At 36.1% G+C, this 144,179-nt stretch overlaps 5 protein-coding genes and 1 long non-coding RNA gene across 13 annotated transcripts; 3 read left to right on the top strand and 3 right to left on the bottom strand.

Moving 5' to 3' along the window:
- The first annotated feature begins 8,790 nt into the window (after window positions 1-8,790).
- LOC148277103 (trypsin-1-like) lies at window positions 8,791-47,097 on the top strand. Of its 2 annotated transcripts, XR_015823590.1 has the most exons (11): window positions 8,791-8,845; window positions 32,100-32,183; window positions 34,565-34,687; window positions 35,838-35,999; window positions 37,237-37,397; window positions 38,111-38,223; window positions 39,882-40,043; window positions 41,537-41,631; window positions 43,143-43,303; window positions 45,966-46,273; window positions 46,407-47,097. XR_015823590.1 is itself a non-coding variant. In XM_088233328.1 (10 exons), the coding sequence occupies exons 2-10, from the start codon at window positions 32,114-32,116 to the stop codon at window positions 46,134-46,136; spliced, it is 1,218 nt and encodes a 405-aa protein (XP_088089454.1). In that variant the 5' UTR covers window positions 8,791-8,845; window positions 32,100-32,113; the 3' UTR covers window positions 46,137-47,097. The 2 variants fall into 2 exon arrangements, 1 of the variants encoding a protein (XP_088089454.1); XM_088233328.1 differs by having other exon boundaries at window positions 45,966-47,097.
- Window positions 12,210-18,341, bottom strand: LOC148277104 (uncharacterized). The gene is made up of 2 exons (XM_088233332.1): window positions 17,873-18,341; window positions 12,210-17,272 (listed from the first exon to the last, which is right to left on the bottom strand). Exons 1-2 carry the CDS (start codon window positions 18,339-18,341, stop codon window positions 12,210-12,212), a joined length of 5,532 nt encoding a protein of 1,843 aa, XP_088089458.1.
- Window positions 47,098-49,076: 1,979 nt separating the features above from the next.
- On the bottom strand, window positions 49,077-54,081 carry LOC148277105 (ejaculatory bulb-specific protein 3-like). Its single transcript, XM_088233329.1, has 3 exons — window positions 53,927-54,081; window positions 51,527-51,723; window positions 49,077-50,402 (listed from the first exon to the last, which is right to left on the bottom strand). Coding segments are annotated over exons 1-3 (348 nt in total). The 5' UTR covers window positions 53,929-54,081; the 3' UTR covers window positions 49,077-50,253.
- A 6,559-nt stretch (window positions 54,082-60,640) lies between these two features.
- Window positions 60,641-105,554, bottom strand: LOC148277106 (uncharacterized). Of its 5 annotated transcripts, XM_088233319.1 has the most exons (21): window positions 105,059-105,554; window positions 99,931-100,062; window positions 98,418-98,515; window positions 97,405-97,517; window positions 80,550-80,663; window positions 78,759-78,903; window positions 77,331-77,431; window positions 76,194-76,315; window positions 75,118-75,242; window positions 73,250-73,296; window positions 71,350-71,424; window positions 70,221-70,381; window positions 69,144-69,273; window positions 67,452-67,594; window positions 66,467-66,594; window positions 65,719-65,837; window positions 65,257-65,334; window positions 64,756-64,872; window positions 63,754-63,827; window positions 62,987-63,090; window positions 60,641-62,487 (listed from the first exon to the last, which is right to left on the bottom strand). In XM_088233319.1, the coding sequence occupies exons 1-20, from the start codon at window positions 105,175-105,177 to the stop codon at window positions 62,988-62,990; spliced, it is 2,244 nt and encodes a 747-aa protein (XP_088089445.1). In that variant the 5' UTR covers window positions 105,178-105,554; the 3' UTR covers window positions 60,641-62,487; window position 62,987. The 5 variants fall into 5 exon arrangements, with proteins under 5 accessions (XP_088089445.1, XP_088089447.1, XP_088089446.1 ...); XM_088233321.1 differs by lacking the exons at window positions 97,405-97,517; window positions 98,418-98,515; window positions 99,931-100,062; window positions 105,059-105,554 and adding exons at window positions 84,262-85,157; window positions 91,139-91,541 and having other exon boundaries at window positions 62,015-62,487; XM_088233320.1 differs by lacking the exons at window positions 97,405-97,517; window positions 98,418-98,515; window positions 99,931-100,062; window positions 105,059-105,554 and adding exons at window positions 84,262-85,157; window positions 91,143-91,538 and having other exon boundaries at window positions 62,015-62,487.
- A 10,444-nt stretch (window positions 105,555-115,998) lies between these two features.
- Window positions 115,999-121,459, top strand: LOC148277107 (uncharacterized). 2 transcript variants are annotated; one of them, XR_015823592.1, is made up of 3 exons: window positions 115,999-116,087; window positions 117,119-117,907; window positions 119,780-121,459. It is a non-coding gene; the product is annotated as an uncharacterized LOC148277107 (long non-coding RNA). The 2 variants fall into 2 exon arrangements; XR_015823593.1 differs by having other exon boundaries at window positions 116,007-116,087; window positions 117,134-117,907.
- A 3,970-nt stretch (window positions 121,460-125,429) lies between these two features.
- LOC148277108 (uncharacterized) lies at window positions 125,430-132,753 on the top strand. 2 transcript variants are annotated; one of them, XM_088233330.1, is made up of 3 exons: window positions 125,430-125,595; window positions 129,824-130,174; window positions 130,679-132,753. In XM_088233330.1, the coding sequence occupies exons 1-3, from the start codon at window positions 125,541-125,543 to the stop codon at window positions 132,238-132,240; spliced, it is 1,968 nt and encodes a 655-aa protein (XP_088089456.1). In that variant the 5' UTR covers window positions 125,430-125,540; the 3' UTR covers window positions 132,241-132,753. The 2 variants fall into 2 exon arrangements, with proteins under 2 accessions (XP_088089456.1, XP_088089457.1); XM_088233331.1 differs by having other exon boundaries at window positions 125,430-125,591.
- Window positions 132,754-144,179: the final 11,426 nt, after the last annotated feature.

A 144,179-nucleotide genomic window follows, 5' to 3' on the forward strand; every position in this document is an offset into this window, starting at 1 on the left:
CCATGCGCTCTGTAGCTGCAAGACGTACTGGGATATTTATTAATTGTACAGCGCCCTTGAGGTGATTCTCACAAAAATGGCGCTACATAAATTATCTACTTATATATAATATATTAATTGAAGGTAAGTTTACAGTCCATGATAACTCCGAGGTCCTCAATAGACTTGACTTCATCTAAATTAATATTTTCTATTTTGTAATCAAGGGAGATAGATTTTTTCACTCTATTAAAGACATTATTTTATATTATTATTAAAGAAAAATGAAGCGAAAGCTGTCCCCTTAACTGTAATAGTTTTACATCACGTTTTTCGTATTTAATGTTAACAATTATTGACTCAAATCATGAGACGTAAAAATTTTAATGTTATGGAAAAATCACGACTCATTAATTGCAATATTTTGAGCATGTCCAAATGTTTGTAGATCGATACTGGAATTGTAACCCTCTCATGGGCTGATCGGGTGTCTGACGAAAGGGTGCAGTGGCCTAAGGTGGTATTAAATTATCTTTCAAATCTTACAACAACAACAGCAAACCATCACGCCGCTTCTCCGTAAAGATAGGCAGAGAAGATAGAACGCCACATCGCTCTATCTTTGCACACGCACCTCGGTTCCTCTGTATTAATACATCTTCTCATGCACGCGCACCGATTATTCCTACTTTTGTCATGTCCATCTTCGAGTATTTGATGGATTCGGTCATGCCATGTCTTTCTCGGTCTTCCTCGATTTCTGCATCCATTGTAAATGTTTTTAGCCGTTCTTTCGCTGTCCAAACCAGCGCAGAGCTCGTTTCTTGATTTTGTCGATAATGCTTATCTCAGCCTTACATAATGTACGGATCTCGACATTTGTGCAACTATCGTGCATAGTTTTACCACACATTCGCCGGACAGATCGTATTTTGTCAGCGTTCATCCTACTTTTATCCCTGTTTTTCCAAGTCCATTCTTCGCTCCCACACATCAGAGTCGGGACCGGGACTCCATTGCGAACTGCTAATTTTGCCTCTTGCGACAAGCATTTATTTGCCAAGGTTGATTTAAGTGCACCGTTCACTCTGTTCCCGGCACTCACCGTCCGTTCAATATCTATCTCGGTCATTCCATCCCTAGTAATCATACTTCCCAGGTACACAAATTTCTCTACCAGTTTTAGTATAACCCCACTATTACACATTCACAGGGATGTGTAATGTCACCATGGTTGTTCAACATATACATCGATAACTGTATGAAAGAACTGAAAGATTTAAGAATGGGAGCAAAAATGAGTGGTATAACTGTTAACTGTCTTCTGTATGCGGATGATGCCGCGCTTCTTGCTAGCAGCAAAGAAGACCTTCAATTCTTGGTAACAAAAGTCTACGAGGTATGCAAGAAAAGCGATTTGCTTATGAATGTTGATAAATCGAAAGTGATGGTTTTTGAAAGGGATGAAAATATAACTAAATGTGAGATCAGCGTGAACGGAGATATTCTGAATCAGGTAGAAGAATTTGTGTATCTGGGAAGAATGTTTACTAGGGACGGAAAGGCCGAGAAAGATATTGAAAGGAGGGTGAGTGCCGGGAACAGGGTGAACGGTGCACTAAAATCTACTTTGGAAAACAAATGTTTATCGCAGGAGGCTAAACTAGCAGTTCACAACGGAGTTCTAGTTCCAACTCTAATGTATGGGAGCGAAGTATGGAATTGGAAAAATAATGATGAAAGTAGGTTGAATGCTGTCGAAATGCGATCCCTCAGGCGAATGTGTGGTAAAACGATGTATGATAGGTGCACAAATGTCGAGATCCGTGAAGTGTGTAAGGCTGAGACATGCATTATTGACAGAATTAAGAAAGGGGTGCTGCGTTGGTTTGGACATGTAGAGCGAATGGACAGCGAAAGAACGGCTAAAAGGATCTACGATGCAAATGTTGATGGATGCAGAAAACGAGGAAGACCGAGAAAGCAATGGCACGATCAAGTCCATCAAATACTTGAAGATGGACGTGTCAAAAGTAGGAATAATCGGCGTGCGTGCATAAGAAGATGTATGAATGTAGAGGAAGCGAGGTCTGTATGCCAAGATAGAGTGTTATGGCGTTCTATCCTCTCTGCCTACCCCTGCGGGGAAACGGCGTGATGGTTTGTTGTTGTTGTCCATTCACAGTGATTTCACATTTAGTTTTCATTTCTTTCGAAAACCATCACATTGGATTTATCGACATTCATCAGCAAATGGCTTCCCTCGCACACATCGTTGACCTTTGTTACCAAGAATTGCAGTTCCTCTTTGTTGTTAGCAAGAAGCGCGGCATCGTCAGCATACAAGAGACAATTGCCAGTTAAATCACCCATTTTTGCTCCTATTCTTAAGCCTTTCAGTTCTTTCATGCAGTCGATACAAACGTTGATTATCCATGGTGACATCACACATCCCCGTTGGACTCTTAAATCCTGTAGCTCCATCACAAATAACTATCGACGTGCTAATAAGCGACGTGATAACAATTTCTCACCAAGGTTGTTTATCGCATTCGCGATCGCAATGCAACATCCGTGAACACCTAATTCAGCTTGGGGAGGTTGCTCTCGTTCAATCCTTGAACCAGTAAGAATAGCACAAAAATGGATCATGAAGATCATTCTCAAAAAACCCTCGAGGTATTCAACGGAAGATCTATTCGCTGAGTCAAAGATATTGGATGTTAGACAATTGTTTGTGAGGTGCCTACTACTTAAATTTTATGATAAATTAAGTGAGGTCAAAAGAACCCAACAAAATATAAACACTCGTTCAGCAACACAAATTAACTGTATTGTCACATTTGTATCAACCGCCTTTGGTAAAAAGCAATACAATGTAATTGCTCCAAAAATATTGAGTGATTTATTGCCAAATAAAAGACTCAAAATGTAAAACAAATTTTAAAATAAAAATAACTGCACATATAAATAGTGTAGCGAGAGATTTTTTGAAAAATATATGTAAATCAAAAAACGTAGTACTTTATATAATTGGTACACATTATTTATATTTTTATGTATTGCATTGCTTCATATTTATTTTATTATATATTATACCATATTATTTGTGTTTAAGTAACATGTATTCCTGGCACATATATATACTTTATATTTGTTTAATAATGATTTTTAATTTCTTACATTTGATTAGCTAGGCATTTATAATTAAGTAGTTTTAGTTTTTCTTTTTTATGTTATTGTTTTATTAGTATAGGACTACTTACGCTCTAAAGATAGAAAATCTCCATCTTAGAACAGGCTGTGCCATGTTAGATGGAGACTATCATAAACAGAGAACACTCCGTTTTCATTTTACATTAATTGGTTTTATATAGATTCCCTGTTATTAAGTATGTATAATATTTTTTTGCAATAAATTTATAAATAAAAATAATAAATAAATGTCTAAATATTTACGTTTCATGACGTATAATCCTGCTGCGCAATCACATATTTGAATTTCACCGGTGTAAATTATTCCAAAACTGCTGTTTTGATTTATTTATTTATTATTTATTACGCTATTTATTGCATTTAGCCGGCGGTTGGCGAGCCAAATGTCAAGAAAAGCAGTCGCCATAGTAATCGTAATTTAATTTTCACTTTTTTGCATTAGATACTCCTTACTATTTTGCGAATGAAATATATTGTATTATTTTTTATAGTAAACGCCGATTTTTCGCCAGTGAACTGTATTTATTTACGAGGAAAATAAAAAACAAACCGACACGAGCGTTGACTTAGAGATTACACACGCGTTGACTTATGACCGCGATAACTTAAGCACGTTCATTTTTGTTCGTTGTGATCGCATGCATTTCGTTCGTTGTGATCCTTTAAGGGAGGAGTTTCTAACTTAAATCCCTCCCTCGAAGGAAAATTCAGTTCACAACTTCATTCTTGAAAATAATTTTTGTCCTTGAGAGCTTAATACGCTCTTCCAAAATATTGAACACTCGGTGCGATAAAGGAGAGACGTCTCTGAGCAAAAATCTCGTACTTTTCTTCTGTATGTCTATATTTAAAAAAAATATATCAATTTATTGCATAAAATATAAAATAATATAAAATAAAAAAATCTATATAAAACCAGTGAATAAAAAATGAAAACGGAGTGTTCTCTGTTTATGATAGTCTCCATCTAACATGGCTCAGTCTGTTCTAAGACGGAGATTTTTTATCTTTTAAAGCATAAGTAATATTACAGAAACAAAAAAAACTAAAACCACTGAATTATAAGTGCCTAGCTAATTAAATGTAAAAAATTAAAAATCCTTATTCTAAAAATAAAATTTAATTATTTTTGTTTTTTTACAATCAACATAAGTGATAAAACAAAGAATTTTATTTTATTTTATTTATTTTATTTTCTTTTATTCAGTAAACATACAGTACAGTTACAAAGTTTAATATTTTACGCAGTTAGTCTTAACTATAATGGACCAGTGAAGTTTCCATATTATAAAGCAATTATATGTTAGGTTAATTATGAAAGTATAAAAAAGAGAAGGAAAAAGAAAACATAAATGAAAGTTGTTTAAAAATTTAAATTAAAGTGAAAAAAAGATATTTTAAAGTTTGTAGTGAGTATTTACAAATGAAAATAATATTAAAAATGAAGAGAATTTGTAAGAGTAATTAAAAATTAAGAATTGAAATAAAGAATGAAAAACATGCTCAGATGTAAAAATAAAATAAAATAGTAATAACATTTTTTTTCAAAAAGGAAAAACATAAATATAAACATATTTATTTTAAGGGATTAAAAAAAACGATGAGAAGAATCTTTAAGTGAAATATAAGACCATAAATTTAGGTCAATTTAAAAAACATCTTCAAAATTAATGACACATTATAGTAAGAGCAGCAATATATTGATTTTATTAACATATGTAATATAAGTAATTAAAAGTATTTAAATTTATTTCAACAGAGAGGGAAAAAAAATTGTGAAGGGAATATGAAAGTCTAGGCATTTACAGGGCTGATGACCTGTCATTGGCTGGTTTAAGTGGCCACTTTACACACTGTGTAACATTCACCATTCTGCCCATGTTTGAACATCCACATTTCCTCAACTCATCTGTTGACTTTTGTGAAGTAAAAGAGCTGAAACCTTTATCACGTGGGTGAGATTCATCCGGCTGAACCAAATCACCTACTAGGCAACGCCTGAAAACAATTTTCCAATATTTTACTTCTCCTTTTACCAGGTAGTGATTCAACAATGTTTGATTATGTCCAAATGCTTGCAGACTGGCTGGATTTCCTCCCTAGGGAGTTGTTCATTTTTAAATTTATTTCAACAGAGAGGGAAATTTTTTTATGAAGGGAATATGGAAGTCTAGGCATTTACAGGGCTTATGACCTGTCATTAGCCGGTTTAAGTGGCCACTTTACACACTTTACTTCACAAAAGTCAACAGATGGAAGAGTTGAGGAAATGTGGATGTTCAAACGTGGGCAGAATGGTGAATGTTACACAGTGTGTAAAGTGGCCACTTAAACCAGCCAATGACAGGTCATCAGCCCTGTAAATGCCTAGACTTTCATATTCCCTTCACAAAATGTTTTTCCCTATCTGTTGAAATAAATTTAAATATGAACAACTCCCTAGGGAGGAAATCCAGCCAGTCTGCAAGCATTTGGACATAATCAAACATTGTTGAATTAAAAGTAGTTTAAAAGTATAAAAACATGCCAATGCAGCAGAGAAAAAAGAAAAAATAAAAAAGGAATAACAAGAAAAATTATGATGTACGAAGCCTATGTCAAAAGTAAATTGAGTTACATGATCGCCTTCTGGGGAACTGGTAACAAGACAGACATAAAGAGAATACAAAGACAACAAAATAAAATTCTTAAACTAACAAACAACCTACCCTACCTGACCTCTACGACTGAACTGTACAAAAAACACACCAGTTTGACATAAACTACTTGACTAAAATTGAGACCTTAAAAATTGTGCACAAAATAACACTGGGAAACATACAAGACGACGACATAATATTAGTCAAAAATTCAAAATTTTTCATCTTAAATATAATTTTTATCATACTAATATTTATATTCATAATCCACTGGTTTTGTACCTCTGATGTTGTTTCTGAGAATCGGAAGATTCACAATATCTTGTTTGACCCTTTTCAACCTGAGTCGTTTTATAACGTCACGAACTAAAACTCTGAAAAGACTGTGGTAAATAATGCTGTACTTTAAAGCTGAAATGCCGGATATTACATCTGGTAAATTGTTTAGGAGAGCGGTTTGAAGTTGTAAAACTGTTTTAAATGTATCTCTCGAAGTAAAAACACAATTTATTTCTGTAAGACATATCAAGTCTTGTATCCTACACAGACTTTAGTCCTTAAAATATAGCTTGATTAGAATGACATTTGTCAGAAAAAGTGAGGACATTAATTAATTTATTATGGATAACTTATATAGCGCCATTTTCGTAATAAAATACCTCAAGGGCGCTTTACATGGTGATTCTATAGTTAAGTTAATTTAATTGAAGCTTTTAAATTTGTAATTTAATTAAAATAATTTATTTTGTTGTCACGTGCTACGGATTTATTCAAATGATTTAGAGAACAAGTGGGTTTTAAGTTTTTTCCGAAACATCACTTCACTTTCACAGCCTCGCACCTCTGCTGGGAGAGCATTCCATGCCATAGGGCCTGCGACCGCAAATGCGCGTTCACCAAATTTAGTGCGCTGTTTGCGTAGAGGTATAATAACTTTTCCTCTCGCCGTAGACGTAGCTGATCTAAGCGTGAGACGCCTGTCAGCTAGTTCATCTGGAATGCATAGTTCCCTTAGATATTCCGGAGCCGAGTTGTGCAGTGACTTATACATAAGCCAACAGAGTTTGTATTCGACCCTCTGTGGAAAACGTAGCCAGTGTAGTTCCCGACATAACTTTGTAGTAACGTCTGAGGAGTTATTTATATTGACACACGAAAAATCATTCGTATCTGGCGTTGTAATTTATTTTTTTAGTACAATGCTTGACACATAAATCAACATAAATATATAAAATCAGTTTTAAGGCAAGAAATTCTGTAATCTTTTAAGTGAGTGCAAACTGCTGTAAAGTTTACGACTAACTTCGTTAACCTGATCGTGCCACCCTAAATGCTTATGAATGATAATACCTAAGTTTTTGACTGAAGTCGTGAATGGAATTTCTGTACCATCTATTTTGAAAAGAGGAAGTGTGGACAGTGTACATTTGTTTACTACCAACAAGTAGATTGGGGTTTTTGTTGGATTATAAATACATGGACATATTGAATCTTACAACTTTATACAAAAATTAAAAGCAAAGATGAACAAAAAAAAATATATATGAAAAAAATTAACACTCCTATGAAGAGAGGAGAGTGGATAGGAAGGAAAGAAGAAGGATAAAGGAACAATTCAAATATTTAGATAGTGACATTTCAATCTTGACCTCAATGTAAATAAAGAAGGAGCATCTCTTACATAAGTGGGTATATTATTATTCTTTTTTTATTTTTTTATTCACTTATTTTATTTAGTTCTATGATTAACATAGTCTAATATATATTTACATCTTTACTTATTCTAACATTATTTATCACTATTATTATACACTTAATATCCTAATTTATAATATTCACTGTTTCATATGCACATTTTCACTAATTATATTCACTATTTACACTATATATTACCTAATATTTTTCACATATATACTTTTTACATTTAATTTTAAATATATGTATTTACATTTATTTCATTTTTTATGCTTTCTGGCATTTCCTCAAATAATTGTATTCCCTTGTACATAAGGCAGCTCTGGGACATTGCTTTTGATTTCTTTTCCAGGCTTATATTTTTAGATCCTCTTGTTGCATAGTTTCTATGAAAGAACCGATTATTTTTTTAGTTTATTTTGAGAATATCTCGGAACTATTCCTTTAATAATTTTGTTTATTTCATTAGCAACATTGAATGTGATTCTTTGATCAATTGTCATGATATCTAGAAGTTGAATCGTTTTCTTAACTTTTGTTCGTCTTCCACATCTTAATATTATCCTCGTCGCTTTGTTTTGTATTATTTGGAGTCTCTGTAGATCTCCTTCATTACTTAAATATAAAATACTGGAGCAATAATCAATGTGGGGAACGATAATACTTTTATATATCAGCAGAGAGGTTTTAATGTATAATTTATTCCTTATCCTTCGTAACAGGGATACCTTCTTTGCGATATATTCCACAATCGAGCGGCTATTACTGTGAAAGAGGAAACATCACACGTACATATTTTTTATTTTATTTATTTCGAATGCAAACAGATGTTAAGGTTAAATGAATATTTAAAAAAAATATATCATATAAAATGTATACATAGTAGGGCCTGCCATCCAATTATATGTATTCGCTAAATAATACTGTAATAAAGCGACGACGGCTTGAAGTTATATAAACTATATAAATAATAAATATACTACATATTTAAATAAGATAAATATGGACAAAACAAAGAGATAGTGGAAAGGAAAAGAAGGAAATTGATAAGGAGTGGTAAAGGATGATTGAAGGAAAGTGAGAGTGGAAAATTGCATTTGATTTAATGATTAAACGACAACATATGAATTATATCTATAAAAATTCACAAATATATATTTTTATTTTTTAAATTACTGACTTCCTCATTCAGATGAGAGAGGGTTAATATGTTTGTATAGACAACTACACAAATGATTTCGTAATAAATTTAATTTCAATCAGTACAAAATAGTGATTGTGCGGGGAAGGTCGTCTTGTGGAATACGCCGTTCCAGGTATTCAATATTTACATATTTCTTCGTATAATAGTCGGCCGCTCTTGGCGGAGCAGTTGCGGTCACGTCAAAGGCGGAGAAGCATGTGGCCAGGAGCCAGGATCCGCCTCCAGCCGATCTGTCGAAGAGACGCCAGTCATTTCGTCGCCGAGTCAGTCCATCTTGCAGGAGTTCTGCTAGAAAAAGGTCCCTCTACCCCGCCTTGTACCGCCAATGTTTGCCATGTTGAAAAAACGCGGATTTGCACGCTGGCATATTAAATGCCGCAGCCAGACTATAGTCCTTAAAACAATGCGTGATTAGAATGACAGCTGTAGAGTACCTATTAGAAAACTCCAAAATTGATGTAGTTAAGTCCATCAGATTGAGGAGTTGTTTTGGACTATAAACTGACATACAACGAGCATATAGATAATACAGTCAATAAATCACTGAAATTACTCGGCTTCATTAACGGAATATCCTCTGATTTTACTAATGTCCGTACAATCAAAACTCTTTATTGCTCGACTGTTCGCCCTCTTCTAGAATATGCCTCCTAGAATAGTGGTCTGGTCTCCATTCTAAGTCAATCGCATAAATCACATTGAATCAGTCCAACATCGCTCGCTTCGAAAATAGCGTGGATGCTCGGACTAGAGAGAGGTAATTATTCTTGTGCTGATATAGAGTCAATGTTCAATATTTCTAGTCTACAAAAACGTAGAACTAATATTGACTCCATATATATGTTCGGCATACTAAATGGTATAATCGATGTTCCATCATTACTGGGACAAGTCAAATTCAATATTCCGACTCGTAGATTGCGAAACAATGAAGTACTGTTCATCGATCAGCTAGAACAAACTATGGCCTTAATTCTCCAATGACTCGTCTTTGTCGTATTGTTAACTCGAGACAAGATCTGGACTTTTTTGGTTTTAGTTTACAACGATTTAAGCGAGCACTAAATAAATAGTCCAGATCTTGTCTCGATGTCCCTTATTTTTGTCAATGCTTCTTTTCTTTTTTTTTATTGTAATATTTAAACCTTATAAATTGTATACATGGACAGTGTCCGTTAATAAATAAATAAGTTGTCAGAAAAACTGACGACATAACTTTGTAGTAACGTCTAATCAGTGATTAATATTGACACACGAAAAATCATTCGTATTTGGCATGTTAATTAATTTTTTTACTACAATGCTTGACATATAAATCAACATAAATATATAAAATCAGTTTCAACAGAGAGGAAAAACATTTTTGAGAGGGAAATATGGAAGTCTAGGCATTTACAGGGCTAATGACCTGTCATTGGCTGGTTTAAGTGGCCACTTTACGCACCGCGTAACATTCACCATTCTGCCCATGTTTGAACATCCACATTTCCTCAACTCTTCCATCTGTTGACGTTTGTGACGTAAAAGAGCTGAAACCTTTATCACGTGGGTGAGACTCATCCGGCTGAACCTAATCACCGACTAGGCAACGCCTACAAACATTTTCCAATTTTTATACTTCTTCTTTTACCAGGTACTAATTCAAGATTACGTCCAAATGCTTGCAGACTGGCTGGATTTCCTCCCTAGGGAGTTGTTCATATTTAAATTTATTTCAACAGAGAGGGAAAACATTTTTGAGAAGGGAATATGGAAGTCTAGGCATTTACAGGGCTAATGACCTGTAATTGGCTGGTTTATGTGGCCCCTTAAATTCAATATTTGAATATCTATTATTTTTAGATTTGGAATTCAATCATAAGCAAGTACCTAGGTACCTACTTACCAATGAAAAGTTACACCTATTTTTCGTTTATCCGAACGGTTTTTACTCAAGATTTTTTAGTTAAGTTTTTTAAGTATGCTTAATTATGTTTAACCTTAAGAGGAAACGCGGTGCGACTTTTTTCGTACAAACGGATTCACGTATTTGCTCTCTGAATTATGGCACAAGATAAATGTTTTTTTTACAATTACAACAACAAACTGTCACGCCGTTTTCCCGTAAGGGTAGGCAGAGAGGATAGAACGCCGCATTACTCTATTTTTGCATTCAGATCTCGCTTCCTCTACATTCATTGGTCATGCCATGTCATGCCATGATTTGGTCATGCCATGTCTGTCTTTTTTTTTTTTTTTCTTTTTTTTTATTTATTGGGGATATCAACAGTAATACATGTAACAAAAATACAACAAATAAAATATACAGAGAATAAAACCAATGACAGATATCCACAGAAATACATTAAATACACGTACAATACATATATATATAGTTGGATAATTTATATAGCGCCATTTTTGTGAAAATCACCTCAAGGGCGCTGCACAATTAATAAATATCCCAGTACATCTTGCAGCTACAGAGCGCATGGACGGTTGGGATTCTAGTTCCTCGTTTTCAATTAAGATCAATAAAAAATTATAACAGATAGGAGCTAGATTACAGGACGTCTTGCAGCTACCGAGCGCATAGACAGTTAGAAATTTAGCCCCCATTTACACATTTTAAAAATTGACAAATAAATTTAGTGTATCAATGATACTAAAAAAAAAAAAAAATAATATGAATAATAAAAAGGAGTAAGATTACAACACGTCTTGCAGCTACTAAGCGCATAGACGATTGGAATTCTAGACTCCATTTGTAACGTACGCGTTACCACGATGAAAGTTTCGCCGGTTCGTCACCCGCGTCTGCCGCAGTCAAGCTTCCCGGCGTAAGTGGGAAGCCGCCCTCCCAGACAGAGCCAAAGACAAAGTCGGAAGGTAGGAGCACAGCTGCGCCGACCGCAAGTCAACCTCAATAGCCCTGAAAAGGACTTTCCACCCGGTCCAAGTGGTGCAGAGAGGCGAAGGCAGTCAGCAGGCAGAGCGGAGCGAAGAGCGAAGTGCAGGAAGGCGAACAGGACGGAGAACGGAATAAAACACGTGTGAACTGTTCAGAGTTAGGAACTCAACTGATTTAATATCTCCAATTGACCGCCTTATAAAGCGGTGCGCGTCGGGCTCCGTGAGTCGGCCATCCCACCCGCGCCGGCTGCCTCGGAGTGGTGGGGGTAATCTTTCCCCGCCACTCGCTACATGCCGCCGGCCGCAGGTGGCGTAAATACGGGCGCTCAATGCCCGTACGGGCCATTTCGTCGGCAGCCGCGACGCGCGCAACATGACATTTACATAATATATTTTTGTACATTTTATTCATTTTAACCTAGCTATTTTTCCCCGGTAATACTGAGGCCAGGCTCGAAAGTGACCATTTTATCTTTATTGAGAGCCCAGCCATCAGTTCTATACATTTACCGGGGATCCTTTCTAATTAATGTATTATTTTAATTTATTCGATTTTACGCGTCCGGAACACTCCCCCCGTGCAGCTAGTCTGTACTATTTTCCTGCTGGGCGCGTTGTTCCTCTTCCTTCATTAGTACGGCGATCTTCACCGCTGGTCTGGTGTAGGTGCCGTTGGTGGTCCGCACCTCGACGACTCGTACTTGTCCGTCAGCTGCTGGTTCTGCACGGGTGACTCTGCCGCGAGGCCAAGAATTCCGCGGCAGATTTGGGTCCATGATGAGCGCGAGGTCCCCGACCTGTATTGGAGGCGCGGGCTCGCGCCATTTCTTCCTGTGCGCCAAGGTGGGAAGATACTCCCTCAGCCATCGGCGCCAAAACATGTCGGCCATTTTCTGGGCGATCCTCCATTGCTTATGAAGGCAGGCCCCTTCTTCCCTTTTGTTATAATATGCCAGAGTTGGCTGTGTGTTGGCTGACCCGAGCAAGAAGTGGTTCGGGGTCAGCGGTGCTTCGTCGTTGGGCTTGGTTGACACATGCGTGAGCGGGTGATTGTTCACGGTGTACTCTGCTTCAGCCAATATGGTTTTGAGGGTCTCCTCTCTTGGAGCCTGCTCGTTGAGGGTTGCGTGGAGGGCTCGTTTTACAGATCTCACGAGTCTTTCCCACGCTCCCCCCATATGAGGTGATGAGGGCGGAATGAATTTCCACTCAATTTTGCGAACTGTAAGTTCGGCGAGCATTCTGGGGTCCGCCAGGAGCTCGTCTACGGCCTGTTTCAGCTCTTTGTCCGCTCCCCTGAAGTTGGTAGCGTTGTCCGAGTATAACGCGTGTGGGCAGCCTCTGCGGGCGGCCATCCTTCTTATGGCCATTATGGCGGAGTCGCTTTCGAGGGACGACGCTAGCTCCAGGTGGATCGCGCGTGTGGTGAGGCAGGTGAACAGTGCCCCATAGCGCTTTTCTTTTCTTCGGCCGTTGGTGATCATCATCGGCCCGAAGAAGTCAAGCCCGCAGTGCGTGAACGGCGGCGTCCTGAAGGCCAGTCGGGCCTCAGGCAGTTGCCCCATCAGCGGGGGTTGGGGCCGGCTGCGCAGCATTTTACACAGCGGGCACCATCGTGTTATCTTCCTCACAGCCCCGCGGAGTCGCAGGATGAGGTAGCTGGCTCTCAGGTCGGCGATCGTCCTCTCGACTCCCGGGTGGCCACCCTTCCGGTGGCTGTGCGTGATCAGCAGCCGGGTGTATGGGCAGGTCCCGTCCATGATAGGCGGCGCGCTGCAGTCCTCTGCGAAGCTGTGTGCCGCTTGGATGCGCGTTCCCATCCGGATGACTCCCTCTTCGTCTAAGAAGGGTGCCGCTGCATGGAGGCGGCTGTGCGGCGGGATAGGCGCCTTTCGTCTCAGGAGCTCCAGCTCTTCTCCGAAAGCCGTCTCCTGGGACCGCTTCAGCAGCATGATTTCTGCGGCCCGTGTTTCTGAGGCGTGAAGTTCAAAGGTCCCCCCTGGGGACGGCAGGGACTCGTGGCGGCGGCATCGTGCGATGAATCGCAGCACCCATGCCGTCGCCCTGACGAGTCGGGTCCACGACGAGAAGCGCTGCACCTGGGGTAGGGCCTCCGTCCGTCTGATGTGGCCCACGAAGTGGCGGGGTTGTTTCCGCTCCAGCGTCTTCTCGTCCGGTTGTTGTAGTAACTTCTTCTCTTTCGGCCAGTCGGCTTCCCCTTTTCTCAGGAAGCCGGGGCCTCCGAACCATAGTCCCGACCTCGCAAGGTCGGGTGGGCCCTTGTCGCGGGTCCCTATGTCGGCTGGGTTGTCCTTGGTGGGGACCCATTTCCAGTCCCGTACGTCTGTGAGCTCGTCAATCTCGCCCAGCCTGTTTGCGACGAACGTGCTGTACCGCAGTGGGTCGGTTCGCAGCCAACACAGGACCGTGCTCGAGTCCGTCCAGAACACGGTTTGGGTGATGAGAGCTCGACTCTCTTTTTTTATGGTGGCGGCCATCCTTGCCGCTAGTAGCGCTGCCTGGAGTTCTAGTCTAGGCACTGACAGAGGCTTTAGGGGGGCCACCTTGCACTTCGCCATTGCGAAACTTGTGGTATCGGCCCCCACAAAGTATGCCACTGTGCAGCATGCCTGCTCTGACGCGTCGCAGAACACGTGCAGTGTCACGGGTTCTTTCTGCCCTTGCAGCGAGCATCTCGGTATTGTACAGCCGTTCGCTGCCAGCAGGTCGCGCCATTCCAACCACTTTTCGGCGTGGTCCGGTTGCAGCGGTTGGTCCCAACCTGTGTTTGTCCTCCAGATGGCTTGCAGCAATATCTTCGCCCGTATCGTGAGGCACGCAATGAAGCCTACTGGGTCGAAGATACTCATGGCGGCGCTCAACATGCCGCGCTTGGTGGGTCGCTCCGGGATGGCTGCACTTTCGGCTCCGTGCCGAAATATAAATAGGTCGCTCTTGGGATCCCATACGATCCCGAGGACCCGCTCCGTCATTACTTCTTCCCCTATGGTGACTGCTGTATTGGCCCGGTCGTCGGCCTTTACTTCTTCCAGGACATCTGGTTTGTTTGAAGCCCACCCGGTGAGCCGGAACCCGCCATTGCCGAGTACGAGGGTAACATCTCGTACCAGGCTTGCAGCTGTTTCTTCGCTGTCTGTGGCGTCTAGGTAGTCATCCATGTACATATTGTGCTCGATCGCCTCTGCTGCGGCGGGAAATTCTTTCGCGTGTGCTCGTGCGACTGTGTTTCGCACGAATTGCGCGCTGCTGGGTGAGCACTTCGCTCCAAACATCATGGACGCGAAGACAAACGTGTCGGGCTCCTGCCCGTCCTGCGTCCGCCATAGGAACCGCTGCGATTGCTGGTCGGCTTCCCGGATTCTTATCCGCAGGAACATCTCCCGTATGTCGGCCGCGATGGCTACTCGTCCCTCTCTGAAGCGGATCACGTTTCCGAGGAGGGATGAAAGCAGGTCAGGTCCCGTCAGTAGATGGTCGTTCAACGCCGTCCTCTGGAACTGGGCGGCGGCGTCGAACACGACCCTTATCTTGCCAGGCTTGTTGGGGTTTGTCACCGCGAAGTGGGGCAGGTACCATTTGCGCGAATGGTGGGCGTCTACCTCCTCGCGGCTTAGTTTGACGGCGTATCCCTTTTCAATGTAGTCCGCCATCTTGGCGCGATATGCGATCGCCAGTATCGGATCCTTCCGTAGTTTATTTTCCAGGGAGTGCAGCCGCTTCATGGCTGCTTGCCGGTTGCAGGGCAAAGAATCTCCGTCTTTCGCCCACAGTAAACCGGTCTCCCATCGTCCGGATGGTAGTTGTGTGGTTGAGCTGCTCATGAGCTCCGCCGCTCGCACATCTGCGGCGCGGCAACGTTCCAGGGTGGTTACACCTAGCGAGTCAACGGCGAAGCTCTTCTTTACCAGTTCCGCTAAGTCCCTTTCACCCTGGCCGTCTGGGGGTAATTCAAAGGCGGGGTGTACAGCCCCGCCGTAGGTGACGGCTCCTAGGGCCGTCTCGATGGTTAGCCGCCCGTCCTCTTGTAGGACTGGCGGGCCTGTAGATACCATTAGGGTGGCGTAATCAAGACCGATTAACATCTTCGGCTTGATGCCTGGCCCGTGTGTCTTGGTGCTCTTTCGGTTGCGGTGCGGCAGATCCATGACCCGCACCGTCTGTGCCTGGACACCAAATTCTTTGTTTCCTTTAACGAGGATTACGGATACACGCTGTGATTGTAGCGTGTCCGTGTTCCCACTGGCACCGATGAGTCTCAACTCCTCGCAGGCCCCGGTGGCGCCCACTGCACGGGCGACATCCTCCTCGAGGAGAGTTACCGATGAACCCTCGTCTAGTAGTGCGTGGATCTCCATTGACCCACGCGGGCCCTTCAAGGTTACTGGCACTACCTTGAAGGTCACTGGGACTTCCGTTCGCCTTGTCAATAAGACTTGCTCGTTCGGCGTACTGTCCACTCTCTCGCGGTGTAGCGACCGATGATGCCGCCCGTGGCACTCGTCGCACTTCGCCGCTTCACAGGTGGTCGTTTTGTGTCCCGGTTCCAGGCATCCGTAGCACACGAACTTGGCACGCACAATTGTCCACCTCTCCTCTACCGTTTTCCGGAGAAACTTCCGGCATTGTCCGAATGCGTGTCCACTCATGTCGCAGAACAGGCATTTTTTGTCCTGAGTGAGAAACACGTGCCTTTCTTGGGTACGCCTTTTCTCCACTCGGGCGGGTTCTGTGCTGATCCCGATGCAACCCGCATTCGGTATTGCACCGGTCAGTCTCGCTAGCCACAGTGCCAGATCCCTGGGGGTAGCTTTTCTCACGGTATCCGCTCGTGACATAATCCACATCATCCTCTCGACTCGTGGCAGCTTCTGAGTCATCTCGGACAGAAGCTTCGGGGAGGAGAGGTGGCTTCCATCGAGGCCCTCTACGGTCGATACGACGTTTCTTATCGCGACCGCGTAGTCCGTCAGGGCCTCCAGGGATGCGTTGTCGGCCAGTTTAGGGAGTTTTCTTATCCGCTCCAGTACTCTGTCCACGACGATCTCCGGGTGTCCAAAGGCGGCCTCTAACATCTTCACAATGTCCGGCACATTTCGGGGATCTACCAGCAAAGACGACACTGTGGCCTTGGCCCGTCCTGTGAGGGCTCGTTGCAGACGGAGAATGTTCTCCGCGTTTGTAAGGGAGCACATCTGTGTCGATTGATCAAATTGCGCCTTAAATATTCGCCATTCTAGCGGGTCGCCGGAGAATTGCGGTAGATCCCTAGCGCCGGTTTGCCTCGCCATGAACGTGTGCCACTCCGGCGGCTGTCTGTATTTCGTCACAGGCTCGCCGGTGGCACCCGGCGGCATGTATTCCGTGGGTAGCCCCTCTTGTACCCACGCGCTCACCGGGTCACGAAACTCGTAGCCCCCCAGTGGTATAGTACGTGCCGCTACGGGCTCGCCTGGCCCGGCGGCGTAGCGTACGTCGGCGTCCTCCCTTCGGCTGTGTGCAGGTGGCGCCTCATTGTCCCGATGCCGCTCATTGTAGCGGCCTTGTAAATGTGCGTTTGTCGCTCCGGCGTAGGCCGGCTCAGCGGCGTAGCGTGTGTTGGCGGGCTCCTTCATCCTGGAGTCCGTCTCTGCGACCGGGTGCCTCCGTGGCACCCCGTCTCTCACCCGGCCGCTGTCGTAGTGGCTCGGCGGAAATGTGTACGCCGCTCCGGTGTCCTCCGGATCAGCGGCGTAGCGTGTGTTGGCGGCCTCCTTCGTCCTGGAGTCCGCCTCTGCGACCGGGTGCCTCCGTGGCACCCCGTCTCTCACCCGGCCGCTGTCGTAGTGGCTCGGCGGAAGTGTGTACGCCGCTCCGGTGTCCTCCGGATCAGCGGCGTAGCGTGCGGTGGCGGCCTCCCTTGCTCTGAAGGCTGCTTCCGTGTCGGCGACAGGGCGCTTCCATGCGGCCCCGTCTCTCACCCGGCCGCTGTCGTAGTGGCTCGGTGGATGGATGTACGCCGCTCCGGTGTCCTCCGGATCAGCGGCGTAGCGTGTGGTGTGGCGTGCGGCGGCGGCCTCCCTTGTGCTGAAGGCTGCTTCCGCGTCGGTGACAGGGCGCTTCCGAGCGGCCCCGTCTCTCGCCCGGCTGCTGTCGTAGTGGCTCGGCTGCTGGATGTACGCCGCTCCGGTATCCTCCGGATCAGCGGCGTAGCGTGCGGCGTGGCGTGCGGCGGCAGCCTCCCTCGTACTGAGGGCTGCGTCGGTCCTAGACGCGTCTGACGTCAGCGGCAGCGGCTTGTGAGCCGGTTCCGACGTCCCGTGCGATGTGAGGTCCCTCTCGATGGTGGGCGTGAGGGGGGTTGCCATGTCTCGTCTGGCGTCCTCTCTCGCGTTGGCGGCCTTCAGCGCGGCGATGATCTCGTTGAGGCTGCTCACCTGCCTCTCGTGATGCGCCTCGCGTTCCTCCATCTGTCGGCGAAATGTCGCCGATGAGATGGACCGCTCCGAGGGTGCGGATCCCTCGTCCGAGTCCTTTTGTTCCTCCAGAAGTCCTTGATGAGGCTCCTCCTGGCAGTCGTGTGAAGGCCCTGGCTGGGGCTCCTCCTGATGTGCTCGTACAGACCCCGGTTGGGGCTCCTGTAGCTCCTCTTCGTGCTCCGTGCCGGCGTCTCGACGCGTTCCCGAACGCGTCGACACAGGCGATCTGTTGACCGGCATGCTGTAGGTGTGTTGTAGACTGGAGACCACTGGCGACGATCCTTAGCTCCGAAGGACCAAATGTAACGTACGCGTTACCACGATGAAAGTTTCGCCGGTTCGTCACCCGCGTCTGCCGCAGTCAAGCTTCCCGGCGTAAGTGGGAAGCCGCCCTCCCAGACAGAGCCAAAGACAAAGTCGGAAGGTAGGAGCACAGCTGCGCCGACCGCAAGTCAACCTCAATAGCCCTGAAAAGGACTTTCCACCCGGTCCAAGTGGTGCAGAGAGGCGAAGGCAGTCAGCAGGCAGAGCGGAGCGAAGATCGAAGTGCAGGAAGGCGAACAGGACGGAGAACGGAATAAAACACGTGTGAACTGTTCAGAGTTAGGAACTCAACTGATTTAATATCTCCAATTGACCGCCTTATAAAGCGGTGCGCGTCGGGCTCCGTGAGTCGGCCATCCCACCCGCGCCGGCTGCCTCGGAGTGGTGGGGGTAATCTTTCCCCGCCACTCGCTACATGCCGCCGGCCGCAGGTGGCGTAAATACGGGCGCTCAATGCCCGTACGGGCCATTTCGTCGGCAGCCGCGACGCGCGCAACATGACATTTACATAATATATTTTTGTACATTTTATTCATTTTAACCTAGCTATTTTTCCCCGGTAATACTGAGGCCAGGCTCGAAAGTGACCATTTTATCTTTATTGAGAGCCCAGCCATCAGTTCTATACATTTACCGGGGATCCTTTCTAATTAATGTATTATTTTAATTTATTCGATTTTACGCGTCCGGAACACCATTTATAAAATTAAGGTATTTTTAAGTTGGTATATGAAAGCTAGATAACCAATCATCGTGCAGCTACAAAGCGCATGGACGAGTGGAATTCTAGCAAAGTTAGAATGATATCAATAAATTTATAAAAAATAGAGCATAGTAGTAAGTTTGTCAAGTGTTCATGCCAAGAACTAAGCAATAAAAAACTAAATAAATAAAGCACTGTATCAACTCCATGGTTAACAAAGGGAGATAGATGTCCGAAGAGAACCTTTTGTAGACAGTAGGTAGATATCGTCACCATGTGGTCCACTAGGCTGCTGGAGAATTTCTGGAAACGCACGTGTGTAGACTGGGGGATTATGCCTATTGTTCCAACGACTCGGTGTCCATTTTGGTCCGTATTATTTCATTTTATGAGACGCAACATTCCTGTTCAATTCACATTTTTAAATGAAAACATACTAGTGTGTTTGTGTGAGTGTAAGTGAGTGAGAGGGTGGGTGTTATATTGGAATGAGGGTGGACATGTGTGTAAATATTGCACAAGTGTCAAGTGTCGAAAATACAAATATATTTAAAATATTAAGAATTAGAGATAAAATATAATAAAATAAGACTTTATTATTGAAACTAAGTATAAGACAGACAAGTATGTTTTAAGACGCGCATTTTAAATGTTATTTTTTTACAATCAAATGGATCAATAAGGGGAAAGTTCAAATTATATTCACTAACAAAACGTACAAGTGGAGAGTTCTGGGCATAGTGCGTACGAACTGCTGGCAGATGAAATAGAGAGCTCGACGTGTGACGGGTGCGGTAGCCGGGGACATTTAATGATAACTCCGACAAAAGAGCCGGACTATCAAGGCGTCCACTGAGTATGTCACGAAGCACCCCCATGTCCAACAGTAGACGGCGATCTTCTAAAGTGAGCAAGTGGTTTTTTTGCGGGAAGACATATAATTGAGATCGGTATACCTGCATCTCCAGTTAAGATGTATTAGAAATGTCTTCCTCAATTTCTGCATCCATGAGCATTCGCATTGTAAATATTTTTAGCCGTTTTTTCGTCGTCCATTCGCTCTACATGTCCGAACCGGCGCGGAGGTTTTTTTAACACGTTACACATATTTGCAATTGGCGTGTCCCTGCATTGTTTCGTTTTCAAAAAATGGTTTATTATGGGAACTAGAACCACTCGAACCCGTAAAAAAGCACAGCTATCTGCTGTCTTCGGGCGCACGATATACAAATATAACTATTATTGAAAAACGTAAAACATACAGTGTTTGAGATGGAATGAACAAATTGAAACTACAACTGCAAAAATTAAGCGCTTAATACATTTTTTCATCCCACTTAGAAATATACTTAAAGTCCCGGACTTGAAACACCTATACCATGCACTGGCAAATTCTGTGTTGACTTACGCTCTAATTGGTTGGGGAGCTTGCGCAAAAACCGCCATTGAACCTGTAACAATTGCACACAAATCTTTAATCCGAGTCATTTAAAAAAAAACATTTCGTTATTTGGATGACTTGCTCTTCAAAGAATTCAGAGTACTGAATATTATTCAACAGTATATACTGAGAACGGTGGTGGTTACACACATCAATACAGACATTTACCCGAGCGTCAATCACAACCGTAATACAAGATACTCTAATAGGGATCTGATACTAAGTGAAGGGGTCAACACTGTTCTGGCATCGAGACAACACTATAACGTAGGCAAAAAGGTCCATAACCGTTTGCCAGAATCGTGGAAAGACGGGAGTGTTGTCAAGTTACGGAAGGTGTTGACCTCGCTCTTTCATGACATTGGTCGTAGGGAGTCAGAAAAGTTGATGCATGCCACGGATTGGAGAACCTTACTGGATGTCAAAAATAAAATGTAAAAAATAAGGAATAATTTAAAAAAATATATATTTACAGATGACAACCATGAAGTTTCGCATAAATAAATTGTCTATGTTTTTATGAATGTATGTATGTGTATGCGCATGGGTGTATGTACGTGTGTGTATGTACATGTGTATATATGTGTATATTTATATATATGTGTGTATATATGTGTATGTCTGTATGTATATGAATCAAAATGTGTATCCGAATAAGTTTATATTTTGTTTGTCTGTGCTCTATATTAATTTGTTAACTATTATAATATATTAAAATGTAATTGCCTAGCTTGGAACGGGGTATGTACCCTTGTTAGCTGGGCAAAGTGAGCATGGAATTGTATTTTGATAAATATATATGCGTGTATATGGAAGTCGTGGCAGGATCAGATAAACTAAAATCTTAAGTCTGGTCATGTCAAAAGCAGACAGAACCGAAGAGATGGAAGGAAGGAAGATGTATGACAAGATGTATGAATGTGTCAGAAGCTAGGATTGTATGCCAGGATAGACGTGTGTGGCGGTCCATTCTCTCTGCCTACCCCTACGGGAAATGGCGTGATGGTAGTAGTAGTAACAATCAGATTATTTCATTAAATTCCTTATAATTTATATGCATTTATTTATTTTTACTGGATATTTGGTAATACTAAAAAAATATCAATCGAGTTATCCACAATAATAATACCCATATGTATGTACACGCAGGTACATTTTTTTTAAAATGTGGCTTACCTATAAAAAATGTTACCGTTCGCCACTGCTGTGGGCTCCACGCGAAATTGCATCTGGCTCGTGCACAGAGATAATTTCACAGAGAAAAGTTACATTTGTTGTGTCTGTTGTAATATTAAAACAGGTTACAGCTAACTGCGTAAAACGTGTTTATTATTTTTAACCCTTAATTACTATGTATAAGCCAAAATGGATCATACACAGCTCATTTTTACAGTCCACGCCGTCAAACTATGGGTATTTTTTACGGCATTAATCTACTAATTTAAAAAAATATATTATTGAAATTGAAAACATAAACGTAATATTTTTATATATAATTCTTCTGTACGTGTGATGTCACTGAACTCCTCCTAAACGGCTTAACTGATTTTTAATTTTTAGAAAAATTTCAATCGAATGTGTATAAAAAAATTTAGAAGCATTAATCTATTTTGCATCTACCTACCAGGCCTGCATTCGACGAGAATGCACATATTGTAATGGTAAATCCATCTGAGATTGGTTTCGATTTGATGTTTTTAAGAATTACTTTTAGGCCATTCTCAGTCAATTCTCCATTGTTGTCTCTTTTGCTTGTGGTGACGCGATGTTACACCACCGCGCGCAAAGGAATTATTTACCACAGTCTTTTAAGAGTTGAAGAATCACCGGAATAAAAAGAACAGCACTCCTTACCAAAATTATATGTGTTTGACAAACGATTAGTATTAATTCATGTTGTGATTTTAAATAATTAGGACTCTTGTCATATCTTGTAAACTGGTTTGTGAGTACCTCAGTGGTCACGTATTGACCATCAATAATCATGATCAATTTAGATATTATACAGATGACCCTCCAATAGATATTTGTATATATTTTATTTATTTTAGTTATTTTTATTATTTTATTCATTTTATTAATTTTATTTTATTTATGTGATTTATTTAATTTATTTTGTTTTATTTTCTTTATTCACATTATGCACTTTATTCATTTTGTTTTTTCTTTATTTAGTTAATTTTGTGTATTTTATTCATTTTATTGATTTTATTTATTTTATTTTATTTATTTGATTTATTTAATTTAATTTATTTTATTTATTTTAATTTCTTTATTCAGATTATTCACTTTATTCATTTTGTTAATTTTGTGTATTTTATTTATTTCATTAATTTTATTAATTTTATTCATTTTATTTATTTGATTTATATGATTTATTTTATTTTATTTTATTTTCTTTATTCACATTATTCACTTTATTCAGTTTGTTTTTTCTTTATTTAGTTAATTTTGTGTATTTTATTGATTTTATTTATTTTATTTTATTTATTTGATTTATTTAATTTAATTTATTTTATTTATTTCAATTTCTTTATTCACATTTTTCACTTTATTCATTTTGTTTTTTGTTTATTTGGCTAATTTTGTGTATTTTATTAATTTTATTCATTTTATTTATTTTATTTTCTTTATTCACATTATTCACTTTATTCATTTTGTTTTTTGTTTATTTGGCTAATTTTGTGTATTTTATTAATTTTATTCATTTTATTTATTTTATTTTCTTTATTCACATTATTCACTTTATTCAGTTTGTTTTTTCTTTATTTAGTTAATTTTGTGTATTTTATTGATTTTATTTATTTTATTTTATTTATTTGATTTATTTAATTTAATTTATTTTATTTATTTCAATTTCTTTATTCACATTTTTCACTTTATTCATTTTGTTTTTTGTTTATTTGGCTAATTTTGTGTATTTTATTAATTTTATTCATTTTATTTATTTTATTTTCTTTATTCACATTATTCACTTTATTCATTTTGTTTTTTGTTTATTTGGCTAATTTTGTGTATTTTATTAATTTTATTCATTTTATTTATTTTATTTTCTTTATTCACATTATTCACTTTATTCATTTTGTTTTTTGTTTATTTGGCTAATTTTGTGTATTTTATTAATTTTATTCATTTTATTTATTTTATTTTCTTTATTCACATTATTCACTTTATTCATTTTGTTTTTTGTTTATTTGGCTAATTTTGTGTATTTTATTTATTTTATTCATTTTATTTATTTTATTTTCTTTATTCACATTATTCACTTTATTCATTTTGTTTTTTGTTTATTTGGTTAATTTTGTGTATTTTATTTATTTTATTAATTTTATCCATTTTATTCATTTTTTCAATTTTATTCATTTTATTCATTTAATTTGTTTTATTTTATTTATTCGATTTATTTCATTTTATTTTATTTTCTTTATTCATTTTGTTTTTTTTTATTTGGTTAATTTTGTGTATTTTATTTATTATATTCATTTTATTCATTTCATTCATTTTATTTATTTAATTTTATTTCTTTGATTTATTCACAGTCCGATGTATTCAAATATGATTCTACGCTTCTCCTGTACATTTATAAATTATATGGTTAGAGACATGAGTGCCAACATAACGCCACAAATAAAATAATAAAAATACATAAATAATAATAAATAAAATAAATATAAAAATATAAAATAAAATATCTAATAAAAATATAAAATATAAATAATATAAAAGTAATATAGATGAAAACAAATAGATCGCGTAATCTCATTTTTTCGCATGCAAAACACATTTTAATATCCAATTACTTGCAGTACTGGACTTTCTTATTGGCTGATAAACACAAACGTACACAGTCATTATCTTTAGTTGATAACGCAGGTCAATATGCCACAAAACATAAATATAGTAAGGAATAATCTCGCCGTGGTCCCGAGCCGCGAGACTGTACAGTGACCTATGCACCGCTCGGTGCGGACAGAGAGACGGCGATGAAAAAAAATTCCAATAAAAATCGACAGTATTTTGATTACGTTCAAATGTTTGTAGACAGGGCGAATTTCACTTCTCGTTTCCGAAACTGGCAGTCATGTCAGAATTTAATTCGGCTTCAAAATTAACTCTCATATTTTTAAAAGGCTTTTAAGAAAAAAAGTGCCAACTTCAGGGCGGTTAAAATTTAAGTAAATCACGATTAAAGGAAAAATTGCTCGGTGGAACAAAATTTTAGTCACTTATAAAGCGTAGATAAACGTATCGAGGGGTTCTAGACCCGTCGATTCAAACCGATGTACTTACATCGAAACTTGATGGTGGGGGGATCGGTAGCGTATCTTAGAAATCGGTCCGGAGAATTTTACCTTTAGCTATGACGTCATACTGAAGCTTTGTCATCAAAGCTTGAAGTTTTCGAAAAAGTATTTTTTTTTGGATTTAAGTAAGAAAATCAGTCCAATGAAATTTTATAATGTGCATTAAACCTTATTAAATAAGCATGAGTTTCAAAATTATTAACAACAACAACAAACCATCACGCCGTTGCCCCGTAAGGGTAGGCAGAGAGGATAGAACGCCACATCACTCTATCTTTGCATACAGATCTCGCTTCTTCTACATTGATACATCTTCTCATGCACACGCGCCGATTATTATTCCGACTTTTGACATGTCCATCTTTAAGTATTTGTTGGGTTTGGTCGTGCCATGTCTTTCTCGGTCTACCTCTATTTCTGCATCCATCAACATTCGCATTGTAAATATTCTTAGCCGTTCTTTCGCCGTCCATTCGCTCTACATGTCCAAACCAGCGCAGAGCTCCTTTCTTGATTTTATTTATTTATTTATATATATACATTTATTTATTTATATATTTATTTATATATTTATTTATTTATTTATTTATTTATTTATTTATTTATTTATTTATTTATTTATTTATTTATTTATTTATTTATTTATTTATTTATTTATTTATTTATTTATTTATTTATTTATTTATTTATTTATTTATTTATTTATTTATTTATTTATATCTTTAATTATTTATTTATTTATTTATTTATTTATTTATTTATTTATTTATTTATCATATATACGGCCTAAGCCAATTACAACAGTTATATGAAGAAACATAAATGCAAGAAACTGAACAAAAAGAACATAAAACTATTTAGCAAAGACAAACAAGGGCAAAACAATAATTGTATACAATGTATTCATAAAAACGAAAGACCTAAGACTTCGAGCCAAACCATGCCAATCCAACTTCATCCCACACTGTTTAGTCGCGAAGAGATCTACGAAAAGCCGGAAGATCTATCCCAAAAAATTCCAAGTCGTGTGATGAATTGACTAATCTACACATTCTGGACATTGGGGCATAAAAACCAAAGTTGCTCTTGGAAGATTTTATAAATAGCAGATTTAGACTTCTGGTGACACGGTTGGGAACATGAAAATAAATTGATCGCAACAGAGATGGGACATCACTTAAAGCATTAAGTATTTTAAAAATGCATATAAGGTCCGTCTCAGTTCTACGTCTCTCCAATGAAGACAGATTAAGAGATTGCTCTATTTCAAAATAGGAATAATTACCCCTTTGTAATCCGAGCAACCATGCCACTTTTCTTAGAAAACGGTGTTGGACAGACTCAATATGGTCAATATGAGTCCCGTAGAATGGAGACCAAATAGGAGAAGCGTATTTTGTCGATAACGCTCGTCTCAGCCTTACATAAGGTACGGATCTCAACATTTGCGCATCTATCGTACATAGTTTCACCACACATTCGCCTGAGAGATCGCATTTCGACAGCATTCAGCCTACTTTCATCCCTGTTTTTCCAAGTCCATACTTCGCTCGCATACATCAGGGTCGGGACCGGGACTCCGTTGTGAAAAAAATATTAAGTAAACATTTATTTCAATAAACGTCGGGACAACACGTTTAATAGTATTTAAATCTATGCGATATCTCGCGGCAGTCTTCTGCAATGATCTCTTTCCTTAGACAAGTTAACAACTCCAAACTTTTTTAAATTTTAATTTTAATTTTTTTATTTAAATTTCTTTGTTTTCTTACAATAAACATAATAATAAAACAGAGTATTAAACAAATAAAGCATAATTACATATCAACGAAATACATATTAATAGAAAAATAGTAAACAAAAAATCCCACAAAGGCATGCCCTGTTCGTGGGTATACAAGAAAAAGTTAATGAATTTTTTCTCTTATAATAAATAATGGACAGTTATAATATTTTTGTAAAACATAAGAAATAAAAAATAAAATATTCCGTAAAAGATAATATGGTATTTTTTTTATAGTAATTAAAAAAGGAAATAAAAAATATTTTTAAAAAAAACACAAAAATATTTCTTATTCAACAATGTTTAATTATGTCCAAATGCTTGCAGACTGGCTGGATTTCCTCCCTAGGGAGTTGTTCGTATTTAAATTTATTTCAACAAAGAGGGAAAAAGTTTTCGAGAAGGGAATATGGAAGTCTAGGCATTTACAGGGCTTATGACCTGTCATTGGCTGGTTTAAGTGGCCACTTTACACACTGTTGAAATAAATTTAAATACGAACAACTCCCTAGGGAGGAAATCCAGCCAGTCTGCAAGCATTTGGACATAATCAAACATTGTTGAATTACTACCTGGTAAAAGAAGAAGTATAAAAATTGGAAAACTGTTTCCAGGCGTTGCCTAGTAGGTGATTTGGTTCAGCCGGATGAATCTCACCCACGTGATAAAGGTTTCAGCTCTTTTACTTCACAAAAGTCAACAGATGGAAGAGTTGAGGAAATGTGGATGTTCAAACATGGGCAAAATGGTGAATGTTACACAGTGTGTAAAGTGGCCACTTAAACCAGCCAATGACAGGTCATAAGCCCTGTAAATGCCTAGACTTCCATAGTCCCTTCTCGAAAACTTTTTCCCTCTTTGTTGAAATAAATTTAAATATTCCTTATTATTAAAGGGCATCAAAATAAATCATAGAAAAAAAGAGTTCATATCTTTAGTTTGAATCCAGGATAGTGCATTTTTTTTAAAAGAAGGAAAATTTTGAAAGTTTGGAATCAATGAAATATTATCAGTAAAAAAAGAATTAAACATTTTCGGGCCTATAAAATATGCATGTCTCTGTGCGAGCCTCGTTTTGCAATGTGGTATTTCTAGCACACGATTCCTTCTTTGACTTGATCTATTTGAATTACTTGTAAATAAATTTTGGTTCTTAAATATATATTTTTTACATTGAAAACAATATATTTGTCTTAGATCTAAAAGTACTTGTACACTATTTTTTAAAATGGCTTTCGTTTTGGAGAACTCAATACGTTCATCCAGCACATTTGAACACTCTTGGGGCCTCAAAAGAGAAGTTCCTCTGAACAAAAGTCGTACGTGTATCAAATAATTAAAATTACAGGAAAACCTCGTACGAGCATTTTGCTGGGATCTCCCCTTGTACCCAGAAATGGGTCAAAGACTTTTTTTTAATTGTCTAACGTGGACGTTGCTGGAGCACCTTCTTAAGAAGTTATTATTATCTAAACTTTGAAGGGAATAATTCATTAAGCTGCTTATTGTATGCTGGTGATGTAGTTCTGTTAGCAAGCAGCAACGATGATCTACAGCAAATAGTCTCTAGAATGTATGATGTATGCCTGGAGAGCGAACTGGCAATGAACGAAAGTAAGTCAAAAGTGATAGTATTTGAAAGGGGAAGTGATTTTACTGACTGCATAATAAATTTAAACAACGAATGTCTCGAGCAAGTAGAGGAGTTTGTGTATCTGGGAAGCATGTTTTCAAGAGATGGAAGAGTATAAAAATATGTTGAAAGAAGAGTGAATGCGGGCAGCAAAATGAACGGAGCACTAAGCACAGTAATTTCTAATAAAAATATGTCAATTGAAGCAAAACTGGCAGTGCACAACGGAGTTTTAGTCCCGACACCTATGTATGGAAGTGACACATGGAACTGGCAGAGGAAAGATGAAAGCCCACTGAACGCGGTTAAAATGCAATGGTTGAAATCACTTAGAAGAATGTGTGGGAAATCAATGTATGACAGGGTTACGAATGATGAAATCAGGCGAGAGTGTAAATCTGAGTCGAGTATAATTGATAAGATCAAGAAAGGGTCTCTGAGATAGTTGGGTCACGTAGAACGAATGGATGACGAAAGAATGTATGTATGTAAATAAAACAAGTATATATGGCGAAAGTGAACGGCAACGTGAGACGAGGACGACCGAGGAAGACGTGGCATGATCAGATAAACCAAAATCTTAAGTCTGGTCATGTCAAAAGCAGACAGAACCGAAGGGCATGTATGACAAGATGTATGAATGTGGAAGAGGCTAGGAATGTATGCCAGGATAGCAGGGGCGAACCGTGTATAGAAGCGATTATGCACAGCTTACCATTATATTTGACCAACCATAATAATGTTTTATTGTAACTTTATTTACAAAAAACAAATAAATAATTACCATTTATTTTAAATCATTTCCATCGTTTGTATTTTTATCCTTATATAAATATAAATATTAATAAAGCGCGCCCAGCGCCTGCGGTGAGCCAAGAAACTAGCCGATTATTCCAGCTTATTTTTTCATACAAATAAGTATACTATATTTTGAATGTACTAACCCCAGTGCGGGTTTTTTCTCCTTGATCAATCTTGCAGATTACACAAATTATTTGAAGATTCTTGATTTGGAAAACAGTATTTCAAACATTGTTTCTTAAGGACTATTTTTCTTTGAGATGGTACTTTTGACATAAGACCATAATAACTTTCATGCGTCACAGTGTCGGACATATAGCACTCCACGCTGCCGTTTTCAGCACTAGTAATTACTAGAACAATGCGGCCAGTTGACATTTCAATGGAATCCCTAATATCGACTGAATTCATAGTGGTATTTTTTATTTATTTTTTAATGAATTATATATTAAAGTGATGGATAATATATGGATATAATATAATATATCACGAAGTTACATCGTTTGAGTTGATTTCATGGATGAGAGTTGTCGTATCACTCAGAACCACAGAAAAATATCAATTTATAGTATATATTACTTATATTATATTATGTACCTCCTATGTAGGTACAAATATATTTTATTTTTTTGTAGCTTACCTGTAAATAAAATCACCATTCGCCACTGCAGGATAGACGTGTGTGGTGGTCCATTCTCTCTGCCTACCCCTACGGGGAAATTGCATGATGGTAGTAGGAGTAGAACAATTAAAGTCCAGGCATTTACACGGCTTATGGCCTGTCGTCGGCTGGGTCCCTCTCTGCTGCAGTAAATTTAGATCCTAAAAGGAAGCGCGGTCTGTTTTTTTTTAAATTTTTTTTTTTTTAAATAAACGTATTCTCGTATTTTCTCAGTGGATTATGGCACCAGAACAGTGGGAGGCACGTAGGAGGTGTCGGTATATTGCTTATAAAAACAGCGCTATTTCTTTCGCAACCTCTGAAGGTTATTCGAGCCAGTCAATACGAACAATTCTTTACCAAAACAAAGGTTTTCTTAGAAAAACTAACAAAGCATTTTGTATCTGCTAAAAATAATTTGTATGAAAACTAATAAAAAATTCATTTGTTCGTTTATTTGTTTATATATTGTTTATTTCACCTTTATTAGTTTTTATAAATAATATACTTACCGACACCTCTTACGTTTATACATTTTAGAGAAACTCAGAGTGTTCTAATTTTCACCGCGTGTAAGAAAGCATTTTTATATCCAATTTCTCTAGGCACTGAACTTCCTCATTGTATTGACATTGTTATAATATATTTATTAATTTTACCACACATTCGCCTGAGAGATCGCATTTCGACAGCATTCAGCCTACTTTCATCCCTGTTTTTCCAAGTCCATACTTCGCTCCTATACATCAGGGTCGGGACCGGGACAAACATTTATTTGCCAAGGTTGATTAAAGTGCACCGTTCACTCTGTTCCCGGCACTCACCCTCCTTTCATTATCTTTCTCAGTCATTTCATCCCTAGTAAACATACTTCCCAGATACACAAATTCCTCTACTTGTTTTAATATAACTCCATCCACAGTGATTTCACATTTAGTCATACTTTAATTTCTTCCAAAAACCATCACATTCGATTTATCGACATTCATCAGCAAATCGCTTCCATCGTAGACTTTTGTTACCAAGAATTGCAGTTCCTCTTTAGTGTTAGCAAGAAGCACGGCATCGTCAGCATACAAAAGACAGTTGACATTTAAATCACCCATTTTTGCTCCCATTCTTAAGCCTTTCAGTTCTTTCATGCAGTTATCGATATACACGTTGAACAGCCATGGTGACATCACACATCCCTGTTTGACTCTTTTATGAATGTCAAACCACGATGCGTATGAACCGTTTACCCTAACACATGCTGTGCTGTCCCTATGCAGAGAAGCAATAGCTTGTGTCAGATTTCCGCTCACTCCGTACTCCGATAACACCTTCCATAATGTTTCTCTCTCAACTCTCTCAACTCTCTCAACTCTATCGAACGCTTCTTGCAGATCGACAAATGCACAGAAAAGCTTTTTGTTTTTAGCAAGAAATTTCTCTGTCATGTTTCGCAAAGCAAATATTTGATCCATACATCCTCTTCCATTCATAAAAGCGCCCTGGATATCCCACACTCTATCCTTTGTAACTTTTCTTACTCTCTCAATCAGTATTCTTCCATACATTTTGCCAACAGCGCTCAGAAGGCTGATTGCTCTATAATTCCTGCATTCCACCCTTGAACCTTTTTCCTTGTATAGAAGCAATTGTAATGTGGATTCCAATGAGGAATTCCAGCCCAACCCGGAATTAAATTTTTAAAATGTTGTGAATATGAACAAATTTTGGAGTAGGATGAAATATCTCAAAAATGCACGCAATAATAAATAAAAAATGTTAAAAATAGTATTCATTTTAAAATCGTAATAAATGACGTCACTCCTTATATCTACTTGTAGTATTTCCGGTTTCCGCTTTAAAGCCCCCGCACCTTGTAAGGAACGTTTTGACCATAGAAAAAAGAGTATAATTTGTATAATTTGACATTTCAACCAGAGATTATGTCAACTTTCTAGGTTTTTCTAAATCGAAACGTTCGTAAAAACAACCATTACATAGAAATGAGCAAATTACGATCAACTAAATGAAGTAATCAAAGCAATATTCCATAGATTCTTGTCAGGTCAGTGAAAGTAAGAACGCCAACCGTTTCATGACGTCACTACTGAAAAGTGACACACTGATAACAGTCATTTGGCGCGGTATTTGATAAATGTAACTTTCAAAAATCATATCTTTGTAAATAACGCACAAAAAAAAATATATAGTTTTGCTTAGTTAAATAGTACGCCAATAGAAAAAAATAAATTAGAAAACAGTGGAATTCCTCATTATATATTATATCAAATTTCTTGTTGCATGGAACTTCTTCATTAATCGAACTGTCATAACATTTCGTTTTTCGTTCTTTACAGATTTTGCAATAAATATGAGCCGAATCGCTTCGATAACAGTCTCAGCTTTATCTATGGTATGTTTGGTCACTGCTCAACTCTCAGGTATGTCCCTTAATCTTTTCTCTTTATTATTCTTTTTTCCTCGTCCGCTCCTGAGTGGAGCGTGTGGACATCACCAGACGCCTCCGGGAGACTGTTGCCAACCGGCACCCTCGCCTCATCCACGTCCCTTAGTTCCACCGAGAGAAGCTTCCTGAGGTGAGGACTGATTGGAATTTGAAACAGATTTTCCAAGAATTTTCAGGGAGGCTGGAAGCGTTTTTTACTTTCCGATCGACGTTCTTTGTGTACATTAGAGATAAATTATATATCGCTGTTATTCAGACAGAAGTCACAATTCAAAAAAAAATATCATTTAGAGAAATCCTAATTTGAAAGCAAAGAATTAAGAATAGTCCAGAAGGAGCGTAGAATCATATTCGAATACATCGAACTGTGTCCAAAAATCCCCCCACTTTGCCCCACTTTTGCTGTGCGCATGCGTGAAATCGGCGCATAATGTTGCCAGACCGCGAAAAATATAATCATAATACAAATGTAAGGTTAAAAAAAAGCAATCCGTTAATTTCTCTAAAATTTTATTGTGCACGTGGACACATTGATTGACACAACAGATGAGATAAGTAAAGGGTCATTTAATAAGAGTAATTGAATTAATGAACTTTGAACTTAAAATATAAAACAAATTTTAATTCACATAAAACGGATATTTTTATATTATGTTAAATAATTTTTTATGTTTTAAAAATAATGTCGGTCAAATGTGTACCACGGCGTTGTTTAATCCGAGATCCAATTTTCATTAGATGAGCAAAGTAGGGTAAAACAAATTACCTCCTTGGCAACACTAACGAAAACTCCATTATGTTTTCTTTGACAATCTGACAGATGGACAAATAATTCAATTTTTAGGTAATGCATTTGCTATGTGCACATGCATTTGCTAATTACACATGTAGTGTGATCTCATTCTGTTTCTTAAAGATCCCAGTAGTATATAAACACTTTAAAACGACACAACACGGCACAGTTGAATTTAAACCGGGAGTTGCGTACTGAGCGACGTCTACAAAGAAACTAATGGGTCAAAACGTAAAACTACTCGTTTAAGAGTAGTTTAGTTGCCTTCTGTTTGATGCGGTTTCTGAGCTGTTCTTAATTCTATGTTTGAAAGTTTGGAGACCAAGTTTCCTTACTTAATAAATAAGATTTTCGTGTTTTGGGTGTTTTATGTACACAACATAATTCATTTATGTCTTTTTAAACAATTCCATTGGTAGATTTTTCCTTTTGATACATTAAAAAACAGCTGGAAGGTTTTTAATGAGGCAAGTGGCTAAAATTTTGTCAAGTACGCCTTTGCCTGTTTATAATTTGAACAATGCAAGCTATAGGAGTCAGTGATGGGAAGAAAATAATAGAAATAATTATTTACAACGTTGTGGTTCGTCATCATCAGCCGTCTCTTGTCCAATGTTGAACATAGGCCTCCCCCTTTAGTCTCCATATTTCCCTATCCTGAGCCAACCGCATCCAACCACTTCCTGCAACTCGTCTTATGTCACCAGACCACCTTGTCTGAGGCCTGCCGACACTTCTTTTACCCGTTCTGGGTCGCCACTCCAGGGCTTTTTTGGTCCATCTAGGGTCTGTGATTCTGGCTATATGACCAGCCCAGCTCCATTTCTGGTTGGCAGCCCTATGGACCACATCGGTGATCTTTGTTCTCGCTCTGATCCATGTATTGGTTTTTCTGTCTCTCAGCGAAATACCCAGCATTCTCCTTTCCATGGCTCTCTGTGTCACTGATAATTTGTGTAATTTTTTTCTCGTGAACACAAAAGTTTCACAGCCATATGTCAGTACAGGGAGAACACAAGCATTAAAAAGTTTCTTCTTTAAATAAATTAAATACTTCGGAGATTTTAGGATATATGAGAGCTTACCAAAGGCGGCCCATGCTAAACCTCGCCTTCTTTCTGTTTCTACCTCTTGATTATCTTTGCCGAGCTTTATTTCATATCCTAAGTATATATAACTATCAATCTTTTCAATTATTTCTCCATTTACTAAGATGTTACATGATTGGTTTGCATCACTCATTACTTTAGTTTTTGAAGCATTCATTTTCAAGCCTATTTTCAGGGATGCTGTATTAACTTCGTTTATCATGTTTTTGAGTTCTTTCTCATCTTTAGCAAATAGGACTATATCATCTGCGAATCTGAGATTGCTAATAAGTTCGCCGTTGATGTTAATACCCTTGTCGTTCCAGTCAAGAGTTTTGACAAAACGTTGTGGTTAGTAAAATAAAATTATTCATATATAACTGGGAAGTAAATAAGAGGAGCCCTAAATTTGATCCCTGTGGTACACCCTCACTTGTCCTTTATAAAATGTTTGAATTGATTGTTTTTTTCCAGTGAATGATTACTGCACGGTTCGCCAAGATGGCTCACAAGGTATATGCAAAGTTCCTGCAGACTGTCCATCAGTTGTCGCGCAAATACAAAGACACGAGAAGCCCACAATCTGCTCATATATGGGTAAGATTATCATGTAATCACTGACAGTAGCCAGCAGTTAGTAAAATACATCGGCTAACATGGGTTGCATTTATTGCATTGTATTTATTATTAATTTGCTTTATATGTATTATGTTTGCTTCCAACCAACTTCCAGAAAAACTGGAAGTTGGTTGGAAGCTCCCCAGAGAGTTGAATCCAGTCCTTGTCTACAAAAATTTAGACAAACTCAAAATATTGTAGATAAATTACCTGGTCCATGAAGAAGTATAGAATTTGAAAAAATAATATTTTCAGGCGTTGCCTAGTATGTAGGTGAAATAATTCAATTAGATGAATCTAACCTGCATAAATAAAGGTTTCAGCTCTTTAACTTCACAAACATCAACAGATGAAAGAATTGAAGGAATAAAGATGTTCAAATATAGGCAGAATGGCGAATGTTACACAGTGTGTAAAGTGCCACTTAAACCAGCCATTGACAGGTCATAAGCCCTGTAGATACCTGGACTTCTATATTACCTTCTCTTAAATGTTCTTCATCTCTGTTGTAATATGTTAATATAAACAGCTCCCCAGGGAGTTGAATCCAGTCCTTGTCTACAAAAATTTGGACAAATTCAAAATATTGTTGATTTTACTTTTCATTTATTTTGGTTTCGCATTAAATGTGAAGCTCACATCAAAACACGGCTGGCGATTAAATAACAACTAAATTCGCGTCGGGCATGGGTTGAGTGTCATAATTTTAGAAGGCTCAGGGTAAATCGCGCTCTAAATTTTCTTCACTAACACGTATTCCCGTATTTTTTCCATGGATTATAACACTAGAGCAGTGATTTTTGCATAAATTTGATTTGATTACGACGAGGACTCTTAGCCAATCGCACGAGGAGATAAAACGTAAAACTAACTTTTATTACGAATATATAAATAGCTCAAGAAAGTCCAAAATAAATAACGTGTGTTTTTTCATGTGTATGAGGATAACAACACTTTTCTTACTTTTCTTCTTTTTTATTATTATTTTTATTTTCTTGCGTTACTTGTCTTCGATAAAAAAAGATCGACGCAAAATATTAGTTCAGTTCATCATCAGCCACACTTTGTGTGCTTTGCCAGGCCTGTTGTGGTGTAAAGAAATTCATAAGTAAATATGTGTATTTTTCAGGAAGATTGTCCGTAGTGTGCTGTCCACTCCGCGACAGCAGCCAGAGCAGTGCAAATGGAAACGGCAACATCAGACCCGGCAGCAACAACGCCAGACCTTCAACGAGACCTCAGGACAATGCCGTTATTCGACGGAACCAGGGGGCCGGAATAAGCGTACAAAGTAATTACAGTTGAACTCTGATTCTCCGAATCAATTGGGACCAGACCCCATTCGGATAATCGAAAACCAGGATAGTTGGATTTTTCCAAAAAAAGGGTATAATTTAATTAATCAGGATGTATTTATTTAACTTTTTGTACATAATGTTATTGGTACATTGGCGGGTTTATTGCCAAATGGCAATTTCTTCCAACCAACCAATAAAACAATAGTTTTATTTTAATAATTCAAGTTACAGAACATATTCAATAGAAAATAAAGATTACAAAGCTTTATATATAAAAATAGAAATAAACGTATTTGTTTATAAATAAGTTACTATTACTCAATGGGAAAAAAAGAAAAAAGAAAGCAGGAGAGATTAAGGAAGAGAAAGCAGATGTTTCTTAAGACGTGATTTAAACAGGGATAATGTAGTAACATCTCTGGTGGTGGATGGGAGATGATTCCACAGTCGAGCCGCATGGACACCAGGGGCGAACCGTGTATAGAAGCGATTATGCGCAGCTCACCATTATATTTGGCTAACCATAATAATGTTTTACTGTAATTTTATTTACAGAAAAACAAATAAATAATTACTATTTATTTTAAATCATTTCCACCGTTTGTATCTTTATCCTAATATAAATATTAATATTGATAAAGCGATTATTCCAGATTATTTTTCATACAAATAAGCATACTATATTTTGAATGTCTTAACCCCAGTGCGGGTTTTCTCTCCTAGATTAAACTTGCAGATTACACAAATTTTTTGAGGATTCTTGATTTGGAAAACAGTATTTCAAACATTATTTCTTAAGGGCTATTTTTCTTTGAGATGGTAGTTTTGACATAAGACCATTGACTTTCATGCGTAATATTGCAGGACATATGGCGCTCGACGCGGCCGTTTTTAGCACTATTAATTTCTAGAACAACAATTTTCCAGCCAGATACAGAGCAATAAGTCGAGTAAAAATTCCATTTTGATAACTTTTTTAACTGTGACGTAAAACGATATGCTTCGGTAGAATTATTAACAATATAACAGACTGACTCGTGTCAAAACATGAGCGCACTGTCATTAGCCGTTTGGTTGCTACAGCAGCGTGAAGTTGGTGACGCTTCGAGCGCCAACCCCTGTATAATGGTTCGCTGCACATAATCGCTTATATGAAGGATTCGCCCTTGCTAAATATGAACCCCTGGGTGAACCGCGAACCTTTACTCATGTATCTTTGTTTCTCCTCAGAATGCACGGAGTACTCGCGGATTGTGACGGAAGAACTGCACGCTCTTCCGCTGCTGCCCGTGGCCGAGCCCATCTCCTTCAACGTCCCCAACTGCACCCTGTACAAGACTCCGCTCATTGTGGGAGGAGAGGAATCCAGGCAAGGAGAGTTCCCTCACATGGTGAATACTCAGAGTAATAACGCTTGTAAAGGCTGTCTTCACCGGTACATACCATCCAGAATTTGTCTCCATTCGTCCCTGCACCCCGCGGCTCTTCTCCAGTTCGTCGGGCCAATCGCTCTAATGTCACTTTCCACATTATCCAGCCATCTTAATTTTGGTCTGCCTCTGCTTCGTCCGCCTTCCGGAGTGGTATAGAGAATCTTTTTTGGGGTACGGTTATCATTCATTCTGTGCACATGGCCCAACCATTGTAATCTTCTTATGTTGGTGAATTGTGCAGTGTTGGATTCGCCATACAGTGCCTCTAATTCGTGATTAAAGCGTCTCCTTCGCACTCCGTTTTGGTTGACAGCACCAAATATTTTCCTTAATATTTTTCTTTCGAATACTGATACCATGTTTTCATCTCTTGGTCATAGCCCAGCGTTCGGCACCATATGCAATGACCGGTCTGAGGAGAGTTTTGTAAATAATGGTCTTAGTTTTTCTAGTGAGCAATTGGGATCCCAGATGTTTAAACAAGCCATAATAACATCTGTTTGCTGCCTATAGCCGTGCTGTAATCTCGATACTATAATTGTTATCATTAGTCATTTCAGTGCCTGAATATTTAAAGGAGTTGACATTGTCTATGTGGTGTGACTCAATGTCAATTGCCTGCTGTACATAGTTTATTTTGTACTTATGTAGTCGTATTTATTTGATTTTAGGTAGCAATCGGATTTCCTTTAAACAATAATTACATCTTTGCTTGTGGGGGGTCCCTCATCAGCGAGAGCTATGTCATTACAGCCGCACACTGTACCTATTCACAATATGCTAAGTAAGTTTCTCAAAACACCTATAATCATATCTTAGTATATCTATAATCGTTATTTAAGAATATGTATAATTGTCAACAATATTTTGAGTCTGCCAGAATCCCCGTAGACAAGAACTGGATTCAACTCCCTAGGGAGCTGCCTAATTAAAATTGTGACTGACTAATGACTTCCTAGGGGGTAAAATCCGGTCTTTTGTCTACAAACATTTGGACAAACTCAAAATATCATAAACAAATAAATATACAAAGCACCGTTTCAACATTATGGTAAACGAAATAAAGAAAGATATCCAAATTGAAGCTTTTGTAGATTGTAGGTAGTTACTGCCGGACATGTGGCTACCAAGCTGCTCGCTGATTCCTGGAACATCTTCCATCGTCTACCAGTTGATTAACTCTAGTGTGGCTGTGATGTCACACTATTTGACATAGGATACCAGACTTAATATATCTCTCTATGGACATTTTCACACCGGATTCGGAAAGTAAAATTTGTATAACTATGCTGGATGTTAATACAAAAAATGTTTATCCTTGCTACGCGAAGAATGAATGTCCGCTAATTCAGCAACACATCTGTAAAATATGTTATTTTTATATTATTTTTCTTATTTTTCTCCTTATGTTATTTTTCAGCTAGACTTTTGGAAGTGTTTATGATTTGCGTATCCAACGAAATGGGAAATAAAAAATACTACGACGTAAGACTGTTGTTGAATAATTTTACATATTCAATCTTGATAAATATAATGAAATTTAATAATTGGAAAAAAAAAATAATAAAAAATAAAGAGCACGAAGATAGAACTCATAATAAGAAAGACAGAGACGCTGTTCTGTGGCGGATGTTGTGTAAAACAGATTCAGTCGGTTGATGACAGTGATGGGGGACGCACGCGCGTAATATTAGCGTCGTATTTATTTATTTATAACAGGGCTAAATTATATGTTTATTTGCATAAGTTATGAAAAAGAAATTACTAAATAAAGGTCTGAACTTTAGAATAATCTGTCTTTTACTAGCGGTAACACGATGTTACATCACCGCGCGCTTAAGTATTATTTACCACAGTCTTTTAAGAGTTAAAAAGAAGAAATTATAAACAATGATTAGTAATAAAAATAATGTGACCTCACGGGGGTTACCCGTGCCTAGGACACTTAACAATATACTTTTAAAAATATGTTTATATTTGAGAATATACAAAGAAGACTCAATGTACAGAGATAATTAATAAAATGTTCAGACAGTTTTAAACACTACGTATTTATGTTTATATTACCTGTATTATTTATATTACAAAACGCACAATAAAAGAACAAAACATAACATAAAGTATACATTTGTTACGCAGATGATTCAAAATTGGTTTGAGCGAATGAGGTAATCCATTTTACTTCTACCTAGCTCCGCTCCACTATTCATTTTTTATAGCCTTTTTGAACATTTTCTCGTTACTAATTGTTTGAATGGACAGTGGAAGTAGGTTATAGATTTTAAATGCATAATACTCAAAATACCTGTGTCCAAAAGTCACAAATCTACATGCTCAAACTTGAGCAGAATGTTGAATGTTTTACAGTGTTTACACATTTCCCTTTTCTTCATATCCATCAATGTGTATATTATTTTTTATTAATTTATTCGCTGTTTATAGTTCGCCGCCGACTGTGGCTCGGCTAGGAGCTCACAATTTGGTAAACCGTGACGAGGGTTTCTGGCAAGACGTGGCCATATCCTCTGTCCACATGCATCCCAACTACGCGGCCGGCAGTCGGTACAACGACATTGCCCTCTTGCAGCTCCAAAGCCCAGTGACGTAAGTATTTACTTTAGGCAAATTGCAACCTGAATTTACTGCAACAGAGGGGAAAACGTTTTCGAAAAGGGAATATGAAAGTCTAGACATTTACAGGCTTCTAATTTATACGGCATGTAATAAGCCTTCGAAGACCTAATCCTAAATGTACAAAACTTTCCAAAATAACTCTGTTTATGAGTCTATACAATCATTTCTTCCAAATATTTCTAAAAGAAATCATAGGTACCTCAAATTTAGTGTTAAAAATACGGTGTAACAGCAAATGTCCACATCAATTTGTTTGAAAACAGCAAATGTCCACATCAATTTGTTTGAAAACAGCAAATGTCCACACCAATTTGTTTGAAAACAGCAAATGTCCACATCAATATGTTTGAAAATAGCAAATGTCCACATCAATTTGTTTGAAAACAGTAAATGTACACATCGATTTGTTTGAAAACAGTAAATGTACACATCGATTTGTTTGAAAACAGCAAATGTCCACATCAATTTATTTGAAAACATCAAATGTCCACATCAATTTGTTTGAAAACAGCAAATGTCCACATCAATTTGTTTGAAAACAGCAAATGTCCACATCAATTTATTTGAAAACAGCAAATGTCCACATCAACTTGTTTGAAAACAGCAAATGTCCACATCAATTTGTTTGAAAACAGCAAATGACCACATCCGTTTGTTTGAAAACAGCAAATGTCCACACCAATTTGTTTGAAAACAGCAAATGTCCACATCAATATGTTTGAAAATAGCAAATGTCCATATTAATTTGTTTGAAAACAGTAAATGTACACATCAATTTGTTTGAAAACAGTAAATGTACACATCAATTTGTTTGAAAACAGTAAATGTACTCATCGATTTGTTTGAAAACAGCAAATGTCCACATCAATTTGTTTGAAAACAGCAAATGTCCACTTCTATCTGTTTGAAAACAGCAAATGTCCACATCAATATGTTTGAAAACAGTAAATGTACACATCGATTTGTTTGAAAACAGTAAATGTACACATCTAATTGTTTGAAAACAGCAAATGTCCACATCAATTTGTTTGAAAACAGTAAATGTACACATCAATTTGTTTGAAAACAGTAAATGTAGACATCGATTTGTTTGAAAACAGCAAATGTCCACATCAATATGTTTGAAAGTAGCAAATGTCCACATCAATTTGTTTGAAAACAGCAAACGTCCACAACGGGTTGATTGGAGCTCCTACCCGAGTTCGACCCTCTGTGGAAAACGTAGGCAGTGTAATTCCCGAAGTAGTGGAGTGATATGACTGAACTTAAAGATTCCAAAAACAAGTCTCGCTGCAGCATTCAATACAGACCGCAGGCTGTAGTAATCGCACTATTTCAGGCGAAATGATTTAGAACGTGTGTGTCATCGATTATGGACTATGAACTCTACATGTTTAAATTGAACTAGTTTTAGGCATGTTTGTTTATTTCTTGACTGACAATCTCTTCACCGTGTGTTCCAGATTCACCAGCACAATCAGACCCGCTTGCTTGTGGCAAACGGAAAATATACAAAAGGAAAAGGCCATAGCTACTGGGTGGGGGAAACTGGGGTCCAGTGAGTGAACTGTTACATTGTATTATTTATGTTTAAAACATTAACTTTTTGGGCGAACATTTTAACTAATCTTAATAAAAATTAGTGTGTATATAACCACATACCGACTTTTTAAGTCTACCGGTTTCGAGACGTACCCGCCTCTTCGTCAGGACACGCCCTACACCGACATGCGAATACTAAAATACATCTCCACCTCCATTCGTGCCCACCGAGATACATTGAAAGAACTTGATGAATTAAGAATAGCATTTTTTATATCATTTATGAACAGATTGAATAGCGAGGGAGCAAGGTGAGCACCCTGTGGTACATATTTTTTATTAATATCCCTACAGAGATGAGGTAGAATTTTTTTTTTCAAATTCAGGATTATGGATATTCGAGCGTTTACAGGGCTTATGACCTGTCATTGGCTGGGTTAAGTGGCCACTTTACGTACTACAACATTCCCCATTCCGCTTATTAGCTAATATCGACACAGGTAACATTTTTGATTTTTGTATATATGTTATTAAATGAGAAACCATTCACAAGCGTGTTGGAGCGCCATCTATGTATTGATATTGAAGTTAAGTATTTTAAATTAGCATATTACTTTATTTTATGTATTTAAGACTCTTCCGAGTTAAATTAAGTAATAGTAATCGCCTGCAGATGACTCTGTGGTACACCCGAAGATACATTAATGCTGTTTGAGATGATTTTATTTTATTTTTAATTTAAATCTTAAAGTAGGGCACACATATCATACATATTGTTATGTGTGTTCTAATAATAACATTGCAAATATATTTAATTTATAAATTGTTTATCACATATGTCTTGACCATTATTTTAAATTTTGATATGTTTTTTTCTTCATAAATATTTTTTTCATTTCGTAATACTTTTTAATTGCTTTAAATAAAATTGAATTTTGTGACTTTGCCTTTTTCCCAAATGGAAGTCTAATTTTGTTCTTTTCTCTAGTATTGTGATCGTGTTCACGCTGGTTCCGATCAATTTTTTTCCAAAATTCTGTTTTTTTATTAGAGTTTATAATTTTATGAACAAATATCATTGTATTGTAAAATATTCTTTGTTTATATGTTAATAATTTCATTTCATTTACCATCGACTTTACCCTCGTATATCTGTTTTTTTTCAAAATGATTCTAAAGGCTTTATTTTGTAATACAGTTAGTTTATCTATGTTTTCTTTGTTTGATAAAAATAAAATGCTACTACAGTAGTTAACGTGTGGTTCAATAATTGCTTTGTAAATAGTTTTGCAGGAGTCCTTATCAATAAATCTTCTGATCCTTCCCAAAATTGATATTTTTTTTGCAATCTTATTTATTACCATCTTAGCGTTTTGGTGAAATGTAAGTTTTGAATCCAACATTACACCTAAATATTTAATTTCAGTGACTTCATTAAATTATTTACCTTTACAAACTGTTTCCTTTCACTAAGATGTGACTTAAAGTAGACTATAGTAAATATAAATTTGTATGTTTTCCTTCTAGCGGAAGAGCAGTCCGACGTCCTGATGAAGGTCCAGCTGGATCTGATTATCCCGAGCATGTGCAAGGAGAAGATACACGCCGGAAAGAAGCTCCGGGACGGCATACTGCCGACCCAGCTGTGCGCCGGGGACCTGACTGGAGGAAAAAATGACACGTGTCAGGTGAATACAACCCCCATTTCATTTACGGAGGTCTGAGGTTTGAAATTCGCCGGTCGATGCCGCCCGTCAATCAATAAATGCGTTTGTAGTATCTAGAGTCGATTATTGTAGTAGTATCTACGCAGGTCTACCAATGAACAAATTGACTCGCCTACAATCTGTATTGAATGCCGCAGCAAGACTTATTTTCGGAATCTCTAAGTTCAGTCATATCACTCCACTACGGGAACCACACTGGCTACGTTTTCCACAGAGGGTCGAATACAAACTCTGTTGGCTTATGTGTAAGTCACTGCACAACTCTGCTCCGGAATATCTAAGGGAACTCTGCATTCCAGATGAACTAGCTGACAGGCGTTTCACGCTTAGATCAGCTACGTCTACGGCGAGAGGAAGAGTTATTGTATCTCTACGCAAACAGCGCACTAAATTTAGTGAACGCGCATTTGCGGTCGCAGGCCCCACGGCATGGAATGCTCTCCCAGCAGATGTGCGAGGCTGTGAGAGCGAAGTGATGTTTCGGAAAAAACTTAAAACCCACTTGTTCTCTAAATCATTTGAATGAATCCGTAGCATGTGACAACAAAATAAATTGTTTTAATTAAATTACAAATTTAAAAGCTTCAATAAAAAAACTAATTAACTATAGAATCACTATGTAAAGCGCCCTTGAGATATTATATTATGAAAATGGCGCTATTTAAGTTATCCATAATAATAAACCTGCTATTTTACAAATTGTTTCCTATTTAAGTTGTGTGGAGTCCACAATACATAACAAACATAGAAAGATATTACAACAGAGATGAAGAACATTTAAGAGAAGGTAATATAGCTGTCTAGGCGTCTACAGGGCTTATGACCTGTCAATGGCTGGTTTAAGTGGCCACTTTACACACTGTGTAACATTCACCATTCTGCCTATATTTGAACATATATATTCCTTCAATTCTTTCATCCGTTGATGTTTGTGAAGTTAAAGAGCTGAAATCTTTATTTATGCGGGTGAGATTCATCTAATTGAATTATTTCACCTACATACTAGACTAGGCAACGCCCGAAAATGTTATTTTTTAATTTCTATACTTCTTCATGGACCAGGTGGATTTATCAACAATATTTTGAGTTTGTCCAAACATCAACAGATGAAAGAATTGAAGGAATATATATGTTAAAATATAGGCAGAATGGTGAATGTTACACAGTGTGTAAAGTGGCCACTTAAACCAGCCATTGACAGGTCATAAGCCCTGTAGATGCCTAGACTTCTACATTACCTTATCTTAAATGTTCTTCATCTCTGTTGTAATATGTTAATCCATGCTATATTACATGCCCCTTAATTTATTTAAAAATAAATTAAGACTGATTCTTTCTGGATGCGATACGATCCCACTTGCTATTTAATGATGCTCACACTTACACACACCTGAACACTTACTCCCACATACACACAAACACACAATTTAATATGTATGATTTTTATTTAGAAAGTTTGCTGGTATGTCTTTAAACCGTATCTTTTTTTTGTTATTATATCATTGTTAATTGTTTGTTCTGTAAAATAAATAAATAATAAATTAACAAATTACAACAGGGATGGAGAATACCTTAAATAAGGGAATGTGGAAGTCAAGGCATTTACAGGATTTATGACCTGTCATTGGCTGGTTTAAGTGGCCACTTTACACACTGTGTAACATTCACCATTTTGCCTATGTTTGAACATCCATATTTCTTCAATTCTTCCATCTGTTAATTTTAGTGAAGTCAAAGAGCTGAAAACTTTATTGTTGTGAAGAGATTCATCTGACTGAATTATTTCCCATACTAGGCAACACCTGAAAATAATTTTTCAATTTTTAAACTTCTTCTTGGACCAGTTGGTTTCATTACAATATTTGAGTTTGTTTGTTTGAAACCAGCCAATGACAGGTCAGAAGCCCCGTAAATGCCTTGACTTCCATATTCCCTTATTTAAGGTATTCTCCATCCCTGTTGTAATTTGTTAATCTTAATGACCCCCGAGGGGGTGAAATCCAGTCTTTTGTCTACGAACATTTGGACAAACTCAAATATTGTATATAATTAATTGTTTGGATGGGTGAATTAATTTGAAGTTAAATGAGAAAGATGGATCACATTTGAAGTTATTTATTGAGTAGATACACACGAGTTATATCCTTATACTTTTGTACAGAAGGAATTTATTATTACGAACACTGGCGAGGAGCCGATGGACGGGCGACACGAAATGCCAAGATGAAATGTGCATATTATTTCGCTGCACGGCGTTTGATTACTTGTCCGAGCTGACGTTGCATCGGGTTATGCGTTGCGGGCCAAAGCGGTGTTCGGCCCTGACAACCGTACGGCTTGATGGTGATGTTCTCAACAAAATATTCGGATGAATCATAAGTGAACTATATTTCTATTAAGTTGTATTAAGACTATTAAGTATCTTAAATTTAAAAAAAAACAAAAAAACTACCGAACTCATGTGTTGTTTGTGTAAAGTCTTCAAAACACAAATCAGATTTTTCCACGGTTTCCAAGCTCTCAAAGTGCGACTTCTCGAAATGGTGTTTCTGGGTTGGCGGCCTGCCCGAACGGCGACGGTTATAATCTATCTCTGTTCTATATCCATCTGCGTCTGTTTCAGGGCGACAGCGGCGGTCCTCTCGTGATCACGTCCGCCGGCAACCAGTGCGTGTTCTACGTCCTGGGCATCACGAGCTTCGGCTACGGATGCGGCTCCGGCCTGCCGGCGGTCTACACGCGCGTCTCCAGCTACGTGCCGTGGATCGAGGACATCGTGTGGCCGGGGAACTGACGGCACACGGCACGGAGAGAATCTCACTGCGCAGCTTGAATATTTTATATCCCGCGCATACAAACGGCCGAGCCATGTCACTCCGCCTTTTCATACAGACGTCCCCGGACTTTTTTGTCTTACAATATTTAGAGTTTGTAGACACAAGCCTGGATTTCACCCAGCGATAGAGATGATTTAAATGAAAGTATGACTAAATGTGAAATTACTGTGAATGGGATTTTTATTTATTTTTTATTTTTTATATGGGAATTGCTTTAAAGATACAAGCTTATAATATACAAGGTATATATTTCAAAAGCGGATTTTTCTGCAATAAAAATTCTTTAAATTTATCTAAACTGTTGGGATCAGGAGGGATTACAAATGTGGGCCAATCAGGAACTTCTCAGCATTTGCTCACATGGAGAGGAAACCTCTTCAGGAGAAGCCGGCCTGTTGGCAGCAGTCAGCAGTCAACAGGCCTGCCGTTCCACTAGAGGAGTGTTGGGCATTTTGTTCCCTACTTTGGTTTATTTGACCAATTACCTGCACTATATTGACCATGTATGATACTACCTCTCGTGTGAGTTTTTTTGTGAATGGGATTTGTGTATCTGGGAAGTATGTTTACTAGGGATGATATTCAAAGGACGGCGAGTGCCGGGAACAGAGTGAACGGTGCACTTAAATCAACCTTGGCAAATAAATGTTTGTCGCAAGAGGTGAAATTAGCAGTTCACAATGGAGTCATGCTCCCGACCCTGATGTATGGGAGGGGATGAAAGTAGGCTGAATGCTGTCAAAATGCAATCTCTCGGGCGAAGCCATAAGCCTTGTAAATGCCTAGAATTCCCTTATATAAAATGTTATCCTTCCCTTAATGAGAATGCCTAGGGGGTGAAATCCAGTCTTTTGTTTACAAACATTTGAACAATTTCAAAATATTGTTATTTAAATAAAACTATCAATATACTGACAATGTTGGCGATTTTAATACTCGAATCTATCCCTAAATAATGAACAAATATTTACATTATTTATCTTTCCGAAAAAACACTTAAACACACAGTAAACAATAGTGATGTTTTAAGATAGGCAGAATGGTGAATTAAAAAGTGTGTAAAGTTGCCAGTTAAACCAGCCAATGACAGGTCATAAGTCTTGTAAATGCCTAGACTTCCAATTCACTTCTCAAAAATGTTTTCCCTCTCTGATGGAATAAATTTAAAACTGATTTTATATATTTCATCATCATCGTTCCCTTTCCGCACCTAATGGTGCATAGGGCACTGCATTGGTACACCAATCGCAGCCTTTCTTGATCATTTTTGTTACTCGAAGGTAAGATGATCAGGTTTACGCTTCAGGTACCAGGCCAGGGACTATGGAATATTCTAGTGTGAAAACACCCATTCAAATAAATATTTCACATCAACCCCTGTCGGGAATCGAACCCGAGACCTCTTGCATGGCAGGCTAACGCGCTGACCATTACACCACGAGGCCGACAATTTTATATATTCATGTTGATTTATGTGTCAAGCATTGTATTAAGAAAATTAATTAATATGAATGATTTTTCGTGTGTCAATATAAATAACTCCTTAGATGTTACTACAAAGTTATGTTGTCACTTTTTCAGACAATTTTCACTCTAATCATGTTACATTTTAAGCTGATTTTATATCAACAATGTTTGAGTATGTCCAAATGCTTGCAGACTGGTTGGGTTTCCTCCGTAGGGAGTTATTCATACTTAAATTTATTTCAAAAGAGAGGGAAAACATTTTCGAGAAGGGAATATGGAAGTCTAGGCATTTACGGGGCTTACGACTATGTCATACAGTGTGTAAAGTGGCCACTTATCATTATTATGTTTTAACATAGGCAGAATGGTGAATTAAAAAGTGTGTAAAGTAGCCATTTAAACCAGCCAATGGCAGGTCATAAGTCCTGTAAATACCTAGACTTGCATATTCCCTTCTCAAAAACGTTTTCCCTCTCTGTTGAAATAAATTCAAATATGAATAACTCCCTACGGAGGAAATCCAGCCAGTCTGCAAGCATTTGGACATACTCAAACATTGTTACAAAACTTTTTTTTTATTGGTTGGTTGGAAGAAATTGCCAAATGGCAATAAGCCCACCAACGTACAATTGATATCATGCACAAAAAGTTAAATAAACATATTTTCTTTGACATGTATTTTCCGTAACACAAATTCCCGATCAGTATCTTTCACACTGTATAACATGGTCATAAGCCCAATGACAGGTCATAAGCCCTGTAAATGCCTAGACTTCCACGTTCCCTTCTCAAAAACGTTTTCCCTCTCTGTGGAAATAAATTTAAACGCTGATATTTATTCGTGATTGAGCAACAGGTGAACTAATTAAACACGTGTGTGTTATTGCCATACTTACTAGTTCTTTGCTCAATGTATTATTATTGTGTTTTTTAAATTATTTTTTATTGTTAACTTTTTAAAATCATTCTTATATTTTTTTGTAGCTGCAAGACTTTTTGTGATGTTAGCTATCATATTATGTAAATGTTATCAACTATCAAATATCTAAATTTAGTAGAGGGGGTCTAAAATTTCAACCGTCCATGCGCTCAGTAGCTGCAAGACTTGTTGTAATCCAACTTCTATTTTTATAAATTGCTTTTTATTTCGTTTTTTAAAATATCACTTAAACTCTAAACTTCACTGTCAAATAAAAATGTAAATAGGGGCTAGATTTCTTACTGTCCATGCGCTCTGTAGCCGCAAGACGTGCTGTTATCTAGCTCCTATATATCATAATTGTAATGTATCATAATTGGAGACGAGGAACTAGAATCCCAACCGTCCATGCGCTCTGTAGCTGCAAGACGTGCTGGGATATTTATTTACTGTACAGCGCCCTTGAGGTGATTTTCACAAAAATTGCCCTACATAAATTATCCAGACATTATTATCGATTATGGACCGTGGACCCCACATTTGTATTTATTTATTTATTTGTTAACGGACATTGTTCATGTACACAATTTATAAGGTTTAAATATTACAATAAAAGAATAGTTTAAAAGATATAAAAAAAAGAAAAGAAGCTTTGACAAACATAAGGGACATCGAGACAAGATCTTGACTATTTATTTAGTGCTCGTTTAAATCGCTGTAAACTTAAACCAAAAAACTCCTGATGATCTTGTCTCGAGTCAACAATACGACAAAGACGGGTCATTGGAGAATTAAGGCCATCGTTCTATGCTGATCGATGAACAGTACTTCATTGTTTCTCAATCTACGAGTCGGAATATTGAATTTTACTTGTCCCAGTAATGATGGAACATTGATTATACCATTTAGTATGCCGAACATATATATGGAGTCAATATTAGTTCTACGTTTTTGTAGACTAGAAATATTTAACATTGACTCTATTTCAGCATAAGAATAATTATCTCTCTCTAGTCCGAGCATCCGCGCTATTTTTCGGAGCAAGCGATGTTGGACTGATTCAATGTGATTTATGCGATTGACATAGAATGGAGACCAGACCACGGAGGCATATTCTAGAAGAGGGCGAACAGTCGAGCAATAAAGAGTTTTGATTGTACGGACATTAGTAAAATCAGAGGATATTCTGTTAATGAAGCCAAGTAATTTCAGTGATTTATTGACTGTTTTATCTATATGCTCGTTGTATGTCAGTTTATAGTCCAAAACAACTCCTACTAAATCTCTGCTGGACTTAACTACATCAATTCCGGAGTTTTCTAATAGGTACTCGAAGGAAATCGGTTGTTTTGTCCTATGAAATGACATTATTTTGCATTTTTTAATATTTAGTTCTAATTTATTGACTTTACACCATCGGTTAAAAGAGTTAATGTCTGATTGAAGAAGAAAGCAGTCTTGTAAAGTTTGAATTATTTTGAGAATTTTGTTGTCGTCCGCGAAGAGCCAAAAACGAGAGTGAGAGAATGATTTAGCAACATCATTAATAAACAAATGGTAAAGCAGTATAAAAAAATATGTCTCAAAACCAGCCAAAGTCAGCGAAAGTATTTGCTTCGACGAAGAAATTTATTGCAACAGCTTTATTTTTTACTGGGATTCGGATACATGGAGTTCCACTGGATATTTTAGAATCGAGGGATGGAGTATTTGACTTTCAACGCCTCCCAAACTTCGGGGAGATGTTCAGAGAAGTACTTCTTTATCCGGTTGGCGTTCCTCCGCTGCTTGACGGTGCAGCTATCACATTTTGAGCCAACTGCATCAGGCAAATTTTCTGTAATTAAAAATTATATTTACTTATTTATAATCGCCCAGAGGGTAATTACAATATTTCGGTAAAAGTTACTCAGTTACTACTAGTTAAATATTATTACTCCAAGACTATACAGAATGACATTTTTTAGAAAAAGTGACAACATAACTTTGTAGTAACATTTAAGGAGTGATTTATATTGACACACGAAAAATCATTTGTATCTAGCGTATTAATTGATTTTTTTCAAATCTACATGAATATATAAAATCAGTTTTTAATTTATTTCAACAGAGAGGGAAAACATTTTTGAGAAGGGGAACATGGAAGTCTAGGCATTTACAGGGCTTATGGCTTGTCATTGGCTGGTTTAAGTGGCAGTTTACACACTGTAACATTCACCATTCTGCCCAGGTTTCCTATGCACCATTAGGTGCGGAACGGGAACGATAATGATGATGATGAAATATATAAAATCAGTTTTAAATTTATTTCAACAGAGAGGAAAAACATTTTCGAGAAGGGAATATGGAAGTCTAGGCATTTACAGGGCTTATGGCCTGTCATTGGCCGGTTTAAGTGGCCACTTTACATACTGTATAACATGGTCATAAGCCCCGTAAATGCCTAGACTTCCATATTCCCTTCTCAAAAATGTTTTCCTTCTCTGTTGAAATAAATTTAAATATGAATAACTCCCTAGGGAGGAAACTCAGCCAGTCTGCAAGCATTTGGACATACTCAAACATTGTTGATATAAAATCAGCTTTAAATGTAAGTTAATGTAGGCTAAGTGTAAATAATTAATGTAATTTATAAGAACCTGCTGACGAGTTGTATGTATGCAACTCAGCAGGACTTTAATTTAAGAATTTTTTGTAAATATTTTTGAAAAATAAATAAAAAAAAAAAAATGCCATGAAAAAAAAAAAAAAAAAAAAAAAAAAAAAAAACATGATTAGAATGACAGTTGTCAGAAAAGGTGACGACATAACTTTGTAGTAACGTCAAAGGAGTTAGTTATATTGGCGATGGGGTCTCCTGGAGGCAACTGGCGATGTCCGCATGCTCCACTTAGGGGCGGATGAGGGAAAAATGAAGAAGAAAAGTGTTAAATAAATGAATAAAAATGAATGTAATTATACCTTTAAGGGTAAGTTGAGCTTTGCTCGTACATTCCTTGTCGTACAGCACACAGTCGAGGTACGATTGTCTGAGCCGGGGTGATTTCATAATGGCGCTGACATCCAGATTATCAAACTCGGACGTATATTTAGTTTCCGAGGCCGAGGGGAACAGGACCGCCAGTACTGCCAGCGAATACATCCTGGCCACGATTTCCCTGGAACGAATTCACCCCTCATCAGCATAGGTAAAAGGTTACGGGTGGTAAGTGATAAGGTTATAGGGCGATGGTAAATACGGTCAGTCATAGGTCGGTAGAGGGTCACTCAAAAGTTTCACTTTTTATTCCACTTATTTCGTCCATGGGTCCTAAAGAACGACTTTCGGGATTATTTATATATTATTTTAGTGGCAATAATTTATTATTTTATTTATTTATTTACTTAAGTTAGTTAATATTACATTGTATATTAACTAATATATTTACAATTATAACAAATACTTATTAAATATTTCTTACATAACTACATTATTACAATAAACATAACATTTTTTTTTTAAATCCGTAAGTTTTCTTTCATTCTTCATACTTTCAGGCATCTCATCATACAGTTTTAACCCTTTATACATTAAGCTATTTTGTGATTTTGTTTTTTTCGTAAGTGGTAGTCTTATCCTATTTCTATTTCTTGTCCTATATTTATGTACATTTCTATTTAATATAATTTCACTTATAAAATACTTTGGCATGAGATTATTAAACACTTTATATATAAATACAAATACATTATACAACGGTCTTTTCTTTATTCCTATCCAGTTCAATTGTTTTCTCATTTTTTCAACACTATTATATTTGCTTTTTTTCAGTATAATTCTCATTGCTCTATTTTGTAGTATTTCAAACTTGTTTATGTCTCCCTCGTTAGCTAAATATAATATAGTAGAGCAATAGTCCCAATGAGGGGCAATTATTGTTTTGTATATAAGTTCTGCACTCTTTTTATTTATTTTTTTTCGAATTCTTCCTAGGAAGAAAATCTTTTTTGAAATTTTCTTATGTAAATATTAATAGCTTTAGAATATACAGGGTGTTCTTTAAACCCTGTCACATCCGAAACCACGATGATCAGTACGGGCAAGAAGACATATAAGCATATTAAAAAAAATATTTAAAACGAAGAAATTTTTTTGAAAGAAAATATTAAAAAAAACACATGGTTGCTTACTTCTGCAGGGGAGAAGCGAGGGGGGCGCGGCAGCGCGGTTAATGGTGTATCAGACTCCCCCTTCCTCCTCCTCGTTTCTCTCTATTTTAATGTCCCAATATGTCTTCTTGCTCATACTGATCATCGTGGTTTCGGATGTGACAGGGTTTGATGAACACCCTGTATTATTGTTATCAAAAACATTTTTCACTTTGTAGTGACATTTTACACTTATAGCATTAAATGCACCCGTCACACGTTGAGCTCTCTATTTCATGTGCCAGCAGTTCGTACGAACTATGCCCAGAACTCTCCACTTATAAATTTAGCTCTTGAATATAATTTGAACTTTCCCTTATTGATCCCGTTTGATTGTAACAAATTAACATTTAAAATGTGCATTTTAAAACACATTTTTTTGTCTTATACTTAGTTTCTATAATATAATCTTGTTTTATCTCTAATTCTTCATATTTTATATATTTTTGACACTTGTGCAATAATATTTACACACATGTCAACCCTCATTCCATTATAACATCCACTCAGCTACTAATGTCCGTACAATCAAAACTCTTTATTGCTCGACTGTTCCCCCTCTTCTAGAATATGCCTCCTAGAATAGTGCTCTGGTCTCTTTTCAAATGCATAAATCACATTGAATCAGTCCAACATCGCTCGCTTCGAAAAGTAGCGCGGATGCTCGGCCTAGAGAGAGGTCATTATTCTTATGCTGATATAGAGTCCATGTTCAATATTTCAAATCTACAAAAACGAATATTGACTCCATGTTTGGCATACTAAATGGTATAATCGATGTTCCATCATTACTGGGACAAGTCGAATTCAATATTCCGACTCCGGTTGAGAAACAATGAAATATTGTTCATCGATCAGCATAGAACAAACTATGACCTTAATTCTCCAATAAAGATGTGTATATTGGTTGTATTGTTAACTCGAGACAAGATCTGGACTTTTTTGGTTTAAGTTTACAAGGATTTAAACGAGCACTAAATAAATAGTCCAGATCTTGTCTCGATGTCCCTTATGTTTGTCAATGCTTCTTTTCTTATTTTAAAATGTTTTAAACTATTCTTTTATTGTAATATTTAAACCCTATAAATTGTTTACATGGACAATGTCCGTTAATAATTAAATAAATAAAACAAAAAATACAATTTACTTGTATCTCACAAATGAATGACTTACATTATAGCGTTCTCCTAAGGCGTCAATGCAACTGGAAAGGTTATCTCAAACTGCTGGGAAACTCTGAAATCATTTTGATAAAGAAATAAATAAATCTGTTAGTATAAAAGGCAACGTTCGTTTGCAAGTGTGTCCTCGAAAGACAAATAACCACTGTGGCTCAATCACTAATAACTATCGACGTGCTTAAAAACATGCTAATCATATTAAATATAAAAACTTGATGGTGCGGGGATCGGTAGTGTATCTTCGTAATCGGTCGGGAGAATTTTACCTTCAACTATGACGTCACACTGAAGCTATGTCATTTTAAAGCGTAGATATGTGTACCGTGACATACGCTTCCCCTTGATTCATATCGATGTACTCTTACCTACATCATCAAAACTTGATGATGGGGGATCGGTGGTGTATCTTCGTAATCGGTCGGGAGAATTTCACCTTCCACTATGACGTCATACTGAGGCTGTCACTTTAGTGCGTAGATATGTGTACCGTGACGTACGCTTCCCCTTATTACATATCAATGTACCTATCCAAAACTTGATGATGGGGGGATCGGTGGTGTATCTTCATAATCGGTCGGGAGAATTTTACCTTCCACTATGACAGATAACGGGCTTCCTGTCCTGGCTTCCGGGTAGTATTTTCCTTTTTGATGAAATCGGCACTTTCACTAAAGTTATTTGCAAATATAATGATGAATGTGGCGGAGCGGCGGTCAGATGATGTAAACATGTTCAGATGCAGGCAAATGGCAAAATTCTAACATGCGGAAGTTGGCAGAGTTATAGCGTAAAAATGGGTAAATATCTATAGTGTGTAGAAAAATCACCGCTGTAGTGCCATAATCCAGGGAGAAAATACGGGAGTACGTTTGAGCGATATTTTTTCCTCTCGTACGTATTGGTCTTGATTTAACGCCTTTAACGCCGGCTTTGTAATCAATCGGTTAATAAATACAGACGATTGTTAATCGGGAAATTGGGAAAAAATGGGGGACCTTTGGGGGACCAATAATAAATACAGACGATCGTTAATCGGGAAATTGGGAAAAAATGGAAAACCTTTGGGGGACCAAACGACCCCAGCGCCTGCTTGTATACGGCGTCAGGGGAATAAAACGTCGGAAGTGTTTATGACCGCGCAATAATTTATTCATGTTTTCGCGTACACATATTTTACTGATTTGTGTATTTTATTCATTTTTGATAGTTTGCCGAATGCTTATGATGTACATAAAGTGAAATTCACCAAGTCTTTGGGGGATTTTAATCCCCCACTTCGGTCCGGCTAGGTTGAAATAGTGATTTAATTAATATAATTAAAGAAGATAAAAGTTTTTATATTATAACCTCTGAACTTTGATAGCGCTACGTTTCTTAAGCTCGTATTCAACGGTACAAGATCTTGTGCAGACAAGCCGCTTGGCTGTTTCACACGGGTAAATTTCTGGGACTGAAAATTGCACGGAAACATACCCAAAATGTAAATATTTGCATTGCACGGCCAACCCCTAGACAACTCCTGTGCCGCGATTATGAACGCTGTCTTCATCTGTACACATCGAGACGGTGCACTTAACTTCTATACTATCTCCATCTAGCTCGGTATGTTCTACCGACTTGTCATCTCGACGTCATACGATCGAATCCAACCAATGAATGACATCGAAAATTTAGTCCACGTTCCTTACTTAACTAAAATTTAAAATAGTTCTGATTTAAATGAGATAAAAAATGCCCACTTCAAAGTGATTTCAAACTCCAATTAATCATAATTCTACCCAATGCTCGCTTGATTTTTATACGACTTTTGACAATGGATTAGACGGTATGCTTAATGATCGTCTGTATTTATCTACCGAGCGAAACCAGCTCGATTGTTAATTAGTTAGATTAGATTGTTGTTAGCAAAACCAGCTCCTTTAATGTCTCGATACGTACACTCAGAAAGATAATCAAACAGATAATATAGTGACTTATATTTTTTATGGTGGCAACATTTTTTACGCCTAGATACTCTTATATATTAAATAGGGCAGAATCTAGCCACATTCTTTTTGCATCTAGGCGTTCGTTTTCAAAACGAACAGTTATGTCGGAATTGATTTCGACTTCAAAATTGACTTATTTCTCTCATTTTTTTAATAGGCTTTTAAAAAAAAATGGGCCAATCTCAGAACGATTAAAAATTTGAATAAATTGTAATTAAAGAAAAAATGGCTCGGTGGAACTAATTTTTGTCACTTTTACGCATAGATATGCGTATCGAGGGGTTCTAGACCCGCCGGTGCAAACCGGTGTACTTACATCAAAACTTGATGGTGGGGAGATCGGAGCGTATCCTCGTAATCGGTCGGGAGAATTTTACCTTCTACTATGACGTCATACTGAAGCTGTCACTTTAGTGCGTAAATATATCAATGTACCTTATCCAAAACTTGAAGGTCGGTAGTGTATCTTCGTAATCGCTCGATGGAATTTATCTTCGACTATACCGTCATGGTTAAGGTTTGACGTCTTAATACTTAATGACGTCGAATATTTCATAGTTCCTAGACTGGTACCTGAAGCGTAAGACTGATCACCTTATATTCATGTAACAAAAATGATCAAGATACGCTGCGATTGGTATACCAATGCAGTGCCCTATGCACCATTAGTTGCGGAAAGGGAATGATGATGATAATGAATATCGGAGTCTGAGTTGGCTGGTTTAAGTGGCCACTTTACACACTGTGTAACATTCATCGACAGATGGAAGAGTTGAGGAAATGTGGATGTTCAAACGTGGGCAGAATGGTGAATGTTACACGGTGTGTAAAGTGGCCACTCAAACCAGCCAACGACAGGTCATGAGCCCTGTAAATGTCTAGACCTCCACTTTACACACTGTGTAACATTCATCAACATATGGAAAAGTTGAGGAAAAGTGGGTGTTCAAACGTGGGCAGAATGGTGAAAAGAAGAAGTACAAAAATTGGAAAATTGTTTTCAGGCGTTGCCTATAGTAGGGGATTTGGTTCAGCCGGATAAATCTCACCCACGTGATAAAGGTTTCAGCTCTTTTGCTTCACAAAAGTCAACAGATGGAGGAGTTCAGGAAATGTGGATGTTGAAACATGGGCAAAATGGTGAATGTTACACAGTGTGTAAAGTGGCCACTCAAACCAGCCAACGACAGATCATAAATAAGCCCTTTAAGTGCCTAGACTTATTCTCTTCTCAAAGATGTTTTCCCTCTCTGTTGAAATAAATTTTAAAATAAAAAACAGTTTGGTTTTGCGCAAAAAATTATATATTTTCAACATTTTCCAATACATATTACATATTAACATATTTAAGCACGTAACTTTATCACATAATCATATAATCTTTTACACATCTCAGTTTATACAGATCACTCGACAGATTAATCTTAAGACACTATTTTAATACTTAGCAAAGAATGTATACATATATAATACGGGGTTACCACTCCAAATTCAATCTTTCACAAATCAAATTGAATCTTTCACAATTCAAATGGAATCATTTACAAATTAACATATTGCAAATGGGGTGGAGAACACTTAAGATTAGGGAATATGGAGGTCAAGCATTTACAGGGCTTATGACCCGTCATTGGCGGATTTGAGCGACCACTTTACGCACTGTGGAACATTCAGCATTTTGAATGTTTGAAAAATCAATATTTTTTTTAAGTCTACTGTTGATTTTTGTGATGTTGAAAATAGATGAAACCTTTATTGGTGTGGGTGAGATTCACCAGTCTGATTCATTTCACCTAAATACTACAACTGACTGGCCATTGGTTTAATAAAAAATATTTTGAGTTTGTCAAAAATTTTGTAGGCAGGGACTGGATTTCCTTTCAATTTTTGAAAAATTCAATTTGATTTGTGAAAGATTCAATTTGATTTGTAAAAGATTCAATTTGATTTGTTAAAGGTTTAATTTGAAGTTAAAAACCTATGGTGGGCTCACATATCAATACAGTTCTTTAGTTAGACAAACAAATCATCATGCTTTTTTCCCATAGGGGTAGGCAGAGGAGATAGAACCATCTATATTATTACTTCACGTGTTCCTGTGCATGTTGTGACTGTACCAAAAGCCATTTGAACCTACTGACATGATTAAACACATCATACGTATCAATTTCCCTCATCAAGTCCAACTACAGACGGGCAGCAACCAAACCTACCCAACATCTTGGAAGGTAAATGACACACATTGACATTCTTTTTATACTTTAAACTTTTTTTTCAAAATCATTCTTATGTTGCGGAAATTCCACTCGTCGATGCGCTTTGTAGCTGCAAGACTTTTTGTGATGTTAGCTATCATATTATGTAAATGTTATCAAATATCTAAATTTAGTAAATGGGGTCTAGAATTCCAACCGTCCACGCGCTCAGTAGCTGCAAGACTCGTTGAAATCTAACTTCTATTTTTATAAATTTGTTTTTTATTTCGTTTTTTAAAATATCACTTAAACTCTAAACTTTATTGTCAAATAAAATACAAAAATGTAAATGGGGGCTAGATTTCTTACTGTCCATGCGCTCTGTAGCTGCAAGACATGCCGAAGAAAATGCCGAACACTTTTCTAGTGGAACGGCAGGCCTGTTGACTGCTGACTGCTGCCACAGGCTGGCTTCTCCTGAAGAGTTTTAAGTGGTTTCCTCTCCACGTGAGCAAATGCTGTGAAGTTCCTGATTGGCCCACATGAGTATATCCCTCTTGATCCCAACAGTTTAGATAAATTTAAAGAAATTTCATTGCAGAAAAATCCACGTTTGAAATATAAACCTTGAATATTATAAGTAATGTAAATAATAAAGCAACTCCCATATAAAAAAAAAAAAAGCTGCAAGACGTGCTGTAATCTAGCTCCTATATATCATAGTTGGAGATGAGGAGCTAGAATCCCAACCGTCTATGCGCTCTGTAGCTGCAAGACGTGTTGCGATATTTATTTATTGTACTATTTATTGGTGATTTTCACAAAAATGGCGCAATGAAAATTATCCAAACACATATATATATATATTTTTTATTTATATCCCTACAGAGATGGGGTAGAATTTTTTTCCAAATTCAGGATTATGGATATTCGAGCGTTTACAGGGCTTATGACCTGTCATTGGCTGGGTTAAGTGGCCACTTTAAGTACTACAACATTCCCCATTCCGCTTATTAGCGAATATCCACACAGATAACATTTTTGATTTTTGTATATATCTTACTAAACGAACATATATATATAATAAAATGTGACTGAAACATTAATGAGGTCTCAAAGGTTACTCCCATATGATACAAGAGGATCGAAGAGTGTGGCGTTTCAGTTTGCGGATGGCTTAAGACTATTCTTAAAGGTGACAACTTCTGACGACTTCCGTCTTCTCCAAGCGGATATATCTGAATGGGGAAGGCGAAACAAACTTAGGTTTAATGTTTCCGAGTGTTCGGTCACGTCCTTCACTGGGGCCCAAAAACTCTATTTTTCGCTACAAAATGAATGGCCAGAATCTGATTCGAACATCGAATGTCGAGGATCTGGGCGTTAGATTTGTGAGCACCCTGACAGTTCATGAACACAGAGACAATCAGTGGTAATGCATTGAAGATGTTAGGATTGGTTCTGCGTACTGCGGGTTTTCGAAAATACCCGCGTACTGAGAACTCTTTACAGCTCCTCGGTGCGAAGTAGACTCGAGAGTGGCTCGATGATTCGGGGGCCACATGAACTGGAGTACTCTCTTATGATAGAGGAAATCCAAAAGAAGTTTCTGAGATATCTCTACATGAGAGTGCGGGTATTATCCTCGGCTCTGCCCGGCCGAGTCTCCCCAGGGTATGCTCGGCTACAACAGTTTAGAGACTAGAAGGAATGTGGATTTGACTACATATTTTTATCGATTGTTGCGCGGTGTGATTGATAATTCTGAGATTATGATGAGCATTGGTTTGTATGTACCTGATAATGACCTAAGACAGCGTAAGCATAGATTGTTTCATATTCGGATATGCAGGACCACCCTACCGTTGGAAGGGCCATCGCTACGCTGAACAACATCGCTTTGGATGTTGATCTGTTCCATGTATCCGAAGGGGTTTTGCGGAGCAGGATTCTCCTACTACTTTGACACGAGTCTCTTTCATGGATTTTTTCTTTTTTGTAATATATACGTATTAAATATATGTTTGTAATGTATATATTATATTTAAATAAATTAATTGAATTGAATTGAATCCTCTCTGCCTACCCCGAGGAAAATACAGCGTGACGGAAGCAATAGTAATATTTTAGTATTTTAGAAGCCGAATCATACAATTGATATTTTAAACATTACAATATGTGAGCCAATGTCTCTACATGTATTTTTAGGTACTTTTCTTAAAATTTCGATAAACAAGTGCTTTATACAGAAATTACGCAGTATTTTGCATAGTATGGGGCCCGTCAGCTGTGCGACACGGAATCTGGGGATAAAGGAAGGATCTCCTCATATAGGCCTTGATAACCGAATAAAATATGTTATTTTCAACTCTCCCTTCCTGATGTGTAGCTACTACACATTGCAACTAATAACTTTAATATCTCCATAAATATAATAAATTATGGGTTGAGATTTTCCCTATTCCTTCGTTATACATTTGCGTATTGGTAAAAACGTTTTTTTTTAAAAATAATTAATGCCTATTGGGAACATAAAAAGCGTTTAATCAGAAATCTGAGATATCGCCGATACAACAGAAAGTTCACCAATGTGCCGCATGCTGCGTTCGTAGTAAAATAGTAACCCTAATATATAATTGTCTCGCACACTCTTTACGTCTCACTCTCGATAACACGGGTATATTTGGGAGCGAGAGAGATAATTTTTATGCGTCACTCGCGGACAGCGAAGTTTCTTGTGCTTCTCCCAGGCGCCCGTTAGCTGCGTTAGTATTAGTAGCTGCTCGGCTTTCGTTGGGGGCGGTTCTTTTGCGCGCACTGAGAGCGTGAATTCATTACGTTTTTAGCAATTAGATGAAAAACACCATCACTTTTGACTTCAGCTATAAATAATTGAAGCAATTGCCGATGAATATTACACTTTTAAGATTTAAAATCTCTCATTTTTTGCATGTGTAGGGACTACACAGCACCATAACCCGCGGAAATTTTTAGATGATAATCCAATTGCATTTGAATTGGCCGAGTCTACTAATCTACGAATGTATTGAAATTAGACTTATTATTGAAAGTTTGTTTAGGTTAATTTGTAAAAAAAAAAAATTACAAACGGCTGTTGGAATATCATCAGGGGACAGCGAATCTTCAAGAGCTTCGGTAACCGATACCTGCCCGAATCAGCGTGTTTGAAACCCGTTGGTTGCGGAGCGTTAAAATATTCGAAGAATACCAGTTCACGACCTTTTCACTACAAGTTTGGACAGAATCAAACCGAAGGTTGAAATGTATTTGTTGGATTTGGTCATGCCATGTCTTTCTCGGTCTTCCTCTATTTCTGCGTCCATCAACATTCGCATTGCAAACATTTTTAGCCATTCTTTCGCTGTCCATTCGCTCTACATGTCCAAACCAGCGCAGAGCTCCTTTCTTGATTTTGTCCAAAATGCCTATCTCATCCTTACGTAATGTACGGATCGCGACACTTGCGCATCTACCGTACATAGTTTTACCACACATTCGCCTGAGAGATCGCATTTCGACAGCATTCAGCCCACCCCCGTTTTTCCAAGTCGTACTTCGCTCCCATACTCCCAGGACTCCGTTGTGAACGGCTAATTTTGCCTCTAGCGACAAATATTTATTTGCCAAGGTTGATTTGAGTGCATCGTTCACTCTGTTTCCAGCTCTCACCCTCCTTTCAATATCAGTCAGTAATTCCATCCCTAGTAAACATACTTCCTAGATATACAAATTCCTTATGACTTGTCATTGGCTGATTGAAGTGGCCATTTTACACACTCAAAATGTTCTCTGTCTCTGTTGTAACTAAAGATAATTTTGCTAATTTTATTATTTCATTCGAACCCTGCCTTTTGATACTTTTTTAAGAGCTTTTCCTTCTTTTTTGAAATAGATTGACTCTTTATTATATAATTATTCCATTATTGGCTTTGTTGGCTTCATTTTTAATAATTAAAAATATAAATGCATTTTCTTACACAAGATTAATATTATACAATTAAAATCACCTTAAAATGTATACTGGATGCTATTCGAAGAGACATTTTTCAACATAAATGGCCAAAGGGCCCTTTGAAAAAGAAATTAATTAATGTATTAACACAAGGAAGATACAAACTAATGATAATTACAATTTTAAAATCTTAAAAGTCGAATTTACCAAACAAAAATGAAGATTATAAATGCATATAGAGATTACAGTGGGCGAGTAAGTACAGAAAATGGCTGTAGCCGGGATCCGCAGCCTAAGGATAAGCACTTAGTAAGAAAGGGTCTTCGATGCAGATATGTTGGTATTTTTTGTATAGCAGGTTGCTTGGGACTTTCTATACGATCACTCCTTCGCTAACCTGAAAAAAAACACACATAGTTTTATACGGATCAACCATTTGGAATGCGCATCACAATAAATATATACATAATGCGACTTGCTTACAAATTCAAACACGTTTTGAAACTACCGAAATGCAAAAAGTTTACACTCCCCGGAACTGATTCCGTTGAGCGCCTGGCTAATTTTTACGAAAACAATGGCTCATTAAAATAAAAATTTTCAAAAATTTCTAACTCGGGCTGAGGGCTAAAAGTAGTATTGAATATTTTTTGCATTACGAGTAATCCAAAAGGCTACTTTTTATACCACTTTTATTTCAAAATTCGGAAGAAAAAAATATCCGCTTACCCTAATGTTCATATACCACTGATTATCTCAAATTGAACGGTTTGGGTGGGTAGGAAGAAATTTCTTAAGGGCAATATGCCCGTCCTTATGCATATGTATGTAAACTGTATTTAATTTAAAGACTTTAAATAAATAAATAAAATAATACGCAAAATAGCACATCTCACATCACTCCCTGTTTCCAGGACACCCCGTCTCATCTTCCCGTGGAACGTTGACCTCCTGGGTGTGCAGAGAGGCTATTTGCTCTAGGCTGTCCAGCACTTGGGCTCTGGAAACAACAAAGTTTTCAGTATCATAATACTACATATAGTGACTGAGAGTTGTAGCATTAGTTAGGAACACATTTGTGTGAGTGGTAGGATTAGTAAGGAACACATTTGTGTGAGTGGTAGGATTAGTTAGGAACACATTTGTGTGAGTGATAGGATTAGTAAGGAACACATTTGTGTGAGTTGTAGCATTACTTAGAAACACATTTATGTGAGTTGTACAATTAGTTAGGAACACATTTGTGTGAGTTGTAAAATTAGTTAGTAACACATTTGTGTGAGTTGTAGGATTAGTTAGCAACACATTTGTGTGAGTTGTAAAATTAGTTAGGAACACATTTGTGTGAGTTGTAAAATTAGTTAGGAACACATTTGTGTGAGTTGTAAATTTAGTTAGGAACACATTTGTGTGAGTTGAAGCATTAGTTAGGAACACATTTGTGTGAGTTGAAGCATTAGTTAGGAACACATTTGTGTGAGTTGTAAAATTAGTTAGGAACACATTTGTGAGTTGTAAAATTAGTTAGGAACACATTTGTGAGTTGTAAAATTAGTTAGGATCACATTTGTGTGAGTTGTAGCATTAGTTGGGAACACATTTCTATGAGTTAATATTAGTGAGGAATACATACAGAAAATAAATTAATTATGTATACACATACCTTTCTGAGTTGGTACCGCAACGTGGACAGGTATCCCTTTTCAATTCTTCATTATTCTCTAAGTTCCTTCCGACCTAAAATTAAACAAAAGACTTTCATCTCTATACAGTAGACAGTAAAACCTCGTTTTTACGTTCCTCAATTTAACATTTTCCCGCTTTTTACACCAAAATGTTTAGGTCGCATTTTTTCCATAAATTCTCATTCAAATATTCCCCCAATTAACGTTTTTCATGACCCCGGTTTTACGTTGAAAATTTTTCAAAACTCATTTGATCTGTCAAAAGACACCGATAATAAAATCGAGGTAATTAAAAAAATGTGCAAATTATTGTCTCACTAAATTCAAAGTAGTACTGGCCGTTTTGTTGAAGTGTCTAATTTTGACATTTTACTAAATTGCGACATGCGGTTGCCGCATGTTTAGGAAGAATAAAGTCTTTACATCAATAAACTACGATGCAGAAAGTATAAAAATTTGGCAATACAAATATTATTTGAAGTTATGAACATAGTTTGAAAAGAAGATTGTTCAAACAGTTATCATAAAAGTGTGAAACAGTTTTGCCGCGATGTAAATGACAGTTGAAATTCTGTGGTGCCATACCAAAAAAAGTGATACCATATAAAAAAAAAAACACAAAGTTTAGGGAAAAAATCGTTGTATGCATTTTATGCCAATTCAATAAGTGTTTTTAAGGTTAAGTACCTACATAAAATTATTTAAACAAGTTTTTTTTAAATTCAAAAAAAAAAAAAACATTGTGGTATTGATTGAAAAATGCAAAATATTTTCAATGAAATCGCAGGTATATGAATAATCTCCAATTAGGACATTTCTTACAATTTTTCTGCAGTAGATTTAGTATAGATAGGACGCACGGGAGCTGGCAGCCGAGGCTCTCTGTGGATACCATATGTTCCAACATGGAATGACGATAAAAAGTATAAAGCTTGGGCAATTTTTTTCGTTGGGTATTTGCGAATTTGCGAACACGCTACCTGATCGATGGAAGCCATGAGACGTTGCAGCCGCGCCTTGAGCGTATTTTCCCTGGCCAAAGCCTCCAGGAGTCGGCGCTCGCTCTCCCCCTCCTCGGCCCCGCTAGAACAGTTCCTCTGCAAGACAGACGAAAAATAAATTATGCGCATTAAGACCCCATCGGGGAAGGAACAAAACTGAGGAAATTAAAGATGGATGGAAAAAAAGAGTTCAAGAGGTTGAAAGTTATTTTAATATTGGCATGTTGGTGTAGTGGGTGTCCCGAAAAAACCAGTAGACATGAAAAGTCAGCAAGCTATTATATACCGATGTTTACTAACATTAGTAATACTGTAATTTATTTTTGTGAAACAGTTTCAACTGTTTCTTGATAATAAAAAGGGGGTTTCACTGTATTTGTAAATTGTTTATAACCTCGGTACATGTAAAAGCCTTTTGGGCGCTAATAAATAAATAGCTGATTGATTTTTTTACACTGTACGAATAATTTCAATACACACCTGTCGCGTTCCTTGTGGCCGGAGTGCTTTAAGACGTGCCCTCAGCTCGGCTCGCTCCTCCCTTAAACTCATCACCTCCTGGTAACAAAACGACATAATTTTAGTGAAGCGACGACAGTCGTCGACGCTAAGTGTCGCTACTAGGCTACAAAAATAACAAAAAAAATTACAAATAAAATTTGAAAAATGCGCCAGATATAATTCGGTTAAGTACCGATCGGCGCGCCGCCATCGGCCAGGGGCGGCCAAGGCACAAACTACGAATGCTTATTTTGTTGATATTGCGGCTGTTGTTTACGCGAACAAAACGTGTGTGTGAGTTTTTTTTCAGTTGTAATCAAGCGTGTATGGGTAACTTTGTAGGCAGGGCTTTTCATGAACTTTGGCGCATTATTTTAGAAAGAAAAAACTAATTAGCCCATTTAAGTTGGCAGTCTAACGTTTCTCTCAAATATTGTATACCTGCATGAGAACGGCAGTCTCCATGTCCAGTTTCCTGGCGTCGGCCGCGTCCACGCACTTGAGCTGGTCGGCCATGCGGCCTAGGCCGGACAGGTTGTCCACAATACCATCCCCGTCATCTGGAAACGCACACGTTTTTCACATTACGAAAATTGTTAAAACGAGGGAAGTAGGCTGAATGCTGTCTAAACGCCATGTCTGTGTGCTAAGGCTGAGACGAGCGTGTCTGTTGATCGATGATTTCACCTGAAATGTAGAGCGACGACCGATGAAGCGAGTCATAATTTTATATTGAATACAATACATTATATTCTGATGCCTTGCTGATGAAGAACAATTTAGAGAAGGAAATATGGAAGTCTAGGCATATGGGCTTATGACCTGTCGTCGGCTGGTTTAAGTGGCCACTTTACGCACTGCATAATATTCACCATTCTGCCCATATTTTCAGTTAGCGATCTAGATTTTCTTTACTTTTGTACATTCATTTGAATATATAATGAGAAATATAAAAAAATAAAAAGTTGCGTTATATGATGTATTGGATTCTATAGAAAATGATGACATTGCTTTCTTCGGTCATCGCACTATTTCAGGTGAAATGTTTTAGCACGTGCGTGTCATCTATTATGGACTATAAACCCTACATGTACATAAAAATATTGATGATTTGAAAAGAAACAGAGATTTCCATAGGTTCTTTTTTAATTTTTTTATTATATGTGAAGAGTAAAAAAAGCTAAATTACCTATTAGGGGCCATTGCGCCGGCAGAGCCGAGGACGCGGCGATCGAGCGCTCCCTCTTCAGTCGGGAGACATGACCGCGGAGTCTTTCTTCTTCTTCTGCTGACCACGCTTTCCCATCATCCGGCCCCCTGTAAAAATATAACTCAAATTATTGATTGCCATTTTTTGTCGATCGTTGAAAATCGAGCCAATCTGGCTGTAACACGCGCCATTTGACAGTTATATGTCGATCGTAAAATATTGAGCGTATCCGGCCGTAACACGCGACATTTGACAGTTATTTGTCAATCGTCAGAAATTAAGCATATCCGGGCTTAAAGCGCAACATTTGTCGTTTTTTGGTCGATTTTCAAAAATTGAGCATGTCTGGCGTATGCGACATTTGACAATTATTTGTCGATTGTCAAAAATTGAGCGTATCTGGCGTACACAACATTTGACAATTATTTGTCGATTTTAAAAAATTGAGCGTATCTGGCGTATGCGACATTCGACAATTATTTGTCGATGGTCAAAAATTGAGCGTATCTGGCAGTAACATGCGACATATGACAGATATTTGCCGATCCTAAAAAACCGAGTGCATCCGGCCATAACGCGCGACATTTGACAGTGTTTTGTCGATTCTCAAAAATTAAACGTATCTGGTAGTAACACGCGACATTTACCAAGTGTATCCAGCACTAACGCGCGACATTTGACAGTTCATTGTCGATTCTCAAAAATTGAGTGTATCTGGTAGTAACACACGACATTTGACGGATATTTGTCGACCCTCGAAAATCGAACATATCTGTCAGTAACATGCGACATTTGACAGTTATTTGTTGATTGCCAAAAATTGAGCATATCAGTCAGTAACATGTGAGATTTGACAGTTAATTGTCGATTGTTGAAAATCGAGCGTATCTCGCAGTAATACATGACATTCAACAGTCGTTATTTGTTAACATAGGCAGAGTGGTGAGTAATACAGCATACTCACTGGTAGAGCAGCATGGCCGCTGGATCGGCCCACGGACCGACGGTGGGTGAAGCGCGAGCCCTGCCCTCCTCGCCCTCGAGGCGAGCCAGCAGCTGCCGCGCCACGCGCTCCGCGGCCGGTCGCATTCGCTGTGGCCCTGCGCTCTGCAACAGCCGAATAAAAAAATTTATATAATAGACTCGGGAGGACGCGCAGGACCTGGCAGCTGCAGAGATGCTCCACCTAGTGAACTCATCAACATCATTTCTCCATACATCTATTTTATATGGTAAAACAACACGCATGAGAATGTAATAGCTAAATAAATAATTTATAGAAAAATCTAAAAGGGCTGTACATGAATTTAGAAGTCAAATAAATCAATCTCAATTCAAGCAAAAAAATGCTCGCTTGAACATGATTTTTATGTGACTTTTGACAATTACCAAGACGGTATGATTAACGATTGTCTGTATACAGAATGTTCTTTAAGGCCTGTCACATCCGAAACCACGATGATCATTATGGACAAGACGACATATTTGCACATTTAAGAAAATAATTTAATTGTTTTTTTTTTAATATTTTTTTTAAAAAAATTTTATTCGTTCCAAAAAAATATTTTAATGTGCCAATATGTCTTCTTGCTCATACTGATTATCGTGGTTTCGGATGTGACAGGGTTTAATGAACACCCTGTATATCAACTGAGCGATTACAAAGCCGGCTCTCGATACGATATTCAGAAAGACAGATGGAAAAAATATAATAACTAAATTATTTTTTAATAATGGCAACATTTTTACGCCAAGATACTTTTACAAACATAATTATAATTAATAAATAGGGCAGAATCTAGCCACATTATCTGTGCATCTAGGCGTTCGTTTTCAAAACCGACAGTTGTGTAATTTAATTAGACTTCAAAATTGACTTATTTCTCTGTCACATTTTTAATAGACTTTAAAGAAAAAAAGTGCCAAACTCAGAATGATTAAATTTTTTAATAAATCGTAATTACAGGACTATTGATAAGTGAAACAGAATTTTTGTCACTTTTAATGCGTAGATAGGCGTTTCGAGGGGTACTAGACCCGTCGGTACAAACCGATGTACTTACATAAAAACATGATGGTGGGGGGATCAGTAGTGTATCTTCGTAATCGGTCGGGAGAATTTTACCTTTAAAACAGGTAGGCTAGTAAAACAAATGAAAAAAATATAATGACTAAATTATTTTTTAAAGTGGTAACTTTCTAACGCCTAGATACCCTTATGTGTTAATAGGACAGAACCTAGAGACATTATTTTCGCATCTAGGCGTTCGTCTTATTAAACTGACACTTACGTCGGAATTTAATTCGACTTCAAAATTTACTTATTTCTCTCTCACATTTTTCATAGACTTATAAGAAAAAAAAGCGCCAACGTCAGAACGATTAATTTTTTAATAAGTCGTAATTAAAGGAAAATTTGATAGTAGATTGGCGTATCGAGAGGTACTAGACCCGTCGGTACAAATCGACGTACTTAAATAAAAACTTGATGGTGGAGGGGGGGGGTCGGTAGTGTATCTTCGTAATCGCTCGAGAGAATTTATCTTCAAGTATACTGTCGCGGTGAAGGCGTGACGTCCTTAGCTTCCCGTCATGATCACAACATAATGGGCCTGATGAAAGAAAAACAAAATACCATTATTATTTGTTTGCTCACCTCTCCAGGAGGGTTCGTCTCGGCCAGGGCGAGCAGCACATCGTACGCTTCTACGGCGCGATCGGCGGCCGCGAGCGCCATGCGCAGGGCTCCGGCTTCCGACGAGCACTGCGCGCACGCCAGCGACAACCTGAAAAGGAGAACGATTGGAAGAGCGTTCGCAGATTGTGGTCTCCGAGGTGTGATAAAAAAAATATGGTGAAGCAACTGCTGACGTTCATCCATTCAAAGCAATGAGTCCGATAGCCCGACTCATCGAGATAGTCGGTGTCGAGTTTGAACGAGTTGTGACTTGTCAGTCAGCAATGTAAAATACGGAAGTTCAAACATAGGCAGAATGGTGAATGTAACACGGTGTGTAGTGGCCACTTGAACCAGCCGATGACAGGTCATAAGCCCTGTAAATGCCGAGACTTCCATATTCCATTCTCTAAAATGTTCTCCATGCCGGTTGTAACTTGCTAATCTTAATGACTCCCTAGGGGATGAAATACAGTCTTTTGTCTGTCTACAAACATTTGGACAAACTCAAAATATTGTAGTAAAACCAACTGGTCAAAGGAGAAGTTTTCAGGCGTAGCCTAGTATGTGAAATAATTCAATCAGATGAATCTCTTCGCAACAATAAAGGTTTCAGCTCTGCAACTACACTAAAATCAACAGATGGAGGAATTGAAGAAATTCAAATGTTCAAACAAAGGTAAAATGGTGAATGTTACACAGTGTGTAAAGTGGACGCTTAAACCAGTCAATGACAGGTCATAAGCCGTGTAAATGTCTAGGCGTCCATATTCCCTTCTCTAAAATGTTCTCCATCAAATGGCAAGAATAATTTTCACTAAATTCACAAACGGCAAGAATAATTTTCACTGAATTCACAAATGGCAAGAATAATTTTCACTGAATTCACAAACGGCAAGAATAATTTTCACTTAATTCACAAATGGCAAGAATGATTTTCCAATCAAGAGCTTTAGAGATTAAATGTCACCAGTTACTCGGGAGGCTGAAGAAGTGGAAAAGAGAATGATCTCTCTCGCGTTGTTCTTTCATCGTGTTTATACGGCGCAAGCTCACCTGTCGGCGTGGCCCTTGGCCTCGCGCAGGGTCACCGCCAGCAGCGCGTTGTCCGCCTCCAGCCGGTCCACGCGCGCCCACACCCGCTCGCCCTCCTCGCCGTCCCCCTCCCGGCCCAGCGACCCCCGGGCGAGGTGCTCGGCCACGGCGCTACTGTACACCTGCAATGCGATCAATAAACAATTTATAATTGGGTGTTCAAAAAAATATCTTGAAACGAGCAGAATACAAATTTCATTTGCATTTTCCAAATTACGTAGCTTCTTCAAAATGTCATAATCTTGATTCATTTACACACACAAGAGATATCTTCAACCAGATTCTGCTTTACTTCTACTACTGGTACTACTACCATTACGCCATTTTTGATGTTTTAAAGATAATGTCGTTCAAATGTCCCCCACGGCGTTGTTTAATCCGAGGTCTAATTTTCATTAGTTCTTTTATTAAATGAGCAAAGTACGAACGAAATTTCCATTTTGTTTCTTCGACAATCTGACAGATGGAAAAATAATTCAATTCAATTAAGTAATGCATTTGTTATATACACATTCATTTGCTAATTACACATGAAATGTGATTGCATCCTGTTCCTTTAAGATCGTAGCAGTATTTCTACACATTAAAAGGACACAACACGGCATAGTTGAATTCAAATCAGGAGTTGCGTACTGAGCGACGTCTACAAAGAAACTAATGGGTCAAAACGTAAACCTACTCATTTATGAATAGTTGAGTCGCCTTCTGTTTGATGTGCGTATGCGGTTTCGTAATTCAACTATGCCGTGTTGTGTCCTTTTAAACCAGCTAATGACAGGTCATAAGCCCTGTGAATGCCAAGACTTCTATATTCTCTTCTGTAAAATGTTCTTCATCTCTATTGTAATATGTTAATATAAACAGCTCCCCAGGGAGTTGAATCCAGTCCTTGTGTACAAAAATTTGGACAAACTCAAAATATTGTCGAATTTTTCTGAAGTTTTTCGTTTCCTCACTTTAGTGTTTTCCTCAATTTAATACTTTTTTGTTGCTCCCTTGAAAAATATAAGACAGGGGTTTTGGAGGACGTGTTTTTGAAAGATGTCAAATAGAATTTGAATTAATTTTGAAACAAATATATTCAACTCACCCCCTCCTGACATATGTCTTTCCCAGTGAGGCGAGTGTCTTCGTGTGTGCGCCGCAAACGCACCCTCGACGCCACCTTAAAATGTAGAGTTTACGAATTAAGAATTACAATCAAACAAACCATCACGCCGTTTCTCCATAGGGGTAGGCAGAGAGCAAAGAACGCCATATAACTCTGTCTTGGCAAACAGACCTCGCTTCCTCTACATTCATACGTCTTCTCATGCACGCGCGCCGATTATTCCTACATTTGACATGTCCATCTTCCAGTATTTGATGGACTCGATCGTGCCATGTCTTTCTCGGTCTTCCACGTTTTCTGCATCCATCAACATTCGCACCATAGATCCTTTTAGCTGTTCTTTCGCTGTCCATTCGCTCCACATGTCCAAACCAACGCGGCACCCCCTTCTTGATTCTGTCAATAATGCGTGTCTCAGCCTTACACACTTCGCGGATCTCGACATTTGTGCACCTATCATACATCGTTTTACCACACATGCGACTGAGGGATCGCATTTCGACAGCATTCAACCTACTTTCATCATAATTTTTCCAATTCCATATTTCGCTCCCATACATTAGAGTTGGCACTAGAACTTCGTTGTGAACTGCTAGTTTAGCCTCCTACGATAAAAATTTGTTTGCCAAAATAGATTTCAGTGCACCGTTCACCCTGTTCCCGGCACTCACCCTCTTTTCAATATCTTTCTCGGCTTTTCCGTCCCTAGTAAACATACTTCCCAGGTACACAAATTCTTCTACCTGATTCAGAATATCTCCGTTCACACTGATCTCACATTTAGTTATATTTTCATCCCTTTCCAAAAAATTGTTACGAGGGAAAACATTTTTAAGAAGGGAATATGGAAATAGGCATTTACAGGAGGGCTTATGACCTTTCATTGGCTGGTGTAAGTGGCCACTTTATGCACTGTGTAACGTTCACCATTCTGCCTACGTTTAAACATCCACATCTCCTCAACTCTTCCGTCTGTTGATTTTTGTGAAGTAAAATTTGATTTGCTGAAAAACAATTCACCAGTCTTGAAGATGCTTCTCAGACAAAAGCGCTCGTTGGTCAAAATAATAAAAAAGTCAAACTAAGCTAAGAAGACAACGTTATGAGTATGTCCAAATGCTCGCAGACTGGCTGGATTTTCTCCCTGGGGAGTTGTTCATATTTAAATTTGTTGCAACAGAGATGGAAAACATTTTGGAGAAGGGAATATGGGAGTCTAGGCATTTACAGGGCTTATGACCTGTCATTGGCGGGTTTAAGATGCAACAAATTTAAATATGAACAACTCCATAGGGAAAAAACCAGCCAGTCTGCAAGCATTTGGACATATTCAAAACATTGTTGACTTAACTACCTGGTAAAAGAAGAAGTAAAAATTGTTTTCAGGCGTTGCCTAGTAGGTGATTTGGTTCAGCCGGATGAATCTCACCCGCGTGATAAAGGTTTTAGCTCTTTTACTCCACAAAAGTCAAAAGACGGAAGAGTTGATATGTGGATGTTTAAACATGGGCAGAATGGTGAATGTCACAGTGTGTAAAGCGGCCACTTAAACCAGCCAACGACAGGTCGTAAGATGTTTTCCCTCTGTTGCAACAAATTTAGATCTGAATAGCTCCCTAGGGAGAAAATCCAGCCAGTCTGCAAACATTTGCACATACTCAAAACACTTTAGAAAATAATAAATGAAAAATAAAATCAAAATTTATATTTGAAGCTCTGTGGTTATACAATTTTGAATTTTTGGTTACACAATAAAAAAACGTTTAGTTTTCAACAACTAATTATACAATATTTTTATATGAGTATTGTTTTCGATCCACGTTCATAGATGTAAAAAAAAAACTATTGAATATTAAAAATAAAAAATAAATAAACAAACCTTGCTTTGCGGAGAGGAACTAGACACGACGTTACTTCTGACGCAAGCTGAAAGTTGAAATTATTTTGTTATAGATATTTATTTATTTATTAATGGACATTGTCCATGTACCAATACAATTTATAGGGTTTGAATATTACAATAAAAGAATAGTTTAAAACATTAAAGGCGGCCTCCGTGGCGTAGTGGTCAAGATGCTTGACTCACGCTCGGAAGGTTCCGGGTTCGATTCCCGGTGAGAACACAAAAATTAAAAATGTGATTTTTCTCAAGCCTGGGTGTTCTGTGATGTAATTCACCACTGTAATTGGGCCTCCTGGCCTGTTGTGGTGCAAAAAAAAAAAAAAATAATAATAAAAAATAAAATGAAATTAAAAAAAGACGCATTGACCAACATAAGGGACATCGAGACAAGATCTGGACTATTTATTTAGTGCTCGTTTAAATCTTTGTAAACTTAAACCAAAAAACTCCAGTTCTTAGTAATTGACCACTGTTATGGGCCTCAAGCCCATAGACGGAGGCGGTTTCTACACGAGAAAAATGTTCGACTGAGCGCCGAGCAATCCTCAGACCTCGATGGCAGCTGAAGCTTCGCGGATCGCCGCCAGGGCTACACGCGGCGCTCCGATAAGAGTGACCGGCACCATTGATTTTATGAACTTTTTTTAAGGTTTATCTCGGCTAGTAGCCTCGATTTTGTAATCTAATAAGCTGCCCCTTTAACAAAGACGGGTAATTATGTCACTTGCGGGGGCAGACGTTAGAATATCGAGACTCTAGCCATAAATATGTATAGGATTATTTTATTTATTTCAAATACAAACAGATGTACAGGTTAAATTAATATTTTTTTTTTAAAACTATTTAAAATGTATACATAGTAGGGCCTGCCATCCAATTATATGTATTCACTAAATAATACTGTAATAAAGCGACGACGGCTTGAAGTTTAAACTATATAAATATACTATATATTAAAATAAGATAAATATGGACAGAACAAGGAGATAGTGGAAAGGAAAAGAAGGAAATTGATAGGAGTGGTAAAGAATGATTGAAGGAAAGGAATGTCATTTGAAAATGCCCTAATAAGGCGAAACAATTGTCACGAAGTTTTATTTTTATATGTTTATATTTGTAAAAATAAAATAAAGTATTCAGTAGACTCAAATCAGTGTTTGATTTCTAATTATAAGTCTAAAAACTCTGTTGGCTTATGTATAAGTCACTGCACAACTCTGCTCCGGAATATCTGAGGGAACTCTGCATTCCAGATGAACTAGCTGACAGACGTCTTACGCTTAGATCAGCTACATCTACGTCGAAAAGAAAAGTTATTATACCTCTACGCAAACAGCGCACTAAATTCGGCGAACGTGCATTTGCGGTCGCAGGCCCTACGGCATGGAATGCTCTCCCAGCAGAAATCCGAAACTGTGAGAGTGAAGTGATATTTCAGAAGAAACTTAAAACCCACTTGTTCTCTAAATCATTTGAATAAATTCTTAGCATGTGGTGTAAAAGTAATATGAAAAACTACATTATTTTTCTTAAATTAAAAAGTTAAAATTAAATTTATATCTTTATAAAATCACTTTGTAAAGCGCCCTTGAGGTATTATATTACGAAAATGGCTCTATATAAGTTATCCATAATTATTATTTTTATTAACAAAGCTATATTTTAATAAGGACTAAGCACAGATTTATTTTATTTTAAATTTTGTTAAAGCTTCGAAAGAGTAATCTTTATTCTACGCATAGCATAAAATTTGAAATCAACATTGTGCGCCTTTATTTCAAAATATTTTAAATATATAAAGACTGCCTAACGCAGTCTGTCAGGATTCGGCTTGTTGGACTTACGCGAGTGTTGCCGGGAGACGGCCAGCGAAGGGAATCTGCGCCGGAGTTCCTCTTCCTCCTCTTCCTGGCGCGACGGTTCAGCCCGGCGAGGACTCCGCGAAGAAGCTCGTCTCCGGCAGCGTATCCTGACAGACAAGAGGCAGTATTATTATTATTATTTGTTTAAAAATATGTTTTTACGCCCCAATGTCCAGAATGTGTAGATTAGTCAATTCGTCACAAAACTTGAAATTTTTTGCGACAGTATGCAATATACAATAAAAACTCGTTTTTACTTTTCTCAATTTTATGTTTTACACCGAAATGTTCAGGACTCATTTTTCTTCATACATTCTGGTACAAATATTGCCCCCAATTTTACGTTTAAAATTTTTCGGAATTCATTTGATGCGTCAAAAAGCCAAAATTATGTCGTAATAATGGTGCCGCGGTCCGCGCGCCACCGCGTGTGCCACGCGAATGAAAAATAAAAACAGGTAAACAACCAATAAAGGATAAAATATTGTTTTAACCTAAATTCAAAGCAGGTGCAGTGTAATTGACCTTTTGTTTAAGTGTCTTCTTTTAGGGTTAGTTTTCATTTGAACAAAAATGTCACGATGACTTGTACAAATCATGATACGCGGTTGGCAAACGTTAAGGAACAATAAAGCTTTAATATCAATAAATTGCGATGTTTAAAACATAACAATAGGAATATTTAAAATTATAAAAACGATGGTTTAAAAAGTTGTCATAAAAGTGTGAAACAATTTTGCAGCGATCTAAATGACAGTTGTTTTTAGTGATGCCATAGAAAAAAAAGTGAAACTGTATAAATAAAATTTCCCAACATTTAGCGGAAAAATATTGTATGTTATTTTATGCAAATTCAAAAACACGTGAAATAATTTCAACGCGCTGTTTTCAAATCAAATGAAAAAACAGATTACATAATACGGTTTAAAAAGTAAAAAAAATATTGACAATTTCCACCTATCACCGTTTTGACAATATTTCTTGACTTAGTTTAATAGGCTTGGCAAATAAAAAAAACCACAAAAAAAAAAACCACTGCACTTTCTCATCATAGCTACCTTCGGTCTATCTCCACAGCGTCCTCTTCATCGTAGGACGTGGAGTCTGCGGGCGCCTTCGTGGGCCCGGGGGCGCTATCGGGCGGGGGGTACTCCGGGAGAGTCGCGGGGCTTCCCGGCGTCTGGGAAGGAAACACAAATTATTATAATAAAATAAATAAAAACATCTTTGTTTTTGACCACTAATTTTTATTTTCCACCTTCCGGTTTCAAAACAAACAAGCTTCTTCGTCAAGGTTTACGTAACTAATGAATTGATTCCTTTTTATTTTATTTCTATCATGTTCACTAAATACTACACGTGGACCCAATAAATCAAGTCGTTTTTTCCTTACACGGGTGGTAATTTGATTTCACTATTTTCGAAGTTAGACAGGAGAGGACTAAAGGAAATGACGAAGAAGCTTGTTTGCTTTGAAACCGGTCGGTGGAAAATAAAAATTAGTGGTTAAAAACAAAGTTGTTTTATTTATTTTATTATAATGAATAACCACAAAGTTAGTGCTTCAAATTTAAACTTTATACAAATTAAAATAACTTTATACAAGATGGAAAACATTTTTGAGGAGGGGCATGGAAGTCTTGGCATTTACAGTAGCACAATCACAAAAAACTACCGACGTGCTAATTATAATCCTGCTGCGCAATCAGATATTTGAATTTCACCGGTGTAAATATGAAAAATATTCCAAAATTGCTATTTTTATTTTATTTATCTGGCTATTTATTGGATTTAGCCGGTGTTAGGCGAGCCAAATGTCAAGAAAAGCAGTTGCCACAGTAATTGAAATTTAATTTTCACTTTTTTGTATAATATACTCTTTACTATTTTGCAAATGCAATACGTTGCATTATTTTTTAAAGTAAACGCCGATTTTTCACCAGTGAACTGTATTTATTTACGAGGAAAACGAAAAACAAACCGACACGAGCGTTGACTTATGACTGAGATAACTTAAGCATGTTCATTATTGTTCATTGTGATCGCTCAAATGCTTAGATAGTTATTTGTGATTTGAGCTACAGGGCTTATGGCTTATGAGGGTGAATCTAACACCGATAAATATGGTCTAAATTTTGACATGCCTAAATTATAATTGATTCGAGTACGCGATTTGGATAAGATTGGCGAATTACCTGTTCATTACGAACTGACGCAGTCTCGTCCGCATCCCCCGCCGATGTGGTTCGCTCGCTGTTCCCAGTCACAGAATTCTCGCGGCAAGATGTTTCCGCTTCTATAACACAAAACAATTTATTTATTAACGGACATTGTCCATTTAAACAATTTATAGTGTTTAAATATTACAATAAATGAATACTTAAAGACATTTTCAAAAAAGAAAAGAAGCTTTGACAAACATAAGGGACATCGAGACAAGATCTGGACTATTTATTTAGTGCTCGTTTAAATCCTTGTAAACTTAAACCAAAAAAGTCCAGATGATCTTGTCTCGAGTTAACAATACGACAAAGACGGGTCATTGGAGAATTAAGGCCATAGTTTGTTCTATGCTGATCGATAAACAGAACTTCATTGTTTCTCAACCTATGAGTCGAAATATTGAATTTTACTTGTCCCAGTAATGATGGAAAATCAATTATACCATTTAGTATGCTGAACATATATATGGAGTCAATATTTTTTCTGCGTTTTTGTAGACTAGAAATATTGAACATTGACTCTGAGCATAAGAATAATGACCTCTCTCTAGTCCGAGCATCCACGCTACTTTTCGAAGCGAGCGATGTTGGACTGATTCAATGTGATTTATGCGATTGACATAGAATGGAGACCAGAGCACTATTCTAGGAGGCATATTCTAGAAGAGGGCGAACAGTCGAGCAATAAAGAGTTTTGATTGTACGGACATGAGTAAAATCAGAGGATATAACTGTATTACAAAATAAAGCCTTTAGAATCATTTTGAAAAAAAACAGATATACGAGGGTAAAGTCGATGGTAAATGAAATGAAATTATTAACATATAAACAAAGAATATTTTACAATACAATGATATTTGTTCATAAAATTATAAACTCTAATAAAAAAACAGAATTTTGGAAAAAAATTGATCGGAACCAGCGTGAACACGATCACAATACTAGAGAAAAGAACAAAATTAGACTTCCATTTGGGAAAAAGGCAAAGTCACAAAATTCAATTTTATTTAAAGCAATTAAAAAGTATTACGAAATGAAAAAAATATTTATGAAGAAAAAAACATATCAAAATTTAAAATAATGGTCAAGACATATGTGATAGACAATTTATAAATTAAATATATTTGCAATGTTATTATTAGAACACACATAACAATATGTATGATATGTGTGCCCTACTTTAAGATTTAAATAAATAAAATATTCTGTTAATGAAGCCGAGTAATTTCGGTGATTTATTGACTGTATTATCTATATGCTTGTTGTATGTCAGTTTATAGTCCAAAACAACAACTAAATCATGATGGACTTAACTACATCAATTTTGGAGTTTTCTGGTACTCTGTTTTTTATTTTTATGTATATTGTACGGGTTCCGTCCGGTCGGCCACTCTTACTCACCCGAGTCGTCCTCGGGTATGACGCTTCGCTCGCGAGTGGCGCAAGCCCTCCTCAACTCGGCGATGACGCCGTGCAGCTCCGTGATGCGCTCCTCGGAAGAGCTGCTCTGCGCAGACAGGGTGCTGCGGAGCCGGCCGCATTCGCTCTGCAAACATTGCACACCAATTATAATAATGAAAATTTAACAATGTCTGAGTATGTCCAAATGCCTTCAGACTGGCTGGATTTCCTTCCTAGGGAGTTATTCGTATTGAAATTTATTTCAACAGCGAGGGAAAACATTTTTATAAAGTGGCCACTTAAGCCAGCCAATGACAGGTCATAAGCCCTGTAAATGTCTAGACTTCCATATTCTCTTCTCAAAAAGGTTTTCCCTCTCTGTTGAAATAAATTAAAAAATGAAAATTTAGTTTAATTCCACTTTCATTTATTTTTATTTTCACCAGTAAATTATTGTCCTGACGAAACCGGTATAAATTAAAGATTCGACAAGTCGTTTTTTATATTATTTATATATATATGGACCCCCGTATTGGGTAGCCTTACGTGTCATCTACAAGGCTAAGGTACTCGGAAAAAATCGTTTTTGTTTGTCATGGAAATGGGATGTTCGATCACTGATTTTGGTTTATTACCTTTATGAGTCCAATCACCATTGTTGCAAAGTCCAAGAACAATGGCGCGTGATAACTACTTCTAACTACAGTGTGGATATCTGTTAAGGATATTCCATCTTTCCTGCATTCTGCTTCAAGATTATGGCGTTGCAAACTGAAAAATGGGCACTGAAATAACAGATGTTCGATACTCTGTGAAGAAATATCATCGCGTGGACAACAGTCATCATTCCTTAATTTAAACCTTTATAGGTAACTTCTCATAGCTCCGTGTCCGGTAAAGATTTGGGTCGTTTCGAAAGTACTTTGGTGATGACGACGGAAGTTTGCCGCGTCAGCCAGCGTTGGGTTTAGTGATTTTACCTGCAGAAGAAGCGCGGTAATGATCCTCCCGACGCTGCTGCGTATTTTGTTTTATACGGCGTTTAGCAAAGCTAAGGAGAAATTGAGAAGAGAGGTGCCGATCTTTTACAAGTTGCGGCTCTTGCTCTTTCATCTGCTCTCTCATTTCTTCGACAAGTGGTTGTATAACATTATTGTAGTAGTGTCTAGAGTCGATTATTGTAATGGTATCTATGCAGGTCTACCAATGAACAAAATTACTCGCCTACAATCTGTATTGAATGCCGCAGCGAGACTTATTTTCGGAATCTCTAAATTCAGTCATATCACTCCACTACTTCGGGAACTACACTGGCTACGTTTTCCACAGAGGGTCGAATACAAACTCTGTTGGGTTATGTATAAGTCACTGCGCAACTCTGCTCCGGAATATGTAAGGGAACTATGCATTCCAGATGAACTAGCTGCCAGGCGTCACTTGCTTAGATCAGCTACGTCTACGGCGAGAGGAAAAGTAATTTTACCTGTACGCAAACAGCGCACTAAATTTAGTGAACGCGCATTTGCGGTCGCAGGCCCTACGGCGTGGAATGCTCTCCCAGCAGAGGTGCGAGGCTGTGAAAGTGAAGTGATTTTTCGGAAAAAACTTAAAACCCACTTGTTCTCTAAATCATTTGAATAAATCCGCAGCATGTGACAACAAAATAAATCATTTTAATTAAATTACAAATTTAAAAGAATCACTATGTAAAGCGCCCTTGAGGTATTTTGTTACAAAAATGGCGCTATATAAGTTATCCATAATAATAAGAAAAGCGGATGGAACCTATACCTGAGCAGCTCGAAGGGCCTCCCGCGTGGCATCGCGGTCGCGTTGTGCCGAATGCAGCCTCGCAGATAGTTCCAACACCTCATTTTTCAGGGATGAAACGGCTGCCAGGTGTAACTGCAAGTGAACACAAAATGAAGATCAAAAGATTTTCGTTGTTTTTATTTTGTCTTAAAATAGTACAAACATAATAAATGAATGTCCTAATATTAACTTATATTTTATTTATTTAAATCTTAAAGTAGGGCACACATATCATACATATTGTTATGTGTGTTCTAATAATAACATTGCAAATATATTTAATTTATAAATTGTTTATCACATGTGTCTTGACCATTATTTTAAATTTTGATATGTTTTTTTCTTCATAAATATTTTGTTCCATTTCGTAATACTTTTTAATTGCTTTAAATAAAATTGAGTTTTGTGACTTTTCCTTTTTCCTAAATGGAAGTCTAATTTTGTTCTTTTCTCTAGTATTGTGATCGTGTTCACGCTGGTTCCGATCAATTTTTTTCCAAAATTCTGTTTTTTTATTAGAGTTTATAATTTTATGAACAAATATCATGTATTGTAAAATATTCTTTGTTTATATGTTAATAATTTCATTTCATTTACCATCGACTTTACCCTCGTGTATCTGTTTTTTTTCAAAATGATTCTAAAGGCTTTATTTTGTAATACAGTTAGTTTATCTATGTTTTCTTTGTTTGATAAAAATAAAATGCTACTACAGTAGTTAACGTGTGGTTCAATAATTGCTTTGTAAATAGTTTTGCAGGAGTCCTTATCAATAAATCTTCTGATCCTTCCCAAAATTTATATTTTTGTTGCAATCTTATTTATTACCATCTTATATCTAATTATTATTAAAACATATTAATTATTAACATTTTAAACAATATACGTACACTTAAAAAGAAAACTTCTATAAAGCTAACACGAATAAGATTGCTTTTTCAAAACTAACACTTAAATGAAATAATATGTAAAGTTTATATTTGAAGCACTAACTTTGTGGTTATTCATTATAATAAAATAAATAAAACAACTTTGTTTTTAACCACTAATTTTTATTTTTCACCGACCGGTTTCAAAGCAAACAAGCTTCTTTGTCAAGGTTTACGTAACTAATGAATTGATTCCTAATTTATTTCTATCATGTTCACTAAATACTACACGTGGACCCAATAAATCAAGTGTTTTTTTTCTTACACGGGTGGTAATTTGATATCATTATTTTCGAAGTAAGACAGGAGAGGACTAAAAGAAATATTGTTTATTTGGTTATTAATTATTGTTTTTTTATTATGAATAGCTTTTTTAATTTCTAAGATTTCTAAGTCGTCTAATTTTAATATTTTATTTTCAACATGAAGTACTTTTAATCCAGTGTCTTTATTGAAGTTATGATTATTTTCTATCAGATAATTTGCGACTTCAGAAAAATTATTATTATTTAATTCCGCTTCCCCTATTTGGTCTCCATTCTACAGGACTCATATTGACCATATCGAGTCTGTCCAACACCGTTTTCTAAGAAAAGTGGCATGGTTGCTCGGATTACAAAGGGGTAATTATTCTTATTTTGAAATAGAGCAATCTCTTAATCTGTCTTCATTGGAGAGACGTCGAACTGAGATGGACCTTATATGCATTTTCAAAATACTTAATGCTTTAAGTGATGTCCCATCTCTGTTGCGATCAATTTCTTTTCATGTTCCCAGCCGTGTCACCAGAAGTCAAAATCTGCTATTTATAAAATCTTCCAAGAGCAACTTTGGTTTTTATGCCCCAATGTCCAGAATGTGTAGATTAGTCAATTCATCACACGACTTGGAATTCTTTGGGATAGATCTTCCGGCTTTTCGTAGATCTCTTCGCGACTTAACAGTGTGGGATGAAGTTGGATTGGCATGGTTTAGCTCAAAGTTTTCGATCTTTCGTTTTTTAAAATTTGGGAAGGATCAGAAGATTTATTGATAAGGACTCCTGCAAAACTATTTACAAAGCAATTATTGAACCACACGTTAACTACTGTAGTAGCATTTTATTTTTATCAAACAAAGAAAACATAGATAAACTAACTGTATTACAAAATAAAGCCTTTAGAATCATTTTGAAAAAAAACAGATATACGGGGGTAAAGTCGATGGTAAATGAAATGAAATTATTAACATATAAACAAAGAATATTTTACAATACAATGATATTTGTTCATAAAATTATAAACTCTAATAAAAAAACAGAATTTTGGAAAAAAAATGATCGGAACCAGCGTGAACACGATCACAATACTAGAGAAAAGAACAAAATTAGACTTCCATTTAGGAAAAAGGCAAAGTCACAAAATTCAATTTTATTTAAAGCAATTAAAAAGTATTACGAAATGGAAAAAAATATTTATGAAGAAAAAAACATATCAAAATTTAAAATAATGGTCAAGACATATGTGATAAACAATTTATAAATTAAATATATTTTCAATGTTATTATTAGAACACACATAACAATATGTATGATATGTGTGCCCTACTTTAAGATTTAAATAAAAAATATATTGTATACAATTATTGTTTTGCCCTTGTTTGTCTTTGCTAAATAGTTTTATGTTATTTTTGTTCAGTTTCTTGCATTTATGTTTCTTCGTGTAACTGTTGTAATTGGCTTGGGCCGTATATATAATAAATAAATAAATAAATATGTGTTCACATTGATTAGAAAAAACCTTTTGATTCAACTCCTTTGAGGTATAACCATTAATCATTTTATGAACAGAAAACATTACATTAAAATATATAAGCTGACGCACTATCATAATTTTTGCTTGTTTCAAGCATCAACATTATTCTAGTGTATTTATTTTTTCTCGAAATTACTCTCATAGCCATTTTGCAGAACAGTAAGTTTATATTTCTCCCCTTCAGTTGCCAAAAACAAAATACTACTACAATAAAAAGTATATGTGAAACATTTAACAAAAAATTTAATAGTCTTGATATATTTAACACTCCATACAATATGTACAGAAGAGAATTAATAGGCTTGATTCATGCTCTTCATTCATAATTCGTTTAATCAATAAATCAAATGCAATTTTCCACTCTCACTTTCCTTCAATCATCCTTCACCACTCCTTATCAATTTCCTTCTTTTCCTTTCCACTATCTCCTTGTTTTGTCCATATTTATCTTATTTTAATATATAGTATATTTATTATTTATATAGTTTAAACTTCAAACCGTCGTCGCTTTATTACAGTATTATTTAGTGAATACATATAATTGGATGGCAGGCCCTACTATGTTTACATTTTATATATATATATATTTTTTAATATTCATTTAACCTGTACATCTGTTTGTATTCGAAATAAATAAAATAAAATAAAATAATTTATATGAGGCACAATAATGGAACATTTTCTCCTTACTCATTGTTTTAATAGATAGCGGAAGTACATTATAGATTTTAATTTAATAATACTCAAAATCCTTTTGTCCAAAAGTGGTAATAGTTAGTATTTGTTTAAGTTGTCTTTGTGTTGAGGATCTAGGGATTATATTATTCGTCTGCGATGTATTGTAGGGGTTATGTCTTTCATTTGAGTAAGAGTAGTTTTTTAATCTGTAAGTGAGTATTGTTTCAGTCGTCAATCAAATGAAACAATAGTGCCAATCATCATCGGACCCATTCCACGTTCGCTCCTTACGTATTCGTTTTGTCCGGGAGCCGGCGCGCTGGTGATGGCGACGTCGGCGGCGGCGGGCTGCTCCAGGCCGCCGCCCGGGCAGCACAGGTACCAGCTCCGGCTGCGGGCCACGCCGGCGCGCCGCCACTCGGGCTCCGGCTCGTCGTAGTGCCCCGGCCGCTTGGCGCCCGGCATGGGGAACGTGCCCGCCGTGGAGTACGTCACGCTGCCGCGCGCCGGCGGCGGGCCGGGCGCCGCGTACGCGGCGCCCGCCTCCGCCTCCAGGTCCAGGTTCTTGCACGGGTACGCCCGCGCGCGGTCGTGCGCCGTCACGGGGCACGCGGCCGCGCCCAGCAGCGGCAGGTCCTCGTCGTGCCTCGCGGCGCTCTCGAACTTGAACTCGTCGCGCGGGTCGTGCGGGTCGTCCGGGTCGTCCGTGTCGCTCGCCCCGCGGCGGACCACGCGCGTCTTGCTCTGCTGCGACTGGGCGTCGTACGTGTTCGTGCGCTTCCGGGCGAACTTGTGCTTCTTTTTCTTCTTCTCCCCGAACTCGATGCGGCCATCTTTGATCTGGAACGTCTCCGAATCTATGATGATGCCTTCTCTCTTGGGGTCCTTGCGGCGGGCTTTGTGCGTCAGGGGCACTTCCTGGCGGAGGGCTCGGCCCTTCTCCAGGTCCCCGTAGTAGTAGAGAGAGGGCCCCAGGCCGGGGGGCCCGCCGAGTCGTCTACCGTAGCCCCCGCCAGTTTTGCGCTATGGCCGACGGGTGGGAAGGACCTGTCCTGTAGCGTTCCATCGGGAATCCACGCCTCACCGATTGCTACACGCTACGAATACTCACATAATCATCTCATTCACTTCACTTTCCAAATGAACTAATATTGATAGCATAACATTATAAGTCTATCCATAAGTGTCTGTGTTACATTCACAAGGAAAAGAAAAATTCTTAATTTTGATTACAAACTAAACAATAATGTACTAATGAGAAAGCACGAAATTAAAGATCTTGGGATTGTTTTAGACTCAAAACTACTTTTGAATCGCATATCAATAAAATTACCTCCAAAGCATCGAGCATGTTCGGTTTCATAATTCGAATGAGTAAACACTTTGATAATCCAAAGGCCCTTATTTCATTATATTATACGTTTGTCAGAAGCCATTTGGAATACGCATCTCAGATATGGAATCCCCAGTATGCCATATATATAAGTAGAATAGAAAATATTCAAAACAAATTTATAAAGTACCTTAAATACAAAACCGGTATTTCTTATGTATCTACTCTCACTGCCTCCACCTTCCGTGGAATCATTTCTCTACAATACCGCAGAGTGTGTGCGGACCAACTACTGCTTTACAAAATTATGACAGGAACGGTTGACTGTACAGAGCTGCTTGGTTTAATAACAATACATGTGCCAGCCAGGATTTGCAGACGGTACCACCTGTTTCATGTACCAATAAGTAAAACATCGTATGTTAATTACAAAAATTTGGACAAACTCAAAATATTGTTAAATAAATTTAAAGTTAATCTAAAGAAATTTTTTGAACTCGTGTAAAAACAATATTAAATTTTAATTAGTATGAATGTATTATTTTGTTGTTTTTTCTTTATATATCCAATGTTTTTATTTTTCTTTTCATGTACTCGTATTTAAAATTATATAAACTCCTTTAAATAAACAACTAACACAGTGTAAGTCACTCTCCAAGCGCAAGAGTTAGTCTCTTGTTTTGGAGAGTTACAGTGATAACATTTACTAGATGTGTAAAAGTAGATATGTTTAGAGTTTAACAAAAACATGTACTTTTTATGAAATTTATTAATATATATATATATTTTTTTTTTAAATGGTTTTAAATTGACGCTTTCTTCTTTATGCAAATACGAATACTGTAATTAAATTCTTAAAATCGGTCGCTGTTATTTTCTCTTTAAGTCAGCTCGCAGATAACAGATAATATTTAAAGATTGTCTATTTGAAAAACAGCATTTCAAACCTGATTTCCGAAGGCCTATTTTCCTTTAATACTATAAAGTTGACATTAGACATATAGTGCTCGACGTGGCACTTTTCGGCATTATTAATTTCTAGAAGTCGGCACAGAGCTTCGTTTCAATATTTCAGTCACAATTTATTTATTTATGACAAAATACAAGGTTTTTAAACTTTACATATTACATTATTTTATTTGTACGAAATATTCCCAATCAGCAAAAGTGCTGGTATGAGGGGATATTATATATAATAACACAATAGTTTAAATAAAAATTCGATAAAATAACATCACATATCAATCGTCACACGGGCTGTAAGAACAGTTTTATTTAGGTGTTTTTTAAGTACGTACATGTTTTGTATATTTTTTAGATCATTAGAAAGTGAATTGTAAAAATTGATTGCTTTATACAAAAAACTGTATCTTTTTCTGATGTTCCTAGGTTGTTCGCTAGTTAAATTATTTGATGCTCTTGTATTTATTTTATTATTTTTCGTCATAATTATCATTTTTATTTTTTCTGTGTAGTTCAATTCCTCTAGATTGAGCATTTTTGTTATTCTGTATAAATCTGTGGTTCTAGTATATTCATTCAAATTAAATGTTACTTTAAGTGCTTTATTCAATGAAAATAATATCTACTGAATGTCCAACAATGTTTTGAGTGCGTCCAAATACTTGCAGACAGGCTGCATTTCCTCCCAAAGCCGACGTGATGTGACGCGACGATACTTGCTACCTCCGCTGGTCGATCCTTCCTGTTCTTTGGGGACGACTTTTTAGCTTGAATTTGTGTGGATTGTTATCTCTGTATATTATATCTCAATGTCGTTAGTACATTTATACTCGGCAGTCTACGGACTTATGCACACACTAAGGGACCGCCTTTGGAACAGATAAGCAATAGTGTTTACATGTGCCTTATTTTAAAGCTCTGTTTACCGAGGCTCGTAATGACGTCAATGCCGACGATAATGAAGATGAACAAATTCCTTGAAGGAAAAACACGGCTGTAGCTATAGACCGGATTATAGGCAGAAATATACTTGAAAAAATACATGAACGAAAGATGCTTAAAATATATATTTTTATTTTTTTATTTTTATTAATAACAAATTAAAATACAATTTTTTACAATAATCAAATACATATATTTACATTAACGTTTCCCATTACGTAAAAGAAATAAACAATTCTTGTGTACATAATGGGGAGTGACGTCTTACAATAGATTATTTTATTTTAATCAATAATATTTTTAAAATAACATATATAAATTACAAAAAAGATATTTACGATGTTTTCAAACAGTGTTACATAAAAAAGAATTAAAGATGTATTTTTTTACTTTTAAAAAAAATATATATTGTATTCCTGAGTGAAAGTATGGACTCGGAAAAACAGGGATGAAGGTAGGCTGAATGCTGTCGAAATGCGATCTCTCAGGCGAATGTGTGGTAAAACTATGTACGATAGATGCACAAATGTTGAGATCCCTACATTATGTAAGCATTATCGACAAAATCAAGAAAGGAGCTCTGCGCTGGTTTGGACGTGTAAAACGAATGGACAGCGAGAGAACGGCTAAGAATATTTACAATGCGAATGTTGATGGATGCAGAAATAGAGGAAGAACGAGAAAGACATGGCATGACCAAATCGGCGGCCTCCGTGGTGTTGTGGTCAAGACGCTTGACTCACGCACGTAAGGTTCCGGGTTCGATTCCCGGTGAGAACACAAAAATTAAAATGTGATTTTTCTCAAGCCTGGGTGCTCTGTAATGTAATTCACCACTGTAATTAGGCCTCCTGGCCTGTTGTGGTGCAAAAAAAAAAAAAATGTAAAAAAAATCCAACAAATACTTAAAGATGGACATGACGTGGACATGAAAAGTCAGAATAATCGGCGCGCGTGCATGAGAAGATGTATGAATGTAGAGGAAGCGAGATCTGTATGCAAAGATAGAGTGTTGTGGCGTTCTATCCTCTCTGCCTACCCTTACGGGCAAACGGCGTGATGGTTTGTTTGTTTGTGTTTGTTTATTATCTTTGTTCATTTCATTAAAGAAAAATATTCCTCTGTAAGTATAATGATGTTGTGCAGTAGTTGGCTTTAATTTAGGAATTAAGATTACCACCTGTTCTAGGTCGCGTACTTACATTATGCGAAACAATTCTTTTTATATAGCAATTTTATATCTAAAACCTTAATTTTTTTAAATAATTGAACATTGGGAAAAGTAGACGGTTTTTTCAAAATGACTTTTATAATTAATTTTTGCATTTTTTCAACTGGTAAAATATTTGTTTTAAAAGCACCACCCTATCCGATTATTCAGTACTGTAATATGGATTGGGCGAATGCAAAGTAAATTGATTTTAATTTTTCGATGGTTAATATATTCTTTAATCTAATAAATACATAAATAAGTTTTCTCATTCTATTTACAATATTATTTACTTGCTCCTTCCATTTTATATTTTTATCAATTATAATGCCTAAATATTGTATGCTATTTTTTCAGTAATTTGAAGGCAATTATCATTATGAAACTGATATCCTTCATGGCATTTTGTTGTGTGTATACAAATATTTATAGGAGGTATAATTTGTTATTTCAATGTAAAAGTGATGTAATATGTATGTATGATTTCTTATGTATCTACTCTCACTGCCTCCACCTTCCATGGAATCATTTCTCTACAATACCGCAGAGTGTGTGCGGACCAACTACTGCTTTACAAAATTATGACAGGAATGGTTGACTGTACAGAGCTGCTTGGTTTAGTAACAATACATGTGCCAGCCAGGATTTGTAGACGGTACCACCTGTTTCATGTACCAATAAGTAAAACATCGTATGTTAAAAATGCTTTTTTTCGTAGGACTTTTTCAATGTACAATACAAAATTTAAAAATATAGATTACACAAACATCACTCTGTCAGATTTAAAATTTACACTAAAAATGTATTATGTAACTTAGTAGACATTATAATAATGAATATGTACATCTCCCCTCCCCTCCTTACCCTCTCTTCAAGCATTCTTGTCCTTATCCCGCCCAATTTACAGTAACTTAATGTTCTTAAAATAAATATTTAAAAAATCTTTGATTATTGAGTACATGAAAATAACATTTTTATATGTATAAATTGTATGTATTTATTTGATATGTAATATATTTTCTTTACTAACTTTGTATACTATGTGGAAATCTGTTATTAATTTATGTTTATTAGTGTAAATCTGAGTCAAGTATAATTGATAAGATTAAGAAAGGGTCTCTGAGATGGTTTGGTCACGTAGAACGAATGGACGACGAAAGAACGGTAAAACAAGTATATATGGCGAAAATGAACCGTAACGTGAGACGAAGATGACCGAGGAAGACGTGGCATGATCAGATAAACCAAACTCTTAAGTCTGGTCATGTCAAAAGCAGACAGAACCGAAGGGCATGTATGACGATGTATGAATGTGGAAGAAGGTAGGAATGTATGCCAGGATAGACGTGTGTGGCGTTTTATTCTCTCTGCCTACCCCTACGGAGAAATGGCGTGATGGTAGTAGTAGGAGTGGCTGGCCCAAGTGCATAATATCTAACTGGGACTATTTTGAAGGCGGCAACCATAAAATTAAGAATAGTCCAGAAGGAGCGTAGAATCATATTTGAATACATCGGACTGTGTCCAATAATCCCCCCACTACGCCCCACTTTCGCTGCGTGCATTCGTGATGTCGCCGCGTAATGTTGCACGATGGGAAAAAATATAATTATAACACAAATGTTAGGTAAAAAAAAGCAATGTTAATTTCTCTAAAATTTTATTTGCGCACGCGGAGACATTGGTTGACACAACGGAGTAGATAAGTAAAGGGTCATTTAATAAGAGTAATTGAATTAATGAACTTTAAACTTAAAATATAAAACAAATTTTATTTTACATAAAACAAATATTTTTGTATTATGTTAAATAATATTTGATGTTTTGAAGATAATGTCGGTCAAATGTCCACCACGGAGTTGTTTAATCCGAGGTCTAATTTTCATTATTTTTCTCATTAGATGAGCAAAGTAGGGTAGAAAAAATTACTACCCTGGCAACACTAATGAAATGTCAATTTTGTTTTCTTAGACAATCTGACAGATGGAAAAATAATTCAATTTTTAAGTAATGCATTTGCTACTTCAACATTCATTTGCTAATTACACATGAAATGTGATTGCCTTTAAGATCCTAGCAGTATTTCTAAACTTTAAAAGGACACAACACGGCATAGTTGAATTCAAATCAGGAGTTGCGTACTGAGCGACGTCTACAAAGAAACCAATGGGTCAAAACGTAAGCCTACTCATTTATGAGTGGTTTAGTCGCCTTCTGTTTGATGTGCGTATGCGGTTTCTGGACTATTCTTAATTCTATGATGTCCACGAAGAAATAAACATTTTTTTCAAAAAACAAAAGTTTCCGTTATTTTGTGAACACACCTCGTATTATGACATATCTGCGTAGCCAGACATACTTAAGGCTTTTGAATAAAAATCGATGTATATGACATATTGACACAGTTTTCTTGTGAATTTCACATTGTGTTCTCTACAGAGAAGTGAAATAACGTTTAAAAACGTGTAATTTACAAAAAAGGCGTACTAAAAATGACGTAAAAAGGGGTTCGGTTCATAATTCACTGTTTAAAATTTGTTTTTTGTAACCAAACTGGGTCCAGCTCGACAGACAAACCACTCTAGAAATTCCAGATCTAAATTTAGCCCTAAAATTCGACCTAACGCCTATTGCACAAAAACAGTGACCTAGAAACGGAATGTTTGTGAATTCAATACGGGCGCTCGAGTCAACAAATCAATTGACGTTTCGACATGTACCCACGATCAAAACATCACGAAATTCACGCCAAAACGAGGCGACACTCTCTTCCGACGACACACCGATCACGAACGACACACGCGTCGATGTTTTTAGTCAATAATCAATCGAATTTCGCGAACAAAATCGCAAAAATCAACATTTTGCGTGTATTTTTTCACCACATGTACGCACTTATCCCGAACGCGGGCTAGATCAATGTCATTCTCGGCTCTTTGACGATCTCTTCGTGCGACTCACGAGCGATGTTTGTAATATCTTCGAATGGACACCGCGACAGGCCCGAGAGGAGATATTTTCTATTATTTATTATTTATTTATTTCGGAAGAAACGTCCAGCGTGCGGCGGAAGGGCCGAGCTTATTCTCGCGACTAGCGACGCGACGCGCAGAACGGGTCAGGAAAGGTTCGATCGATGTGTGAAATTAATGCTATTTTGTTACCATTAGCATGTTAAACGCTAATTTACATTGGTATTAAAAATAAGGATGCACGTAATGTATTTTAACATATTTACATGTACATTTATTTTTGATCCAGAAATGAACGTATGAATGAATGAATGCAAAAAAGCAACCAGTCCACAATTTTGAAAAAATTATATATTGGTGTTATCGGGCGCAGTAAGGTAAATTCTATGATTTGCTAAAAACAGTTAGGACACTTTCATACAAAAAAACTGTAATAATCACCTTCTGAAAATAGTGTCGATCACAAAAACGGCAATTCTCAATTTGCAGAAAACACCCACATCACTAGAAAAATCTTACAGTACTTTAAAAATCATTAAAACTGGTTAAATACATAACTAGATTCTTGTTTGTAATGTATAAAAAAACATATACATTTATTGTTTATCACTTGTCAAAGTTAAAAACATTCCAACTGATATGTAGATTTGATTATTGACTCTTTTCATAAAAGTGCTATTATCTCAGTTTCACTTTTCTATGGCTGGCTGCTTTCTGCATAACTACGTTCAAATCTAGAGCCATGTTTCATTTTATTTGGAATACAAATAAACGTATTTTTTCCGATCCTTTTTAAAAAATTGAAAATGAAATATATTAACATTGGAAAGGAGGAACTAGAATCCCAACCGTCCATTCACTATGTAGCTCCAAGATATGCTGAGATATTTATTTATTGAACAGAGTCCTTGAGGAGATTTTTTCAAAAATTGCGATATATAAAATATACAATTATAATAATAAACAAACAAACCATCCCGCCGTTTCTCCGCGAGGGTAGGCAGAGAACGCCACACCACTCTGTCTTTGCGTACAGACCTCACTTCTTCTACATTCATACATCTTCTCACGCACACAAGCCGATTATTCCGACTTTTTACATGTCCATCTTCAAGTATTTGTTGAATTTGGTCATTCCATGACTTTCTCGGTCTTTCTCGTTTTCTACATCCATCAACATACGCATCGTAAATCCTTTTAGCCATTCTTACGCCGTCCATTCGATAAACATGTCTAAATCATAGTACTGTTTTTATATATTTTTTTAGCACAGTTTGACTATTGTGTTTATTGGATTTTTTATGATAGTTTCGTATGTTTTTTATTCGTATAGAAACGCGTCAATAAACTTTTATTTATTATTAGTTTGGGGTGATATAGATTTTGTAAGCATTTTTTGCAAATTTAAAAGGATAATAATATGTAGTTTAAAAATGCCATCGCCTTCGTAAACAAAAAAAAAACAGGTGACAACGATTATTAAAGGGAATTGAATAAGTTATGGTATTTGAAAGGGATAGTGAGGTTACTGACTGCATAATAAATGTAAACAACGAATGTCTCGAACAAGTAGAAGAATTTGTGTATCTAGGAAGTATGTTATCAAGAGATGGACGAGTAGAAAAAGATGTTAAAAGGAGAGTGAATGCAGGCAAAAAAATAAACGGATCACTAAGCACAGTAATTGCTAGTAAAAATATGTCAATCGAAGCTAAACTGGCAGTGCACAACGGAGTTTTAGTCCCAACACTTATGTATGGAAGTGAAACATGGAACTGGCAGAGGACGGATGAAAGCCGAGTGAATGCGGTTGAAATGCGATCTCTTAGACGAATGTGTGGGAAATCAATGTATGACAGGGTTACGAATGATGAAATCAGGCGAGAGTGTAAATCTGAGTCAAGTATAATTTATAAAATTAAGAAAGGGTCTCTGAGATGGGGCAAAACAGGCACAGTGCGTAAAGCCATGATAAGTTGGTGAATTTTTAAACAAATGTAATTTGAAATTAAAAAAAAAAAAAAATACCGAGCCATCGCTCATGCGTTCCTGGCCTGATATGTTGTCCCAATTTACCACCTTAAATATTTTGTTTTATTTGTTATGTTATTTTAATCCAATTAATAAACTTGAATAACCGAAATAAAAGTAAATAATCGATTCAGCTTATGTGCGCATCACTATTGACACACGACTGCAACGGCCGTGAAGTTAGTGGCGTAAGGTCCGCAGCGACGCTAGCGCCGCCCCTCGGCAAACGGGGGAAGCGGAATCGAACGAAAATTTACGAAAACGCACGAACGTGACTTCATTTACGCCAGAGGATTGAAACATTTTATTCGGGGATGACATTTTTTAATATCTTGCAAAACGAAGATTTAACAATTAAAAGACTGCTAAAAAACACCCGTGGATACGTATTCTGATGAGAAGTTAAATTTATCTTCAATTTTATCTACAAAGTAAAATTAAGATTTCGGTATGAAAAATATAATATGTTTACAAATTTGTACATAAGCTCGGGTTTCCTAGGACAGCGGTGCCCGTATTTTAACGGCCGTAGTTTATTTTGTTTATTTTGTTTATTTGTTTAAATTTAATGTTGTGCACACAGTGCTATGTTAATATAAATCTAGACAATATTACAAACAAAAACTAAACCTAACACAGCACCAATTACGTACACAACACAATATATGAAATAACTATCTAACAATACAACAAGATGTAAGAAGAATTTGTGTAACTTTAAACTTTGAAGTAGGGCACACATAAGCAAATTCCCTTATGTGCTCCAATAATAACAATAATAATATTAGTGATACTAAACATTAAAGTCTATAAGACTCAGTTTCCGTTTGTAGCAGAGAGCTGAGTCGTTAAAGATGTCTAAATTGTACATCTTCTCAATTTTAGAAAAATTACAAACTGCTCTTCCTAAGAGCGAACATTAATGCGGTTGACAGCCGTCGTAACGGTGACTAGAGAGTGGTTTCCTATAAAAATGGTGTTGATAACACCGTTAAAAAATAAAACCACTCTCTAGTCACCACTACGACGGCTGTCCACCGCATCACCGTTCACTACGGCCGTTAAGATACGGGCACCGCTGTCCTAGGAAACCCTAGCTTTAGACAAAAGTCTTTCACGTATTTTTTTTCCTTTTTATAATATGTACGTCTTGAATTTTAGTTTGTAAGCATATGCTATTTTTAAATAAATTAATTGAATTGAAATTCAGTGCTATGGGAAATTGGATTTAAAGAAAACATTTTTATATCTTGAACTCGTGACCACAGGCGGTGTAATTTAAAAATTGCAAAACTTAAAAAAATCACCATCATTCCCTTTCCGCACCTAATGGTGCATAGGGCACTGCGTTGGTACACCAATCACAGCTTATCTTGATCATTTTCGTTACATGAAGGTGAGATGATCAGTCTTACGCTTCAGGTACCAGTCCAGGGAATATTTATTTATTTATTAACGGACATTGTCCATGTATACAATTTATAAGGTTTTAATATTACAATAAAAGAATAGTTTAAAACATTTAAAGAAAAAAGAAAGAAGCATTGACAAACATAAGGGACATCGAGACAAGATCTGGACTATTTATTTAGTGCTCGTTTAAATCCTTGTAAACTTAAACCAAAAAAGTCCAGATCCTGTCTTGAGTTAACAATACGACAAAGGCGGGTCATTGGAGAATTTAGGCCATAGTTTGTTCTATGCTGATCGATGACCAGTACTTCTGAATATGAAATATTCTCGTGTGAAAACACCATAATAAATAAATATTTCATGACAACCATGTCGGGAATCGAAACTGAGACCTCTCGCATGGTAGGCAAACGCGCTGACCAAAAAAACATAGCGATGATAAAATTATACATAAATATCTATTTTGAAAATAATTAATGAATAAAAAAAACTGAATTTCCTCCTTCGTTTGTGGACCTGAAAGGTCAACTGCTGTTACTAAATGTTGACAACCCCTGGCTTTCTCAATTTTCTCCAAAAGTCAAAGGTCAGTCTGATTACGCTGTTGAAATGGGCGGGTGTGCAGAAACGGCCGAACGACGTCGGAAACGGCCGAACGGCGTCGGAAACGGCCAATCGGCGTCGGAAACAACCGAGCGGCGTCGATTGAATTTTACACGTAGACGATACAATATTGTTCTGTCCCAGGACTCGACCATTGTCCACGTGTAAACATCAGTTTGCAGGACAAAACATTGTCCCGAGACATCGCGACCGAGATAGACGGGCAGGCTATCTCCGCGGAACAACGATCACTCCACCACTGCGCGCGGCCGCATCGTCCTCGTGTGAACGCGTATTGACAGGACCCTGTGACAATAGATTTGGCCGTGAACGTGTCGCTCCCAAAAAAAATTAACGGCAGAATTTTTTTTTCATTATATATTTAGTTTGCCTTTTAACAATTCCAACACATCTTGGAATAAAATTAATAATGCTTTTCGTGAATTCGCTCGTAAGAAACACCGTCGTGTATTAATTTTCGCAGCGCTCACGTGTGAACTGAAGCTGAATGTTTGTAATGTCCCAGCGTTCTGTCCTGCGCGGTCGAGGCTGTTCACGGAGCTGGGACAAGACAATAATGTCGTATCTATTGTATTGTCCACATGTTCTTCATCTCTGTTGTAGTATTAAGGTGATTCTAAACGAAAATATGAAACTAATTATTCATAGATGGCGCTTTTATTATTTTTTATTGAAAAATGCCATTTTTACGTTTATTTTCAATGGAAATTTTACAAAACTTGATTTGCGGAAACTTAACATATTACTACTACTACTACTACCATCACGCCATTTCTCCGTAGGGGTAGGCAGAGAAAATGCACCGCCACACACGTCTATCCTGGCATACATTCCTAGCTTCTTCCATATTCATAAATCTTGTCATACATGCCCTTCGCTTCTGTCAACATTCTGTCGAAGTTCTTGTGGAACGTAACCTTAGTAGGTCGAGGAAAAAGAGATTTATGCTCCTAATTTTTTTTTTACACATTTGACTGAAAATTTTCATATCTACGAACACGCGCAGCGCAAAGATCTACATTTCGCTGAAAACCGCACGTAAATCGGTTAAGCCGTTTAGGAGAAGTTCAGTGACATCACACATACAGAAGAATTATATATATATTTAAGATAGCCCCGTAAATGCTCAGACTTCCATATTCCCTTCGCTAGAATGCTCCGCATCTCTGTCGTAATATGAATATTTCTATACTCTACAATATGGACTCCTTACTACAACTGTCACCAAAATTCTCTTGAAAGAGTCCAAAAAAAATTCTTACGGTATATAAATTTTAAACTTAGAATCAGTCATGAATTTTTAAATTACGATTTTTTACTAAAAACATGAAATTTGTTAAAACTTAACGATAGAAGAAAAATTATAGACCTTTTAAATTTATTAAAAATTGTAAATTCATTATGGGATTGCCCTGAACTATTATCTCTCACCAACTTCAGGGTGCCTGGAAGAATGACTAGACAGGTGCCACCGTTTTGTAGCAACAATTCACAGACAGTGTATACTTGTAATGCCGTATTAAACAGACTTCATGAACTCGGCAATAGTTATTCCCACGTATTTGATATATTTAGTGTAGGGTATTGTTCCTATGGAACAAACCTTTTGAACTTTTTCAAAGATGGTGATTGGTAATTATTTGTATTTATTCATGCATTTCATAATATATACAGTTTTTTGTTCACTTTGCCTAGCTGTGTGAAACAGTACTTATGATTTTCTTGTTGTATTACTGTAGAATTTTTTATTATTTAAACTTTCTACTGAATATGCTGTATAATTTTTAGGTTAATTTTTTAAATATAAATCTTGAATAATTTTTGGTTAAATTTTTTTTTTATAAATCTTAGGTATAAGGAAATTCATATTTAAAAAAAATATATACATGAAGCCAAATTTGTTAATATTATAAATGTTTGTAAAAGGCAGATAGATGAAAACTTACAGTACTGGCCAGTTCGGCCATGGCATCGGGGGCGGCCTGCGTGGCGACTTTTCCTAATGGTTCTGGACTCAGATCCCTGGCTCCTGAATCCCATTCCCATAGTTCTTGTTTATCTAAGAACACAAACAATGCTATAAATTGGATTTTTTCGTTTGGTATACGAACAATGAAAAATAATATTTAAATAACAAAAAGACATTGCTTATTTTACATCAATTACATGCAGGCACTAATAAAATACACATTGAAATGAATAATAAGATTTAGATTATACCTATATTCTTTATATGATAATAGTGTTTTATAATATAAATAATGTAGGTCAAGTGATAAATTACAAATATCATCAAAAGTATACTCTCAGTCAGTCACGTAGTCCAGTACTATATAGCTGGATTATCGGTATTCCTTGACTGAAATAATTTGTTATTCAATAATAAATACTTATTAGGCACAAAAAAAGCATTTTATCGGAAATCGGGAATAAATTATTTTCAAACAAACAAACCATCACGCCGTTTCCCCGTAAGGGTAGGCAGAGAGGATAGAACTCCACAACACTATCTTTGCATACAGATCTCGCTTCTTCTACATTCATACATCTTCTCATGAACGCGCGCCGATTATTCCGACTTTTGACATGTCCATCTTGAAGTATTTGTTGGATTCGGTCATGCCATGTCTTTCTCGGTCTTCCTCTATTTCTGCATCCATCAACATTCGCATTGTAAATATTCTTAGCCGTTCTTTCGCTGTCCATTTGTTCTACATGTCCAAACCAGCGCAGAGCTCCTTTCTAGATTTTTCCTGGTAAAAGAAGAAGTATAAAAATTGGAAAATTGTTTTCAGGCGTTGGCCTAGTAGGTGATTTGGTTCAGCCGGATGAATCTCACTGACGAGATAAAGGTTTCAGCTCTTTTACTTCACAAAAGTAAACAGATGGAAGACTCTGCATCGGGTTTGACAATGTTTGGTGGCGATAGCGGTACAGGCTGACTAATAAACATACTTACTGAAACTGTTGGCACTTTCGCTCGTAGCCGGGATGTCCTGTGACGACTCGTTCCCGCTGTGGATTGCGTCGGACTCCTTCAACGCGTCAATCTCCCCTCTGCAAACGAAACAAAGGTCCGAACAATTGATTCATCACTAAGGTCCGAGACAAACCGACGTGCGAAATAAATTTAAATATTGGTTCTATTTGTTTAGGACGCCGTGCGTGAATACTCCAATACGTAGAATTAAGAATAGTCCAGAAACCGCATACGCACATCAAACAGAAGGCGACAAAACTACTCATGAACGTTTTGACCCATTAGTTTCTTTGTAGACGTCGCTCAGTGCGCAACTCCTGATTTGAATTCAACTATGCCGTGTTGTGTCCTTTTAAAGTGTAGAAATACTGCTAGGATCTTAATGAAACAGGATGGCATCACATCTCATGTGTAATTAGCAAACGAATGCATTACTTAAAAATTGAATTATTTTTTCATCTGTCAGATTGTCAAAGAAACAAAATGGAAATTTCATAAGTGTTGCCAGGACGGTAAAATTTGTAACCCTTTTTTGCTCATCCCTCAAGAGAAATAATGAAAATTGGACCTCGGATTTAACAACTCTGTGGTGGACATTTGACCGACATTATCTTCAAAACATCAAATATTGTTTAACATGATATAAAAATGTCCGTTAAATGTAATTTTTTTTTTTTTTATATTCTAAGTTTAAAGTTTATCAATTCAATTACTCTTATTAAATGACCCTTTATTTATCTACTCTGTTGTGTCAATCAATGTTTCCGCGTGCACTATAAAATTTTAGAGAAATTAACATATTGCTTTTTTTTACCTTACTTTTGTGTTATGATTTTTTTGCAACATTACGCGGCGACATCACGTATGCGCGCGGCGAAAATGGGGCACAGTGGGGGAATTATGGGACACAGTCCGATGAATTCAAATTTGATTCTACGCTCCTTCTGGACTATTCTTAATTCTATGCTCCAATATTAATGGAGACAGAATGGAATATGGTATATACAGAGTACCTATTTGGAAAAGTCAGGTTGGGTAGTTTTTGCAGAGGCGATGCGGTTGGCTCAGCCATGTGCTGCGGATGCCTCCTGAGAGCCTTTACCACGCTTGCCTGCTTTACAAGGCATCAGGTTCTCGACGTCCTGGTTCGTTGGCAGTTCGTGTCAGAATTACGGGACGCGAACCTGACTTCGGAGGATGCACCGGAGCTGGCAGCCGACAGAGATTCTTGGAGGATCTTTGTGGACACCATATGCTACTGATGATGATAGTAACTTTTCAATAGTAGTCTTGGATAGATGTGCTTTCGAATTTAAGCTGCCATTTTTGTGTCCCAGGAACAGTTTTATTTAACTGAACAGATACATAGTTTACCCTGAAGATGGCTCCTGCAATGGTGGCCGAAACGTCAAAACGAATCCAACTTACGACGATATATATTGACAACAGTGACAATGAAAATCTACACACCTATTTATTTAAGTTATTTTACCTTAATGCTCTCCTGCGTCCGAGGAAATCCTTGTAGGAGACCTTCCCGGTCAGATCAGCTCCGAGCTCACACAGCAACTCCTGAACACACGGCCCGAGTTCCAATTCTCTGCACACCATCTCCAGATCGGAACTGAAAATTATTTATTTTAATAATCAACAACACAATTTTGCGTTATTTTGACAAATTCCTGTTTATTTTCAATCATAAAGTATACGTCCAGAAATCAGCTTGTAGAAATGTTTGGAAAAATTATAAAATACAGTCGAACTCGGTTATAATGATCACGGAAATAGCGAGATCTCCAATGTAACGAGGAAACATTAGTTGACATTTTAGTTCACGGTTTTCCCTATACAATTATTTACTGTTATAATAAGCTACTTTTCGGACATACCGAACAAAAATATTGTCAAAAATTATACAAAAAATCTTCAATTGTTAAAAACATTATTCTCAAAATAAGAATCTAAGTAATAAAATCAAAAAGGGCGGTTACGTAAAGGATAAACACAGGCAGGCGTTGGGATCAGATTATGTTTATGTTAGCTATGTAGCAGTGGCGAGCGGTGACTTTTTTTATAGGTAAGCTTTAATTTTTTTTCATAATTTGTACCTGCATGTACATACATACTACATACATATAAGTAATCTCGCAAATGAGCGGAGGCGTATAAAAAAAAAGTATATCCAGGTATGCGGATTTTTTTTTATGGTTTTGTGTAAAAACAACTTCATCTCTCCAGCTCCAGTTTCACCTGCTGGCAACAGAAGACGCAATACCTACTTATTTTTAATCAAAATAATTTTAACCAACAACCCAACAAACAAACAACAATTAATAACTTTGCGTAATATGTAGGTATATTCTCCATCATTTTAAGACAGTACATGTATGAAAAAGTTTTAAAAAATAAAATATGTTAAAAAATAGGGATAATAAAATAAGTTTATTCATAATTCCTTTTTGTTTGGCACTGATTAAAAACACCGTATATTTGTTTGTAATTTACATTTTATACTGCAATTATTTAGGTACTAATATAAAAGAAAGTAAACATTCTATTGTAAGACGTCACTCCCATTATGTACACAAAAAAATATTTTTTCTTTTACTATATTTTTTTTTCTTTCTGAAAAATTAAAAAAAAAAACAATAAGATTAGATTTAAATTAATTAATTTATGCCAAAATACATAATTTTAACTTTACATATTACATTACATAACATAACAATAACATTCATTAGAAATATTCGCAAAAATATTGCAACAAAAATGTCACGTGACCGTCGTGACCGCCGCGCTGCGCCGCGCCGAGCCGTCAGCTTCGTTTCCTTCTAAACTGAGAATGAATAATGCAAGAAATTGACGACACCGAGCGAGGCGCCACTAGCTAAAACGCGCGGACTAAAAAACTGGTGTCATATGTCAACAGAATACTATCAAACGAAAATGGTCTTTAGGAAATAACGCTCGAAATGCTACTCTCCAAGTAGAGAAGCTTGAAATAATATCTGTAATCTGCGAGTGAACTTAGCGAGGAAAATATACGCACTGGGTTTTTGAATGTTAAAATACAGTATACATTTTGTATTGAAAAATAAGCTGCAATAATCGGAACCGGGCAATGCGCTGGGTGCGCATTTAGCAGCTTATATTTATTTTTTGAGGAAGATATAAACAGTGACGTTAATTTATAATAAATAAAGATTATTTTATTTATTCTCGCCGAATACAAACTCTGTTGGCTTATGTATAAGTCACTGCACAACTCGGCTCCGGAATATCTATGGGAACTATGCATTCCAGATGAACTAGCTGACAGGCGTCTCACGCTTAGATCAGCTACGTCTACGGGGAGAGGAAAAGTTATTATACCTCTACGCAAACAGCGCACTAAATTTGGTGAACGCACATTTGCGGTCGCAGGCCCAATGGCATGGAATGCTCTCCCAGCAGAGGTGCGAGGCTGTGAAAGCGAAGTGATGTTTCGGAAAAAACTTAAAACCCACTTGTTCTCTAAATCATTTGAATAAATCCGTAGCACGTGACAACAAAATAAATTATTTTAATTGAATTGCAAATTTAAAAGCTTCAATTAAATTAACTTAACAATAGAATCACCATGTAAAGCGCCCTTGAGGTATTTTATCACGAAAATGGCGCTATATAAGTTATCCATAATTAATTAATTAATTAATTTATAATTAAAACTACTATAAAACATTATTATTATTGGTAGTGAAATATAATGGTAAGCTGCGAATAATCGATTATATGGACGGTTCGCCCCTGCGAAGTAGGTGTCCAAGTACCTAATTGGATTTTCGCCGACAATATTGAAAAATGAACACACATGGTTTTTAAAAAATCCAAGCTTTGCGAACTTAGTAAGTGCCGGTTCGGCACATTGTTACAATTTATAGCTGCTTTTGTAGTTTATGAATGACATGCTTGTTTCGGGGGTTATTATGGGGATTTTTTAATGTTCTAGGCTTAATTCAATACACAATAAACATTACAAGTGGGTGACATCAAATGAGTTCTAGACCAGATCAGTTAAAACCTAACCCCTGTAAAAAAAATATGTATGAGTTATATGTATACATCAGTGGCGAGCCGTGATTTATTTTATAGGTAATCTATTAAAAATGTTCATTAATTTGTACTACATATAAGTACCTACATAACATGTAAGTAATGTAATTATAAATGACAATTTTTTTGTAATTCTGTGAAAATTAACTCAAATAACAATTAATATTAACCACGCGATAAACGTAGTTTTATTCTACACTATTTCAATACAATACTTGCATAAAAGTTTATTAACAAATACCACAATGACATTCCGCAGATATTTCCATTGTGATCTGTCATTGACAGTACTGTCGAGACTTGAGCACTGGCCGATTTCTATAAAATGAATAATGCCTAAAACGGCCACTGGGAACGCCACCTGTCCTATGTGATACATAATATGTCAACGGTATCCCATCAAAGAAAAATAGTCCTTCGGAAATAATGTTCGAAATACTAGTTTCCAAATAGAGAATCTTTTAAAAATATTTGTAATCTGCAAGTTTGTTTTAGTACTAAAAAAGCCGACTTGGGTTAAAGACGAAAAATACAGTGTACTTTTTTGTATGGAAGAATAAGTTGAGGTAATCGGCTAGTTTCATCGTTCAGTAAGAATGGGCTGGGCGCGCTTCATAGATATTTTTTTGAAGAAAGATATAAACGGTGATTTATAATAAATGACAATTACTTTATTTTTTTCCCATAAACATGGTTACTATAATTTATTATTATTTAGAGTCAAATTTAATGGTAAGCTGTGCATAATCGCTTACTTTGACGATTCGCCCCTGGTATACATACGTATTTACTTAGTGACAATGTGCAATAGCGGTTGTATAAAAAAAACCTTTCTCTGGAATAACGAGTAACGCTTATAACGAGCAAATTCAAGTGGTCCCATCTTTCTCACAATAACTAAGTTCGATTGTCTATCATTTCATTGGGAAAATTCTTATTGATAAACAAAAACACTTATTGATAAACGACACAACTAATTGATTACCTAAATAATTCCTTCCTAATACGGAGTGAGCAAGGCCGCTGGTAAAAGCTAGATACTCTGCTCCGGAATATCTAAGGGAACTCTGCATTCCAGATGAACTAGCTGACAGGCGTCGCACGCTTAGATCAGCTACGTTTACAGCGAGGGGAAAAGTTATTATACCTCTACGCAAACAGCGCACTAAATTCATAAACGCGCATTTGCGGTCGCAGGCCCTACGGCGTGGAATGCTCTCCCAGCAAAGGTGCGAGGCTGCGAGAGTAAAGTGATGTTTTGGAAAAAACTTAAAATCCACTTGTTATCCATGTGATAACAAAATAAAATGTTTTGATTAAATTACAAATTTAAAAGCTTCAATTAAATTGAATTATTTATAGAATCACTATGTAAAGCGACCTTGCGGTATTACTACTACTACTACAATCACGCCATTTCTCCGTAGGGGTAGGCAGAGAGAATGGACCGCCACACACGTCTATCCTGGCATACACTCCTAGCCTCTTCCACATTCATACATCTTGTCATACATACCCTTCGGTTCTGTCTGCTTTTGACATGACCAGACTTAAGATTTTGGTTTATCTGATCATGCCACGTCTTCCTTGGTCGTCCTCGTCTAACGTTGCCGTTCACGTTGCGGTATTATATTACGAAAATGGCGCTAAGTTATCCATAATAATAATAATGATCATCACTTTGAAGTTGATGTATACTTCATTAGTGAGAAGCTAGTTAGCGTGTAACTCTACAATATGGACTCCTTACTACAACTGTCACCAAAATTCTCTTGAAAGAGTCCAATAAAAATTCTTAATTAAAAACTTAGAATAAGTCGTGAATTTTTAAATTACGATTTTTTACTGAAAACATTGAATTTGTTAAATTTTAACGATAGAAGAAAAATTATAGACCTTTTAAATTTATTCAAAATTGTAAATTCAATATGGAATTGCCTTGAACTATTATCTTTCATCAACTTCAGGGTGCCTGGAAGAATGGCTAGACAGGTGCCGCCGTTTTGTAGCAACAATCCACGGACAGTGTATACTTGTAATGCCGTATTAAACAGACTTCATGAACTCGGCAATAGTTATTCCCACGTATCTGATATATTAAGTGTAGGGTATTGTTCCTATGGAACAAACCTTTTGAACTTTTTCAAAGATAATGAATGGTATATATATTTATTTATTCATGCATTTCATAATATATAAAGCTTGTTGTTCACTTTGCCCAGCTGTATGAAACAGTACTTATGATTTTCTTGTTGTATTACTGTAGAATGTTTTATTATTAAAACTTTCTACTGAATATGCTGTAAAATTTTTAGGTTAATTTTTTAAATATAAATCTTGTATAATTTTCTGGTTTCATTTTTTTTTTTATAAATCTTGGGTTTAAGGAAATTTAGGTTTAAAAATAAAAAAAATATTATGTCAAATATGTTAGTATTATAAATGTTTGTAAAAGGCAGATTTGCCGTTTATGTTAATAAAATAAAGTAAATAAAATACAAATCATAAATAAAGACAAGGCATATCACCTATCAATATATCCGTCGCCATTGTAATCACAGGCTTGGAACAACTTCTTCACTCTCTCTTCGTCCGCCACGGAGCTGGTTTCACTCATAGAGTCATCGAAAGTCACAGAAGACATCATCACAACACACACATAACCTCACTTTTAAACACCGAAATCTAATCACTATTCGCTTTAATTACATCTATTCTGACGCTAAAATCAAAATATCACCGGGAGCTAAGACACTGAGAAACCCGCGACCGCCTTCCACTCAACTGGAAAGAATTTTCAAAAATATTTTTTAAGTGTAAGCCGGGATCCACACCCTAGTCTACGTAAAATTGACGTTTCGGCTTATCTCTAACGCGCAGCTCGTTTTTAACAATCCGAAATCGTACATTACGGATAACATTTCAAACCAACTAACGTTTCGTTGTGATTTGCCCAAAATAATAACGCCAAAATATGTAATCAGACTTTGTTTACATGACAGTGCAATGACGGCAAAATGGCCCGATAAAATTTATGTTCGTAAAAGAAGCAGTTCTAACGCAACTAAAATGTGACGGATAAAGTGATGGTATTCAATTTTACTTACTAATTTTTGCTCGTTGCACATTTCATTTATATTCTGTTGAGTATTGAGGAATTTAATAAGATGGCGTTATCTTAGATTTTTTACATTAAAAAATACTTTATCGTGAAGCTGATTTCTCTCAGAATTTTAATCTTACCGCGTGAACCAACTGCGGGAGGATGGGCTGTTTACATATTTGGTACTGAAAGTGATTTATCTACTTTTTTATGTTAAAATATATACACAGATTAGTATTTAGGTACTGATTGGGTCGGCGGAAGGGGCAAGGCAATGTGAAGTGGAGAGGTTGGGTTTTTCCCAATTAAAGATAATATAAATAGCAGGGGTGAAGTATTTTGGAGTATAATATTATTAATTAAAGTTTCCTGTGAATGGCCTCTTCCAAGTGTAATATAATTTTAATAATAATGTATAATCTGTGTTTATATTTTAGTTTCGTTTATATTTACACCTGATGATGGGTAATTCAGAATACCTGAAACTAGTTGTGTTATAACATATTAAACTCTTATGTAATAAAAACTACAAAGTGTTTAATTTTCAATAAATCCAAAATGTTTTTCCACAAAGTAAATTTATTATTTATTTATTTGACGGACTTATGCAGTCCATTTGATGATAAATACAACGTCTCATAATAAATACAGGCACTAATAAAATAAAATACAACTAAATAAAATTAAAGCTAGGACAACAAAAAAATTACTACCTCAAGGCAAGATCCGGTCTGCCTTAGTGATTTTTAAAATCTATAAAGACTTACACCGAAAAAGTCCAGATCTTCTCTTAAGTTTACAATACGACACAATCGGGACATTGGTGCATGCGAGCAATAGTTTGTGATATGTTGATCGAGGAACAGCGCATTATTATTTCGCAACCGACGGATTGTAACATTAAATGCCACTTGTCCCAGTAACGATGGTACATCAATTAAGCCATTTAGTTAATCAAACATAAATATGGAGTCAATGTTATTTCTACGTTTTTGTAGACTTGAGATTTTAAACATTGACTCCATATCTCCGTAAGTGTAGTCTCCCCTCTCGAGGCCGATCATCCATGCTACTTTTCTTGGCAAACAATGTTGCACCAATTCGATATGATTTAATAAACTAATAAAGGGAAAACATTTTTGATCCCTGTAAATGCCTAGACTTCCATATTCCCTTCTCAAAAATGTTTTCCTTCTTTGTTACAACAAATTAAAATATGAACAACTCCCTAGGGAGAAAATCCAGCTAGTCTGCAAGCATTTGGACTTACTACAAGCATTGTTGAATTAACTACCTGGTAAAAGAAGAAGTACACAAAATTGGAAAATTATTTTCAGGCGTTGCCTAGTAGGCAAATTGGTTCAGCCGGATGAATCTCACCCGCGTGATAAAGGTTTCAGCTCTTTTACTTCACAAAAGTCAACAGATGGAAGAGTTGAGGAAATGTGGACGTACAAACATAGGCAGAATGGTGACGGTTACAGTGTGTAAAGTGGCCACTTAAACTAGCCAATCTCTGTTGCAACAAATTTTAATTTGGTTATTAACTACACCAATTTAATCAAGCCACAGTGTAAGGGTTGTAAGTAGGTAGGTACTATATTAAAATTTGACAATTTCAACACCAAAGGTTAGCAACATCACCTCCAATGACATCATTATGTGAAATATTGCGGAAAAAAAACCAACATTTTAACAAATACGTATCCCATTGTATCTACTCAATAACCCTTTTCAGGATTATCTGAGAGTCAGGAACGCTCGACAAGGATTCTGGTTTTGTTTCACACACATAATCGTATTCTACAGCCGCTAGAACCCTTTATCTCTTTTAGCCAGATAAGTACTTAAAAATAATTTTGTCTCTATAACCTTCTATATCGTCGCTGGACGATCTGCGGTATTGTCTATGAGCCTCCTCAAAATGGTCGCGCGCGTGTTTCTTAAATCTTATCAAACATAACGAGCTGAATTATTTCGTGTTCCTAAGAACTTATCTGTTCAAATCGTGAGTTGTTATTAGTATTGGCGTAAGTATAGCCTGTGAGCTCGCCAATACATGACAGATGACATTAACATAACCATAGAAAAACATAGCAGTTGAGCTCTCAGAAGTAAAGCAACGTGAATGCAGCAATGCTTGAACTACATGTCAATAATATTCTAATAATAAATAATATTATTTGGCCATACGGAACTTTAAAGCACACCTTGGTTTAATTACTAATAGTATTTTATCGGTTAGGTAGGTGTATTTAAAAAAATTGTTGCGTACCTGAAAAAAGCACAAATAATTATGTTTTTGTAAATGATGTCAGTAGCGACACTCAGAGAGTGGCTTTGTGACGTTTTGACATTTTTTATAAGAAATTCATGGCGTAGCCGAAATACTGTTATAAAAACGAGGATGTTTTTGTTGATTGACGTTAGCAGGCGCTACCCAGGGGCGACTTTGTGACGTGAAAATTATTTAAAAAAAGAGATTCATGGCGTAGCCGAAATATTGTAATTAAAACGAGGATGTTTTTGTTGATTGACGTTAGCAGGCGCTACCCAGGGGCGACTTCATGACGTGATGAAATTATTAATTTAATTTTTTTTTTTCATTTTACATAGCGTAGCCGAGATAAGAAATTGCGTGGTGTTTCGAAATTTAACCGTGTAGGTAGCCACCTGGTTACAATATTATTTTTGTATTTGTATAACTCCTGTTTTATAATGTTTATGTATTTATCGCTATAAGAATTAAACTAAAGATAGTTTTTACTTTTAATCGCTATCCGTTTTTTAAATTATGTTTGTAACACTCAGTAATATTTATTTTTCAAGTATTCAATGTTATTTTTGCATTTTAATTAATATTGTTAATATAAAGCGTATTTTTTTTTTATTCGAATTTACTAGACTGTTTTTATTACAAAAAATAAAAATGCATATTTCTCTATGTATTTTTCTGTTATAAACAATCTATTAAAATAATACACATCAAATTTCCATTGTCTGTTGATTTGATTTGCAATCTTCTTTTTTTTCGATGGTTAAAACTCTAGGAAATTCAAAGACAATAAAATTTTTACTGTCATATATTGGCGAGCTCACACGCTATACATAGCCCTTAGTATTCTTCTTGCGGTGCATTATCAGGTCCTCTCGACGTTGGCATTAAAGAATATGAAAATGCATACCTAGCGATGAATTGTAATATTTGCCGTTTGCACAAGAGGAAAACAAAGACAAATGTGAATTATTAAAAGAATTTCGGAGAAAAATATTTCAATAATTTAGATTCAATTTAAACCTTTAGACTGAATGTATGTTCATCGTCATTCCCTTTCCGCACCTAATTGTGCATAGGGCACTGCATTAGTACACAAATCGTTGCGTAACTTGATCATTTCTGTTACATGGCGGTAAGATGATTAGTCTTACGCTTCAGGTGCCAGTCCATGGACTATGAAATTTTCTAGTGTAAGAATACCCTTTTAAATAAATATTTCATGTCGGCAAACGGCTGGCCACCAGCCCACGAGGCCGACAAATATGTTCAAACTAACACTAGTTTTGCGATTTTATTTTTCCCTTATTAAATCAAACAATAATATCGAGTTTTAGCTTTCTAATTCTTGGTAATCTTCTGAATAGCGTCTTTTATTGTCCGCTTAGTTGCAATACGTAATCTCGCTTAAATGGCATTTATATCTGACAGTTTGACCCTCGTTAAAGCACCCGATTCCTCACGTTATCGTTTAACCCTGGACACCTAAGGTTCGTACAAACTCCCTCAAACCTAACCATTCGTCGATTCGACGAACGATTTTTAAAGTGTATATTTAAAAACATGTTTTTTGCATAAATTTATTGCAAAAAAATAAATATACATACTTAATAACAGGGAATCTATATAAAACCAATTAATGTAAAATGAAAACGGAGTGTTCTCTGTTTATGATAGTCTCCATCTAACATGGCACAGCCTGTTCTAAGATGGAGATTTTCTATCTTTAGAGCGTAAGTAAATTTCTATCTTTAGAGCGTAAGTAAGTAAGCGATACGTAATAAAAAAGAAGAACTTAAACTACTGAATTATAAATGCCTAGCTAATCAAATGTAAGAAATTAAACATCGTTATTATACAAATATAAAGTATATATATGTGCCAAGAATACATGTTACTTAAACATAAATAATATAGTATAATATATAATAAAACAAATATAGAGCAATGAAATACATAAAAATATAAATAATATGTGTACCGATTATATAAAGTACCACGTTTTTTGATTTACATACATATATATATTTTTTAAATCTCTCGCTACACTATTTATATGTGCAGTTATTTTTTTATTTTTTTAAAAACATTTTGAGTCTTTTATATTTGGCAATAAATCATTAAATATCTTTGGAGCAATTATGCTGTATTGCTTTTTACCAAAGGCGGTTGATACAAATGGGACAATACAGTTAATTTGTGTTGCTGAACGAGTGTTTATATTTTGTTGGGTTCTTTTGACCTCACTTAATTTATCATAAAATTAAATATAAACAAACTTCGCTGGACATAATTGTCTCTGATAGACCGTGGCTAGTAGTGAGCTGACAAGCGACAACACGATCATCGGCGTGCGCTGGAAAAATATACAGCGTATGTGCTATCACGTATTCATCGACGCGACGAAGGTTAGGTGTCTAGGGTTAAATGACAACTGGCCTGTTACCTCATATGTTTAAATTGATGTATTTTTTTACAAGTGTTTCCACTATAATTGTTTATTTTTATTTAATAAAATAAAACTAATAAAAAAACATCCTTTGAAACCTAATTTATGTTTTATTTTTTTGAATTTATTTTTATTTAAGAAGTTTAACATGAACAGAAAATATAAGAGGAAAAATAATGAAAACCGCTAAACCGCGAAACCGGCTTGTCAGCAAGTTTCTTTTTTATTTTATTTTTTTTATTAAATTTAAAACATTTTACACACAATTAAAAATAATATTCCCAAGGGGTTTTAAAAAAAACTCATTTAGGGACATACAGATAACAATATTTATTTAAAGACGTTTTTATATTTTAAACCATTACATTAATTACAAAAGCAGAATAAAAATTATGATACACTACAAATTAAAAGGGTGTGAAAAATATTTAAAAATAACAAAATAAACATAATGCTAGGTATGGAAATAAATTCAAAATAATGTATACATTATACAATCTGGGAAAGAAAAATTAAAAAATATAAAAAGTGTAAAAATTACATGTACCTATGTATATTTTTCTTTTACAAAGAAAAACGTTAGAGAAATTACATGAATTTAAAAAGTAATATAAACATTATTAAGAACTAAAAGCATACGAACTTTTACACAAAATTTATTTACAAAATTAAAATAGATGACTTAACATAAAATAATAATCAAAATAAAGCCTTGTTACATATTAGCCATTTGATTTTTTTTTTCTTAAAGTTCAAACTAAAATAGCATTAATTTACCAACTATGAGAAAAAAAACAATGATTTAAAAAAAAAAATTCGGTTATGTCAAATTCTTTTTGCAACTGCCAAACAGAATTATAATGGTCCAGAAACAGTGTAGGTACGCTTTAAACTCAATTACGCCGTGTTGTTTTGTTTTTAAGTGTCAACATAATGCTGGGGTTAAAAGGGAATAGGGCGGGATCATTAGAGAATAATATTATTTTACCGTCTGTCAGATTGTTAAATAAAACAAGGTCGACATTTTATTAGTATTTCCGGGGCATTTAAATGTTTTACCCGGCTTCATATCAATATGCCGTAGTATAAGAGCATTATATTCATTTTACTAAAATTACTTGTTATTTTTTTAGTTCAGTCAGTAAAATATTTTTAAGAGGGTAACCATCGAGTTGATAACACTTGCCTAAGAAAATTCTGGTGTTATTCCACACCCAAAACTGTATTCTTCAGCCGGCTGGACACTGCCTATTACTAGCCTGTACTGTAGTGTATAATATTGAACAATGTTTTGAGTACCTATATTCAAGATTTTCTAGAGATTCATATTCCCTTCTCAAAAATGTTTTCCCTCTCTGTTGCAACAAACTTAGATCTGAATAACTCCCTATGAAGGAAATCCAGCGTATCTGCAAACATTTTGACATACTTAAAACATTTTTGAAAGTTAACAAAAAAAAATGCAATTAAATAAACTAACTGTTAAAAATAGGAAGTATAAAAATTAAAAAATTGTTTTCAGGCATTGCCTAGTGGGTGAATTGGTTCAGTTAGATTAATCTCACCCACATGATAAAGGTTTAAGCTCTTTTACTTCACAAAAGTCAACAAATTGAACAGTTGAGGAAATGTCGAGTCTCTGGCGCTCTGTAGCGGCCTGACGTGTTTTTACTCGCTCCTCAAAAAACAATATTTTTTCTAAAGAAATCTGACTTTCTAAAATCCGTATTCTGTATCAAATAATTTATTAGCATTATTACCTCAGTATAAGTGAATAAAATAGTTTATTTTGTTTGTACATCCGCGTATTTTGACTAAATTATAAAGTAATTTTCTACCGCTAGTGTTAGTTCAGTTGAGTTTTGTGCGTACTAAACCATCGGACTCGTGAGCCACCGGAACCTAAGACGAGCACGTGGACGGGGATAGCGGACAGAGAACTGCCACATGTTCATCACTCCGCAACTCCGTACCCTTGAGGGAAGTTACAAATACCCTTACTTGATTTATGATATGTCGACAAAATTGTTAACAATTTGTCGATTCTCTAAAGTTAAGGCATGTGCAAAGGAGTCTCTTCATTACCTTACATTACCTACACAGCAGACTCATTGCTTCAGTTTAAAAATGTAAAAGAACGCTTAGATCAGCATGTTATCGATATAGTATATAAATATAATTTAATTTCTTCAGGACAAGTTTCAAATCTATTTAAGAAATATAGAGGATGTCGTGGGGGAAGAAAAATAAAAAATAAAAATAAAACAAACACAGTTGATAACACAAATAACACTTTTATTAATCAGATTTCTAAGTCACAAGTCACATATTTAAATAAAGATAAAAATCAACCAAAAACAATTAAACACGTAAAAATAAATAGAAACGCAAACACACCTTGTCCTCTTTCACTTGGTACATGGAATGTACGTTCAATCAGAAATAAAATTGATGATATCCCCAACATAATTAACGATAATAATCTAGACGTTCTTGCATTAACGGAAACTTGGCATGAAGACCATAATTCTGCTACCATTAATCTACTTCGTAGTAAGGGTTTTAATGTTATTGAAGAGGCACGGAAACCATCCATTGAAACCGTTCATAAGAAAAATAATATAACATGGACGAACCACGGTGGAATTATTGTACTAACAAAAAATCAGCTTAAATTAACAAAAATTAAAATACCACTCTACACAACTTTTGAATGCATTGGCTGTAGGGTTAGCACAGGCAGCAACCATTTTACCTTAATCACAATTTATAGACCAGGTTCTAAAGCACCACCTCGGAAATTTTATTCGGAAATAAAATCTTTACTTGAATGGGCCATCACTCGTACAGAAGTAACATACGTAACTGGAGATCTGAACATTCGTTTCGACCGCAAGACGGATTCAGAATCGGTTCGTTTTAATGCACTTTTAAGTGATTTCGATTGTTCACAAGAAGTAAATACCCCTACACATGATGCGGGAGGTACACTTGATGTTATAATACGACGGAATTGTGATAAAAAAATCACAGTTTTTGTAACAGACATCGGACTTTCAGACCACAGATTAGTGCACTGTAAAATTAATATCCAAAAACCAACACCAACTTACAAAACACTCGCATCAAGGCCATGGAGAAAATTAAATTTAGAACATTTTAAATCCAAACTTCTGACATCGTTGATTGGTCCGGACATTGACCGTCGCTCAAACGACGTCGATCAATTGGTTGGGTTGTACAATGAGGTACTATCTAACCTGATAGACAAACATGCACCATTTACTACGAAAACTATTCGAAAAAGGAAATCTGATGCATGGTTTGACGAAAATTGTCGACTCAAAAAGAAAGAGCTAAGACGTCTAGAACGCAAATACAGAAACACACTGTCAACTTTGGACCGATCAATATGGTTAGATATGCAAGCCTCTTATAGGACATTTATAAAAGAAATAAAATCTAGTTTCTGGTGTACCTACAAAAATCACTGAACAGAAAAAGTCTCCAAAACAACTCTGGCGAAGCCTTCAATCTGTTCGTGGTGACTGTATAGCAGAGACATCTAACACAAGCGCTACTGCCACTGATTTTGCCGACTTTTTTACAAATAAAGTCGAAAAAATCAGACTGGCGTGTAGTTCAGCGAAAAAACCTGTAATTTTAGATAATGCCCTTCAAAAATTCAGTAAATTTGAACCAACGTCTATAAATGAGGTTAAAAAAAATTGTTGCGGCATTACCCAACAAACAATGTATATTAGATCCGATGCCAACATGGCTTTTGAAAAAATGCATTAACGTATTAGCTCCATTTTTAACAGATTTATTTAATATATCCATGGAGCGCAGCATTGTTCCGAGAGCCATAAAAAAAGCAAATGTAATTCCACTTTTAAAAAATTCCCAACTAGATGTGGAAGATCTTTCCAGTTTTTGCCCTATTTCAAATCTTCCCATCGTATCAAAAATACTAGAAAAAGTAGTTTCTCACAGGCTCGTTAACTATATCGAGCGGAATTCTTTATTTTCGGTAAGGCAATCGGCATACCGACGTTTTCATTCCACGGAGACGGGAGTGATAAGAGTACTGTCTGACATTATAACGTCGGTGGACTCTGGTAATCTGGTGTTGATGGCTCTTCTGGACATGAGTGCTGCATTTGATACTGTAGACCATAATATTTTGCTTGAACGTCTGGAGAAAACTTATGGTATCCGTGATCAGGCACATATGTGGTTCAGTTCATATCTTAATAAAAGAGAATATGCAGTCGTGTTCCAGGGTAAAAGCTCAACCAACTTTCGGGTGTCTACAAGAGTGCCTCAAGGGTCAGTACTCGGACCACTTCTCTATCTCCTTTACACTAAAGATATAGAGAACATTATCAAAGAATGTGGATTGTGGTCGCACTGCTATGCAGATGATACGCAGATTTATTTTTATTGCAAACCAGGCGAGAGAAGTGTGCTTGTCAATTTAATTGATGGATGCATCAAGAAAATAGGAAACTGGATGGCTGAAAACAGACTAACATTAAGCCCATCAAAAACTGAACAACTGTGGGTGGCTTCAGCCAGACGACAGAATTTGATCCAGGATACGGCTCTACCCAATGTAGGGAGTGCCGTTTTACCCACCGTTAAACTACTGGGAGTTTTACTCAATTCTGACCTATCTCTTGACGCTCAAATTAGTAGAACGATAAGTTCATGCTTCTACCAGCTGAGACAAGTTAAATGCATACGCAAAAATTTGCCGGTTGATGCCGCCCGTCAATTAATAAATGCGTTTGTAGTGTCTAGAGTCGATTATTGTAATGGTATCTATGCAGGTCTACCAATGAACAAAATGACTCGCCTACAATCTGTATTGAATGCCGCAGCGAGACTTATTTTCGGAATCTCTAAGTTCAGTCATATCACTCCACTACTTCGGGAACTACACTGGCTACGTTTTCCACAGAGGGTCGAATACAAACTCTGTTGGCTTATGTATAAGTCACTGCACAACTCGGCTCCGGAATATCTAAGGGAACTATGCATTCCAGATGAACTAGCTGACAGGCGTCTCACGCTTAGATCAGCTACGTCTACGGTGAGAGGAAAAGTTATTATACCTCTACGCAAACAGCGCACTAAATTTGGTGAGCGCGCATTTGCGGTCGCAGGCCCTATGGCATGGAATGCTCTCCCAGCAGAGGTGCGAGGCTGTGAAAGTGAAGTGATGTTTCGGAAAAAACTTAAAACCCACTTGTTCTCTAAATCATTTGAATAAATTCGTAGCACGTGACAACAAAATAAATTATTTTAATCAAATTACAAATTTAAAGCTTCAATTAAATTAACTTAACAGTAGAATCACCATGTAAAGCGCCCTTGAGGTATTTTATTACGAAAATGGCGCTATATAAGTTATCCACAATAAATAAATAAAAATTAAACATTGACAGAATGGTAAATATTGCACAGAATGTAAAGTGGTCATTTAATCCAACCAATAACAGGTCATAAGCCCTGTCAATGCCTAGACTTCCATACCCCTTCTCAAAAATGTTTCCCTCTTTGTTGCAAAAAAATTAGAACTGTATGGGTAGTATATTTGTGTCTATGACTTCCTACGTCGCCGTATTAATCATCTGTGATATTGTCTATGTGCCACCTCAAATGGCCGCGCGCGTGTGTCACACGTCGTATCAAGTATTACAAGCCGAATTCCTCGATCTTAAGGTATTGTTTGTATAAAACGTTAATTATTATTATTATTTATCCACCTTTGTGCTGGGTTTTCGTTCGTAAAGAATTTGTATCTATCCGAAACGTTCGCAAAAACAAATGTCTATTGCATCTAATGTCGTGCGTCATTTTGCAAAGTGCAATTGTTTGATACTCTAGCCACTTCTACTGCCGCATGACAACTTACCATGGCCACCCTCAAATTTTCTGTAAATCTTTAGAAAATGAATAACCGTAAAAATCCATAACCGCCCGTACTCTCCCTGCGCTGCTATTCCAAACGCTTTTGCGGCCGTAGAAAACACTTCTATTGCGCTTATTTACATTTCAAATAGTATTTTCTACGGCAGCGAGAGCTTTTGGAATAGCAGCCCCGGGGTGGTATTCCAAACGCTCTCGCGGCCGTATTATCTCGCGTATTAACATACAAAATACTGGAGAAAAACTGTTTTCTCGTGCCGCGAGAGCGGTTCAGAATAGCACCCCTAGGGTGGTTTTCTGTATCTTCTCTACCCACCTAGAGAGTGATTTAATTGAAGATTTTAAAATTTTTCTTTGCTTCATATAATGGTCACACTGATGATTAAACGTCACATGGTGTATAAAACTGATTTAAAAACGAAAAAAAGGAGTACGGTTTGGTAAATTCAACCTAATTTAGTGTTTTTGGTAATGTTTAAGGTCGCAATAACGCAAAATCCCTGCTTTTCAAATTGTTTATTAACGATGTTGCTAAATCATTCTCTAAATTTCGTTTTTGGCTCTTCGCGGACGATAACAAAATTCTCAAAATAATTTAAACTTTACAAGACTGTTTTCTTCTTCAATCAGACATTGACCCTTTTAACCGATGGTGTAAAGTCAATAAATTAGAGCTAAATATTAAAAAATGCAAAATAATGTAAAAAAAAAAAAACATAATTTCAGTGGAATTTTAAATAGAATTATCAAAAAATAACTTAAATCGAAATATAAAGTTATTTGATCAATATTAAATATTCTGTGTGCATCGTTTACACTTGCAGAATATTTCTCTTCAGATATAGATTCGACTATGGAGCAGACTGCTTCAGTGAACGTAAAGGCTGAACCGGAGACTGGTGATATAGGAGATATTCTGCATGCTGCGGATAGGACACCACATTCCTACAGCAGCCAGGAACCAGGTGTTACTACCGTTAAGGCTGAACCGGAGACTGGTGATGCAGGAGATATTCTACGTACTGGGGATAGGACACCACAATACTACAGCAACCAGGAACTAAGTATCGTGAAGGCTGAATCGGGGACTGGCGATGTAGAAGGAGACATTTTCCATACTGGGGATAGGACACCACATTCCTACAGTAGCCAGGAACCAGGCATTACTACCGTGAAGGCTGAACCGGGGACTGGCGATGTAGGAGATATTCTCCACACTGGGGATAGAACACTACATTCCTACAGTAGCCAAGAACCAAGTATTACAATCGTGAAGGCTGAACCGGAGACTGGCGATGTAGGAGATATTCTCCATACTGGGGATAGAACACTACATTCCTACAGTAGCCAAGAACCAAGTATTACTATCGTGAAGGTTGAACCGGGGACTGGCGATGTTAAAGGAGGTATTTTCCATAGTGAGGAAGGGGCGTATTGTCCCAACAGAAACGAGGACCCAAGTTTTGCTACCGTGGAGTCTAAACCAGGGACCAGTTTTGAACAACAGTATACTACAGAGATTGATGTACTGAATTTAATGGAAATTGACATAGATTATCCTGATAGAAAACAGGAATGTTTGGAATCCTCTTGCAACACTGAAGCTGACTCCGGTGAGTAAAACTTACCATTTTAGGAGTATTAATTATAAATATATTTGTTTTTTATTAATTCTTTTTTCTCTTACAAATTATAATTAATAATAAAAACAATGTGATTTAACTGGGTTACCCGTGTCGAGGACACTTAACAATATATATATATATTTTAAATATGTTTACATTTGAGAATAAACAAACAAGACTTACTTAATAAACAGAGATAATTAACAAAATGTTCAGACAGTTTTTAACACTACGTATTTATGTTTATAATTAATTTATGTACATCTATATTATTTGTATTACAAAACGCACAACGAAAGAACAAAAACCTAACATAAGCTATACACTTGTGAAGCAGTTGATTCAATATTGGTTTGGGCGAATGAGACAATCCATTTTACTTCTACCTAGCTCCACTATCCATTTTTTATAGCCTCTTTGAACATTTTTTCGTTACTTATTGTTTTAATAGATAGTGGGAGTAGGTTATAGATTTTAATAGAATAATACTCAAAATCCCTTTGTCCGAAAGTGATATTAGTTTGTATTTGTTTAAGTTGTCTTTGTCTTGAGGATCTAGTGATTATATTATTTGTATGTGATGTATTGTGGAGGTTATGTCTTTCAATAGAGTAAGAGTAGTTTTTGTTCTATAAGTGAGTATTGTTTTAGCGTATAATTGTTTTGGTGTCATAAGTTGTAATTTGTTGAGTATTTCTTCAGTAGATGTCTGTATCGGGACTTATTATTTTAATCATAGATTTTTGTGCAACAAATACACTATTTAAAACTGTGTCACTCGCACAACCCCATCTGATTATACCGTACTCCAAAATATTGATGCCAATATTATTGTGTATGGTTGGGCAGTTCCTATTGTTAACATATTAAAACAGACATTAAGAACATTTTACAGAAGGGAATATTAAAGTCTAGGCATCCACAGGGCTTATGACCTGTCATTGGCTGGTTTAAGTGGCCACTTTACACACTGTCTAACATTCACCGGTCTGCCTATATTCGAACATCTACATTCCTTCGGCTCTTCTATCTGTTGACGTTTGTGAAGTTAAAGAGCTAAAACCTTTATTTTTGCGGGTGAGATTCATTTGATTGAATTATTTTACTGACATACTAGGCAACACCTGAAAATATTTTTCCAATTTTTAAACTTCTTCTTGGACCGGTTGGTTTTATTTCAATATTTTGAATTTGTTTAAATGTTTGTAGACGAAATACTGGATTTCACATTTCATACAGGCGTTGGCTAGTATGTGAAATAATTCAATCAGATGAATCTCTTTACAACAATAAAGGTTTCAGGTTCTTTATCTTCACTTAAATCGACGGATGGAATAATTGAAGAAATATGGATGATCAAACATCGGCAAAATGGTGAATGTTACACAGTGTGTAATGTGGGCGCTTAAACCAGCCAATGATAGGTCATAAGCTTTATAAATCCCTACACTTCCATATTCCCTTCTCCCCTTCTCAAAAATGTTTTCCCTCTCTGTTGCAACAAATTTAGATCTGAACATCTCCCTAAGGAGAAAATCCAGCCAGTCTGCAAACATTTGAACATACTCATATCATCGTCTTTCCCTTTCAGCTCCTAATAGTGCATAGGGCACTGCATTGGTAAACCAATTGTAGCGTATCTTGATCATTTTTCTGTTACATAAAAGGAAGGTGATGAGAAATATTCTAAAGTAAAAACACCTTTTAAATATTTCATATCAACCATGTCGAGAATCGAACACCTGAGACCTCTTGTATGGTAGGCAAACGCGCTGACTATCACACCACGAGGCTGACATACTCAAAATATTGTTGAATATTTTGTACGATTATTACATATTATTACGTTTTTCTTTTCAGGCACTAACTCGACAACATTATTTGTGGATAATGTAAATCTACCGTCTCGTAGAGTAGAACCACTTCCAGAGAATGAATGCGAAACTCGACAGAAGGAACCTTGCATCGAATTTCTGTTGACTAGTGCTGGCCAAAAATACTTCGCGTGCTCAGAATGTAAATATACAAATAAACGGAAGGATTATATGAAAAAACACATGTTAATACATACCGGCGAAAAACCGTTCGCATGCTCAGAATGTAATTATGTAGCTAGACATAAGAAAAATTTAAAACAGCATATGTTGATACACACTAGCCTAAAACCGTTTGCATGCTCAAATTGTGAATTCACAACTCAATGGAAGGATAATTTAAAACCGCACATGCGGGTACATACTGGCGAGAAACCTTTTACATGCAAAGTGTGTGATTATACAACTCAGCGAAAGGATAGTTTAAAAAACCACATGTTATTTCATACAGGTGAAAAACCGTTCGCATGCTCACAGTGTAACTACGCAACTCAACGAAATAATGATTTAAACAAGCACAAGTTGATACATACTGGAGAGAAACCATTCACATGCTCGAAGTGTAATTATGCAACTCGACAAAAGAAAAATTTAAAACGGCACATGTTGATACATACAAGCGAAAAGCCGTTCGCATGCTCCGAATGTAAATATACAACTCAGTTAAAGGAACATTTAAAACAGCACATCTCGATACATGGTGGTCAAAAAACGTTCGCATGCTCAGAATGCAAGTATGCAACTCGACTCAAGAGTAATTTAAATAAGCACATGTTTGTGCATACTGGCGAAAAACCGTTCGCATGCTCAGAGTGTGCTCATATAACTCATCGTAAGGATAGTTTGATAAAGCACATGTTGATACATGCTGGCGGAAAACCGTTCGCATGCTCAGAATGTAATTATAGTACTCGACAAAAAAAAGACTTAAATTATCACAAGCTAATTCACTCTGACGAGAAATCGTTCGCGTGCTCAGAGTGTGAATATACAACTCAACTGAAGAATGATTTTAAATGGCACCTGTTGACACATTCTGACGATGAAAAATTCGTCTGCGCAGAATGTAGTTATGTAACTCGACAGAAGAATAATATTAAACGGCACATGATGATACATACTGGCGAAAAACCGTTCGCTTGCTCAGAATGTAGTTATAAAACTCGTCTGAAGAAAAATTTAAAACAGCATATGTTGAAACATGCTAGCGAAATACCGCTAGCATCTCGAAAACGTTTGCATGCTCAGAATGTAACTATCCAACTCCCCTCGAGTCTAATTTAAAACGGCAATCGCTGATACATTCTGGCAAAAACCGTTCGCTTGCTCAAAATGTAAGTATAGAACTCTGCTGATGTTTGAAGCAACACTTGTTGACACAACATTTTCGCGAGAAAACATTCGCCTGCTCAGAATGTAACTTAACTCAAGTTTAATTGAAAACACTAGCAGAAGAGTGTGGACGTGTGCAATAAAAAATATTGCAAACCATTAAGTGCCTCAGTTAAAACAGTACTAAACTAGCAGGAAAACGTCGGCCATTCGGCGTAAATTCGGACAGCGGCTTGCCGCCATTTGCTTGGTCGTTCAATGTAATTTTTCTGTGTGTTTCATTATTTCTTTGTTACAGTCAAACACGTATTTGTAAATTACATATATTTTATTTAATAGGTATCATATTTACATTTTACAACAGAGATAATTAACGTATTAGATAAGGTGATAAGTCAAGGTCAAGGCATCTACAGGGCTAATGACCTGTCATTGGCTGGTTAAAGTGGCCACTTTACACACTGTGTAACATTCACCATTTCGCCTATGTTTGAACATCCGTATTTATTTATTTTTATTTAACTTTTTGTACGTAATGTTATTTGTACATGGTCGGGCTTATTGCCAAATGGCAATTTCTTCCAACCAACCTATAAAATTGTAGTTTTATTTTTATAATTCAAGTTACAGAACATATTCAATAGCAAATAAAGATTAAAAAGCTAAAGATATATAAAAATAGAAATAAACGTATTTGTTTTGTTTAAATCGAAACTATTACTCAATGGTAAAAAGGAAAAAAGAGAAAAGAGGAAAGGAGGAGAGATTAAGGAAGAGAAAGGAGATGTTTTTTCGGACGTGATTTAAACAGAGATAATGTAGTAACATCTTTGATGGTGGATGGGAGATGATTCCACAGTCGAGCCGCATGGACATGGACGCTATATGAGTTAGAGAAAAAAGAGGAATTGTGGATGGGTATTAATAGAGTGCCTTGAGAATAAGAACGAAGAGGTAAACCATGAACTGATAAGCGTTGAATTTTTTCACGCAGGTATTTATAAGCGTTAGGTTAGGTTCAACCCTTCCCTTTATTGTTGTGAAGAGATTCATCTGATTAAACTATTACACATACTAGACAACGTCTGGAACCAACTGTCCAATTTTTAAATAAAAATTTAGACTAGTTGGTTTTATTACAGTATTTTAAGTTTGTCCATAGTCCTGTAAATGCCTAGACTTCTATTCCGTTCTGCCCATATTTGAACATCTATATTCCTTCATCTGTTGCTGTTTGTGAAGTGAAAGAGCTGAAACCTTTATTTATGCGGGTGAGATTCACCTACATACTGTGCAACGCCTGAAATTATTTTTTTTCATTTCTATACTTCTTCATGGACTAGGTGGATTTATAAACAGTATTTTGAGTTTGTCAAAATTTTTGTAGACAGAATTGAAGGAATATAGATGTTTAAATTAAGCAGAATGATGAATGTTTCACAGTCTGTAAATTGGCCACTTAAACCAGCCAATGACAGGTCATGAGCCCTGTGAATGCCAAGACTTCTATATTCTCTTCTGTAAAATGTTCTTCATCTCTATTGTAATATGTTGATATTAACAGCTCCCCAGGGAGTAGAATCCCGTCCTTGTCCACAAAATTCGGACTTACTCAAAATATTGTTGGTAAATTTAATGATTAATCATTTGATTATATAATTAATGTCGTACTTAACAATAGCGTGAATTATATTTTTAGTGAGGTCCCTACGTACTGTTAATATTAATTAAAATTTGATTTTGTTATTTTAAAAAAATGTATCTTTAATTTCTAATTACATAACTAACAAAAAAAAATTCATTCAATGTTTAATTTTTATAAGTTTTGTCTATCAAAGTCATTTTTTAATGAATTTAATATGTACACCCCCGGCAACATAAATAGCCAAACCCGTAAAAAATCGATCTTAGATATTTATTTATTTTTTCCGTTCCATTCTAAGACATTTTCCAAATTTATGTTCATACCATAAAATTAAGAATAGTCCAGAAACCGCATACGCACATCAAACAGAAGGCGACTCAACTATTCATAAATGAGTAGGTTTACGTTTTGACCCATTAGTTTCTTTGTAGACGTCGCTCAGTACGCAACTCCTGATTTGAGTTCAACTATGCCGTGTTGTGTCTTTTTAAAGTGTAGAAATACTGCTACGATCTTAAAGGAACAGGATGCAATCACATTTCATGTGTAATTAGCAAATGAATGGGTATATAACAAATGCATTACTTAATTGAATTGAATTATTTTTCCATCTGTCTGATTGTCGAAGAAACAAAATGGAAATTTTGTTATTGTTGCCAGGGTAGTAATTTTTTTTACCCTACTTTGCTCATCTAATGAGAGAACTTATGAAAATTGGATCTCGGATTAAAAAACTTTGTGGTGGACATTTGACCGAAATTATCTTCAAAACATCAAATATTATTTAACCGTTTTATGTAAAATAAAATTTGTTTTCTATTTTAAGTTTAAAGTTCATTAATTCAATTACTCTTATTAAATGTCCCTTTACTTAATCAATATTTCCGCGTGCACAAAAAAATTTTAGAGAAATTAACAGATTGCTTTTTTTTACCTTACATTTGTGTTATGATTTTTTTTCCCATCGTGCAACATTACACTGCGACCTTACAAATGCGCGTGGCGAAAGTAGGAAATAGTGGGGGAATTATTGGACACAGCCCGATGTATTCAAATATGATTCTACGCTCCTTCTGGACTATTTTTAATTCTATGGCTCATACGTATACCTATATGTATACTTTACATCAATAAAACACTAATTTTGACTTTAAAAAATTTTACAACAGAGATGAAGAACATTTAAGAGAAGATATACTTTACATCAATAAAACACTAATTTTGCCTTTAAAAAAATTTACAACAGAGATGAAGAAGATTAAAGAGAAGGTAATATAAAAGTCTAGGCATCTACAGGGCTTATGACCTGTCAATGGCTGGTTTAAGTGGGCACTTTACACACTGTGTAACATTTACCATTTTGCTCATATTCGAACATCTACATTCCTTCAATTTTTTCATCTGTTGATGTTCGTGAAGTTGAAGAGCTGAAACTAAACTTTATTTTACAATTCATATTGAACATGTTATCAATAAATCCTGAAAACTCCTTGGATTTATTAACAGAAGCACAACTGACTTCAAAAATATCAATACCCTTAAAACTCTCTTCTGTTTCCTAGTTCGCCCGCACCTAGAGTATTCCTCTGTTATCTGGTCTCCATAGTATGATGTTCACATCGAGAATATTGAATCAGTTCAACATCGATTTTTAAGAAAGATAGGCTGGAGGTTGGGCTTATCCAGAGACCTATATACGTAAAATGAGTTAGAAACTACCTTGAATATATCTTCTCTTCAAGACCGTCGAAATAAATCCGACCTTATAGTCCTATTTAAAATTCTCAACTCACTCTTTGATGCGCCTGAACTCGTGAGCTCAATAAAATTAAATATCCCAACTAGAAACCTCAGACAAAACTTACTCTTTCATACCGATAACCATAGAACTAACCATGGTTTTCATTCCCTTATGCCCAGAATTTTTAGGTCTGCCAACAAACATACCAGTCTTGATTTCTTTGATAACAAGTTGCCTTCTTTCAAACGATCACCGAATCAAATTCAATTATAAACATCTCACACTTCCACTCCCAAAAAGTCTATTATAAACCATTGAGTCTTTATATTTTTTTAATAATAAATTTATATGTATAAATGTGTCCATAAAAATGCCCGTTGGGCGTATATATAAATAAATAAAATAAAATAAAAATTATGCGGGTGAGATTCATCTAATTAAATTATTTTACCTACATACTAGGCAACGCCTGAAAATGTAATTTTTTAAATTTCTAAACTTCTTTATGGACTATGTGGATTTATCAACAATACATGTTGTATTGGCGTCACTTTCATTCATGTAACTATTCTTTCCATAGCAAGAATAAATATTTTTTGTATTAATGTTTAAAAAATCCCAGAACGCAAACAAATGTATTGGAAAATTATATTGATGCAAATTGAATTATTTTCCAATACCGCAGCGTTATTTCCTAATACTTATAAAGGTTAACTTTATGATAAGTTATAAAAAATACCTGCTTATTTTATGGGGATTTAACGATGAATATTTCCCACACGTATGTATAGCTACCAAGTATCAATACTGAGTTCCTACCCGTCTTTTAATAACGTTTTTTTTCTATGGCAACCCTTTCTGCCTCTTAAGTTGTTCAACTTGTTATAGATTCACGTTATCTCTGATCGCCATGACATCTGTCACACGCAGGCGAAAAAGGATAATTTGTGATTGAAGCATTGTTTAAATTGGATCAGTATATATTATAATGTGTCTGTGATTGTATTCCACCTCGTAGGAATTGATCATATGTATTCTGGATACGCGAGGCATCCAGGCAACACAGTTGGAGTTTTAATTGTAGGTAAAACTCTTTCATTATATAGTGTCGTCTTTTATCCTGAGCAAACGACAATTTATCCTTGAATAGCACCAACTTATGTGTTTTGTTGAATAACTACGTGTTTATGCATAATAAACTAAATCTTATCTAATCTTACTTAATCTTTTGAAAATTTATCTGTAAATAGAACCTGCAATATGTGTAATCAGAAACTAAATTTTATTGATATTAATAACATACGAGGGCGGATTGAAAATGAAGCTACCTAAGTAGGAAAAAAACTTTTTTTTTTTCAAAAACCACTTATTTCTCAACATAGTCTCCTTTTACTTCGACACACTTAGTAAGACGATATTCCAACTATTTTATACCATCTGAATAATACGATTTCGGGAACCTCTCAAAAAACGCGTTAGTTTCGGTAATCACTCCTTCGTTTGAGCGGAATCTTTTTCCTGCGAGCCATTTTTTCAAGTTTGGAAACAGGAAAAAGTCACTAGGAGCTAAATCTGGACTAACTATATCGAGGATTGTCTTGATATTTTCTTCAGTAACCACCTATTTTGGCCTTCCTGTCGATGGTATTGTTGCAGTGCTTGTTCGACCGCGTTTAAATTCAGCAATCCAATATTTGACCATGTAATCTGACGGAGCAGACTCACCGTAATGTTTATCAAGCTTTTCTTTTGTCTCTTTCGCCATTTTCCCTTTCAAATAATAGTGTTTAATCACTGCACGAAATTCGCTTTTTTCCATTTTTCAAGAAACACAAAAGTTGTTTACTTCAAACGACTACAACAAATAAACTGATCGATGAATTTGGGTGGCATTTTAACAGCTGCCGTTTGACAAATCGCAATTTGGAAAAAATAAATATTTTTTGTGTTTGTGCTGCCATCTAGCGCTGGGTAGCTTCGTTATCAATCCGCCCTCGTATCTTTAACTTCCATTAAAAACTAAGTTTCCAAATAAAAAATCAAGTTATGATGTTGCGCCTTGAATCCGCAGCCTATAATATGCAGGTTCTGTATGTAGGTACATAATAAATGTACACTATGGTCAACTATAGTTGTATTGTATATTATAATGTGCAACTGTGTTACCAGTATTCAAAAGTAGATATATTTTTTAATTTATATGTATTACATTAACATTTCTAGTTATATTAAAAGTTTTGTATGATTCGTTATTTTATGTAAAGTATAATTTTGATGTGACAACATTTACAATAACAATATTACGTGGAAGCCTCTAATTGGACTTTATGATATGTATTTATAAAATAATTGTATCTTGTAAATTTATGAATGTCTGTTGGCTTTCTAATGAAATAAAATAAAATAAATACTAATAATTTTCACAATTTTCAAGTAATTTTTGTAGTGTGTAGTGGCAGGAACCATGTTGAGTTTAATTTAAGGCAGTCGTATTTGTTTATGTTATTTGGGTGTCTGTGTATTTCGATTGCCTCTTTTATTGTTTGAGTTCTATCATTGTCTAGATTTATGCAAAAACTTTGGTTCGAATGCGAAAAGATTTCTGTGTCTATAAGGTGTTCCGCTACGGACTTTTCATGGTGCCCCATATTTATTTAAAAAAAGGGACATTTTAGCGCCTCGTTGGTAATCTCATTAATGTGAGTAATCTCATTAATTTGAATCCAGAAAAAAAAAACGTTAAGTAGGTAGATGCTTACATAAATAATGAACGACTTTCTGAAATTGAACAAGTTAAATACTTAGTACTAACAATAGACGGACACTTGACATGAACGATTCGTATCAACAATTAAATAAGCAAAGTGGCGACATTATCGAGTCTTTTTTTTAAAATCAAAAGCTTTGTTCCAAAACGGAAAAAAATCTCATGTATGAAGCCTATGTAAAAACTAAACATGTAACAATGTTTGAGTATGTCCAAATGCTTGCAGACTGGCTGGATTTCCTTATTCACATTTAAATTTATTTCAACTGAGAGGGAAAAGATTTTTAAGAAGGGAATACGGAAGTCTAGGCATTTACAGGGCTTATGACCTGTCATTGGCTGGTTTAAGTGGCCACTTTACACACTGTGTAACATTCACCATTTTGCCCATGTTTCAACATGCACATTTCTGTTGACTTTTGTGAAGTAAAATGATCAGAAATATGAGCAGAATGGTGAATGTTACACAGTGTGTAAAGCGGACACATAAACAAGCCAATGACAGGTTATAAGCCTTGTAAATGCCCAGACTTCCATATTCCCTTCTCAAAAAGGTTTTCCCTCTCATTGAAATAAATTTAAACTAAAATATGTAATATGCAACTACTATGGGGAATAAGAAATCAAAATAACATTAACAGACTACAAAGACATCAAAATAAAATATTAAAGTTAGTATATGACCTCTCTTATTTAACAGCAACTAAAGAACTTTTTTAAACAAACTAAACAACTAAATGTAACTGAACTCTCCAAACTAGAATCCTTAAAATTTATTCATAAATTAGCCACTGTTGTAATTGTAGACGAACTTAAACTTGAAAAAAAAATGTAGTAAACATGGACACAATACGAGAATATCAGAAAAAATATCATAAACAACCTTCTAAAACGAGATAAGGACAGTCGAGACTAATAAACCATGGACTGAAATCATACAATAAACTACCAGACAAAACTTTACAAAAGACTCAGACAACCTTTACAAAAGATGTCATGGCACCGCCACACCGCTCATTGCTCTGCTCATGCTCATGCTCCTCGCGCTGCCGCCCTCTCGCCCGATGTTGCCCTCTCCGCCCACACACTGCTCTACTCGCGCGATTAATCGCACTTGTCTTTTGTCTTTCTATACAATGGACGATGAAACTGTGGCATGCGCGCTATGCATTTGTAGTACAGCTAATTAAATCAATGTATATTTATATGGAATAATGGAATATTTTAATGTTTTTTTGATACATTTTATTTCCTTTTTTAATTACTATATAATAAAAAAGCACCTTATAATGTTTTACAAAATATTTTCTTTTCTTTTTCTTATATTACACAAAAATATTATACCTGCCTATTTATGGTAGGGGCAAAAATTCATTAACATTTCTTGTATACCCACGAACAGGCCATGCCTTTGTGGGATTTTTTGTTTACTACTTTTACTGTTAATATGTATTTCATTGCTGTGTTATTATCTTTTATTTTTTAATACTTTGATTTACTTCTTATGTATATTGTAAAAAAAAACAAAAAATTAAAAAATGTTATACAAAGAAATATACATCATTCAGAAATGACGCGTGCATCTTGTGCGAGCGCTCGATGCGATCTGCGACCGCGCCATTATGTGGTCAGCCACTCGCGCTCATATTGCTGGTCCTTTGACTTGCGATCAAAAAACCGATAAAATAGGGAGCAGTAGGCACGACAAAGAGCATGACGTGCGGCATGACGAGTAATGTTGCCACACTACGTCTCTGCCTACTTTTCTCACTACTTCCATGCCACTCGTCGAGTGTGTGGCAGGCCCATTAAACATATTATAATTAACAGTAGAAAAAGAATTTTAAAAGTAAAAATATTTTGTTAAATGTATGTAATCCACAAGAGTTTATTCTTCTAGAATATGCCTCCGTGGTCTGGTCTCCATTCTTTGTCAATCGCATAAATCACATTAAATCATTCCAACATCGCTTGCTTCGTAAAATAGCGTGGATGCTTGGACTAGAGATAAATAATTAATTTTATGCTAAAATAGAGTCAACGTTAAATATTTCTAGTCTACAAAAACGTAGAACTAATATTACTCCATATATATGTTTGGCATACTAAATGGTATAATCGATGTTCCATCATTACTGGGACAAGTGAAATTCAATATTCCGACTCGTAGATTGAGAAACAATGAAGTACTGTTCATCGATCAGCATAGAACAAACTATGGCCTTAATTCTCCAATGACCCGTCTTTGTCGTATTGTTAACTCAAGACAAGATTTGGACATTTTTGGTTTAAGTTTACAAGGATTTAAACGAGCACTAAATAAATAGTCCAGATCTTGTCTCGATGTCCCTTATGTTTGTCAATGCTTCTTTTCTTTTTAAAAATGTTTTGAACTATTCTTTTATTGTAATATTTAAACCTTATATAAATATAAATTGTATACATGGACAATGTCCGTTAATAAATAAATAAATACAATTTTAAAAAAGCATACGACAATTTATCTCTTACTAGATATAATATAAATAACTTGCGCTATTTTCAGGATATTTACTATTAAAGATGGAAATCGCTCAAGTGTATATTAAGGCTGAACCGGAGACTGATGACGTAGAAGGAGATGTTCTCCGTACCGGGGAAGGGACGCCACGTCTCCGCATAAGCCAGGAGGTGAAGGCTGAACCGGGGACTGGTGACGTAGAAGGAGATGTTCTCCGTACCGGGGAAGAGGCGCCATGTCTCCGCATAAGCCAGGAGGTGAAGGCCGAACCGGGGACCAGTTCTGACCTGCCCAGGAAAACCAGTGATGTAATTATCTCCACGGGGATGGACTTCGACTATCCCGACATTAAACAAGAATGTTTGGATTCCTCTCCTGACACGGAAATACCTTCAAGTGAGTGATATTTCATTCCACATTATCTGCTTCAAGGTGGGTCAGAAATAAAAGAAATTAATAAAAACATTCACATTTTTCATCAATATTTTGCGTTTTTCCAAATTTTTATAGACAAGGACTTGATTGAACTCCTCGGGGAGTCGTTTATATTGAGATATTACAATAGAGATGATGAACATTTTAGAGAAGACGTATCAATTAAGATATTACAACAGAGATGAAGAACATTTTGGAGAAGGTAATATAGAAGTCTACGCATCTACAGGGCTTATAACATGTCGTTGGCTGGTTTATGTGGCCGCTTTACACACTGTGTAACATTCACCATTCTGCTCATATTTAAACATCCATATTCCTTCATTTCATTCATCTGTTGATGTTTGTGAAGTTATGTTCTTCATCTTATACCTAATATTCTCGCGACATAAAATAAACGCGACGTCCTTAAGTGGTAATTTGAAATACAATTCAAAGAAATTTCATACATTGTTTTTGTTTCAGGTCTCCAAGCAACACAGAAATATTTTGCCTGTTCAGAGTGCCAATATAAATGCTCAAAGAAGAGTATATTGACACGGCACATGTATACTAATCATAGTGGTGAGAAACTCTTCTCATGCTCAGAGTGCCAATATGCATTTTCTCGCAAAGCTGTTTTAGAATCACACATGTTAACTCATGCCGGCAAAAAACCATTCAGATGCTCAGAGTGCCAATATGCGTGTTCTCGTAAAGCCCATTTAAAATCACACATGATGATTCATACCGGTGAGAAACCATTCTCATGCTCAGAGTGCCAATATGCGTGTTCTCGTAAAGACTATTTAAAATCACACATGTTGATTCATACCGGCGAGAAACTATTTTCATGCTCTGAATGCCAATATTCATGTTCTCGAAAAGAAAGTTTAACATCCCACATGATGATTCATACTAGCGAGAAACCTTTATCATGCTCAGAGTGCCAATATACATCTTCTCGTAAAGGCGATTTAAAATTACACTTGATGAAACATACCGGTGAGAAACCATTTTCATGCTCGAAGTGCCAGTATACATGTTCTCGTAAAGTCGGTTTAAAATTACACATGTTGGCTCATACCGGCGAGAAACCATTCTCATGCTCAGAGTGCCAATTTAAATGTTCTCAAAAGGCCCAATTAAAATCACACATGTTGACGCATACCAGCCAGAAACTATTCTCATGCTCGGAGTGTCAATATACATGTTTTCGAAAGGGTCAATTAAAACCACACATGCTGACTCATACTGGCGAGAAACCATTCTCATGCTCGCAGTGTCAATATACATGTTCTCGAAAAGAACGGTTAACATCTCACATGATGATTCATACTGGCGAGAAACCGTTATCATGCTCAGAGTGCCAATATACATGTTCTCGTAAAGATGATTTAAGATTACACGTTATGAGACATACTGGCGGGAAACCATTCTCATGCTCAGAGTGCCAATATACATGTGATCGTAAAGGCGGTTTAAAATTACACGCGATGACACATACCGGCGAGAAACCATTCTCATGCTCAGAGTGCATATATGTATGTTCTCGTAAAGCCCATTTAAAATCACACATGTTGACTCATACTGGCGAGAAAACATTATCATGCTCAGAGTGCCAATTTAAATGTTTTCGAAAAAGCGATTTCAATCGTCACATGTTTACTCATACTGGTAAGAAACCATTATCATGCTCAGAGTGCCAATATACATGTTCTCGTAAAGGCGATTTAAAATTACACTCGTTGACACATACCGGCGAGAATTCATTATCATGCCCAGAGTGCCAATATACATGTTCTCGAAATGCATATTTGAAACGACACATGTTTATTCATACCGGCAAGAAGCCGTTCTCATGCTCAGAGTGCCATTATACATGTTCTGTAATAGGCAATTTAAAACGACACATGTTGACTCACACTGGTGAGAGCCCATTATCATGCTCGGAGTGTCAATATACGTGTTCTCGAAAAGGCCAATTAAAATCACACATGTTGACCCATCTTAGCAAAAACTTTTCTCATCCTCAGAGTGCCGATTAAAATGTTCTTAAAGAAGTAGTTTCAAAGTACACACGTTGAATCAAAAACAAAACGTTCACTCATGTTAGCGACGATAAATCATTCTAATGCTCAGTTTTATCCGCAATAAATTTCGAATTTCTAGTTGAGGAAAAATGTTTCTTGGATTTCTTCTTGCAACCCGCGACGCCAGATTTACAGCTGACCGTCTACCCAACTGCGTCATGGCGCCTGTCTATTTAATATACCGCTAAATATATGTCTACTTAATAATGTTTTTGGTGTAAGTCTTTATAGATTTAAACAATTACTAAAATTGACCAGATCTTGTCTTGAGGTAGCAATTATTATATATTTTTTGTCCTAGCTTTGATTTTCTTGAGTTGCGTTTTATTTGATTCGCATCGGTAAATAATACTAGGTTTGATTTCACTTTATGTAAATAAGCACTCGGCAAACTAACAAAACTGAATAAAATACACAAAATATGTGTACCTACGTGAAAACATGAATAAATTATTGCACTATCATAAACACTTCCAACTTTTTACTCTCGTGATGTTATATACAAGCAGGCGCTTGGGTCGTTTGGTCCCCCCATTCGGATCATGTGTAATTTTTGGATGCTTAGCGAGAAAAAGGTTAATCTACAAAGTTGTCGGTTTTGGTCAACAGAAAATCATTAATAAAGAAATTAAACTATTTCAAAATACTATAGAATTAAAAAAATGTAAGTGGAACTATTAGGTAATAGCTTCTCCTACCCATGAAATACAGGAGTAGGGTCGCCCTGTATGTACCAAAATTCTCATGAAAGTAATCACTATCGTTTGGCACTTATTGACTAGAGCGTGAAGTCAATCATACTGTCCATTCTGCAGTATGGAGTCATAGGCTGAGGAGGAGGGTACAAGAAAAGTTTACGACCGTTTTTGACTGCCCAAAAAACAATCGCCAAAATTATATTTAAGAAGCGTAGAACTTATGCATTAAATTTAATTTTTAAAGAGTTAGATGTACCCTCAATTGATTACGTCTTTAAAAATTCATGTATGTACAAAACATTTGCAGTTTTATGCTTATGTATTAAATGCTTCTAACAAGTGAAGTATACATTATTTTAAGTTCAGGTGGCTATCTTTGAAATCTTTAGCGGTTCCGATTACAAAACCTAACATCCATTGCTAACGCTATTGATTTGACTAATTATGGATAATTTGTTATAGAAAATAACACCTTACCAGGTATTTAAAAAAACAGGGACAAGCTCAGAATTGTCATTAGAGTAATTCAACATTATTGAATACTGCGTTCTGTGAAATCTCATGATTTGGCATTTCTTTAGATTATGTTTGAGTTTATTTGCTGAGCACCACGAAAATAGTGTATTAACAAACAGTGTCAGTATAAGATACTGACGGATCATTTCCTCGACTGCAGTTTTAAATCCAAAGTATTCCATCCGATGGCGACCCGACAAGTATCGGCACAGCAGCTGACGGTGCCACGACAGAAGAACTATTATGGAGATAGAACAATGGGCAATGTAGTACCAAAACTGCTAAATTTAATACCAGTTGAAAATCGTGAGGAGAAAACCTAAATTTATTTAAAAAAATAGTCAAAAACTTATTGAAAACAGAAAGTGAAACTTAAGTGTGCACATAAATATATTATATTCTTCATTCATTATTTAACTATATAAGTACTGTTAGAGGTGTAGGATTGGTTATTGATTAGGTGTTTGATGCGTTTTTATTACATGGAGAGTAAATAATGAATTATGTTATGTTAGACGAGTGTTCCGTCGATGATGGTTTGAAGAGACTGCACTTAAACTACATGCTGGAGCTGAGAAAACTGCATTGATCTTGTTGGGCTGACTGAACGAGCTGACTGACGTTGGCTGCGTCCTCTGGTCTCTTTATAAAGGACTGAACTGAACTGAAACTGGTCTATAGACCATATTCCTTTGTAGTTCATTTCTTCATGGTAGGGACGATGTGAATATACTGCAGCGTGACGATCCCGTCTTTATGTGCAATCTTGCTAGAATTGAAATTAAGTTGTATTGGATTCGATAGAAAATGATGACATTGTATCGTCGGTCATTAGTCTACTTAAGGTGAACTAATTTAACACGTGTGTGTCATCGGCTATGGACTATGGACCCTACAGAGGTATGGTTGATTTTATTATAATAGAGAAGAATTTCAACTGTAATCCTTTTGTTGCACAATCATTTTATACACCCTGCCACCGGTGAGTGCGTCTACCACGTGACCTTCTTTGTGAGATCTCTTCGTCGCCACTTGGGGGCGCTGCCGGCACGATAACTAGTACCACGTGATCCTAGCGTTCACAGCGCTACAAAATGCCCTAATAATTCATACGATGTTTTTTTCTCTCTTAATCACCTAAACAGGAGTTTCATTTCCTTATTTAATCACCATAACACGATGTTATTTTACAAATTTAATCGCCCTAAGACGACGTTTTTCTACAAGTTTATTCACCAAAAAACGGTGTTTGATAATGCATTAATTTACCGAAAGACGGTGTTTTATTACGACATTTTTTTAACACATTAAATCACCGAAAGATGATGTTTTTTTCTCTCTTAATTACCAAAACAGGAGTTGCATTTCCTTATTTAGTCACCATAACACGATGTTATTTTATAAATTTAAACACCTAATGATGACCTTTTTTTACCGCATTTAATCATCGAAAGATGATGTTTTTTTTCTGTCTAAATCACCGAAAGACGATGTTTTTTTTCTCTCTTAATCACCTTAACAGGAGTTTCATTTCCTTATTTAATCACCATAACACGATGTTATTTTACAAATTTAAACACCTAATGATGACCTTTTTTTACCGCATTTAATCATCGAAAGATGATGTTTTTTTTCTGTCTAAATCACCGAAAGACGATGTTTTTTTCTCTCTTAATCACCTAAACAGGAGTTTCATTTCCTTATTTAATCACCATAACACGATGTTATTTTACAAATTTAATCGCCTTTAGAGGACGTTTTTTTACGAGTTTATTGACCAAAAGACGGTGTTTGTTTATGCATTAATTTACGGAAAGACGGTGTTTTATTTCGACTTTAATCACCAAAACACGGTGTTTATTGACGCATTAAATCACCTTAAGACGGTTATTATTTACGCATTTATTCACCAAAGGACGATGCTTATTGACTCTTTTAATAACCAAAACACGAGTTGCATTTCCTTATTTAGTCACCATAACACGATGTTATTTTACAAATTTAAAAAGAAAAGAATAGAAAAGAAAACAAAAGAAAACAAAAGAAAAGATAAGAAAAGAAAAGAAAAGTCCTTTCACCTCCCTCTTTTCTTCCCTCTTCCCCTTCTTTCTTCAGGAAAGAGGAAAAAGGAAAGAAGGAGAGATTAAGGAAGAGAAAGGAGATAACACCTAATGATGACCTTTTTTTACCGCATTTAAACATCGAAAGATGATGTTTTTTTTCCTTCTAAATCACCGAAAGACGATGTTTTTTTCTCTCTTAATCACCTAAACAGGAGTTTCATTTCCTTATTTAATCACCATAACACGATGTTATTTGACAAATTTTATCGCCCTTAGACGACGTTATTTGACGAGTTTATTCACCAAAAGACGGTGTTTGTTTATGCATTAATTTACCGAAAGACGGTGTTTTATTACGACTTTAATCACCAAAAGTCGGTGTTTATTTACGCATTAAATCTCCCTACGACAGTGTTTATTTACGCATTTACCGACCGAAAGACGTTTTTTATTTACGCATTAACCCACCGAAAGACGGTTTTTATTTACAAGTTTAATCACCAAAAGACGATGTTTATTTACGCATTTAATCACCTTAAGACGGTTATTATTTACGCATTTATTCACCAATGAACGATGCTTATTGACTCTTTTAATAAACAAAACACGAGTTGCATTAACTTCTTTGGTCACCATAACACGATGTTATTTTACATATTTAATCACCCAAAGACGACATTTTTTTAACACATTAAATCACCGAAAGATGATGATTTTTTCTCTCTTAATCACCAAAACAGGAGTTGCATTTCCTTATTTAGTCACCATAACACGATGTTATTTTACAAATTTAAACACCTAATGATGACCTTTTTTTACCGCATTTAATCATCGAAAGATGATGTTTTTTTTCCTTCTAAATCACCGAAAGACGATGTTTTTTTCTCTCTTAATCATCTAAACAGGAGTTTCATTTCCTTTTTAATCACCATAACACGATGTTATTTTACAAATTTAAACACCTAATGATGACCTTTTTTTACCGCATTTAATCATCGAAAGATGGTGTTTTTTTTCTGTCTTAATCACCGATAGACGATGTTTTTTTCTCTCTAAATCACCTAAACAGGAGTTTCATTTCCTTATTTAATCACCATAACACAATGTTATTTTACAAATTTAAACACCTAATGATGACCTTTTTTTACCGCATTTAATCATTGAAAGATGATGTTTTTTTTCTGTCTAAATCACCGAAAGACGATGTTTTTTTCTCTCTTAATCACCTAAACAGGAGTTTCATTTCCTTATTTAATCACCATAACACGATGTTATTTTACAAATTTAAACACCTAATGATGACCTTTTTTTACCGCATTTAATCATCGAAAGATGGTGTTTTTTTTCTGTCTTAATTACCGATAGACGATGTTTTTTTCTCTCTTAATCACCAAAACAATAGTTTCATTTCCTTATTTAATCACCATAACACGATGATATTTGACAAATTTTATCGCCCTTAGACGACGTTATTTGACGAGTTTATTCACCAAAAGACGGTGTTTGTTTATGCATTAATTTACCGAAAGACGGTGTTTTATTACGACTTTAATCACCAAAAGTCGGTGTTTATTTACGCATTTAATCTCCCTACGACAGTGTTTATTTACGCATTTACCGACCGAAAGACGTTTTTTATTAACGCATTAACCCACCGAAAGACGGTTTTTCTTTACAACTTTAATCACCAAAAGACGATGTTTATTTACGCATTTAATCACCTTAAGACGGTTATTATTTACGCATTTATTCACCAATGAACGATGCTTATTGACTCTTTTAATAAACAAAACACGAGTTGCATTAACTTCTTTGGTCACCATAACACGATGTTATTTTACATATTTAATCACCCAAAGACGACATTTTTTTAACACATTAAATCACCGAAAGATGATGATTTTTTCTCTCTTAATCACCAAAACAGGAGTTGCATTTCCTTATTTAGTCACCATAACACGATGTTATTTTACAAATTTAAACACCTAATGATGACCTTTTTTTACCGCATTTAATCATCGAAAGATGATGTTTTTTTTCCTTCTAAATCACCGAAAGACGATGTTTTTTTCTCTCTTAATCATCTAAACAGGAGTTTCATTTACTTTTTAATCACCATAACACGATGTTATTTTACAAATTTAAACACCTAATGATGACCTTTTTTTACCGCATTTAATCATCGAAAGATGGTGTTTTTTTTCTGTCTTAATCACCGATAGACGATGTTTTTTTCTCTCTAAATCACCTAAACAGGAGTTTCATTTCCTTATTTAATCACCATAACACAATGTTATTTTACAAATTTAAACACCTAATGATGACCTTTTTTTACCGCATTTAATCATTGAAAGATGATGTTTTTTTTCTGTCTAAATCACCGAAAGACGATGTTTTTTTCTCTCTTAATCACCTAAACAGGAGTTTCATTTCCTTATTTAATCACCATAACACGATGTTATTTTACAAATTTAAACACCTAATGATGACCTTTTTTTACCGCATTTAATCATCGAAAGATGGTGTTTTTTTTCTGTCTTAATTACCGATAGACGATGTTTTTTTCTCTCTTAATCACCTAAACAGGAGTTTAATTTCCTTATTTAATCACCATAACACAATGTTATTTTACAAATTTAAACACCTAATGATGACCTTTTTTTACCGCATTTAATCATTGAAAGATGATGTTTTTTTTCTGTCTAAATCACCGAAAGACGATGTTTTTTTCTCTCTTAATCACCTAAACAGGAGTTTCATTTCCTTATGTAATCACCATAACACGATGTTATTTTACAAATGTTAACACCTAATAATGACCTTTTTTTACCGCATTTAATCATCGAAAGATGATGTTTTTTTTCTGTCTAAATCACCGAAAGACGATGTTTTTTTTCTCTCTTAATCACCTAAACAGGAGTTTCATTTCCTTATTTAATCACCATAACACGATGTTATTTTACAAATTTAAACACCTAATGATGACCTTTTTTTACCGCATTTAATCATCGAAAGATGATGTTTTTTTTCTGTCTAAATCACCGAAAGACGATGTTTTTTTCTCTCTTACTCACCTAAACAGGAGTTTTATTTCCTTATTTAATCACCATAACACGATGTTATTTTACAAATTTAATCGCCCTAAGACGACGTTTTTCTACGAGTTTATTCACCAAAAAACGGTGTTTGATAATGCATTAATTTACCGAAAGACGGTGTTTTATTACGACTTTAATCACCAAAACACGGTGTTTACTGACGCATTAAATCACCTTAAGACGGTTATTACTGACGCATTTATTCACCAAAGGACGATGTTAACTGACTCTTTTAATAACCGAAACACGAGTTGCATTTACTTAATTGGTCACCATAACACGATGTTATTTTACACATTAAATCACCGAAAGACGATGTTTTTTTCTCTCTTACTCACTTAAACAGGAGTTTCATCTCCTTATTTAATCACCATAACACGATGTTATTTTACAAATTTAATCGCCTTTAGAGGACGTTTTTTTACGAGTTTATTGACCAAAAGACGGTGTTTGTTTATGCATTAATTTACGGAAAGACGGTGTTTTATTTCGACTTTAATCACCAAAACACGGTGTTAATTGACGCATCAAATCACCTTAGGACGGTTTTTATTTACGCATTTATTCACCAAAGGACGATGCTTATTGACTCTTTTAATAACCAAAACACGAGTTGCATTTCCTTATTTAGTCACCATAACACGATGTTATTTTATAAATTTAAACACCTAATGATGACCTTTTTTTACCGCATTTAATCATCGAAAGATGATGTTTTTTTTCTGGCTTAATCACCGAAAGACGATGTTTTTTTCTCTCTTAATCACCTAAACAGGAGTTTCATTTCCTTATGTAATCACCATAACACGATGTTATTTTACAAATGTTAACACCTAATAATGACCTTTTTTTACCGCATTTAATCATCGAAAGATGATGTTTTTTTTCTGTCTAAATCACCGAAAGACGATGTTTATTTTCTCTCTTAATCACCTAAACAGGAGTTTCATTTCCTTATTTAATCACCATAACACGATGTTATTTTACAAATTTAAACACCTAATGATGACCTTTTTTTACCGCATTTAATCATCGAAAGATGATGTTTTTTTTCTGTCTAAATCACCGAAAGACGATGTTTTTTTCTCTCTTAATCACCTAAACAGGAGTTTTATTTCCTTATTTAATCACCATAACACGATATTATTTTACAAATTTAATCGCCCTAAGACGAAGTTTTTCTACGAGTTTATTCACCAAAAAACGGTGTTTGATAATGCATTAATTTACCGAAAGACGGTGTTTTATTACGACTTTAATCACCAAAACACGGGTTTACTGACGCATTAAATCACCTTAAGACGGTTATTATTTACGCATTTTTTCACCAAAGGACGATGTTAACTGACTCTTTTAATAACCGAAACACGAGTTGCATTTACTTAATTGGTCACCATAACACGATGTTATTTTACACATTAAATCACCGAAAGACGATGTTTTTTTCTCTCTTACGCACCTAAACAGGAGTTTCATTTCCTTATTTAATCACCATAACACGATGTTATTTTACAAATTTAATCGCCTTTAGAGGACGTTTTTTTACGAGTTTATTGACCAAAAGACGGTGTTTGTTTATGCATTGATTTACGGAAAGACGGTGTTTTATTTCGACTTTAATCACCAAAACACGGTGTTTATTGACGCATTAAATCACCTTAAGACGGTTATTATTTACGCATTTATTCACCAAAGGACGATGCTTATTGACTCTTTTAATAACCAAAACACGAGTTGCATTTCCTTATTTAGTCACCATAACACGATGTTATTTTACAAATTTAAAAAGAAAAGAATAGAAAAGAAAACAAAAGAAAACAAAAGAAAAGATAAGAAAAGAAAAGAAAAGTCCTTTCACCTCCCTCTTTTCTTCCCTCTTCCCCTTCTTTCTTCAGGAAAGAGGAAAAAGGAAAGAAGGAGAGATTAAGGAAGAGAAAGGAGATAACACCTAATGATGACCTTTTTTACCGCATTTAAACATCGAAAGATGATGTTTTTTTTCCTTCTAAATCACCGAAAGACGATGTTTTTTTCTCTCTTAATCACCTAAACAGGAGTTTCATTTCCTTATTTAATCACCATAACACGATGTTATTTGACAAATTTTATCGCCCTTAGACGACGTTATTTGACGAGTTTATTCACCAAAAGACGGTGTTTGTTTATGCATTAATTTACCGAAAGACGGTGTTTTATTACGACTTTAATCACCAAAAGTCGGTGTTTATTTACGCATTTAATCTCCCTACGACAGTGTTTATTTACGCATTTACCGACCGAAAGACGTTTTTTATTAACGCATTAACCCACCGAAAGACGGTTTTTCTTTACAACTTTAATCACCAAAAGACGATGTTTATTTACGCATTTAATCACCTTAAGACGGTTATTATTTACGCATTTATTCACCAATGGACGATGCGTATTGACTCTTTTAATAAACAAAACACGAGTTGCATTTACTTATTTTGTCACCATAACACGATGTTATTTTACATATTTAATCACCCAAAGACGACATTTTTTTAACACATTAAATCACCGAAAGATGATGTTTTTTTCTCTCTTAATCACCTAAACAGGAGTTTCATTTCTTTATTTAATCACCATAACACGATGTTATTTAACAAATTTAAACACCTAATGATGACCTTTTTTTACCGCATTTAATCATCGAAAGATGATGTTTTTTTTCTGTCTAAATCACCGAAAGACGATGTTTTTTTCTCTCTTAATCACCTAAACAGGAGTTTCATTTCCTTATTTAATCACCATAACACGATGTTATTTTACAAATTTAAGGCCCTAAGACGACGTTTTTCTACGAGTTTATTCACCAAAAAACGGTGTTTGATAATGCATTAATTTACCGAAAGACGGTGTTTTATTACGACTGTAATCACCAAAACACGGTGTTTACTGACGCATTAAATCACCTTAAGACGGTTATTATTTACGCATTTATTCACCAAAGGACGATGTTAACTGACTCTTTTAATAACCGAAACACGAGTTGCATTTACTTAATTGGTCACCATAACAAGATGTTATTTTACACATTAAATCACCGAAAGACGATGTTTTTTTCTCTCTTACTCACCTAAACAGGAGTTTCATTTCCTTATTTAATCACCATAACACGATGTTATTTGACAAATTTTATCGCCCTTAGACGACGTTATTTGACGAGTTTATTCACCAAAAGACGGTGTTTGTTTATGCATTAATTTACCGAAAGACGGTGTTTTATTACGACTTTAATCACCAAAAGTCGGTGTTTACTGACGCATTAAATCACCTTAAGACGGTTATTATTTACGCATTTATTCACCAAAGGACGATGTTAACTGACTCTTTTAATAACCGAAACACGAGTTGCATTTACTTAATTGGTCACCATAACACGATGTTATTTTACACATTAAATCACCGAAAGACGATGTTTTTTTCTCTCTTACTCACCTAAACAGGAGTTTCATTTCCTTATTTAATCACCATAACACGATGTTATTTTACAAATGTTAACACCTAATAATGACCTTTTTTTACCGCATTTAATCATCGAAAGATGATGTTTTTTTTCTGTCTAAATCACCGAAAGACGATGTTTTTTTCTCTCTTAATCACCTAAACAGGAGTTTCATTTCCTTATGTAATCACCATAACACGATGTTATTTTACAAATGTTAACACCTAATAATGACCTTTTTTTACCGCATTTAATCATCGAAAGATGATGTTTTTTTTCTGTCTAAATCACCGAAAGACGATGTTTTTTTCTCTCTTAATCACCTAAACAGGAGTTTCATTTCCTTATTTAGTCACCATAACACGATGTTATTTTATAAATTTAAACACCTAATGATGACCTTTTTTTACCGCATTTAATCATCGAAAGATGATGTTTTTTTTCTGGTTAAATCACCGAAAGACGATGTTTTTTTCTCTCTTAATCACCTAAACAGGAGTTTCATTTCCTTATGTAATCACCATAACACGATGTTATTTTACAAATGTTAACACCTAATGATGACCTTTTTTTACCGCATTTAATCATCGAAAGATGATGTTTTTTTTCTGTCTAAATCACCGAAAGACGATGTTTTTTTTCTCTCTTAATCACCTAAACAGGAGTTTCATTTCCTTATTTAATCACCATAACACGATGTTATTTTACAAATTTAAACACCTAATGATGACCTTTTTTTACCGCATTTAATCATCGAAAGATGATGTTTTTTTTCTGTCTAAATCACCGAAAGACGATGTTTTTTTCTCTCTTAATCACCTAAACAGGAGTTTCATTTCCTTATTTAATCACCATAACACGATGTTATTTGACAAATTTTATCGCCCTTAGACGACGTTATTTGACGAGTTTATTCACCAAAAGACGGTGTTTGTTTATGCATTAATTTACCGAAAGACTGTGTTTTATTACGACTTTAATCACCAAAAGTCGGTGTTTATTTACGCATTAAATCTCCCTACGACAGTGTTTATTTACGCATTTACCGACCAAAAGACGTTTATTATTTACGCATTAACCCACCGAAAGACGGTTTTTATTTACAAGTTTAATCACCAAAAGACGATGTTTATTTACGCATTTAATCACCTTAAGACGGTTATTATTTACGCATTTATTCACCAATGAACGATGCTTATTGACTCTTTTAATAAACAAAACACGAGTTGCATTTACTTATTTGGTCACCATAACACGATGTTATTTAACAAATTTAAACATCTAATGATGACCTTTTTTTACCGCATTTAATCATCGAAAGATGATGTTTTTTTTCTGTCTAAATCACCGAAAGACGATGTTTTTTTCTCTCTTAATCACCTAAACAGGAGTTTCATTTCCTTATTTAATCACCATAACACGATGTTATTTTACAAATTTAAGGCCCTAAGACGACGTTTTTCTACGAGTTTATTCACCAAAAAACGGTGTTTGATAATGCATTAATTTACCGAAAGACGGTGTTTTATTACGACTTTAATCACCAAAACACGGTGTTTACTGACGCATTAAATCACCTTAAGACGGTTATTACTTACGCATTTATTCACCAAAGGACGATGTTAACTGACTCTTTTAATAACCGAAACACGAGTTGCATTTCCTTATTTAGTCACCATAACACGATGTTATTTTATAAATTTAAACACCTAATGATGACCTTTTTTTACCGCATTTAATCATCGAAAGATGATGTTTTTTTTCTGGCTTAGTCACCGAAAGACGATGTTTTTTTCTCTCTTAATCACCTAAACAGGAGTTTCATTTCCTTATGTAATCACCATAACACGATGTTATTTTACAAATGTTAACACCTAATAATGACCTTTTTTTTACCGCATTTAATCATCGAAAGATGATGTTTTTTTTCTGTCTAAATCACCGAAAGACGATGTTTATTTTCTCTCTTAATCACCTAAACAGGAGTTTCATTTCCTTATTTAATCACCATAACACGATGTTTTTTTACAAATTTAAACACCTAATGATG

Source organism: Micrasema longulum, unplaced genomic scaffold, assembly GCF_059751315.1.
Source record: "Micrasema longulum isolate JH-2025_06_02 unplaced genomic scaffold, ASM5975131v1 h1tg001083l, whole genome shotgun sequence".
In the NCBI taxonomy this organism is placed as follows: domain Eukaryota; kingdom Metazoa; phylum Arthropoda; class Insecta; order Trichoptera; family Brachycentridae; genus Micrasema; species Micrasema longulum.

What these genes read in the sequence shown, in the direction of transcription:
- LOC148277103 (XM_088233328.1), top strand. Translation starts at nt 32,114, where the DNA reads ATGAGCCGAATCGCTTCGATAACAGTCTCAGCTTTATCTATGGTATGT. An exon ending in AAGGAGAGTTCCCTCACATG is followed by an intron (nt 37,398 to 38,110) that starts GTGAATACTCAG and finishes ATTTGATTTTAG; the next exon opens with GTAGCAATCGGATTTCCTTT. An exon ending in GTGGGGGAAACTGGGGTCCA is followed by an intron (nt 41,632 to 43,142) that starts GTGAGTGAACTG and finishes TTTTCCTTCTAG; the next exon opens with CGGAAGAGCAGTCCGACGTC.
- LOC148277104 (XM_088233332.1), bottom strand. Translation starts at nt 18,341, where the DNA reads ATGCCGGTCAACAGATCGCCTGTGTCGACGCGTTCGGGAACGCGTCGA. An exon ending in TAGGACCGACGCAGCCCTCA is followed by an intron (nt 17,273 to 17,872) that starts GTACGAGGGAGG and finishes ACCCGGTCGCAG; the next exon opens with AGACGGACTCCAGGATGAAG.
- LOC148277106 (XM_088233319.1), bottom strand. Translation starts at nt 105,177, where the DNA reads ATGATGTCTTCTGTGACTTTCGATGACTCTATGAGTGAAACCAGCTCC. An exon ending in CGAAAGTGCCAACAGTTTCA is followed by an intron (nt 97,518 to 98,417) that starts GTAAGTATGTTT and finishes TTGTGTTCTTAG; the next exon opens with ATAAACAAGAACTATGGGAA. An exon ending in AAGACATATGTCAGGAGGGG is followed by an intron (nt 70,382 to 71,349) that starts GTGAGTTGAATA and finishes ATCGCATTGCAG; the next exon opens with GTGTACAGTAGCGCCGTGGC.
- LOC148277105 (XM_088233329.1), bottom strand. An exon ending in AGCTCAACTTACCCTTAAAG is followed by an intron (nt 50,403 to 51,526) that starts GTATAATTACAT and finishes TTTTAATTACAG; the next exon opens with AAAATTTGCCTGATGCAGTT.
- LOC148277108 (XM_088233330.1), top strand. Translation starts at nt 125,541, where the DNA reads ATGTATTCTGGATACGCGAGGCATCCAGGCAACACAGTTGGAGTTTTA. An exon ending in AGTTGGAGTTTTAATTGTAG is followed by an intron (nt 125,596 to 129,823) that starts GTAAAACTCTTT and finishes CGCTATTTTCAG; the next exon opens with GATATTTACTATTAAAGATG. An exon ending in TGACACGGAAATACCTTCAA is followed by an intron (nt 130,175 to 130,678) that starts GTGAGTGATATT and finishes TTTTTGTTTCAG; the next exon opens with GTCTCCAAGCAACACAGAAA.